The sequence below is a fragment of the Strongylocentrotus purpuratus genome, unplaced genomic scaffold (assembly GCF_000002235.5).
Source record: "Strongylocentrotus purpuratus isolate Spur 01 unplaced genomic scaffold, Spur_5.0 spur5_scaffold_21, whole genome shotgun sequence".
Lineage (NCBI taxonomy): Eukaryota > Metazoa > Echinodermata > Echinoidea > Camarodonta > Strongylocentrotidae > Strongylocentrotus > Strongylocentrotus purpuratus.
Window position 1 is genome coordinate 31,704,091 of NW_022145607.1, and position 105,745 is coordinate 31,809,835.

At 37.8% G+C, this 105,745-nt stretch overlaps 2 protein-coding genes and 1 long non-coding RNA gene across 4 annotated transcripts; 1 reads left to right on the top strand and 2 right to left on the bottom strand.

The window, feature by feature from the left end:
- Positions 1 to 4,518: 4,518 nt before the first annotated feature.
- Positions 4,519 to 5,098, bottom strand: LOC115927948 (the record flags this gene model as incomplete). The annotated part of the gene is made up of 1 exon (XM_030994325.1): positions 4,519 to 5,098. A coding segment is annotated over one exon (360 nt), but the record flags the coding sequence as incomplete, so codon positions are not given.
- A 39,868-nt stretch (positions 5,099 to 44,966) lies between these two features.
- On the bottom strand, positions 44,967 to 84,692 carry LOC115928015. Of its 2 annotated transcripts, XR_004065820.1 has the most exons (4): positions 84,555 to 84,692; positions 72,343 to 73,345; positions 53,147 to 53,276; positions 44,967 to 45,663 (listed from the first exon to the last, which is right to left on the bottom strand). It is a non-coding gene; the product is annotated as an uncharacterized LOC115928015 (long non-coding RNA). The 2 variants fall into 2 exon arrangements; XR_004065819.1 differs by lacking the exon at positions 53,147 to 53,276 and having other exon boundaries at positions 44,971 to 45,663.
- Positions 84,693 to 88,363: 3,671 nt separating this feature from the next.
- Positions 88,364 to 104,101, top strand: LOC100890193 (sterile alpha motif domain-containing protein 9-like). The gene is made up of 8 exons (XM_011670306.2): positions 88,364 to 88,531; positions 91,830 to 92,157; positions 92,801 to 92,935; positions 93,439 to 93,699; positions 94,113 to 94,409; positions 94,727 to 94,804; positions 95,384 to 96,118; positions 97,288 to 104,101. The coding sequence occupies exons 2-8, from the start codon at positions 91,989 to 91,991 to the stop codon at positions 101,964 to 101,966; spliced, it is 6,354 nt and encodes a 2,117-aa protein (XP_011668608.2). The 5' UTR covers positions 88,364 to 88,531; positions 91,830 to 91,988; the 3' UTR covers positions 101,967 to 104,101.
- Positions 104,102 to 105,745: the final 1,644 nt, after the last annotated feature.

The following is a 105,745-nucleotide window of genomic DNA, read 5'->3' on the forward strand; positions in this document are numbered from 1 at the left end:
GCTGGTCAATTGTCATTTCTTTCATCAACCATCAAGTTCACTTTCGATCGCAACTCTTGATAAAACTTGGCAGTACTCTAGAGGATCTATTTAACTACACAGGTTTCCTCTTCAGTCTGCAATTCCCTCTCTCGTTCTGTTGGCCTTCTTCCAAATGTGTAACATGTCACCTTGTCCTAATTGTGGCACTTCATTCCTTTTCCTTTTTGAATTTTTTTTGACACCACTTTACTTTGAACATTTCCTTTTCCTTTAAAAAAAAAGAAGTTTTGACACCATTATACTTTGAACATTTCCTTAATCTTTTGTTTTTCAAAGTTTTGACACCACTCTACTTGGAAACTTCCCTTTCTTTTTGTTATAGTTTTGACACCACTATACTTTGAACACTCCCCTTTCTAGTGCTGTAAAAGCAGATACGTTTTTTGAATTTAGTGAGTGGTTTAGATTTGCCAGTTTTTGTGCTGCAAAATACTTCAATCAAACTGAAAGAACACTATTTTTTGTGTGCAATTCTCAGAAACTTCTTTCTGCAAAATTGCCATCATTTACCTTTCGAAAAAGTTTCATGTTGTGAGTTTGCTTTTGTTTTTATAATAAATGTACTGTGTGAAATGATCCTGCATGTCATGATGAAAACCATATCAAAAGCTAATTAAGCTTGGTAGCCATGGCCATCCACTCATACTGAAATATTTATTTTCTCATTTTCCCCCAGTGCTGTTCGGACTATGCACAAAAAAGCATTTTCACATAACAACACAAAACATTGTGGACCTGCTGAATACAATAGAGGTGGAGATAATTAATGAAATAGGTTTTATAGGTACTAACTTTGTCTCCAAAACTTGTATAAATATAAATAAACATAAATAAACATAAATAAACATAAATAAACATAAATGAATGAATAAGTGAATGGATGAATGAATGGGTGGATGAATGAATGATTTAATAATTGAATGAATGGAATAAATAAATGAATGGATGAATGAATGTATTTATATCAATTAATCAATCAATCAACTGAAAACAAGGGGGCAAGGTAAGGGTTCAGCTCTGAACATGTTCCATATCAAACACTGCTCATAAACTTGATCTGGTATTAATAACAAATTGTGGGCTGAATCAATCAACCAGTTTGTATAATTATCAAGATGTCTCCTTGACCAATTAGCAGCTAGCATTTAATAAGGATGAGGACCAGGCTACTCAGATATTAACAGGAAGCAAATGTTTCCAAGAAATGCAGTGGTTCAAACTTGGTGAGATTCCAGAGTATTCTACATGGACACTGTATTGGTAACATTTCCAAGAAATACAGTACTTTTATCTATTACATGAAAACAAATTCTCTAATATAATTGTAAACAAAAAATTATCAGAGTGGACACTTGAGTGAAGGTTTCTACACAATGTTCCTCTCAGAATAATAGTCAGGCTATAAAAAGGCCATCTGAGAGAAGAAAAATGTAAGTAGTCCTTATACAGGTTAGCCTTTCTAGACATGTCAGGTCCCAGTATCATTAGTGTAACATGCAAAGGGGACGCCATATACAGGTAACTTCAAGGTATGGTCATTACAACAGTTAATATTTCCAATTGCTCGCTTTACTGTTTTTCTTTACTGCTTTAATCTAAAACATTAATGGCCTGCACTGGACTTGATCCTATACTTCTGGCCAATCATCAAGATTTGAGGATAATTACATCCATTCAGATTTTGAGACTGATTCTGAAAGGGAAACTATCTAGTAGCAGATATGATATCTGATTTCAGCCCAATTAACTTTTAATTTCTGGCCGATGCTTCATGGTCATTACACTTCCTTAGGTCTTCAAATTTTCCCTCAAGAAATTGACTTTCCTTAATTAGACAAGGTAACTGACTTTCTTGACATGATTATTTTTGTCCAAGGATTAAAAATAGTAGTATTTACTGCAGGCAAGAACATTAAAAACTTGTCTTATCTGGGAGAGAATATGATTACTGATATTTTGAGTGAGGTCAAGTGTATGTGACGTCATAAATTCAGCACTGGGGACTTAATTTATATTTAAAAAAGTTTAAATTTGGAAATAAAAATAGTTATGATGCATATTATTCAGCATCAGAGGGTTAATGTCTGATTTGGGGAAACTTTTCATGATCTAAATAAAACAATCACTGGTTTTTAATACTAACAAATTTAACTTTGTGGATGTTTCTTTCCTGGGGACCTAGTGACAAATCATTCCATTAACCTATTATTGAGGAATGAACTACAATATACTTGGAATCCAGTCTGCATACATTACTTGTTGTTTTGTTGGGCAAGCTTTTGGTTTATCAAGAACAACCTATGTTTGAAAAGTATGCATCAATTTTAAATATGTAACATAGTAAAGCGGTCTATATTACACTATTTCTCACTTCAAATGAAATAGTTAAGCACAAATTTTGTTGCTATTTAAGCTAAACAGGTTTTCTTTAAACTCAAAAATATATTTCACTCTAGTTAGTTATGAAGGTTCACTACAAAGTATAGAAAAGTGATTGCAGGAACAGGTATTGTTTTGGCTGGGTTGAGAAAGGAAAACATTAAGATTGCGTGCAAGACAGGTTTCATATCAAATTTCAGCTAGTGGTTTCCTTTCCTGTTGTCTGAAGAAGTAATATTGATCTGATCATTCCAGGAAAATAAAGTTCATATTAGGACACAGATTTACGACTATAAGTAGATAAAAAAATAAAAAATCTGTAAATCTGTAACAACAGGAATAAAAGGAGAAATATGAAAATGGAAGAGAGACTAACAGGGAAACTGGCTAGTGAAATTAAGTACACTTTCAAAAGTGTACTCCATTTCAAAATATATATTAAAAGCATCTACAAAAATAATTTAGATATTAGATTCCACATAAAGTGTTGACAAACCACCAAACAAAAATCAATGTTTTTTTAAGTTCATAACAAGATATCAATAATTCTATCCTACACCAAAAAGTTGGATTTTTGTTTTGTTTTGTTTTTCTTAAGAGGTGGAGCATCGTTTTAACAAATCAGTGGTGAAAAGACCACTATCGAAATTCCCTAACATTTCCCTTTGTTTTTGTATTCCCTACATATACAGATACCAACTATATATGTGATTGATCAGTTCTTTTGGACACGATTCAGCCTCAATTTTTCTGCTGAGCCTGAGTCATCCATGATGGCAAGTTACAATGTACATGTAGTTAGTTCAGATTATAATTCTTATTCCCAACTTGCTTTTTGTCTACACATACAATGAGAATTATGCTGTTTGGAGCCAAGGGGCGTTATACAGTCAAACCTGTCTATAGTGACTGCCCAAGGGAAACACAAAAAGTGGTCTTTGTAGACAGGTTCCTTCAGCGCATGTTTCATTGAGAAACCATTTTCAAGGGAAACAAAAAATGTGGTCTTTGTAGACAGGTGGTCACTAAAGCAGGTTTGACTGAATGACTCTATATTAAAGTTTAAACTTATAATACCCTTCTGTCTCTAAATTTTACACACACTAGTTCTCCCCTTCTGTTGTCTTCTAAGCAGTTAACTGTGAGGCTCCCCACTGGCCACATAACTGTCCCCACATGGGATAGCTGCAATTGAGGCTAAAGTAAGATGTCTGAAGATCAAGTGTGTCCAATATGAATACCCAGAGGCTCATCCAATCCTACCACACAGGCAGGGTGTGATGTTGAGAGTTCACTTGATTGATATGAGTAACATTCTCAAGTCCATGTTCAATGAGTCACGATGTGGTGGGGATACGTGTTGGTTTATAGTGGGGTGATACAGAGAGATGTAAAGATACGCCTACAGGTGTCTAGGTGTGAACTGAGCTTGGCTACTACTGCTATGCCTGTCTGACACACCATTGACGCTCCGTTCACATGATGCACAGAAAAACAGCACATCCTAAGAGCTGGACCCAATGCATGCCCATTGATAAGGCACTGCATGTATCAAAGCATAGAATCCTTGCAAATGTTAGTTCCCTATAGTATTGAATGCAATATGTAGCTTTTAATCCGCTGGGAAGTCTAATCATTTTTGCCAACATCCCATTGCAACACGTGTTGATTTTATAACACACTTTTCAATGGGGCACCAGAGAATTTAGGCTTACCCTTACAAAGTTTTGTAATTATTTAAGCATATGAAAATTGATGTGTCCTAATTTTGTTTCTTGAGAATGTAACTTATTGAAGATTACACATAGAAGTTTTCAACAAATGCCCTTATCCGGTCCATCTTTCATTCTTGAGTTTAAATAAAGCAGAAAAAAAAAATGACAAGGGATATGACTAATTTAGTTGTTAACTATGGTTACATAGTATCTCATATGTGGTAGGGTGATATACGCTTCAGTTCGCTGCAGTGACCCAGAAAGGTGTTAATTGACAGCACCTTCAGGCCTAAGTAACACCCTTCTGGCTCTCAACAGATGATACCCTCTGCTGAAAGCCAGAAAGGCGATAACCCATTGTCTACTGCATTCTTTCATTCCTGTGTGCCCTTAATTAATACAGGTACGACCCGGTTACAGATCGTACACACCAAATTAACCAATATCACTCACAGCAGTGCCTTAACAGCTATTCTTCTTCTTTATGTGCCATGTCCTGAGACATTGGCGACCATGGAATGCCATAACCCTCTGTCCCATATTCTATGAAGTGATCTCCCTGAGATCAATTCCACTTTCAGAAATCCTACTCCTTAAGCTACTCATCCACAGAATCCTCCTGCTACCCCTACTCCTAGCTCCTCCCCTCGATTCTTCCAGTCAGCTAGTGCAAGATTTTCCAAACCATTCTTTCGATTAACGTGACCCAAGAAGCTCAGCTGTCGACCTCTTATATTAACAGCTACAGACACACCAAATACATATTTCCTACCTGGTACGGTAATATAAGCCTCGATGATGCCCTGTAGATCAGGATCACCCGCTGTCACCCGATAGATGCACTTTGGCGACTCCTGCTCGCAGATCACTGATATCCTCACCACCTCATCGACCAGCTTCTCCCAGTGCTGCTCGTCGCCCTCCACGCACAGGGTGTATACTTGCGCCAGTAATCTAAAGAAAAGGATGAGAAAAAATATATAAAGTTACAACTAAATTGTTCACACCCCTCGTAAATATGATGTTCTTTGTGTTGTTCGTAACTCAAGAATATTTATGAATTGTGAGGTAGAATCAAATTATCAAATAAGAACCAACTCAAACTTGCTGAAAAAAATTAATGCAGTTAAAGGTATATACTACACACAAATGTGGGTATTACATTCATATGCAGCATCAACATTTTGCCCAAAGTATACTCCACTTGATACAAAGTTTTTAATATCAAATGAATTGGGCAAAATCATAGTTTATAACCAAGTTATTTCAATGAAGAGCTTTTATTTAACCCATTTACCAACATAAAACAATTAATGCTACTGAACAACACTCACCAACACCATTCAGAGTATGTAATCCACTTGATACACAGTTTTTATATTAAACGAATTGGGTACAATCATAGTACATGTATATAAAAACTATAAATATACTACCGGTACTTCTACATGTTTTGTTTTAAAAAAGTATAACCAGATTATTTCAATGAGGAGCTTCTCTTCAACAAGTTTACCTACATAAAACAATGCTTTGGAACACTCACCAATACCAATCAAACAGAGTACTCCACTTGCTACAAAGTTTTTAATTTCAAATTAATTGGGTAAAAATCACATTATATACTACTTCTACAATAGTTTACTTTAAAAAGTATAACTAGGTTATTTTAATGAAAAGTTTCTCTTCATGAAGTTTACCCACATCAAACAATGCTTCTTAACAACACTCACCAATACCAATCAAACAGAGTACTCCACTCGATGCAAAGTTTTTATATCAAATGAAGTGGGTTAAATCACAGTATATAGTAATTCTACAATTATTCATTAAAAAGTATAACCAGGTTATTTCAATGAAGAACAGGAAATATTTGTCACTGACTGAGCCCCACGCAGCTTCCCTTAACTCTAGTTCCGCTCTTCCAAATAAACAACAAAGTCATTTTCTTATTTTGTCTAGTTTATAGAAAGAACTAGTGTTGACTACACTAAGGTCAATCAGTAAGAGCATTGAGAGCTGGATTAATATTAAGGGTCAATGCTGTTGGGTTAATTTGTCTTGAATTCCTACTTGAGGGAAATTAATTAATTAGTTCCATTATCGGAATGGCTGTCTTTAGATAGTATACATCATCGGCTTCCCTCAAGGAGGCAGTGTAAGAGCTTTGTATTGCCATTGGCAGTATGGCCTTCTTGCAGGGAGCCGACAGTATACTTTACAAACACTGAGAGCTTTATAAAGATATTAATTCTTTCACTATGTAGCCTTTCCAAATTGTAATGCTGTGAGGTCCTGATGACTTAGGAAATTGTGTTTTAAAAAAATTCAATGAATTGGTATTGGTCTTTTTTCTTTTTTAATGGAATGAGATATGTAGGGATTCTGTAATAAAAATAATTCTTTTTTGTTGGTATTATTATTATGATGATGATATCTAGCCAGATTACCACTCCTGTCCTTTCTTATGTTCACACATGTGGTTAGGCCTAAAGAGGGATGATACATGATGACTGGTCAGACATATCAACATTAAAAGGGAGGAAAAAAGGGCCTGTCTAGGAACTCCACTTGGCTCATAACGTGTGGTTTATATCTCACCTAGCAGGTGCAGAGACTCTTCCATGCAATCCTATATTTTTTCTGATTTTATAAACCAAGGCAGTTGGTTTTATACATGAAGCAGGTGCCTTCAAGCATATATTAACCCCTTAGTTCCTGGCCCACATTACAATGTGTCCTAGACTAAATACAGGATTTACAACAAGGAACTCCTTGCCATGAGCAAAGGGTTAATCTCTCTGGTTAAACTCATCCATACAATCCTCTAAATATATTTCACTGATTCTACAAGCCAGACAACTACCTAAAACAGGTGACTTTAAGCATGCATGTATTAAACCCCCCCCCCCCCCCCCCCCCCCCCCCCCGGATCCTTGCCAACATTCAGGAAAGTCCTAAACTGAATACAGGACTGAATAAAGGATGACAACAACAAGTTTGTTGCAATACCGTAAGTAAAGGGTTAAAGATCCAGGGATCTAACAAATTGTAATCTATGTGACTGAATCGTGTCTCTATTACATTCGGTGGTTTTAGCCCATAACAGGTGCAAAGGATTGCTGATTAATCCATAAGATACCAACCTTACCACACATATGTGGGACTGTGTGTACCACAGGGCAAGTTTGTGTGGATGTGGGAGTGTGTGGGTTAAGGTAGCACTTCAAAGCTATTCAGTGCAAATGTGCAGTGAGATAGTGATTCGTTGGGATTACACTCCAGACGGATTTAATTGATGACGGCTCATCCCTCTCTGTCATGGTAATAAACTCATAGAAAATGAATTATTCCATGTTTATAACCTAGCGTTACACTGTGACTTATGTTCACACACATTCTCAAGTTGTGTTCACACATCTTCAATTAATCCCTAAAATATTTTCAACCAAGAATAAGATTGCTTTCAATTTTACAATTCAATTTTATTTATGCTGACAAATCACAAAGAAGGTATCTGGAATTCCCTCAGGAAAACCATGGTTTAAAAAGGTATTCATTCAATGTTTCTCAATCATATATGCCTACATATAAGCCAAAACAGTGTTCAGATTTGGCATGGTACACCTCCTAAAAAGGGAAAGTACCCCAGGCAAACTATACTTGTGCCATAATTACAAAAGGCAATATTTTAGGGGGTAATCTGCACAGAACAATGCTCCTATGCATACTCACTTACCTGTATTATCTAATGAAGAAATGTAAAACACATCACATTTGTCTCATTCGATTTTGATGTTTTTTATGTTTTTTGTTGCTGTCTGAATGGTCCCTTGAGGATCATTAACCAATCTACCATAACCCTCAAATTCTCCTCTAAAAGTAAAGTCTTTATCAAATTCTTCATCTTTTTGTTTAAAATGATTGAAGTGCAATCATTTGCAAATAAGCAAACAAGCTCAAATACTCAAACCATGTTATTCTACTTCCACATCTACTATAGACAAACACATCTCAACCATTCATTTCATTTTGTATTTGATAAAAATGTAATCAGGCATGTAATATTCTAGGTTCTAAATCCAGGCCACGCACAGTATGGCAATATTCTGACACCATGTAGAAGTCCTGCACATCTTCTGGATAAAAACAGATTACATCAGGCTGCTTTCATACTTGAAATCCAACAGTTACAGTTCTTCAACACATCCATTTTGTTCTGTTTTTAAAGGGATAATGCTGAACTCTTAAACTCTCTAACACATCAATGATTAGGCACTTTAACTCAATTTTGGCACAAGTTAGTAGTTACTTCCTTTTGAATTGGCACAATTTGCTCCTAAATGTGTGCACCTCAACATTAGCTGCGTTTACACTGCAAGCGAAAATCATTGATTCTCTTCACATTCCAGAGTTTTGACAGATATTGGTTGGCAAATACTGATAAACAAGAAGAAAAACACAAATAAAACCCAGCCTCTGGATTTTGTTTCTTCTTTTTAACGCCGGCCAAAACTCCACCAGTATTTGCAGTGAAAATGCTCAGACTCAAAACACTGGTTAACTATTCTGGGGGGTGTTTCACAAAGATCCTAAGTTGAACTTATCTCTAAGTTGGACTCACAAATTATGGAAAGCTATTAGCACCTTTGAAAATATTTTGTAAAAGTTTTTTTAAGAGGCATACAATGTTGATTCAAATCATTCATAATTTTCTATTATCAAGGAGATTTCATGTTCTTGATGTAGAATTGATAAAAAGTCCAGAATACTTGAATTTTTGCTTTTGAATATATTTTTTTAAAGGCTACCAATGGCTCTCCATCATATTTAAGTCCCAACTTAGAGTTAAGTTCAACTAAAGATCGATGTGAAACACCCCCAGGTGTTTCGTCACGTGACTCTCCTCGCTTCCATGCTAAGGCATGCAGAGCGGCAACGTTTCAGAAACAATGGTTTTGCTAATCGTTTTTTTCTGCAGTGTAAATGAACCAATTTATCACATCAATTTAGATATTAAGTGAACTTGAGATTCTTGGCACAGCATACTTGTTCATGCTAACAGTTTTAAAACATTCATGTAGACACCTCCAGTCCCCAAATCTAATAACAACTCAGAAAATGGCACGCTCATGGCGCGAACAGTTTGGAAACAATGGTAGATTTGACTGGCTATGGGAGAAAAATACCATAATCATAGAAAATCCTATATACACAAACAAAGGATTATATGATATTGGCCATGGCACGCACTCAGGATCGGCATTGGCATTGGCAGACTGCCATTGCTAGAGTCTAAGGTTGAGCGAGCGGCCAGCCAGAAGCTAAAAATAGATGTTTGGCCAGATGTCCATTTTTCTCTTGGGATATAGGTAAGAAATGTCCTTTACGAATCTACCCCCTCTTCTTTTGCTCTTTTTATCAATCAAGAATCAAAATATGTTATTGAATAGAGTGTCATGGTCATCAAAATAAGAGTAGTTTATGAATCAGAAATTTTAAAGATATTTGTTAAACTATATTTTCATAAACAAGCAAGAACACAAACAAACTAATTCTAGTTAGTTTGTCTCGCAGTGTGGTCAATAAGGGATCTAAAAGAATATCACTAGCGATATTATTTTCGATACTACATCCGCAATGAGTAATATATTTAGCAAAACTAATTCTAATCTACTGTTTTAACAGATTTCTTTTTGTATCACCTTTGTATATTTTTTCTATAACTTCTATAATGATCTGCTCTCCAAATCAATAAAGCAAAATAGAAACCAGTATCTGGTAAATACTGACATTTTAAAAACATCATACTGGTGCCATAGCATTTCATCAATGAAAAAGTAATAAAACACCAACCCTTATTGACAAATATCCTTAACAAATTTTAGTAGACATACACTCTTTGTATATATCATTGGAAAATGAACAACAAAATGAAATGAAAGAACCCACATACAGATCCTGGATGAAGAAAAGAGTAAATGTGTAGGACATGTTTGATGCAAATTTCACCAAATCTACCCTCAAGCATGAATGAATAGGAAGAAGAAGCAAAATATAAGGCTCCACATGATAATCCCCCCCCCCCCAAAAAAAAAGTCAAACACATAGGACATTAACTCATCATCACTAACTCATGATGCAGACTGAAACTTTAGTAAATCCACCCTCTAGCATGAATTAATAAATGGGAAAAAGAAGCAACATGTAAGGCTTCACAAAATCCCCCCCCCCCCCTCCAATAAAAAGAGAAACGTGTAGGACATGTTTGATGAACTCATGATGGCGAATGTAAATATGGATGCATTCACCTTGCCTCAGGTAAATCTCTCTCCGCACAAATTAACAAATCCACTCCACATTTATCCTCTTTCTCTTTCGTGATGATGGACGAATGTCCTCCCCTCGATACGATGGAAGACAACCGATCAAGATTAAAGAGAAGATTGTATTTTTTATGGAGGTATGGGCTTTCTCATTTCTTTTAATAAAATGTATAAGAATATCACATGAGCAATGTTCCATGAGAATGATTGCTAATTGAAGTGGCCTCATATTTCAAATACGACTAAAAATGTTTCAAACCTTAATAAACAAATGGTCTTGTTATCACAGGGTAGACACATCAGTGTCAATACAGCTATTTATGTGGGCTCTGCACTTATAACCAATCATCTCTTTAAGTTGTTATCACTTTGTTCTATTTCTTATTTTGATGGATCCTAAAGTGCATAACACAATTGTTCCAAATTCATAGTCAACCATTCACCATAGCTCCAAGCCTGTTATATCAAAAAAGAAGTATTCAACCTTTTCTTTAAACAAATCTCTTACCTCCCTGGCCATTACTGACAAAAATCTCGGCCTGATGATCAGATCTGATCGACAACTATTTCATTCTTGGTGGAGCTTCCTGAGTGGACGATGCAGCTTAGCATCTGAGTCATGCCACTGCTTTCTTCTTGGTCTGTTCCAACTCGCAAATTGAAACGATTGATCTCACGAGACTACAGATAACTAAATGTCTAGCGCATGCCACGACAGGAGGCATATATACGACACGATATAAATAGGATTAGTCCAATAGAAACCAATTTACGTTTTAAATCGTCATATTGATACCTACTCGAAGGATACTCTGAAGAAAAAAAACTTTCTTATCATCATAATCAATTTTGAATGCCCTACTGTTTAGACTAACATTTATTTTGTTAACAATAGACCCACTTAATTACACAGCCATTTTGAAAAATCATTGGTGTTTGGACTGCCATTTACACTACTCCAAGGAACCCATAAGAAACCAATTTACGTTTTAAATCGTCACATTAATACCTGTCTGAAGGATACTCTGAAGAAAATGTAACACTTTCTTATCATAATTAATTTTGAATGCCCTTGAGTACTGCTTGAGATCAACATTAATTCTGATGACAATGCACTCTGCAGTCTAATTAGGGCCAGGTTTGCACTGTCACATACATTACTGGCTCCTAATGATTTGTTATTCAATGTATGAGGAAAATTGCCTAGCTGCATAATATGTGCAACATTCATAAGCAAATTTATTGATATAAGAGACTCACGAAAATAAGCAAAGATTTCAAAAGGTAAGAGTACACGCTCTCATCAAAGTCCTGTATATTATCAACCATCACTATCTACCCACTATAAGAGTCTTCAACTAGGTATGTCCGTCTACAACAGGAAAACTTAAAATTAGAACCTAGGACAAGCCCTCTATTGAGCAGATTGAGCTAGTGTACTGCAAATCAGAGATAAATGTATTAACCTATATACTATCTTCTTTGCATTTCAAATGAGTTGTGACTTTTAACTTTCTCTGGTTCAGCAATCAGTGGGTTTACCTATTTTTGATCCGCTATTAACAAGGTTTCAAAACAGACTAAAAGTCTAATGGAGCTTTAATCAGGCCAACAATACTTTACTTCCTGTTTTTCTCTTGGAGTATTTCCTGAGGGGAAAGACTGCCATGACACTATTTGAAAAAATCATTGGTTTTTAGATTCAAGAGCTAAACTTTAAGTATCTGCTCAATTTTCTATAATTCCAGTGCTTAAAGCTAAGAGGCAGGAAGTTTTTTTGTCAAGAGTTTACAAAATAACTATGGCTCTGAAGTACTGTCTAATTTTGTTTAAATAACTAACATCCAGCAATCAGAGGGTTTACATATTTATGGCCTGCTAGTGAAGAGGTAGAAGAGACTAAAAGTCTAATAGAGCTTTGTTCAGATTAACATTGCTTTACTTTTTTTCTCTCTCTAGGAGTATTTCTTGATGTGAACGACTGACATGACATACTTTACAGATTCAAGAGCTAAACTCTAAGAAACAGCTCAATTTTCTCTAATTCAAAGTGCTTAAAGCTAATTAGAGGCAGGAAGGTTTTTGTCAAGAGTTTAAAGAGGAACTTTAATTGGCTCTGAAGTACTGTCTTATTTTTAAACATAACTATAACCATGCAACTTCTCATAATACATGGAATATGACATATCCAGATCATATTTGACCCAAAAGGTTTGGTAAACAATATCCAAGTACTTTAAGGCAAACCTTTTTAGTATCACAAGTTTTTAAAGGTTAAATCATGGTCTTCATTAATAAATCTTTTCTTGTTTTAGATAAACGCAATGCCATGTTAGGGAAGAGTATGTAAACAATATTCATATTGTGATTTCCTGAGCCTCTTCCCAAAAATGCATGTAATAAAAATTTAAATAAAAACATGTCAGATCCTAATATCTAATCCTGACTGGTTGAAAAACAAGTTGCAGATTTCATTTTGATTTTTGTCTTTTATCCACTGTTTGAGTCACATGAAAACACAAATCTCTATACAAGTGGCCTTTATAGGGTTCTTTCATTTGACAAAGCCATGTGATCACTGTTTTGACTAACAGTCCGCAAATGTACGACTTCCAAGATTCCCAGGGATGTCTCAATAGTCCCCCCTCCCTTCCGAGATCGGGGCACGCTCTCAGCACGCGGGTAATGTGTCCCCAAACCGACACAGCTTCATTAATTCCAGCGTGAAGTGACACGATTATTCAGGTGACGGCGAAAGAGACGATAAAAAGAGAGAGCGTTTCGGAGACGGGAACTGCATGCTGAGTCATGAGTCAGCTAGGAGCCGCTTGGTTAGGGTTTCTAGCAGGGTGTGACCCTCCCCCCTTCCCCCCCCCCCCCCCAACGGTGTCACAGGGAGGGGGGGGGAGGACAAATCAAAACTGTGATAGAAGCTCTTGGTTGAGAGCCAGAAGGCCCTAGCTTCTTGCTCTGAGCAGCCAGGATGCAGAGATGATTCTATTTTTTTTTAATCTTAAACTATCGTCTTCTTGTAAGCAAAGTTATTATCAAACTTAACCTCTTCTGCAGAATAAAGTATTCTGGACACTAGCTCTTTTGGTGGGAAGCGCTTTATAAGCACCGTTTTTATGATCATTATTAATGATCTTTGGAGCTGAATTTGATCCCAAAAGGAAATAATGACACCATCTTTTCAGAACCAGAAGAGCACTTTAATAGTTGTATCAGATACCATTAATTTAATGCCCCCTCTTGCTCTGAGACATGATGGTCACAAAATAGTTTAGACTATAACACTTATCATTTCTTGAAAACCACAAGGGTCTTACATGGAGCTCTAGGGTGTAAAAATTTGTGAACGCCCTTCTTGCGCTCGGCAAATGACATGCCCTCATGTATCCATGGCTCAATTAAATGCCAGCAAGTCTGCACGTTTATTGCTCAACGCGCAGTTTTGCCAAATTTTCGATCTATATACACATCATTTTTGTTTATATGAAAACCTTAAAGCTTGAAAGGTAGCCTAAATGATAGTGATTCCTTGACAAATTGCTGTTTTTTGTTTAGTTTCCTCAATGCGTATAATGTCAATTTACAATTCCATGAATACAATTCAAGGCAGTTTTCCATCGCCGTCACATTTTCTCCCAAACCTTGGGGAATGTATCATCTTACAGGAATTCCTCACTTGACGCTGATGCTGTGCCAAGTTTCGCTCACTAAAAATGCCACAGCCTTTACCTCACTCGGGGGAATTCCCCAACAGCCCCCTCAACAGTGAAAGGCAAGGGTTGCTCAAATTCAAGTATTATTCACTGTTCTCTCATCAAGACCAGTTTACTTCTTTTATTTTTAAACAGAAAAAATAGAAGAGTAATTCCTTTTTAAATTGCGCATAACACTGAACATGTCTCTTTTGAAAGAGTTCCATCATCATCCTTGTGCAGTTTTGAGTTGAGCTCATATCAGCATTATCTTGTTTTCCTTCTATATTTGCAAAATGGGCAAAAGTTTGTTCCCCCGCCCCTCGACTGGTGCCAAGTGTGTAAACACTGTACACTGTGTGTGAATTGTGCACCATATTCACTTCCTACAAAGCACGCATTCATCATTTACATTCATGCATACATTCAAGGCAATGGGAGATGTGATCTCAATGCTGCATCCCAGGTTCTCATACTTCTCCTTGGTATAAAGTGGCAAATGTTGATAAATGACTTGCAAGGGAGTGCTACAGTGTACATTCAATTACAAAAGACAAGACAATGTACTGTAATAGGGGATCTAGAGACACATGAACTAGAGCAATCCACCAGTCAATTCATTCATGCCATAAAGTTTGCAAGATTCTGATTAAAAACTACAATGCCATATCTGCCATATAACACAACTAGGAAATCATATGCAACTACAGTGTAACTGTGTAATTCATAATGGTGCATGAAATATAGAGGAAATATTGTGTGAAATATCCTGGAAACTACATATTACCAGTCAGTCTTATATACATCTATCCTTCTTTTGAAAAATTAAAAGGGGCTCTCCAAAAACTGGCATTGTAGCCAAGAAAGAATTAATTGAAATGTTTTCTTTTAAGCTCACACAGCACTACATGGGTTTAAACGTAATATTCTCAAGATACATATCACCTATCCAGAGGCGGCCATATTTGTATTCAGGATATTAGTGATTAATTTGTTATGCCTGGAAATTTCCCTTCTGGCAAGGAGTCAAGACGAGATCGAGAGAGAGGAAAAGATGGGTATCGGCCAAACGTCCTCCTTCTCCTCCTCACTCGTGTATGCGGTCATGTAGCTGAAAGCCGATGCCAGAAGCACAAACTGCCTGTTTTCATCAGACCAAATTGCAAAATAACCCGCTACTTTAACTAGCACAATCTCAAATTAGCCAGCTTAATATGCGCCTTAATTCATCAGCCCGCAGTTCATGAGTTGCAATTAGCGTGCTATTTGGTCAAGAAATTATCCCCAGAAATCTTGGTCTTGTTTACAAAATAGCCCGCTATATGGGAAAGCGGGCTAGTTTGTTCCCGTCCGAGCTAGTTTGTGATAAGTGTATTGGTCTGGTGAAGACGCGATTTCGGGCTTCATGAAAATATAATGAGTCTGAAAATAGCGAGTTATTTTGCAACTTCGGTCTGATGAAAACAGGCCTAAACTGGCATATTGTTCCATGGCTTCCACCTATATGATGTGGAGCTGGAAGTTTGAGTTGGAGGTCGGTATGGCTTTTATTGCGGGTTCAGGTTTGTTTTGGGGTCACTGGTGTATGTAGACACATCTAGACCTACTGCAGTGCCTTTAGGGCCTGCTCAAACAGGATGAAATAAATTGCCTTAAAACCCACAGGGGCAAAATAAAATGATATAATAATAATAACGATAGTAATAGGTCCATTTATTTAGCACAGCTACTATATGACTATATCTACTGCGCTAAATACAAACTATCATATTGTTTCCCAGGCTGCATGTAGCTGAGCCGTCAATATAAGGCGCTATATTCATTCAAGGAATTTCTTCGTACCGGGAAACCATTTACTTCACCTGGGTGGAGGGTGGCAAATGTAGATTAATGTCTTGCCGAAGGACATTAGAGCCATGATGGAACTCGAACCGCAAACCATGTGATCCACAGTCCGGTGTCGTATCAACGAGCTAGACATCTCTACTTTAAGTAGATATAAAGCATAGGGCATTTCACTCTGTATAAAATGAGAGGGGTCAATGCCCTTCTGGCTCCAAGTAGAGGATGTACATGTAGCAATATGTTTCCTTAAACATACATTAAAATCCATCTAAATCATACTGCACCTAGGTTCAAGGACATTTCAGCACTTAAAAGCATGCAGCACACACAATATTTACACAATCAATATTGCCTTATGGAATGGCATAAGGAATACAGCATTGACATTCAAATATAATCAAAATGCATTAGAATATAGCTACAGGGTACTTTTGAACACATACAAGTACAGTACATTGCAGGAGGGGTAAACACCTAAATATCACCTGCTGAGAGCAAAAAGGGCATTATACATATCTTTTAAGACACAAGTACACCTTCTGGCTCTCAGCAGACAATATCTTCAATTAACAACAACTTTTTGTTTTGAGAGCCAGAAAGTAGCTTGTACAGGTACAATATATGGGTAGACATTCGAATATAATCAAAATGCATTAGAACAGCTACAGGGTACTTGTGGACAAGTAACAGCATAGTACAGGAGGGAAAAACACAAAATACATATTGTCTGCTGACAGCCCAAAAGGGCGTTATACATATCTTTTAAGACACACATACACCTTTCTGGCTCTCAGTAGACAATATATCTTCAATTAACAACAACTATTTGTTTTTTAGAGCCAGAAAGGAGCTTGTACAGGTACAGGTATATGAGTTAACGTCTCTGTGACTCAAAACACAGGTACTGGAAAATGCATGCATTCTGACCAGGGTACAAGATGCTTTCGAACGTGCTTGGCAAGCAAAAAACTCACTTCAATGGAATCACATATGGATCATCAAAACTCCAAATGCTGCGTTACAGCAACAACAAAATGTAAAAAGGAGAAGAAGAAGAAATTTGGTTAATTCACAAAAGTCTGATGGAAACATATTGTTAGCATAATGATCATCTAGAGGTGCATGTAGATAATATTTAGAGACATATTCTCTTTGTTTTGCCACATCTGCTTGACAAGATCACAAAGACTGTCCAGAAAATCAACTTGAGAGCAACTGAAATACCTTTATTGTATTGCCTATAGAAATATTTTTTTAAATATGAAATGATCTAACATTTCAAAAGATGATGCACAAGGCTATTGAAATTGCTATAATTGATTCCTTGACAGTCTTCACCATATTATTAATGTGAATATATTGATAACATAATCATTCAGGATAACAAATATGCAAATGATTACTCAGATTATTACTCATTTAATACTCAGATGGATGTTATTTTAATCAGGGAAATCAGGAAGACACTGAGGAAACAAATCAAGGAGAGTGATCTATTCATTACACAGGGTCTTCAACTATTTTCCTCAAGAGAATGTACTGCAGGGGACACAAGAGGGCAGCATTGCTCATTGGGTGTGATCGATTGCAACTCCGGCATGACCACATCTAACTTAGATAATAAAGGGCGACAGATATATATTGTATCTCTCTCTCTCTCTCTCTCTTTCTGTCTCTCTCTCCCTTTCTTTCCTCCCTCTCATCACTGTATTCATACAGTCAATTAAAGCTGCTTTGCCGGCCAACTGCATAGAAACACAACCTGCCTCTAAAAGATCAGAGACTGAGTTTCCCTTAAGCCGAGTTTCTCATTGAAACCTGTACATGAAGACAACCTGCTCAGAAAGACTGCCTTTCTTAATTGTTTCCCATATAACCTGTCTTAACCCCTTGCTTGTGGGAACCTGGTGGTCCCTTGTGTTAAGACTATGGGAATAAGATAATTCAGTAGTCAAGGGGTTCATACTGGTATGTTTTTTTTGTTTTTTTCTTACCTTCTTTGCTAAAGGTTTGACCCTCAAGGAAGGACGTAAGCTTGCTTATATTGTAAAACCCCAATCATTAATGTGTGTTTTTTTTGTTGCTAACCTCCAAAATTAATTTGCAGTAACAGTAATAGCTGCATGACACTTTTGCAACTGTAGACCAGCTATTAAATTCGCGACAGTTTCAAGCACACGTATACATTTGTTTTTACCGACTACGTCGGCCCTACAGGCAGGAAGTCCGCTTGCCTACAGAGTCACATTCAAGCCTGTGTTTTTAATGAAAATGTAATAGAGCCCACATGTACTTCCTATATGACTTCCACATCCTACACTCACCTTTGATTAACAAAACAGGATGAACGGAAAGAATAATAATAAGGTAACAAAATTCTCAAGGCATACCTCATCGGCTATTAAAGAAACTGTTTTAGTTTGGTTTAGCACAATAAACACTTAAATAGCAAGTATATCGCTTGCTTATTACAAAATACATGTATGATTCATTTTCTGTTTACAAAAAAAAAAATCAATGTCAAATGCATTGGCATAGGAACTGCTTCATGGTTATGAACAAAACAAAAATGACAAGTGATCCAAGATCTGGTCCGAGCAAGAAGAGCATTAAGTCTACATAATGACATGTATGTATGTAGAGCTACAGATGTGAGTTATTGCCTTCTCGCTCTCAGCAGACAAAAATGTTCAAACATCTTCAATACCTCAGTCACACCTACAGGACCGACACCAGAACGACATCAGAACAAACAAAAATAATGATATTAAACATCTACGGCTTAAAGTCAATCTGTTTGGAGTCGGTCTGGATTCGGTTTGGCAGTATGATGGCAGAGGTAAAATGACCACATTTTCTTTGAAAATCCCTACAACATACAAACTCAGTTTTGCTGTGTGATCTCATAGGCATGATAACTATGTCGTTGTGTGGCTGGCAAAAGGGTGTTAGCACGTGCTCATGCCATATATCATATTTCTGACAACTCGCTCAGGACTGGTTCTGATTGCTCCGTACATGCTACGTATTTACCATTTTAATTTTTTTTAAACATAACCAGGATTCCTCTCTTAACCAACTACGCAAAGATATTTTGCCTGATTCGAGCAGCTTCTTAACAAATAAGAACATATTTTTCTAATTAACCTTCTGCTTCACTGAATATTACCCTTCGGCGTTCAGCAGAAAGGTGCGATGTGCTTAATTACGTCCTTCTGCTAGCCACACGACTTATTCCGTCTTGCGTGTACAAGACATAATTATGTCTTGGAAACAATGAAACATGCCCATCATAAACAAGTAGCCTTGTAATAAGATGGTTTTCGTTTCGAAACACTTTTGACGTATTGTGGAGGGAAAATTATATAGCCTTGCAATAAAGAAAAATATCAGTTTCAAAACCCACTGAAGTACATGTACCTTGTAAATAGAAGTCTCACGTATTATCTAGTGTACTCTATATTATTGTCATAACAATGTCTGAATAGTTTTGTAATTCGTTTCGTCTTCCTATCATTTTCTAAGTTTGCTTTATATTTTATGTCTCCCATTCTATGTCATGTGGTGTCTCCCTGATATCAAGGTGGTCTTAATAGAAGTGGAAAACGAGAGAAACTGATCAGTGAAAGTGTGAGCAAAATCCACTGAAAAATAAGAAAGTTCTGATTTTTTGAAGGTGGGATAAATCAAACACAAATTGGCAACTCTGTGACGTATCTTATTGCCAGCTCTTCTCTAATTTGGCAAGAAATCAAAGCTTTCTCATATTTAATTGGCTTAATTTCGTCGCTGTTTTCACGAAGTGACGGTAGTGAAAAAAAATTGCATTCACTTTGCGTTACGATTTTCCTCACTACCGTCACTTCGTGAAAACAAGGACGATTTGCTCAAACTTTAACTGATATGTTTCTCTATTTTTTCTGCTTCTATCAAAATTGATATCAGGGTGGGCACCCCCTTTAATACTACATATACATTAAAAAAAAAAAACTGGTTAAGAAAAAAAAGTACTTCCATAAACTACAAGCAAGGCAGAGGGCATTGTTCTGATTTTTTAAGTTTCAATTCCTTCTTTGTAATAAGTGAAAATTCCCTGATTTATCATCTGTCTTCCTGTAATGCAGACCTTCAAATTTTTCCTTGGCAGTTCCTTTTACTACATTTCTCTCTTTGATATTTGTCATCATGGCATGCCGGTGCATAAATGTAAATGAGTACCTGAACTTGGAAAGTTGCTCTTTTGGGTAAGATCCAATAGGAAATCTTTACAAAAATCTCTGACCACATTCATTGTACATCCTTGACCAACGTGTATTGTTCTTTTGTCTGGTGTTTATATAGAGCAGTTTCAGTTCCTGCAAACTTGAATAGATCTACAGCAGCTATACAAACTGTGTATGCTGTGGTTAATGCATGTTTTCTTACAAATACCTATGAAGCCCTGCTTGCATGAATGTACTGTATTTCATTTAATATCAAGTCCTACGATCATGTTACTTTTCATTGTGAGCTGGAGCAAATTTTTGCCGGGTCTAAATTTAGTCTACACACCTCTTAATTACAAATTGAAACTGTTCACAGGGACTTGCCATTGGCAAACTGTAATATAATTAAAATCTATTTTCACTAATACATCGATTCACGAAAGAGAGAAGAGAAAGGGATAGAGAGAGAAAGAGAAAGGGATAGAGGGAGAAAAGAGATAGATGGAAAGAGAGAGAGAGAGAGAGAGATGGAAAGAGAGAGAGAGATGGAAAGAGAGAGAGAGAGAGATAGAAAGAGAGAGAGAGAGAGAGATAGAAAGAGAGAAAGAGAAAGAAAGAAAAGGGGAGATATATAGAAAGAGACAAAGACAGAGACAGAGACAGAGAGATAACAAAATCCAATCCCATTTTCAAGCCAAACTCACAAACTTTTGTTTAAATATGAATAAATTACTTTCTTGGAATTCCCAACATTCGGTTTTCCTGTACAAAGAACATGTACACCTTACACAAAATGCTAGGATTAAGGATGTGAAAAAACCACCTTACATCCCATATGTAATATCCTTCTCTGTAATTTGGATGCTTTCGTAGAAATAGGACTTGTTCCAGGCTATATAACCAATATCCTACTTAACGTGTCTCGCAATCAAATAAAGACATTTTATTGTATTCATTTGTCTACAGCTGTAACTCGACCCATTGTGTTTATATATGACTCACAGTAAGATTTCAGAGAGTTTGGTTAGCTCGTAACTGGTACGAAGTGTTCGTGTTTGAGAAAATTTATAAGGAAAGAGGAAGACAGTAAACGAGAGACAGAAACTAGGAAAAGATATATAGAAAATAACTATTAAAAAAACAAGGGATGGGACAGGGGAGAGAGGGAAGGGAGTGTGAGTTTTCACTACTTTTTAAACTAATAAAATACACACATTTTAGAATTCTGATCACAGAATCACTCTATTTAAAATCAATGTATCCAACTTACAAAGATGATAACTATTCTCATTAAGAAAAATACAACATGGTTAACCTTGCAATTTACAATTTGTTTGAAATTTCTTTAAAAATATGTTTAAATAGGTTGAAAACAACAACAGAATTGGGAGCTTTCACATCTACACTTTGTTGGAAATTAAAAAGTACCAAGTATTGCATTTTTTCTTATCCTGCTTGCGAAATAGTATTTCCACAGTGCTGGAACAAACTGATTTTACTTACAAACAAACTCATTCTTAACTTTAAGTATGAAATTTAATATGGATACATGTTAACCTCACACTTTAAAGCCTTGTTTTTTTAATGACTTGACCTTGACTTTCAAGCATTTAATCCACCCTCTAAAACACACCCACTCCCTGTCTCTCCCCCTCTCTTCCCCATCACAATATTTACTTCCTACACTCTCAGATACAAGAATATCAGTAACAAAATATATGTCAGTAAATCCCCCCCCCCCCCTTCCCCCCAACATGATAACAAAAATTGCACCTTATAATTTCCTTTTGGTTTGACCTTCTGATACCTAGATGCAAGAGATCAAGCTATATCTTTAATACTTTTTATCTTTTCATCCAACCTGAGAAAAACAGAAAACATGAAGACCATATCCATACAGGGATTAGAGGCAACCCCCTCTTAATCCTATGACCCAATCAACAAGTTAATCCACACCCTGCTACCGGAGCATCTTCATACCTCTTCTCTAAGCTCCACACTTCCGCAAACGTTTTTTGAGAGTCTCTGTATCTTTCTCCTCTCAGATGAAGACGATATTGCCCCCAACTTGCTCAATGATACCTTGATAATGCAGCTTGCGTGTGGGGATGTGATAGTGTGCCCCTAAATCCATAGAATAAACTATTAATGGGGGAATATTAACAACTGTCATCCGTCTCTTTCACTGGCTTTTCACCAGAACAACAGGTGTCGCGGGGATTCAACTCTCTCCTGTTTTAACCCCTTCCCTTCTCCACTAACCTGCTCTCATTCTCTCTTCCCCCTTCCACATATCTCTCTTTCTCTTTCTCTCTCTCTCTCTCTCTCTCTCCCTCCCTCTCTCTCTCTTCCTCTCCCACTACTTTACCCATCCTCCCATCCTCCCTCTTTGTTAGCCTTGTCTTCCTCTCTCATGTGAAATGAATGAAACTATCTTATCTCCTCTCCTTATCTCGTCCCCAAAACCCAATTTCCCCCTCATCCTCTCATTTGACCTTCTCCCCCTTTACCCATCCCCCTCTCCCATCACCCCACCCCCTGTCTTTATCCTGTCTCTCTCTGTTTTGTAAAATGTACATAACTACCTTATATCCTCTCCTCCTCCCTTTCTACCTCTTCCTTAACCCTTTTCTCTTAAATCCACTCCCCTCCCTAGCTAGCACCCCCCCCCCCTCTTTCTCTTTCTTTCTCAATCTCTCTCCCTTTCTTACCCCTCCTCTCGTTCTCCCTTTCCCTATTCCTTACCCTGTCCTCTGTCTCTATCATTCTTTAAAAAGAAATGCAGGTACATGTATCTGTCCAGTACCCCCCCCTCTTTCTCTCTCTCTCTCTCTCTCTCTCTCTCTCTCTCTGTCCCTCCCTCAATCTTTCTTACCCATCCCCCTCTCTCTCTCCCTCTCCTATCGCCTCACCCCCTGTCTCTATTTTGTCTCCCTCTGTTCTTGAGATATGCCAACTTCACATATGTTTGGAGACACATCTTTCATTGAGGATTACCAAGTCATGAGGGGGATCTGTTTCTACTTGAAGCCCTGCCCACATTACATCTCAATAACAACTGTCTCTATCGACAGAAGGTTTTACAAAATGCAGTTTTTCTATCATAACAAACTCTTCATTGCACCTTTAAACATGATAGAAACTACTTTGGAAATTTCAACCCAAGACAATTTCAATAGCCTTGTGCGTCACCTATTAAAATGTATGAATGTGACAATGATGTGTTGCCTAATCCAAACACGATTTCAACGGGATACATGACAGATTATTTAAAAAAAATTAAAAATATAATAATAGTTGCAATGGTGTTCTTTATACCCTTCCACCCTTTTAATATTTTTTTATTCTTGATGTCAAACATTTTCCTCTTCTTTACCGGTAGTTCCTTTGATCTTCCTTATTCGTTTACATTTCTACTTTTTCTTCTGTTTTCTCTTTCTTCTTTTCCTTTTCCTTCTTTTCTTCTCACTCCTTTCATTTTTGTTCAACCTATATTCATAAACATATACCTGCCATTTACAATTGGAGAAAGTTAGTCAAACAATCTTCAGTCCTTGCTCTTTTTCTTTTGTTTCCACATTCTATAACTTTCCATTTAACTTTCCTTCAACAGGAGCTGGCATGCAGTAAAACACACACACACCCAATCTGAGCCCCCTCTCAATTGATATAAGCCTCTCCATAAAAATTCATCTCACTCAATGCTTTCAAATAACCATAACCAACACTGTTAGTTCATAAAAATGCATGGGATTAGGAATTGAAAATTCACCCATAAAAAGAACATGAAAACAGCAGTATAAGCCAAGAGTATTTGTTGATCACACACGAAGGTAATGTCCTAATGAAAATGCTGGCAGCTTTCCACGCAACAGGGAATTTATGAATTTAGTGCTCGTTAAGAGCAATTTGGAGCCAATTGCCGGATGATTCATAGTGCACAAAGAGGGTAATTTGTAAAGGTTTGTTCACACACACAAGGAGACAAACGATAAAAGGAACCCCAACAAAACGCAGATTATCAAGCCAAAATCATTTGATTGTGTAAAATAATCAGCAAGGATTTTTAAAAAAGTAGCTGAGCAGAAGGTCACCTGACATTTTCTTCTGTGGCAATTGTTGCGGGCTTTTATTTTGTTAGGTAAAGCGTTGGGTCCAGAGTAGCAGTTGAAGGTAGGAGCAACTGTAGCTGAAGCAATAGTTACTTACAACCGCAAATGAATGGCAAAGCCAGGTGGTAAAGAAAATTAAGAAATAGCTGGGCACATGCAACAAGGACATCTGCATAAACACATGTACAGTACTCATTTACTTGAATGTCTATAAGATACAGAAGCATATAGTAACACGTTCGCAATTGTAATTTCTATAACCTATAGTACATCTGATTGAAATCTATGTAAGTCATGTTGTTTTGCTGCAGAATTTTCTTCTTAGGGGTTTGCCATATCTTGTGTGAAAAGGGGGCTGCAGATTGTCTTAAATGTATCTGACAAGATTGGCAATAGGGCATGAAATTCAAATGAGTTTGCAAAATGGGCCAATTGGGAGATAAACTGAGTTGACGAATAGATTGCAGATATATTGAGGGTGAAGAAGGAAGAGAAAGAGATAGAGAAAGAGATAGACAGGGCTAATAATGGTGATTTGCCCTCTTAAAACTCTTAAAGTGCCCCCTTACATGAAATAAATGAGGGATTTTAAAATGCATACCAAGGATTTATATTTGTAATGTATTTTTCTGATAGTTTGGATTTAAAATGGCCCTCAGGAATAGATATATGTTTTACTCTGTCTTTCACTCTGTATTGGTCATTTTGTTTGAAGCCCTCTCCTTACATATCCACTTTTTTTTTTAATATCTCAAATTTCTTGATCTCTAAAACGGTGTGAGTTGGATAAAAAACAGTACAGGATCCTGTTTCATAAAAACTTGTTATCAACAAACAGTTACAATAACTTTTATAAGCTACTGCAACGATTTCATTTGATTGGCCAAGAGCAAATTTGTCATAAAATGTTAGCATTTATTATTGATAACAGGTTTTATGAAACAGGGGCCAGGAAAATAAAATAGTGAATCTATTCTCTGAAAGTAACAAAATATTTTTTTGTTTCTCTTTAGTTATCAAATTGACATGTCACTAATAAGGTGCCCCCACATAAAATTATTTAAACTTTAAAGCTGTATACAAATATATCACAATTTCAACTGGGAAAGTCAAAACCTGCACATGCATATTTAATAATTAAATCACTAATTTATCGAGACAATAATAATGATTATCAACAGAACAGTGGCATAATGATTGCCAGTCATTTATCATAAGTCTGGACAAATTACCACTGGGGAAAATTACAGTGGCTAAAAACAGGATGAGCAATTACAACACCAGCCTCTGGTTGAATCTGGATGGATTTGTGATACCTTAGAGGCAATAGGGTTTTAAAAAGACACATCTGTTTGCTGGAACATAAAGCATGTGCTAAAGATGTGGAACTCTGCTAAGTACAGAGAACAAATATAAATGGTTATACGTCTACATTGTAGATAGTGGGGACATCTTTGTACCTGGAAGTCACTGGAAAACTATCAATGTTTACACTTTGTTGTGAACATTTTTACAACCATGTAGTGTACATGTACCCTCCCCCCTTCCCTGAAAAATGAATTAAATGAAAAAAAATGAATAAATAAAAAAATGAAAAAAATTAAAATGAAACAGCATTAAGAAAGAAAAAAAAGAAAAAAAAAGAAAGACTACTTGCTTTGTATAATGAATATGCTGTCTGTAAATAGATTAGTTCGAGATGAAAACTAAGGCACCGACTTGGTTTTGAACCTGTGACCTCCTGGCTTTAAGACCACAAATCTAATCACAGGGCCAGTATAAAGACCACTTACTGTGTTTAAAAGATTTTAACACCAATACTCTGGCAAAACATGTTCTGTCATATTTTTAGCATCAACTTTGTACACAATTAACACCCTAATTTCCTCTAGGCTTGTTGTTGTTGAAATAAATGGCGTTTCCATCGTCATTGGATGATTTTTGACAAATTAGGCACAGCCTTAAGATTTTTCAAAGATCTTTTTGCCAATGTGACCTCCAGGTAATATGGCTAAACATCTTATCCAAGGGACTGGATAGTTGATGATTATTTATAAATCACTGAAACAAACAAACCCACTTGATACAGAACCTGTGCTACCCTACTTCCGAACCAATCACTTTCCACTACACCATACCACTTTCGCTCACGAGTGATCTCAAATCATTGCATCAAAATCCAAAGGGAAAATATGTGGGGCAAACATAAAATGCTTCAGGCAAATTGAAGCTTGGTCTCTTGCCCCCTTTAGAGATTAGAAATGTTGATAAGCGGCTTGTTGAGATAGGAGGAAGATTAAGGATGACAAGTTAATTTCCATGAGGAGGAGGATGTCTGCAGTATCCCACATGGACATGGATATATTTAGGGGAGGTTCAGATCTCTTTAGATGATGATGACCAGCTGAACTAGATTCAGGAATGTCAATATGCTGCTTGCAATATTCTGCGACTTTAGCACTTTCTGTATCGAACAATTTTCTGCTCTATTCAGGACTTCAGAACAAGTTGCCAATGACATTTGCTATCGCTTGATATACACACAAATGACACAACAAAAGCTGTATGCATATTATGCATACATATTTATTTTGTTACCCTTCCTTGAAGAGTATGAAATATCTATTATGATCTAATAAAAAGTTCTAGACTAGCAAGAAGAGAGCTGGGAGTCGCTTCTTTATGTCTACTGACATCTTGGGTAGATCTGAACATCTACTCACTACATGTACAAACCTATACTGTCCTTTACTTGTCTATCTTCCTCTCTCTCTCTCTCTCTCTCCCTATCTGTCTGACTCTTTGTCTTGCTCCCCATCCCTTTCCATCTGTATCTCTCTGTCCCCCTTCCACCCTACATCTCTCATTCTGTTTGTATGTTTCTATATCTTTCTTGCTTTCTTCCCCCATCCCTCACCCTTTTCCCTCCCCCTTCTCTCTCCCTCCTCCCTCTCTCTCTCTCTCTCTATTGCTTTCTTCCTTTATCTCTATTTCTCCTTCTTCTCTCTCTCTTTCTCTTGCTTTCTTCCTTCGTCTCTATTTCTTTATCTATAGCTTTTTCTTTTTTTTTTCCCCATCCTTTCTCTCTTTCCCCCCCCCCCCCCCCCCCCTCTCTCCCCTTCTTCTCTCTCTCTCTCTCTCTTGCTTTCTTCCTTTATCTCTATTTCTCTATCTATATTTCTCTATCTATAGCTTTCGTCCCCCCCCCCCTCTCTCTCTCTCTCTCCTCCTTCCTTCTCTCTCTTACATCTCTCTTCTCATTGATCGGTCAAGTGTGTGCATCTATCACCTCATAAGGCTCGAGACACATGAGGCTGGATCGTGCTTGCATAGATCAAAGGTTCCGTAGTCATCGAAAGTGGACCGTTGCTTTTGAATATCAATCATGGCTCATTTATTTCCTTTGCTTCCTCCTTGTGCAGGCCAATAAAAGCTTCCACATAATGCATTACAGGATTACACCATCAATACACATGCAACACTAGAGTATCACCTTTCTTCACAACACAGGATAGAAAACTATAGGAGTGGTGAATGTTTTTCCAATGAATTGTGTCCAATTTAATAAATGCTTATTGTCTTTTTTAGATTAGCTTGGTTTTTCTTTAGGTTTCCTAAGGTTCTTTATACACGGAATTTCACGAATTGTTAATAACAGCTGTTTTTGTGGCATAAACTCTCACAATTCTGGACCTCTCGTGAAATTCATAAAGCAGTAAAACTATGCATGAATGGTACCCTTTTTATTATCATACCTGTGCATTGTACAGAAAAATTAAAGCTGACATCTTGATTCTTCACTAGTAAGTTGCTAATGAATACGATAGGTGAGCTTTAAAACTTTTAAATGTTAAGTGCTTACCAAGAACCACTAAATTGTACTGTGTCAGATGGATGATTCGTAGATCATCAGGCCTCCTACACTCTCAAAGAAACAGATCCTTCAAACGTTTGAACCCCTGACCTTTCAATATCAAATCCTCTTCCGAAAGCCACTGGACCATGACGCCTCGAACAGATGCCAATTTGATTAACCATGGACCACCAAAGATCTTGTACTGATTTGGACGTAAGGCATATGCATCCTCCGTCATGCAGAAAATGACATACTTGGCGTTTCTCGCGTTGCCAATTGCATCTCACGGCTGGTCAGAGGGCAATACATCAGTGACTGAATCCAGCCAATTGAATTTCTTGCAACAGTGGATTCACGGACGGACAACAACCCTAGCTCGGCGGTAGACTTTTCTGAACAATTTTCTCCGAGCAGCAAAAACATGTGCTCTGTTCGTGAAAATAGTGGCTGAAAAAATCAATACACTACCGTGGCCCTTGCTATTACAACAGTTAAGGAAAGATCGAGGGGTGGGGGAGGAGAGGAGATGGATAGTGGAGAGGAGAGAGAGAGATATAATGAGGAGAAAGAGATAGAAAGTTGGGAAGAGAGGGAGAGAGAAATATAAAAAGCCCACAGAGGGGAAGATACAATAAAGAAAGACATGTTGAGATAGAGAGATAGATAGACAGCGAGAGAGAGAGAGAGAGGTGGAGAGGGGACAGCGAGGGGGGACAGTGAGAGAGGGGGAGGGGAGAGGGAAGAGAGAAAGAAAGAGGTAGGAAAGGCATGAGAGCAAGGAAGGGGTCAGAGCAAGGGAGAGAGGGGAGGGGGAGAGAGAGAAAGGGTCAAGAAGTTGAGTTACAGGAGTGAATGGGACATGTTCACATGGAGAGAAGATACTCTAAAACAAAGACGGATAGAGAAAACAAGATACAGCATGATACATATATAGTCAAGACGATAGAGAGAAACATGATGAGATGGGGCAAGCTTGAAGAGGATGATACAAGAGTGAAAGGGAGGGGGCTTAAAGTGGAGAAACATGTGAGCACTAAAACAGATAGAGTGAGAGAGAGATATATATATAGAGAGAGAGATAGAAAGGCAGACATATCGGACATGATAAGGAAGGTACATGTGGCAGCAGAGGGATAACAGAGGCAGACAAAATGAGAGAGAAAGGGAAAGAGAAATGAGGAGAGACCAAGAAAGAGGGGTAGAGGGAGAGATAGGATAGGAGAGAGAGAGAGAGAGAGGATAGAGAGAGAGGAGGAGAGGGTAAAGGTGAGATAATGACATGAAAAGAGAGAGAGAAACAGAGAGAGGCCAACGGATAGACAGAAACAAACAAACATATCCATCTGAAGATCGTAGAATATACACAAACATTTATGGGAATGCAATAATTTGTTTGAACTCTGCCTTGAACTTTCTCAAACACTTTTGAAGGACGCCATTAACCCTCATCGTATACAACCAACCAGATTTAATATTGATCTCACATCCACATCGGGTCAAATGGGATTCCAAATAGTGTAGTATTGATCGAGTTGTGGCCAGAAAAGGTTTTATATAACTACGTGTGGTAATGGTGTTTTAGCAATAAAACAGAGGCCTCAGATTTGGTATAGTACTGTGAACGGCAAATCAAACCACCCCCCCCCCCCCCAAAAAAAAAGAGAATTTACTCTTGGCTTTGGTAACGTTGCAGGAGAGTGTTTTTTATTTATTTTCTATTTGTTGTTTGTTCATGTTTGCTTTTATCTGGCAGCAAAGGGTCCATAGAATTTTAAATCTGAATTATTCTCTGCCCATAATATTTCATGAAAGAGAAAAGAGGATAAAGGATACAATATTTAAAGTTTATACATTGATGCCCCTTAATCCCTAAGAGAGGTGAAGTTTTCTGTAGCCAAATTAGTTTCAGGTAGTCATTTGGCATTTAAATCTGTAATTTTGTAATCAAAGATTTTTAGGTGATTGCCATTCTGTTTCTCTTAACCTGCTTTCATACAAAAAATGTAGGTTTTAAATCTCTCTCTCTCTCTCTCTTTCTCTCTCTCCCTCTCTCTGTCTCTGTCTCTGTCTCTCTCTGTCTCTGTCTCTGTCTCTAGCTCTCTCTCTCTGCACTGTCTGGATTCACTCATTGGGACTTGGAAAATAAACAGGAAACTCAGGTTCCTTCCTCAATACGTACCCTGAACGTTATACCTCCTGACTTTTTTCATCTTCTACTATGATGAGAGGATGTATGTGTTTCCATGTGTACGTGTAGGTTAATGCTCTCCAGAGGAGTGTTAACTCTGTGTCAAACTACAGTCAAACCTGTCTATAGCAACCGACCAAGGGAGACAAGAAAATTGGTCTTTATTTACAGGTGGTCTTTGTATACAGATTCCTTGAGTATGTGTTTCAATGAGAAACCATTTTTTATTATAATGTATACTTTTCACACAGAAAATTTTCAGAAAAAGAGAAGAATCTAGGGTTCAAAACAGTAGCTTGAAGATCAACAGAAAATTGGGAATTATTCCTCCAAAATAGAAGTGTTTGGCAGCTATGATGATATAGTGAAATATAGTAGACATCATTCATAAATAATTAAGCTCAGATCAATATACTGTTTCTTGAGCGCCAGATGGGCATATAACCATTGTTCAATCATAGAAATGTATCCCTTCTTGCTCTCGCTAGATTGTACTGTACATTATAACTATAGTGCAATATGGCAGGTATCATTCACAAATATATTATATATATATATATATATATATATATATATATCCCCCAATGGCCCTTTCCTAATTCAATTTCAACTGCCCCTGGCCCATTAGTTCACAGACAAAAGTGCAGAAAGGGTGGCCGGGGGACCTGGTCTCCCAGCTGCTAAGTAGTCTGGTGGATAATCTACCTGGGCTAAATTGGGGTAATTTTCTCATGACTGACTTAATTACTAAGGATGGGGGCCGACCCGGTCTCCGAGATGCTAGTTAGTCTGGTGGGTAATTTGGTCAGGATAGCAAGTTACCTGGGCTAAATTGAGGTAATTTCTCACGACTGACTGACTTACTGGCCCATCAAGCACAGGGGCATCGATTTAACTCTTACTTTACAGTGATAATGACAATGACATTGGTCTTATCCTTGTGTATATCACCAGCAGGTATAGTTCAGAGATATAGTAATTATTGTTCTCTCAGGTCCTGAAGGGAGGGGGAAGTTGATGATCTTTAATAGGGCTATGAAAAACTGAATTGCTTAAATGAAATTGAACCCTGCCCTATCCCTCCACCCCTCCCTTTCAAAAAGAATGCCTTAACTGTTCCAAAGTGCATTCAGCCATTCTTGGGATAGGAGGATGAGGGGGTATCAGAGTCCTATGCCCTCGAAATTAAAATTAAAAGAAATATTCACTAATAAACCACAAAAAGATAAAAATTTATTGTGAGAATTTTCACATACAATATACACAGCTCAAAAAATCTCCTTTTCACCCACCTTTTTTATCTATTTATTTTTAACTTAAAAGCATGCCCTCGATTCAGATAAGATCATACAGGAAAGGGGTATAATAACTGAAATCGTCCTTGTTTTCACGAAGTGACGGTAGTGAGGAAAATCGTAACGCAAAGTGAATGCAATTTTTTTTCACTACCGTCACTTCGTGAAAACAGCGACGAAATACATTGTAACACCCCTCCCCCCTCAAAACTTAAGTCCAATACAAAAAATCACTAACACACCTCACATGGATTTAAAAAAAATAGACTAGAGAACTTATATCAAACACAACACACAAACTTATAGCATTCCTCTGAATATACTCCCCGTCTCTCACTAGATATCCCCTTTTTATTGAAAAACATCACCTAAGCCAGGTTCCACATAGGTGAACTTGAAGGGTAGAGTTCTACGCCCCCGAAATTCAAGCAACTCCAATAATTGCCAATCAGACTAGTGGGCTAGTGAGGGGAAATGATTCACTGACGAACGGGGCAAAAGCCGGCTAAAAATGTTCCCTCAATGTCATGGTTGATGGGGTGAGCTCGGAGGAAGAGGGAGGGGGTGCAAGGAAGCGGGAGAGGGGTAACGGGTGAGTGCAGACCGGTATGCGCAGGGCTTTTAATGATGAGAGGTTTTCATCATCTCACACTTAATATCCTCCCTCCACTTCTGTATTTCGGTTGTCCTGTCCCCATGCAAGGAGTCTTGTGACTTGTCAGGATGAATTAAAGAGAAACATTCATACAGTGCAATATATAACTATCTCTCTCTCTCTCTCTCTCTCTCTCTCTCTTTCTCTCTCACACACTTTCTCTCTAAGTATTATCTATCTCTCTTTTTACTCTATCACTCTCTGTAACACCCTCCCTTTCTTTCTTTCTCTCTCTGTCTTTTCCTCTCCTCCTCTCTAACCCCTCCCCTACCTGTCATGGTCGATCACACATACTCTGTCTCTCCTCTTACATCCTTTTTCTCTTTCTCTGTCAATTTCTCTTCCCCTTTCTCCCTGCTGCCATGCCATCCATACCCTTGTGTAACAATTGATAATGGCAACATCCCCTCCCCCCCAAAAAAAAAAAAAAAATTATACATATATATATATATATATATATATATATAGGCCTACTGTATATATTCAACTTTTCTACTGGCTGAAAACCTGGGAAACTGAAATATTAAAATAAAATTACATACAAACATAATAACTATTTTGAATAAATCATCTTCTACTTTTAGAATAAAATCTGTAATCCTAGGCAGCTCATTTTCACATTTTGTAAAGCCCATCAGGGTACACCTCCATACATTTTTGTATTACACCCTACACAGCAAAATCTATCTGCTATATTCTCCTGCCTTAAACAGCTCCGGGCCTGCTCCAAACATCCCGTAATCACAGACATACACACTTGTAAAGTTCACTCGTGCATTTAATCAACAGATGTATTATGAATCCGTTGGGAGTCTTTAAACCCCTAGAAGTATGACTAGCAATTTTCATTTCATCAAGATATGACTTTATCCCATATATATGTTCGTTGAGAATTCCATTTGGATAGTTGCTAGGTATGCCTGAAGTCTGTACTGCTAATAATAGTCCTAATACAACTTCACTGAGAAATGTGTGGGAAATTAGGACACAAATATCAATCAAATTGTTCACTGCATGCATGGCGCCAAATAATATAAAAATATGAGTTAACTAATGGAAAAGAAGTATAAACCTTCTTTCCACCCCCCCCCCCCCCCCCCCGTCCCTTCTCTGTCCCTCTCTCCCTCTTTTACACACAAACACACACACATTCACTCCCTTTGCAAATTCTTTCTGGTCCATTTCCCGTATTTTACATAGAATAACATGAATTAAGTATATCAATTTCATTGTTACATAAATAGAAGGTAATATATTCCTTCATGTTTCCTTTTATACAAAGAACATGTTAGTTACAATGCAAAAACACCTCAAAATCCTAAATTATCAGACCGTATTATAAAACTTGCAAATGAAAAAGTACCTTGGTTCCATCACAAGAGGTATGATGACTCAGTGGTAGAGCAGTAGTCTCGTAATTGTAATCGGGTGGTCCCGTGTTTGAAACCAAGTCAATGTGCCATCGCCCTTTGGTAGGGCATAAATCCTCATGACCAAGTCCCTTGGAGAGGACGTAGAGCCATCAGTCCCCTGGTCGCTCACTTACAAGCAAACAGACGCTTTCTCAGCAGTCAGGAAAAACAAACCAAACCAACAACCGATTCACATTTTCATCATTTCTGAACAGCGACTGCCGAAAAATATCACATCTCAACTGCAACGATATCCTACTCAACGATAACGACAAGGCAGCATCTCAGAGTTGCTCAAAGTACACGGTCAAGAAGACAAGAAGCCGAAGACCCGATGACAAATGTGACGTTTGAACTTTGAGCGATGCTGTCCTTTCAAACGATACTGTGACACGTTGGTATATTTGTTGTTACCGACACAGGCCTGGCCACCAGAGAAGCTGCATTTGTATGCAAAAGAAATAAATACCTCTCCACGGCTGGCGGTGTTGATATTATGCTAACCTTGATTTGTGTACACAATTAGTGCCAACCACCCCATCGTAGGAGTGATCGATGATCGCTTTCCCAGTGATACCAGCCACAAATGGCGTGAATAGCTAGCTAGGCATCTTGCTAGTTCTCGAAATACCGTTTGATTGGTGGCTAAGACTAGCAGTATGTTGATACTTCTTACTAGTTTAAACATTAAATTGTCTTTTAAACCTTGTACACAATCATCCTATCAACTATATCCCAAAGGGGAATTGATCGATGATTACTTTTCCAGAGATGCCAGCCGCAAATGGTGAAGGCATCTTGGAAGTTCTGAATATATCATTTGAGTGGTAAGTATATACTACCAGAAATTGGAACCAATTAAGTCTGAAACTTTCCATGGTGTGTTAATGATATTTGTAATAGTTTTATCATGATATACCTTTTCATTCGTTGTACATGCACATCCAATACCAACCAAGAAAGTATTGATTGATGATTATTTTTCCAGCTATGCCAGCTGCGAATGGTGTATCTGGGAAATTCTGTTTACCCCCTGATTGGTAGCTACATGTATTTGTGTAACTACACTACCGAAGAGGATACATTTAGCCTGAAACTTTTCCCGAGTATGGTAAAACCGGTCACTCAAAGATTTTTACTTTTTTGAGGCACTTCATGATCATTTTTGAAGCCCCATTTTGTTAAGGGCTTCAATATTACACAATATGACAGACACTGATAACACATAGGGCCGTGCATCTCAGATTAGCATTGTTAAAACGATGCCTTTAACACTCATCGTTCAAAATTTCAACATGGTATTGTCTTTAAAGAAAACCCTCATAAAACAATCAAGTACAACCAACCCATGCCTACGTACTGCATTGATCTAAGATCGCTTTTCCAGCAATGCCAGCCGCAAATACCAGAGGTGTTCTAGCTATCCTGAAAGATTGGTTAATATCATTTACTAATTGGCCAGGACACCATGCATCCATGAAGTTGGGATTCAACTTCAAAAACAAAAAATAATGAGATGAGACAACAGAAAGGTCTATTCTCCAATGACTTATATAATTATATACAACCAATAATTTAATCAATATGGAGTAGGATAAACTTATTCATATTTTGCATTTGGAAACTTAGGTATTTTAAATTTCTGTCATTTCATTTATCCATGATTTCCCCTTCTCTGTATCATTTATTTCTTGAGGGAGTTGCTATCAAACCAAAACAATGTTTTGTCTTCCAAGTCACCCAAAATCTTAACAGTACTTTTACAATAAATGATTTTTTTTCATTACACTGTATATTATATCTTGAGAGGCTTCACATTTCTGATAATATCTCTTTAAATGATGTTTGCTTCAGAACCCCACAAAGTAGAAGTCCCTTTGAATTAAAACATATCTTGCATTCTATTGTATCTGGAGAGGCTTCCCATGTTTAATAGACATTAGGCCATTCTCACATTACAATTAGTGCGATTTGGATTGTGATACAAAGATTGATTTTTTTTTTTTTTTTTTTTTTTGGGGGGGGGGGGCGACCATTCACACACAGGGAGAATTCTCGATCAACGACATGAACGTCTGAACTGAGCATGCGTAAATCTTGAGTATGTATGAGCTCGGAATCCTGGGATCGAATAAATTGATTTTTGATTCTCAATACCATTCACAAATACAGTGCCTGGCAAACTATCGCGATTATTCTGAAAAATCGCCAGACTTTGTGCGAATTGATCGCGATGCGAATCACGACTTGAAATTATTCTGTCTATACACACGCAAAGAAAATGATTTTTGGATCCCCATGAAAAAATAAATAAATAAATAAATAAAAAAAAATAATAAAAAAATTGATTTTTAAATCTCACTTTTTTCTGTAGGTGTGAATGCTCCTAATAATAGTAACGTGGGAAAGACATTCAACAATGATACCGAAAGCAGACACACAGAAAGTGTTGGAACAGAGAGATAAGTAATTAAGTGCTCTGTTGACTATTATTATTGCCCATATATCTCATTACTGTCTTCGTCATTAAACCAAACCATGTTTGTTTCACATGTGTGGGCAACAGTGATCAACTTGACAGATAATGTCTTGAAGAGAAAAGCATTATTTAAAGGAAAACTATCCTCAAAATGATTTACAGATTTCAGGAGATGATTTTGTTCAGAAGAGAAATGAAATAGTAAATATATGCACTTCCAAATACAAAATAAGTGTCAAATGCCTCAAGAATGTGGCATCGAAATGCATTACATGTACCTGAGCATACATGTATAATATTAATAATGATAATAATGACAATGATAATAATAGTATTAACTGAGAACGAGGTGGTCAAAATATAGATTACCGTTAATAAATCTTCTTTCATATTGCTTTGGTAACTTGATTAATGTAGAGTTTATTCAATATTATGCATAGATGTATGATATTCTTTTGGAACATGTCATCATATAAATCCATAAATATGAAATGCCATTTCACAGCTCGATCATTAATGATACTCTGTTGATGTTTTTTCACAATTCACCTAATTTTCTTCAAATAAAATCATGAATTTTAGATAGCTTTGTCAAGTTGTCTCTGTAGTATTTCTAAACATTGATGATTGAAAGGAAATTAGTCAAAACATCCAACCTTGCACTTGAGCAATTAGGATTTTTTTTGATTTTTTTACTTTGAACCTTTTCGAAATGAAATTTACTGTGGATTTTTATATGAAATCATTTGTCTTTAAAAGGCCATCATTAGCACATTTATATGTATATTCAGGTATATATTTTTTTATATATATATATATATATATTAAAACTTTGAAATAACGCTCCCTACATGTACATAAATATTGTGACAGCTGTCTCAAGTTATGAAATTATCTCTGGCATTTGCATAATTTTGTTTTTGTTTGTGTCTCCTATTTGTCGAGTCATGTCTCCACCAAACTGCTCATGGCATTATAATTTCATAAACGTTATTTCAATATTTTCCCCAGCAGATATCCTGTTGAGCATTACCGATGAATCAGGCAGACATGGAAGTACGGACATAAACAGTTTGGCAGATTTCCTAAATGGGTTTTAGTCATGCATTAATGTGACTGTTATGGTGTTAAATCAATCTCCGTTCAACATTATAAGCTGCTAGATGATTTGGGAGCTTTTATAAAGTTAAACATTAACCGGAGTGGAAAAATCCAGAATAGATTAATGACCCAGAAAATGGAAGTGTCATTACAAAAGCCTGTTTTTGTTTCATTCAGGGCTGGCTCAGACACTTATTTAAAGAAAATGTGTTTAATACATTTACATTTAATACATCAATGTCATTTATAAGTTTAATTTGTCTTCAAGTGTATATATTATTAGAAAACAGTTATGTCTTTTGAATACAAAAACAAGACCTGGGAAGAAATGATAAAGAATCTAAATAAATTTGTCAGACCCTTAGATCAGTGCAGTAAATATTGTAATAACCCAATATCATGTGAATCAAACTTTGGAGGAAGCTGGCTTCATTAAACATGCTTTTCATTGGCTTTCAAATTCGAGTTATCCCTGGCTGTAGTCACACATGTTCCAAATTAAATGATTTTAAAAAGAATGCTGTAAATGGGAATTAGAACGACAGAAGTTAAATTGATTTCATATCTCTCTTAAAAAACATGGCTATTTATACTGTAGTACTTTTAAACCAGTGCAGTTTAAAATTACCACACAACAATTTCAAGTTTTCAACCATATTCATGTTTGTGCTATAACACAATAGGCCATCAAGTAACGACCAAAAAGAATCTCCCTGTAGTACCCTTTTCACATCTATTTTTGTTAACCCCGGACTATCCTTAACCCCATACTATCCTTAACCCCATACTATTTTTTTTGCTGTTCACATCTATTTTCTTAACCCCGGACTATGTGCTTAGCCGGGGTTAAGAAATTTCACGCGATTCACACTACGTTCGCCTTAGCCCCGGACTATTCGATAGCTCATGAATATTAATGCTTTTGCTACCGCGCATGCGCCTTTCGACTAAATGAAGGGGAAAAACCCGCGCGCTAAATTCAACGTGAACTGCATGCATGCGTAACGTGAACTGCATGCATAGCGCGCGATAAATGCAAATTCACGACCACACGACCACGCTGTCTGTGATTGGCTGTTGCTTAGCCCCGCTTCTCCTTAGCCCGGTTCGGATTCACACTACGCAGCTTAGCACCACAATTGCCCGTCTAACCCCGCAATTGCCCGGCTAACCCTGCTATTTTGCAGGGCCAGATAGTCCCGTACTATTTGTGGGGTTAGCCCACTTTGGCAAAACGTAATGTGAACAGAAAGCCGGCTAAAATTACCCCGGGTAATTGGTGGGGCTAAGGAAGGAATTGGTGGGGCTAAGAGCCCCCTTAGCCCCACCTATTTCCCGGGGTTAAGCAATATTTGGTAGATGTGAAAAGGGTATAAGTATGTTTTAAAACACCCACACACCAAACTGAAACACACACAAAATAAACACACACACAACAACAAAAACAACAACAAAGCATAACCATTGGCTACAGGAACTGGATGGCTTCTGTAAAGAGGCCTATGGGAATAGGAGAGTTCAGTAGTCAACGGGTTAAATCTCTCACATAAAGACACTAATACTCTTTTCACACTGGTTTTGCTTAACCCCATACTTTGCTTAGCCCCGTACTATCCTTAACCCCGGACTATTTTCTTTGGCTTTTCTCACTGCAATTCCTTAGCCCCGTACTAGCCATGGCCATGAAATTCATTAATTCGCTTCACTGCGTAGTCCCGAACTATTTTTTCGTTTCTGTTCTCATTCATTTGCTTGGCACCGCAATTGCGGAGTTAGGAGGAGTTAGCACCACAATTGCGAGGTTAGTCCTGCTATTTTGCAGGGTTAGTTAACCCCGTACTATAGGTGGGGTTAGCCCACTTTGGTAAAAACGAGTCTGAACAGAAAGTGGAATAGGCTTAACCCCGGACTATAGGTAGGGCTAAGACCCCCCTTTAACCCCACCTATAGTACGGGGTTAAGCAAATTTTTGCCAGTGTAAAAAGAAAGTGGAATAAGCTTAACCCCGTACTATAGGTGGGGCTAAAACCCCCCCCCCCCTTTAACCCCACCTATAGTACGGGGTTAAGCAACATTTTGCCAGTGTGAAAAGAAAGTGGAATAAGCTTAACCCCGGACTATAGGTGGGGTTAAGATACCCTTTAACCCCACCTATAGTACGGGGTTAAGCAAAATATTGCCAGTGTGAAAACAGTATTACAGCCATGAACGATTTGGGATGAGTCAACTTTCAAAAAGAAAAAAATAGAACATAACAAGATGTGTCATCTTCCATGGGGGAAGAACCTTTTAGTATACAGCCATGGCATTTAGTTGATACTCAGGCAGCCTGTTCACACTACAGGAAAATTGATATGAAACTCGTATAAAGAAATGTCATAAAGAAATGTATAAATAAATGTATAAAGAAATGTATAAAGAAACGTATAAAGAAACATATAAAGAATCATCATATAGGAAAAGGAGCGTACATACTAAAAAACAAAATCGTACGAAGGAACGTCAGTATATGAAACTAGTATTGAGGTGGTCAGTTGACGACACAGCTTGCCAATCATCAGTGCGTGCTCAGTTTAAGTAAGCCCTGCCTAGTTATACGATTTTTGTACGGTATACAACGACCAGACGAGAGTGGGACCCTAAATTTATATTGAACTTCATTCGAAACGGTGCAAAATCAGGCGTTTCGCTATAGAACATTACCTTATAAGACGTTTCTTTACATGGCATTCCGACTAAGAATCGTATAGCTTAACGATGAATTCTGGTTGTCTGAACATGGGGTTACACATCCCTATTTGTCAGCGTGTGTCTTTGGCTTGGTGATCACCCAAGTAATGTACTGAAAAGTCAAATTTCCTGTTTTCCAAAGGCGTTCTCAACATACCGTACACTGATGGCTGCGAGCTAGGTACATGTAGGTTAGGCCATATGTATCCATGTGCCCTTTGTGTCATTGAGTAGTTTGGAGCAAATTTTGTACCAATAGCCTCTGAAAAATTAGTCACAAAATGAATTTTATGATGCACATTTACTCTGATTTTTTACCCTTTTATCTTGTTATAATATGTCACATGATTATCTATAACAATATATAGGTTGTACAAATATTGTTGTTTTTCTGAGGAAACAAAGCACTGAACTGAATCATACCTGGAACATAAACAATGCTCAAATCACCCTCCATCATAATTAAACAAAAGCCAAGTACACGCAGTTAATGACTGAATTATTCATAGCCTTACCCATTTTTGTATTGCTTAAGTATGTGGAAAATTGATTTGTTCAAACTTATGTTTCTTGAGAATGTGACATATTAAAGCTTTCATCTGAAAATATTCAGCAAATTAAAGGCCCTAATTCAACCGGCCAACCTTTCATTTGTGAGTTACGAAAAACACAAAAGGCATCAAAATATACAAGAGGTATGAATAATTTAGTTATTAACTGTATTGAGGAAACAGTGTACATGCTTTAACTGCATCAAGGTACAATGTAGAAGAAAGCCATGCAAAAATGTAAAATTAATCGCAATTCAACGATATATTAAGTGAGCTTGATATTTGTGTTGGGGAAAATGATGACCCATATCTGTTTCCCTGTAGGCTGTAATGCTGTGAGAACCGGCTTCCAAGAGATTTGGGAGAGGGTATGTGATTCATTGATAAGGGGAGTACTAAAACCAGCCAAGATCTGGGAACATTTTAGGAACTATCTGACATTTCTTCTTATAATTGTATGATACTGGTAAATGTTTAACAATGTTTCGGGGTGACTTTGCCAGGACTCTTTGAGGTCATCAGATAAAACACAGAGAGAATTAAATTCATTAATACTTCAATCTCCCAGACTCTACCCAGATACATAGATAGGGAGTCAGCTATATAGACTGTACAACTAGTTCCTCCAGAAGAACATCAAATGTGTACTCTCTTCACTATCAGAGTAAAAAGTGAACACAATTGGCTCCAAATTAGTAACGCGATAAATACAGTAAGGTACAGTACTGGAAGCGCTGAATAGCATGTTTGTGGGTTTTTAAATTCTAATTTTCCTGTTTCTTGTTTGTTTGTGTGTGTGTGTGTTTGTTTCCATGTTTGTTTGTTTATGTCTTGGGACAGTGATCCTGAACATATTGATATCTCCCTTCTTGGTATTCTTAGTCCTCTCTCTTGAAAGTCCTGAATTCCTTGTTTCATAATGTCCAACCAATGAATTACGAACACAACTTCCTGTAACGCACATGTACAGCCCTTACTTCCTCAACAAAAGATTGTGACACTTTTTGATATTGTTTCATTTAAATGGGTTATTAACACCCCCCCCCCCCCCCATCAATGCACACATCAACTCAACTTACGGTAACATTATGTTATTTCTACATATTTTTCCTTCTTTTCCAAGAACTTATCCTTCTTGTTTGAATAAATAATTTTAAAATTCCAAGTTTCTGTTAAAGTTCAGAATGACCTTGTTCTACTTATGATCATAAAAAAACATACATTTGAGTTGTTTTACACAATATATATTTCCTTGTTTCTGTTACACTTCATATTACCTCTCTCTCTCTCTCTCTCGCTTGTTTTTAGCCAATATTTTTATCTCTTTTAATCATCTCACAGAATTCAATCTCTCAATGGTTTCTATGCCAATATCTAGAGGGGAAGTACGGGAAATACAGAACAGGAACAGAGCAATAACTTGTGAAAACAAAACATATATTCCCTGATTAATTGATTCTATTTCAGGCTAAAGATATCCTTGGAGAAGAATGCATCATACTCGAGGTTAAATACGGCCTTTTGACATTTTAAAGTAATCTGTTGTTATTTGTATTCTGTGTTCAAATGCACTCTCTCTATCACTTCTCCCTCTATGCCCCCCCCCCCCCCCACTCTCTCTCTCTCTCTCTCTCTCTCTCTCTTCTGTGCATAATGCTTCTCTATTAATGATGCAAGGTTTATTATTTCTGTAATGCCCTCATCATCATATCTCTCTCCCTCTCCCCCCCCCCCCTCCCCCTCTTGTTCTCCCTCCCTGCTTCTCTCTTTTATACGCATAATACTTTATTATGATACTACAAGGCTATTCTTTTTTATCTCCCCAAATTCACTCTTCACTCTCTCGATCATCCCCTTCCCTCTCTCTCTCTCTCTCTCTCTCTCGATCTCTCTCTCATTCTCTCTTTCTCTATCTCTCTCTCTCACTCACCCTCTCTGATCTAAACTCTCCAAACCCATGCTTAGTAACTCTTTCTTTTCCCTCTTCTCCCTCCCCTGTGAATGAACTACATCTCTCTCTCTCTCTCTCTCATACTGTTATAATGAATTTGGAACAACACAGATCTTTTGATAAGACGCCGGGCTGACATAGCAACTTTCCTTTCCTTTCTTCCCAACTGTTCAAATTAATCCGAAAAATTGTTGAGTAATGCCCTAGCTGTATACTAATGCTAAGGGTTTTAAACACCGACATAATCACACTTAAAGGGTAGGAACAGTATATACAATGTACAACTTAATTATTCATACCCCTTGTGAATTTGATGTTTGTTTGTGTTTTTCATAACTCAGAAAAGTGGATTGATTGAATTAGGATATTAGTTGTATACTTTTAGATGTAAGCTTTAATATGTCACATTCTCAAGAAAAATGAACCGGGACAAATCAAATTGTCACATAATCAAAAATCTTAAAAACATAATTACCATATAGGTTATGAATAATTTAGTTGGTACCCTATATACAATGTGTACGTGTACACTGTCATGGCGAAGAGGAAATTGAAAGAACAGGCTAACAAGAAAAGAAAAACAAAGCTTGTTGATTTTCTGGGGTCAGTCTCATGGCTAACTAAAATCAACCTCTAGGGATTAAATCAATTAATAACTCAGCATTTATAAATAGCAGCCCTTTTTATACCCCGCTGTTTACAAGCTGATTTATGCTCATATAGATGTGAACAATGCATCATAGTATATCAATAAACTACCGTGCTATCTATCTCAACAAGCCGTTTTAATCGCTAGGGTGTAAATTAATAAGTTCCTCCTTGCATGGGTTAACCTTGCAAGACAATGCCGCAAACACAGTAGGCCTGTCCTCATCAGACCGAAGTTGCAAAATAACCCGCTATTTTAGCTAGCCCGATCTCAAATTAGCCAGCTATTAGTGGCATCTTTGTTTGCCAGCAGTTGCAAATAGCGGGCAATTTGGTCAAGAAAATATCCCAAGAAATATTGGTCTTAATTTTTTCCAAAATAAAGGAAGTTGCAAAAGTTGTGCCCGTTTGTGATCAGCGTATCAGTCTGGTGAAGATGCAATTTCGAACTTTGGGGAAATTTTCCACGCTCTGAAAATAGCGGGTTATTTTGCAACTTCGGTCTGATGAGGACAGGCCGATATGATGAGGTCAATTGTAAATGTTTGTAAAACTTAAAAGTATAGCCCCAGTGTACAGTCTTTTAATGCAGAGGAGTGGAAATCCACTCCTTTAGGAGTTGTATTTATTAGGGATAGTTTTATTTCAGAGTTGAAGTCACTCTAATATCATTGGAATCCACTCCAAGTTAGGAGTGGTTTGAGTGAGTTATTTAAGAGGTGATTCTACTACATGTATTTCATCTTTGAGAAAGAGTTGCTCAACTCCAAAAACAAAATGATCCTATAAATAAGAATGCTTAAATAGTGGATTTGATTCCACTCCCATTCATGTACATGTAGAGAGTATTGTGATGCAAGCAGGGCATGTGAGTTAAACTCTCACCTCCCTGATGCAAGTATTGGACAAATAACAATACAGAAGACTGTTTTCCCGAGATTCTTTGAAAATGATATCAGGAAGTTTGACATCAAGGATGGTTTACACTTTGGCTAGCCATTCCAGGAAATCATTTTTTTTTCTTCTAAGTTTCAGTTTCTGTATGGAGCCAGAGGGGCGTTATCTCTGTGTTTAAGGATATAAGATAACTTCCTTTTGGCACTGAACATACAAAAAGATGATTCCCAGCATTTAATTTACATTGTGCCATATTTCTGTTTAAAATACATGCCTGCATACTCAAACAAAACATTACAAACTTAATATTTATATCTGCAAAAGGAATTTTAAACAAAGAGTGATGTTAGTACATTTCAAATAAAAGACATGTAAAATTGTAAAATACAAATCAGCTCACTAGTATAAAATACAGTCATGTAATTATTTGTTTTAAATATAATAATAATAATAATAAAATTCACTAAAAATACAAATTATTAGTATCAAATACAGTCATGCAATTATTTGTTTTAAATAATAATAATGATATTCATGGAATGTAAATAAAATATTGAGACAATACGAGGTTGGAGAGGTGCCACACATTGTGGGCGGAACCATGGATGGTGATCGTCATGGCGATGAAACTATAAATTACGTTGATGAGAATGGGAAGATCGAGTCTCTGATAACAGGAGATAACATACTGATGGAAAATGGTATTGTTGTGGTAATACATCACTAAGAAATTAATGATGCTGTCGATGGCTAATTTGTGGATGAAAATGGCAGCTGTTGTCGTGGTAATGATTACAAATGGTAATGATTACAAATAGCAATGATATAATGATGATGTGCCTGTAAACAACGGCTCTAAAATGCAGCCTCCTAAACACGTGAAAACAAAATATAATGGCTAAAACAGAGGTGAAAAAGATGCAATTAGTTTGATGTGAAATCAGATAAATAATAATAAATTACTTTGTTAATGATCGATACTTATGGTAGTGATATCGATTATGGTGGTGGTGGTGGTGGTGGTGGTGGTGGTGGTACATCGGTTATGGTGGTTGGGCTCCGACTCATAGATAGACTTATAGTCAAAGCATGTTGATGTGGTTCAAAACAAAGTAAAATGAATAGATAAGTATGTTAGTTAGTAATTTACAAGGCAGGCAGAAATAATATAAATGAACTTGTTAATAAAATACTGAGGTAAGAATGAAATAATCTAATTAGTGTGATGAAAAAATAAATTGGTTAGTTGATGGGATAAAAACTGTGATCAGTTAAATGAGGAGATTAAAGTGCAGTTGGATGCAGCATTCTGGTGAAAAATGTATCAAAACTCACTCGCTAATCGGTCCATCTTCCGGACCTCGCTCCTCGTAATCCAGGGAATATTTTTTCACGCGACTACTCCGTCTGATGCTTATGCGGCGTACAATTCCATTGCGGTTAACGCGATCTTTGAGGCGATTCCATATTTTTCCTGAAGCTGCAGCCGACATATTGGCTTCCTTTTACCTCATATCACGAGAAAGAAAGATCGGGTGGGTGCGTGATCCACGATTGGAGCTTTGTGCGCCTCGCCTGTGTCGGATAAGAAAATGCAATAGATTCTCAAGAAATATATGCCTTAAATTCCACTTTAAGATTGATAAAAAAAGATTCAGCTATTCACGGAATGTGTTGCAGGTCTGTAAAGGACTGCAATGCGTGTTCAAGTGAATAAATGGAAGCTTCACACATATGTTTGCAGAGGCACTTTCATGTTTCCCATGTGTTTCAAGCTCTATACTCCAAGCGAATGTGGATGGTCTAAATTGAAAGCATCTGCAATGAACACAAGTCGTTTTAGATCCCTTGGATGGTCCTGAAAGTGATTCACAAGTGAAGAGAAATCAATCCCACTCGCGGTTGAAAATGTAATTTTGACCACTGACAAGTTCATAATGGATGTATCGAATCAGAAACAAGACGGGAAGGTTCGAGAGGGACGGAAAGCGAAAGTGAGAAGAAGACAAAGGTGCAAAATACAGGAGAGACAATAATAAAGAGAGATGGAAAAGAGAAGGTGCAAGAGGTAGAGACAGGGGGAACAGGAAATAGATAAATGACAGAGAGAAGGAGAGAATGAAAAATAGAGAAATAAAGAGAGATACAAGAGGAAGAGAAAATGTATACCGGTTATGGAAAAAATAAAAGCAGAGAAAGAAAGAGAAAGATCCACAACAAGAAAAAGAGAGAGGAGAGAGAGACAGAGAGAGAGAGATAGAGAGACGTGAGAGAAGTGAGAGAGACATGGGAGAGAGAGAGAGAGAGGGAGAGAGAAAGACAGACAAAGACAGAGGGAGAGATAATGAGAAAAAAGAGAGACAGAGTGGCAGAAAAGCCTCAGAAAGATTCACAAAGATATCCCTTCCAACCAGAAAATTGCAATATATCCTGACAAAGGCTGCATCACTGATACTATTATTGCCTTCACTAGCTGATCAAGGCTCCATATGTCCCAGATACCTTATTAAACATAAGTGCTACATAACCCCCAAACAGCACCGTGGCAAGGGGATATGAAATAAACTCAATTTTGACAAGCACCGGGGCTTTGAGTCGCGATAAATCACAAGTCCATCGGTGGAGCCGAGTAAGTGAGCCCACGTGTGGATGATTAGTCGCAGCCTCGCCTGACAACGACCTGCCCTGTCTAGATGGTTCAAAATCCACGATCAGCGCAATACATCGCCCTCATCAGTGGCAATTAAGCCCTGTATGGGACAGTCATTGGTTGGCTTAACGTCGTTTAATCAAATTGGGAATATGACGATGATGCTTCGTCAATTACCTTCATGTATTTATGTCACAGGTTATGTGTTTTTTTCCTTCAATAACAAGTGGGATACATTTCATTAATTTAAGCAAATTAGGTGGTTTAATACAATCAAAGCATAACCATCTGTGATTACTAAATATACATGGACAGAAATAAAACATCCACATGTTTTGGTACTGCATGCAGAGAATTGGATATAATTTATAGGTCAAAGTCATAATGGGAAATTGACAGCGTGTATCAATTGCTTGGATCTAATGTGAGTCACAATAGCATGAATGAATGAAATAAAGAGTAAATTGTTAACATCCTAGCTCCACGCGCAAACAGGGGCCATACAAGGAATGCAAAATATGTCTAATAACAAACAGATTTAGTCATAATCCATGCTAAACATAATATGTTTGCCCCATCTTTTCTGTTCGAGTTGACTATGCGGACGCCGTAGAAAAATCTGTACAGTGTATGTTATGGAAAGTATAGTCCTGAGCAAGAAACCAAAAACATTTGGAGAAAGAAGGAGATAAAACTTGAAATGCAGAATACCAACATGGCCTTTTAAAAGTTCTATAACATTTAACACATAGAATTACAGAAATGGATGTACCAAACCATATATTTTGGATTTCAAAATATTTGAGAGCCTGCATGTATTACAATTATTGGTTAGTCTTGACTATCAAAATTAAAAGTTTGTACTACGTTACTCATACACACATAACATTCAACAATGTTGGATGAACTAAGGCTATCATGGAAAGTAATTTGAATAAAATACAATAGACTCATATTAAACATTCATTTTTGCAAACAAATACTCACTGTACGTAAAAATCCAAAATACGAATCAATCACAAACAACTAGGTATCCAACGGTCCAACGGTCACGAATGCCAGACAGTTTTAAAGTTCCCAGGTACTGGCCAACTGTTTTCAAAATTCCTCCAAAAAAGTTCACTTTGCGAGACCAGTTTCACTGAGAGTACTGATTGGTGTGTGGACTCCCGACGAACCAAGCGAGTGCGCTATCACTAAACCAGGATGTGAATTTTTTCTCAACAGCGAGCGCACAGCGATCCGCGCACACACACACACACACTCAAACACGGTCGTCGAGACTTCCTGTCTGTTTCAGGAGTTTCAGGAGGAAATCAGCTGTTACTGAGCTTTAAAAATGTGAAGTACCGGTATGACTACTAATGGGTTATTTTTTTTCACCTTCAAAGTTTGAAGAACTTGTTTGATTGGAAAGACGGAAGAGGATATGCCCGCAGTGAAGAAATTAAAGCATACCTGCCAACCTTTCACAGCAAAAGTTAGGAATCTCTCAAGGCAGATTAGGAATACGGTTTATTTTGTATATCTACATGTACTTATCACACATAAAATTTCAGAAAAAGAGAGGCATCGAGGGTACAAAACAATAGCTTGAAGGCTAACAGATAGGAATCATTCCTCCAAAATAGGAATGGTTGGAAGCTACGGAAGATGATTAAAAAAAGAAATATTCGAGTTTGTGAATCATGGATATTGATTGATTAATTGGGCCTAGTTCTAAATATAGGCGTATAGATACAGTGTATGTACAATATTTGAAGACTAATGGAAAGGATTACATACCGAGTTGAATAGAATGTGTCACCAACGTGTGTGTCTGGAATCAAAGACTAACACATGGCACATGATACTGTGATGTATTGTGAATAGAGCTCCCAATAACCTATCAATAGTCTGCATATAGCACAGATGAACTTTTTATTTTTTTCATTAAACTTATTTTCTTCAAAATTTACGATAAACTAAAAAAAATAGCAGCTCAATCACGGGAACAGTAACAACACAGTCCAAGCAATATGACCCCCCCCCCCCCCCCACACACAACAAGAAAATGATGGATTACTCCTGTTAATGTCCAATTAAGTGGCCTATCAAGATAATGTAAACAAAATGGATTCTGGTATCGTATAAGTACTTCATTCATTGTTTCCAAAACTCAACACTTTCCCTTTCACCGTACAGTTATTACTTGATGAAAAAAGACTTCCTCGGACTGCTACTTCTGTTCATGTTCAGATCTTTTCAAATTACCTGAATTAAATGAAATTGGATCTGGTACCATGCAATAGAGAATTTAATACTTTTCCTTTCATAGAATAATAGAGAAAGGATCGATTCCCACAATGCCTTTGTGTACAAAATATGGAGTCAAGACTTCATAAGTAGTTCTGTTCACTTTCCAACAGATGTTGCAGTATCTTCATTGACTGAAATGGGATCTGGTATGATACCAACAGTTCACTGTACTTTAAAGTTCCTCTTTCTCTTTCATAATAACTACATACAAGTTTATTAGTAGCCAGGAGCCGGGCAAATATGTTAATCAAAATACATTGTAGATAAGACAGTACAAAGTAGAGTGATAAATTTCTTTAGAACTCTCAGTCTCATATTGGGAGATATGAAATTAATTTCTAGATTTGACAGATACCAGGAAATAACAGTATGTTTCATTTGTTTAAGACATGCACGACTTGTATAGAGAACATACATGCCATCAAGCAGATTTTAAGTGCATACATATTCACGAGTGAAAGTATGCAGTATGATATGACAATATGACAAGACTGGGCCCTGTCTTATAGTTGCAATGGATCAAAATCACTTGCAAGTCCTCTAATCAATCGAAAGTTTGCAGTCGTTGCGATTTATATCAACTTTTAATAAGATTGGCCCAAGGTCTAGAGTTTCCAGTTAAGGATGACAATTAATACTACATGTTCATGTACATGTCATTTATATACAATCAAGGTTATTGGTAGCATCACAAAGTATTATCAAGGAACTGCATCAAAATTTTGAGACCGAAATGTATATACCGGTAGTAATTTTTGCATCAAATTAGAGTAGCAAATTAAGATAAAACATCACTTCATCTGTTTGATTCTGGCAATATTTGTGATTTTGTCAGTCAGGTTGTGACATTCAAAACATTATTTACAAACACAGATTTACCTAAAGTGCATACAAATTAATTGACCTACATAATACACTTATAATTTTGCACTTAAAATAATCCTACAAGGAAATAACTTGTAATACTTGAAAATGTGTCAGATTGTTGAATCAACTAGTATCCTACCAACCTTATTATCAGATAATACAGGAAATACGGGTTTATCTTGGCATCTACAATATCCTACATGTGGATACATGTATGATCTTTTTGGGTCAGAAAAGAGGAAACGAGGTAATATACCCTTTAAAATGGTTACTAATAGATTAATTAAAGAGCTAATTCTGTAGTTACCACTAAATTTGAGGTAACTTATTAGAAATCATTAATTGATGGTATACCCTAAACATGATCTCTACTTTAGAACAGAAGACATTGAAATTGAACTTACTCTCAGCTTGATTAAGAGCTCAATCTGAAATTGCCACTAGATTTTTGGTTATCATTTGAAGCCAGATTTGATGGTATCCTAGAAATAACCTTTTGGTCGAAATAGGGGTAATGAAAGAATATTCCTTTTGACTTTTAATAAGTTACTAATGGATTAATTTAAGAGCTCATTCTGTATATAACATAAGATGTCACCACATCTGTCACTTTAATTCATAAACTGTAGTACATGTATGCGAGAAATTGTCTGCTCATACATGAAGCTGGAAGGCTGTATAAATTCATATTATCTAGATATATGATATAAAGTATGGCTCTCAGCAAAAGAAACGTTTTCTTGTCAGGACAGAAGGAATGAGAAAATTACCTGCTGTCCAATTAATCTAAGAGTTCCTTTTGAAGGTGCCACCGTATTTGTAGTTATATTTCTTCAAGTCAAAGTCGATGGTATCTTAGAAATGATCTCTGAAGTGAAGTACAGGAAATGATAGAATACTCTTCTGAACTTGGTTCTTTAAAAGATTATTGAAGATTTCATTTTGAAGTTGCCCCCAGTTTTTGGTCACAGTTGATGGTATCCTAGAAGAGATCATTGGTATCATAAGAGGAAATGAGGGAAATATTCTTTAACTCTTAAGCTGCCCCTATGCAATTCACCCAGTGCCACAATGCTAATCCCTATTGTGCCCGCTACTAATCTCCTGTGTGCTAAGTTAATTTAGGGTTGGTTCAAGTGCGTGTAGTTTAAATTGTTACTATGTTTGATCCACTATAACATCTCATCTGTATATTTTATAAAAAAGAATTGTACGTTAAAGTTGTAGGAAATTTAACCCTCTTTCTGTTGATACCAATATCATTTCATGAATCTGTAATTTTGGTAAAGTAAATAAGCACTATCAGTGAGTTGTCAAACCAATCCGTTGTCTCATTTCCCGCACACAATCTGAGGGGCAATGATCAAAACTGACAAATTTGATGATAAAATATCGCAATTTTCTCAGGAAAATCCAATGTAACGGTATACGTGAAGCACGCAAAATCAAAACAACAATAAACCCCCTCCACAAATACAGTAAGCATTCATGCGTGCACGCAATGCGCATCGCACAATAGGCATAAACAATTAGCTTGTGTACTTATGCACGAAAATGTGTCCGTGGCACGCGAGCGGATGAGAGTTTATGTGTCCATGGCAAGTCAACAGAAACCCGATTATGTGTGCGTGGCACGCCAGCGCATGCACAGAACAGTGTTCTTGGCACGATAAGAGTTAATGAAGTAGCTGTTGGATTGATGAAGAGTTCAATTTGAAGTTGCTACTTGTATGATAGATACAAGAAGGTATAGAATAGTATCATCAAAATTATAAAGTGACAACCATTGATGCCGCGATGGCTCAGTAGTATAGCAGTAGTCGATACGCTATAGTGCCCTTTTGCAAGGCATTACCAAGTCCCTCGAAGAGGACTTTTCTTGTCTCACTTCTGGCATGATTGTGTACACAGAACACTTTCAGACTATCTTTATATGTAGAGTGATGTACAAGTTTAAGTTCTTGAAGTTTCTATTAGTGTGAATGAAGCATCGACCCTATACTGTCCTGGGTATAAAGTGAAGCTGCAGGTTTTTATCCTCAACCTCTCTATTCATCCATTCCATCATAAGCTGAGAGCAAGAGGGGCATTGACATTGTGTTAGTTATAAATATAAAGAGATAATGCCTTTATTGCGTTAACAATGAGACAATGTCTCCAGAGAGGGCCAACAAATGTATTGATGGATCTAAGTGCTTGGGAGGAGAGCTGTTTTGTTAAGTGGATTAAGATAAGTGCATTGAGCTGGGACTTTAAGTACACATAACTGGGAACAGTTATCTGTCTTCTTTAGAGGCAGCATGGTAGTGGGATGTATACCTGAAGTTTGGATAGGTGAAAAACATTTAACTGGGTTGATGTTTCTCTTGGCACTCTTTATGGATACCATGTGGCTAGGCAAGGAATAAAGTTTCTACTGTCAGCCAGTAGAAGAGATTAAAGGGTAATTCAACCCTTGCCATTTGTATGAAAGCAGATAACTCAGTGGTAGGGCAGTGGACTTGGATTAACAGGGAGGTCCCAGGTTCAAAACCAAGTCAATTAATGCACTCATTAATTCATGCCATTTGGTAAGGCATTAATCCTCATTACCAAGTCCCTCGGAGAGGACCTTAAGCCGTTGGTCCCCTGGTTGTTTACTTACAAGTTCATACATGCTTTCTAATAGCAGTTAGGTAAAATAATCATCAGCAAAAAAAAAATTGAAAGAAACTTTGAAAAATCAGACTAGTAATAAGAAAGTTATGAACAAGATCACTAACTCTACAGTGTATTTGAATCTCAAATTGGCAATTCGGTCGTGGAATTGTGACGTAGTTGCGGATACCTCTCCCGTTTGTCGCGTATAGAAATATAAAAAGTTTAATTTTTGTTAACTTGAATATCTTGAAACTAATACATTCAGATCTTCATCTGATTTTTTTTTTAATCATAAATTCACATTAAAACCAAAGAATGTAAATGTACAGTGCAGTCATACATGTACTTAAGTCTTGAAAGCCCTAAGAGAGCTTAAATTTTCATACATTTTGATTATCTCAATCTGTGTTTTTTAAGTGTTCTTAGAATTAAAGTGGTCCTACTACGGTGTCAAGCAACTTCTGAAGCACTTTGTAACTGAAAGTAAAAGGCACTCTGCATGTACCAGATAATTTATGGATTGGAGTACATGTATGTAATGCAGATGCACATGTTGACTGTTGTATACACTAGGCCTAGAATACTCTAAGAAAATAAGCTTACCTCCATTTATGTGGAATGAAATACTTGGAAATACTCGGACAAGAAAGAAGGGTGACTCATACCGTGAGCGAAAGCCCCTGATTCTTGGAACAGTTTGTAAATTGTACAGGAAAGTAAATCATGAAATTACCTGCAATGAAATGAAAAGAGAAACAGAATTTGATTAATAATACAGTTTTTATGAACCATGAATACATACCGGTACCTATATTTACTTCAGTATAGGTTTTGTTTTAACATCATAACTTTGTGTCTTCGATAACAGAGTGAGAGAAAGTTCATAGGAACTTCTTCTTCTTTTCTCTCTCGCGTCTCTTTCTCTCCATTGCTCTGTCTCTTTGTCTGTATGTCTGTCTGTCTCCCTTCCTCCCCCCCCCCCCCCCCTCTTCTCCCTCCTAACTCCCTCCCCCTCTCTTTCCATCTCACTTTCTCTCTCTCTCTCTATCCCTCTCTCTCCCTTGCCCTTCTTTCTTTCTTTCTTTCTCCCTCTCTCTCTCCTTCCCTCCCTCCTCCTCCTCCCTCCCTCCCCCTCCCTCTCCCCCTCTCTTACCCCCTCGTCTCACCCTCATAACTTTCTTATGATTGATCCTAAATATTTCAAACTTTTGCCACTGTTTCTCTAGTCTTTATTAAATAAGTGAGACTTTTACAATGTATCTATAGATCATTTGTGAGAGCATAACAATACACAAACCCCAACCCTTTCCATAAAAACCAATGAAAAATTGCAATGTCAAGTATTTTCTCACTACACAGTGAAGTTCATTGGCTGGCCACCACAAGGGCATACAGACTGGATCCATTATAATCCACAAAGACCCTATTTATACATCTACTCCAGGCCTACAAGGAAACGCTTTCATCGAAACATGCCAACGAGAGTCTATGAAAATAATTCATGGCATCGATGGACTTGAGCTCAACACGAGAGCTACATTGGAGGATGAACAGAGAGGCGTGTATAATGAGGTTCTCTGACAAACCATGCACTGGGGATATTGTTGCTCTGTAATAAACCAAACAAGTATTATACAGCATTCCCATTTTAATCTTCTGTTAATCGATTTGATAGGATTGTATTGAAGATGGTCAAATATCAAAATTGTCTGTGTTTATATCATGGTGTATGAAAACAAAAATAAATAATCAATGATATTATATGTCTGTTTTTAAACTTAAGAAATGTCAACCTTGGAAGAAAAAGTAAAAGTACGCTTATATGCAACCTACACTGTACATCAGCTAATCCCATAACTTTGACAAAAACAAAGCAATCATTTTATTTGACATTTAAACTTTGGACAAAACGAGTTACAGTACATACATGTACGTACCTAACCCTAAAACCCCAACCTAAAAGTACACTATTGCAACCTACAGTACATGTAGCTCTGTTAACCTAGATAATCCCAAAACTTTGAAAAAACAAAGCAATCATTTCAAACATTTACATGTAATATAACCTAATTCAATGTAAAATCATCGGTTGAAGGGCTACGAGCTAGAAGGGCTTATTATAACCAATATCCTTTCTTGCCTTTGGCATAGAGTTAAAGCTAAACTTGAGTTCTGGTAATGCGATTGCATTGTGAAACAAAAGGTGTGGAATGGATCAGAAAAGTTGATCATATACATGTAGTATGTAAGTAATGGTGTGTATAATGCAAGGTTCTGGAGTCATCAAAATCATCATAAATTTGGCATAGTCTTGGTAAAGTAACAATCACTTACACAGAAAGATGTATATGCGACAACACACATGGTGTCCGGGCTAGTACTACCCTGATTTCCTTATCTTTCTATGCTCATTACTCAGCCAGTAAACATTTTCTTCGAAAATTGTTTGGCACATGACATTTATTTGTAATCTTGAACATTCAGTGTAAGTTTCGTTAGATTCTGTGAGAATTCATTTTCTTTTTTTTACCAGAACTCAAGTTTATCTTTAATGCTTTCTGGCTCTAAACAGAACATACTTTTTAAAGTTAATTGAAGTTAAGTAATATTCATGCACATGTACATGTAGGTTCAGTAATTTGTTACCAACAGCAATTTGCAAGGCAAAATAAAACCATGCTCTATCAGTAAATGAAAGAGAGAATAAAAGTAATCCTTTCATGACGTCATTGCATTTTAATTACACAATTAGCCCAGCATGTAATCCATGCCGTACATCACAAGTCATACAACAAGCAATATATCATGAATAATTGCCTTGAGGCTGTGTCATTAATTTGTAATGTCCATCTAGGCTGTCGATAACAAGATCTATGGACAGTAACGAGAGGGTCATCTAAATATTATCTGTCCGTGGTAGAAGTCAACGGATGATCTTGAAATATGGCCGATGTCAGTCGGTCTTCGGTTGGGTCATTAATCAAACTAGAAAATCTTCTACAGGCATTTTTATTACATGTACATGTAATGTACGCTGGCTGTCTTCGGATGTTAACACTGTATGGTCAAGTTCAAATGAGCAATACAGGGAATCAAGGCACTGCAGGGGGGTGTTTCACAAAAATCCTAAGTTTAACTTATCTCTAAGTTGGACTTAATAATTATGGAAAGCTATCTATGAAAATATTTTGTAAAAGTTATTTTAAAAGGCATAAAATGTTGATTCAAATCATTCATACTTTCTATTATCAAGGAGATTTTACGTTCTTGATGTGGAATTTATAAAAAGTAGAACATACTTAAATTTTCACTTTTGAATATTTCATTTTAAGGCTACAAAAGGCTCTCCATAATGTTTAAGTCTAACTTAGAGTTAAGTTCATCTTATGATATTTGTGAAACACCCCCAGAAGTGCCAAGATATAGTGGTTCCAAAGGTAACAGAAATTTGGAAATCTATTTTTTGTATGTACACCTGTAGAGTTGCCTAACAGTATGTTATAACGGCTGCAACTGTTTATATTTTTATTTGAGTATATAATATTAGAGGCAGCTTAGGCCCTCTCTTTGAAATTTTGTTGAAATAAAAGACAAACAAACAAATGAATGAATAAATAAATGAAATAAATAATTAAAGTCAATGAACTAATAAGCAAACAAATAAAAAATAAAGAAACAAACATAAAAATAACTGAATGAACATACATGTACAATGTACATGACTTGTACAGGTACATAGGAAAAGTTATTCTTAGATTTCGCATCAAGCTTTCCTGTGATATACATTTACATGTATGTTGTAAAGTGTGGAAATGTAATATTTGTTTGCTAGTTTACCCGACTGCTAAGAAAGTATGTGTATGCTTGTAAGTAAGCAACCGGGGGACTGACGGCTGTAATTCTTATCCAAGAGACTTGGTAATGAGGATTAATGCCTTACATGTACTAAAGAGCACTGGTGCATCAAATTGGCTTCGAACCCGGGACCTTCCGGTTACGAGACCACTGCCTCTACCACTGAGCCATCATGTCATGTACACTTTTTTGTTTTAAATTTAATAACGGAACACCTTTATGTCCGTATAACAGTGTGTATTCAAAGCTGACTCATTTTCAAATCATCTTGAACCCTGCTCTTATAATCAGATGATATAAGACAACAGATGATTTATATCACTACGAAAGTGAAACAAAATACATTAAAGGCTATTGTGTGAAACTAAAGCACCCTGCACAATACATCATACACATTGAAAGCTGTCACAGAAGGGCATTTAATGTAGAGTAAAAATAAGCCTAAAGATATGTGTACATGCACATACACCATTCACGGTGAGGAAAGACTGAGATTATATGATTCATGTACTTATTCATTAGTCAAATTATATCAATTGGGAAAAAAGAGCTAGAGAAAAAGAGAGAGAGAGAGAGAGAGTAACAGAGAGAGAGAGAAAGAGAGAGAGAAAGAGAAAGAGAGAGAGAAAGAGAGAGAGAGTTAGAGAGAGAGAGAGAAAGAGAGAGAGAGTTAGAGAGAGAGTTGCCAATTTGATCTCCTTGCATCCCAAAGCTCGACACCGAAAGCCTCTAATAAAGTCCTGAGAGTCTTGTTAAGAAGGTGCCAAGCTCTTAAAATGCACAACGCCCGTAACAACTCATCATCCTGGCTCAACGAGGCAATTAATTGACATAATTAGGGAACTTTCTCATCCACCTTCTGAGAATCTAGAAATTTAGCTTTCTGTGAGTCATTTAAAATCTACTTTTATACAGTTGTATAAATAGATGTACAAACCTGTACACTGTACATGTAAGTATCATTCTTAAAGGTATAGACCAGTTTTTGGAAACTCCCCTCTCTCAAAAAATGAAATGGTACTGTAGCTCTTATTACCAATCATGTGAAAGAATATGTTTAGACTAATAAATGATATTTTGCTGGGAAATCGCCTACTAATTGATATATTTGGTAAATTATTATATCTATCAGGAAAGGATCGCGTAGTCCCATAAGGACCCATATACATCTTTTTTATGTACAGTGCTTGTAACTTTACCAAGACTGGGCCAAGTTTCTAATCATTTTTGATGATTCCAGAACCTTGCAGTACACGCCAATACTTAGATCATCAACCTTTTCTGATCGATTCCACAGCGTTTCTTTCACGATGCAATCGCTTGACCAGAACTGGTCTATACCTTCAATGGAAAGAAACTGTTGTTTCTCTATCTCCATACATAAGTGCATTCTAAGCCCAAATGATAAACAATAAGACTACCCCCCTGTCCACACACAACATTTTCCGTGATTAGGCGTGATTAGCTATACTGTTTCGCGAAAATTGTGTGTGTGGACGCTCACTAACGATACGTCGTATAACGAAACTAGTCTAACGAAACGCAGGTTTGGGCATCGTTTCGAACTGAAACTCAATAAAGAATCACGCCTAATCACGGAAAATGTTGTGTGTGGACAGAGGGAGTGTAACTAGTGTAACTAACTGGGGCGGGGCTTAACGTGACCTCGAGCGAAAGGAGACCAGACCTCTCATTTTCGCTTCCATTTCATGACCGCAGTAGCAAACTGCGCACCTATAGGACATTTCGATGTAGAGTTTCAGGATTACTTTCTTCTGTGTGTGGACATCCTGGAATTTATACGATGATTCTTTATACGACGTTTCGTTATAGAGTTTCGGGATAAATTGTTTTGTGTGTGAACACGCTGTACGTGTACAGTGTAGTATTGATAATGCCCTTGAGTTGATTTATTGAAAGTAGTTGTGATCATGTTCTACCTTCCTGATGCAAGGAGATATATGTAAAGTGTGAACACGCCTTTTTATTGGAGTTCAGGACCGGGCCATCAGCTAGCTTTCAGTTTTTATGACATGACAGCATTACAAAAGACATCAGTATTGAAGGGGAAGTCCACCCTGAAACTAAGCTGGTTTTCATAGAAGCAGAAAAATGAGAGAAGTTACGGGTCATTGAAAGTTTAAGCAAAATCTGATGAAAAATAACAATGTTATGAATTTGTATAAAGTTGCAATCGATCAAACACAAATTGGCAAATATGTGACGTTTCCTGGTCCCCTCTCATTCGTTAAACATTTACTGAAAATTTGTAAATGTTGACTGTCTCTTACAGTGTATCACAAGAAAATTGTCAAATTTTGAAGAAAAAAAAAAACTTCTTCAAACATTAGTACTTCCTTTGTGGTGCATGAAAATGAGAGAAAGCGCTGAAGTCTTTAAGGTCTTAGGAATGGTTTCAACCAGAGTGTCATAAAATATACCATGTGATTGAAGGGGACCATTGATGGACACCAATGTACAGGTGTACATAGTCATGGGTTCAAGGGAAGTTGAATCACTGATACTGTCCTATAGTGATGTATTCAGGAACATAACATTTGATGTAATCACTAAATATAACTGTTCTAAATCATCATTCAAAAGCAAATGGTGAGGGGGGGACAGTACTTTAAGCAGCCTTTTAAAGTTGTATGCTTTCTTCCTTAGATGTAAATGTACTGCCTTGCTTTCAGATTATCTTCTCTTAATATTCATACATTTATTACAATAATATTTTCTCCAAGTGATAATGAAAATATATTCACTTATCCAATTCTTTTAGTCAAATTTCAAGCCTATAAAAGGATACTGTACCTGTAATGGTTTCATGCCATCTTCTTTAGACATAAAACCCCTTTGTAAGTACTTTCTACTCATGTTATTATGTTTTCCTCTTTTGATAATGATGATATATTTGATAATTTCATATTTGATTTATTTCAGTGGGGTTGTATTTTCTTTTTTCTTTTGCTTGCTCGATATTGTCTTCTTTAGATATGAAAATATTCTGTGGCTTAATTTCTTTTTCATTGGATTCTTTTGAAACATTCCAAGAGTCAATTGACATACTCCTGAGATTTACATTTCTATCATCAGATATCAAAGCACTCCCCCGAGAGTTTCCCCATCATCATCAAAATGACAGAATTAATTTGCAACAATTAGTGCACTCATAGCTTGCCAGGCAATATGAGGATCATGGACCGGTGCAATTAAAGTCGCAGTAATTTATGTGCATACCATGTGATATTTTCATATTTGATCTGAAAATTATCAACGATGTCAAACAAAAACCTTCAATTTTGCTTGTTCAATATTGTCTTCTTTAGATATGAAAATATTCTGTCAATTAATTTCTTTTTCATGACATAGTTTTGAAACATTGCAAGAGTCAATTTTGTGACATTGACATGCTCCTGATTGAAATTAGCATTTCTATCATCAAATATCAAAGCACTCCCCAAGAGTTTTCCCATTAATTATCATTAAAATGACAGAATTCATTCTCCACAATGCACTGATAGGTTGCCAGACGATACGACCTGGGGAGTGTTTCACAAAGATTAACATCGACTCGAACTTGAACTTGACTGTGGCAGGCCTTTCATGCCACTAAATCCTCTAACCATTCCTGGCATTGGTTTCACAAGGAACGTGCAAATCACGGTCACAAATATACAGAACTTACCTTTTTTATAGATCATTATTGAAGGGGAAAATATCATCTAAAGATCATAATTGAGAGACCAATGGTGAGAACAACCAGTGGCATGAACAGCCTGCCGTAGTTAAATCCAAATTAAAGTCGATCTTAGTCTTTGTGAAACACCCCCCAGCATGCACAGACCGGTGCAAATAAAATCTCAGCAATTTATGTGCATACCAGTGTGGGTAGAATTCCTATTTCCAACGTGATAAATAACCTGCAGCTGCCGAGCTGATCGAGAGTGGAAGGTTTTGTATTAGAAAGAGCTTTGATGAATGAACAGAAGAGGGGATATATTGTGAAAAAATGCTTTATCAACTGTCTAGAAATTCATTAGGAATTCTTTATACATGATCTACATGTATTATACCCTTTCCCTTCAGTTTATCAATTTAAAATAATCAACAAATTTATACAGATTCTAAATATTTCAGACAATTGTGTTAAGTTCACTAATTGTGTAATAATTGAGAATTAATTAATTTCAGGAATAAATATTTCATGTTACATGTAGGACATCTTATACCCATTAATTCAGAATTCTGCACTACACGTTTAGTCTAAAAGTTAAAGTGTACCAATATTGGTACACTTTAACTTTTAGACTATTATGTATAAAGAATTCCTAATGAATTTCTAGACAGTTGATCACCAGAAAATATTTTGAATCTATATGTTAGGGTAGATTGTCTTTGAAAATTGCAATAATCGATCTTTAAAAATAAAATTATAACGTATACACCCTTTTTTATATATCTAAAAATAGTATGGGGGATTCTAGCAAGGGAACTACTGGCACAGCACGATTCAAATTCATATAAATTCACAAAAGCGAATGAAAGAAAAGAATTTGTGTACTGTACATGTAGACTATGTGTTTATTTATAATAAGGACCTATGACTTCATCATGTTTCTCAAGACTGCAAATGTTACTAAAGATACCAGCCCTTCCTTTCAAAATGAGCTAATTCGAAGGAAATTCCCTAAGACAACTCAGGCTATTTTGAATCCTTGGATAAGTTGGATTACCGCATGGTCGTGCAGCAGGTTATCAATCAAGGTTTGGATGAATGATATCACTATTAATAACATCAAATGCCATTGAACTGCAGTTAGACTTCATTAGAATCACAAGACATTTTGCCTGCCCCGTTGCCTAGCAACACATAAAACAACCACATTTTCTGACTGCCGCCTGCATGTCAGCTGTCTGCTGAGGAGGCATTGCTGATGATGATGACGAAAGTCTCTCGTTTCCAGTAAGGAATTTGAGGAATAAATATAGAATTTGACTAATCAAAAGTTGATTTAACTAAATATATTTCTGGGTCATGTTGCAACAAGGGCCTCTATATCCCCCACCTCTTTCACACCCCCCCCCCCTTCCTCCTTATGAACCTTGATAATATTTCTTCTTTTTTTATGCATGGAGGAAGAAATCAAAGCAACTATAATAATTTAATTTGTTCATACAGCGCATGTACAGTACATGATTGTATACTGTATTCAATACATGTAACGTACATGTACATGTATATCTTAGACACACATTTTCACATGTGTTCATGTAATACCCACAATTGTAGATCAACATGTTTAATGTACATGTACATGTACATGTACATGTAGTACTGTACATCAAGAAAGTTGTGCAGAAGAGAGTTAATGTAAGTTATTCAATTCAATACTTACATGTTTGTCAGATATGAGTAATTTATTAAGTTTTTGGCTAAATAAAAATACTTTGGTTTCAGTTGAAGCTTTTGGCCATTTTACCCTGAGTTTAAAACAGCTCCGAGCAGACTTACAGATACATTGTAAGCCAACTTATTGGAGGCCACGATTATCAGGCACATTGTTATAATACCCAGACAAGCAGCAGTTATCTTAAGATGTAAAATATTGTAAGAGCGGGCATTTATAAGTAAAATACTAACATAATCTGGGGACTAAATTGAACACGGCCCCTGGTTACCATCAACAAACCCTCGCACAGTGGAAGTGTCTCATTTACTGGGGAGCCAGCGGTTGTTTTACACCAGGAATAGGGTCACATTATTATCCCCTGTGGGGATATTAGGATAAAGATCAAATTTAATCGTTCTGCCTGGAGTGAGCTGTCTCATATGACCAATCATCAGCAAGGTACATGGGTTAAAGTGTTAGTAGGCCTGTTTTCATCAGCTCGAGATTGCCAAATATCCTGATATTTTAACTATCCCGATCACAAATTATCTAGTTAATTTGCGTCTTCATCAGCCCAAAGTTGCAATTAGCTGGATATTTGGTCGAGATAATCATCCTAAGATATCTTGTTTGCAAAATATCCCACTATTTGGCAAAATATCCCGCTATTCGTCCGGTAGGTCCTCACCAGCCAAAGACTCGCACTATGCACGAATGCTGAGCAAAATATCTTGAGCTAATTTCTCAAGCTCGAGTTTCAAGTTTCAAGGTCGTGTCTCAAGCTGATGAAGACCCAATTTGTAATTTCAAGCTTATTTCCCAAGTCAGAAATAGGGGGCTATGTATTAGGCAATCTCGAGCTGATGAAAACATGCCTAGTCTGTGATTAAAAAAAAAAAATGAGCTCAGTACCTCAGGTCCACTATTAAACACTAGGGGTAACAGATTTAAATAAACTTAGCGCAGAGCAGACAAAGTGTTCATAGTAATTGCTTCTCTGTGAGAATACATGTAGTTGATATTTGGAACAGCCTCCCAAACCAGATTGTGGAAGTGGATACTGTTTTTCAGTTTGTAAATAGGCTGGATAGGCTTTGGCAAAATGCTGAACTTAAAGGTAATACAAAGTTTTGGGACATTTTGAAAATTGGGTGGATAGTGATTCTTTTCAATTTTGATATATTTGGATGCTCCTGTGGATGAATTATAAGCACTAGAAAATTTAGTCCCTAAAACGCTTCTGCTTTCGAGAAAACTTGAATATAAAAATTTACCGGTGCTCCCGGTAAATTTTGATAAATTTCAAATAGCGCCTACGGCCGTACAATAGTTGCTGCTACCATGAAAATCTCAGAAAATGTAATTGTGATATAAAATTTCCAGACGGGAATAGCTAATCAGTCGATTTTAGTCAAGAAGCATTGTTTTATAGCTTTATTAATATCTTGGCCTTGAGAGGGAGCTATACAACACAAATAGTTAATTATTTCCAATCTCCTAACTTAAGACTTGATTTCAACCGCGATAACGATCACTGAATATTGTAGGATCGCATATGCTTCCATTATGTTCATTTGAACCAAATTCATGACCCCATACCAAAACTTTGTATTACCTTTAAGGTACGATTATTAAAATCACTTTCCACTCTTAAGTATCTTGAACACTGTGCAAAGAATATGTACATGTATGTAGATAATTAAATATAGAATGCCAAACTCAGTTTTACTCACTTCATTTGGAGAGAGTGAGATTGTTTCCACTCTGATGCTAGTATCTTGCTAGTCTGCAAGTACAGACTCTATTATGACAGTTTACCAAAATTCCTAAAGCCTTGAGTAGAGGCTACAGTAGCTCCATCAGTCTCTGAGTGTGTTAAATAAGGAGTAGCTTGGTGGAGAGCCTATACATGTATATGAGCAGTTAGCATACATGTATATGTAGTCTCACCTTGCAGACACTGTTATGCACGACTGACGAGGGTTTTACCTGCAAATTACTGTTAACTACATTGTAGGTACGCTACATTCAAACACATCACACCTTTATTACCAAGGTTTGTACCAAGGCTAGCCAAGTCCGATGCTCATTATCCGCCATCTGCCAGACATCTTAAATCAATCTGTCCTATTTAAATAGCTGCAGCCAGAGAAAGAACCATCAAAACATCATGACTGTACCATGAGCAAGGATTTCTCCTGCGTATTCACATCCAAAGGCCGGTTTTCTACTCTTGTAATTTACTGTATCAACTTCCCATACCGGTATATGTACAGATGGATGTTATTTGGATATTCTAATGAAAAATGCAGGATTTGTAAATTGCAATATAATGCCATAAAAGGAAATAATAAACAAACCACATTCTCATCTTAAATCAATCTGTCTTTATATTTAGCAGCATCCAAAGAAAAAAAAATTACCCTCAAAACCTCTCCACCCATACCACCATGAGGAAGGGTTTCTTCTGCGAATGTTTAAGTTGGCATTAAAAAAATGTGAGAGAAAAAAAACCCTGCATGTTTCAGAGAGCTCTACTTTAAAAATTGTTAGATATTAAAAGTAGTCTACAAATACTGTACAGTACATGTACTACAATGTTTCTACCCATTAATCAAAAATTATAGAGCTTTCCCTGCAACTCTATATCTTAATTTTACACATTTACATTCATGCCCTTGGGCTCGATCAGCTGGTGACACTTTTTCTGCAAAAACATTGCACTATTAATATCAGTTTGAGTGCATCGTTTCATTGGTGTTGTTTCGACCTCTGTATGAAATGATTTCGAGTGACAAACCCCCAGAGCTCTGAACAGTTCTATTAATGACATTGTACAAATTACTTTCAAATACGTATCTTTGTGTCACTTGTACATGTATAAGAATTCATTGTCAAGTCATGCTTTGCTATTTATACTTTTATGTTTGTTTGTACTCTCATACCCCGAGAGGGGGTCAAAGAGTCAATAAAATACTTCTTTTTCTACAAATGTATGATCCATGCACACGAACATGTACAGTACACTGGACAATGAGCATTTTTGTTTTTGTATCCCCCCCCCCCTAGCTGGGCCACCCTCCCACCCATTCACAAGTACAAGTACATGTATAACAAGCGTTGAGAAGATGAAATTCCAGTGTTGAACAAGGAGCCACTGTACAAGCAACAAGCCATAACCCCTGATGAAGGAAAACTTAAAGGAACAAAGCATGCATATACAAGTCTGGTATTATTAGGTCTATACAAAAACAATTATGGGGCTAAATGGTACCACTTCAATATATATTCACTTATTTTTATTTGCTTGAATAGACCTTCCAGCTGGTACAAGTTCAATTTGTTGAAGTACATGTACATGTATGTTATACTTTTGTCTATACTTTTTCTTTTTCTAATGAAAAAAAATCTCAAACTGGCTACAATTAAGAGATTTCAGAAATCAAATATTGACATTTTTAATATTTGTGTATCAACCAAAAAATTACTTTTTTTTTTACGAGGGCCCTTTTCAGATTTCCCCTTAAAAAAATAGCCCCCCTTAATTATTTTGCGGTGGCTATTTTGGAGCTCAGGGGGGCTTTTTTTTTTTTAAAGGTTGTATTTTTTTAAAACGCGGTTTTACCTAATTAAATTCCAAGCAAAGGCACATATAGATACAATTGTAGCGTACATAATGTTATGTAGAGTATTGCAGACATTCAGATACCCATGATTTATTCACGTTGTGTTAAACGTGTGGCTTTATGATTTACATATACATGTAACTAAAACTTGTCAAAAGGAGTGTTTTGTTTAACTGTTCGTTTTTCATATCCTAAGAAAATATTATCACTGACACGCGGGCTAGGAATTAATTTTTTTTATGGGGGCTACTTTTCCCCATTGCCTAAAAAAAACCAAGGGGCTACTTCCTTAAAGCCATATTGTAAGCTGTAACAATAAGTTGTGTTTTTCCTTAGCCATCATACTACTAGCAACCAAATTGGTAGGTAATATGTTATTTAGTCTTTTTTTCTGTCCCAAATTTAATTGTTATCATGGACAATGCAATCCCATTAAAAAAAAAATCTAGACCATTTATAACCATTAAATGTGAGTAAATATTTTGACTGTTGTCCCACATACCGATGTAGGGTCTATTTGTTATGCCGAAACATGCAAAATCATGGCCTTATTTTTTTTTTATAGACTCTAATTCTAAAGGCCAAGCCAAAGCTAGTTTCATTTCGTAGACAGAAATTGATGTCATCATTCATCACTCATGACAATTGGCCTGGCATCGATCGTATATAAATAATTTAATTTAATTAAACAGTAGTAAGAAAGCTTCTGAGGAGTAGGAACATCCTTAATATATTTATTTACGGTTTTTTTATAACAAAATTCAATTTCTGTGTACGAAACTTGCTTTATACCGATTTTACAGGAAAAAATCCGGCATTGATTTTGCACGTTACGTTATTACAAATATATCAGTATGTGGGACAACAGTAAAAATATACTCGCATTTAATGGTTTTAACTTATAAATAACACAATTTTAGACGGAATAACATTTTTTTTAATGGGATTGCATTGTCCATGATAAAAATTAGGGCCAGAAAAAAGACTAAATAAACATATTACGTACCAATTTGGTCGCTAGCAGTTGAGCTCTCGTCACTCGCAAATACTTATTTGCTTCATACAAGGAGCGTGCGGGCGCGCGCTGGAGCTGAGCTCAAGGCTGAGCTAGTACGTTTCTGTGTATTGTGAATGTGTGCGAACTCCGTATGCATTCATGCTGTGCACGAAACGGCCGGTGGCCTGTCCGGCCGCCGGGAGCTTAGGCGCAGGCAGGCGGATACCGCTGTAGATCTACCTACAGTAGGTGCGACCGCCGATCCGCTGCAACTCACAAAACTTTTAAAATGTTGATGGAAGTTTCTAGTTTTGGAGTTGGTAGTTGGAACGGAGATTTCACTCAGACACATCAATAAATTGGTTTATTAATTCATAGGGAATATCAATTTATGGCGGGGGCGATTTTTCAAGATATATTGATTTTTTTTCGCCCTCGTCTTGATTTTTACCGTGGCGATTTCAGAGGTTTAGGGGGCGAATCGCCCGTCGCCACCGTGTATTTTTTTCGTTGTTGTGTATACATTAATTGTTGTAAGAAGAAATGTAATGACTCAATTGTCAACATCCATAGATTACAGTATGTACATCGTATCTCCCTCCTTCATTTACACCCGCACCAATTATGCGGGTGTTGAGATTCCAGGGCTGGCCGATGGCCGCGCTACTGAGCGGTCCATTTCAAGAATCAAGTGACTTGTGCGATACGATCTCTGCTCAACAGTTGATGGAGGGCTTGTTATCACAGCATCTTCTGTGCCGGTGTATTAAACTGTTAATGTGTCAATATGCACACCATCTCAATGCACCAATTACGCACCGGCATCTAATGTGTTTATTAAAGGTGTAAGTTAGGTGTAACACCATTTGGTGAGCTACAGTGTAGAAGCATACAGTACAGTACAAAGATATCAACTTTTGGGATGTATACATGTAGATCATGCATCCCTTTCTAAATTCCATTCCCGTTTTCCACTCTCTCTGAGTTTCTCTCTCTCTCTCTCTCTCTCTCTCTCTCTCCCTCTTACTTTTTATCTTTCTGTATGTCAGTCTGTTTGCCTGTCAGTCTCTCTGTCTGCATGCAGATGCATGATCTCTCTCTAGATCTCTTTATCACTCCACCCATTCTCTCCCCTCTTGCTTTTCTGTACCCCCCCCCCCTTCTCCTCTCTCCCTCTCTCTCTCTCTTCCTCAATCAATCTCTCTCTTCTCTCTCTCTTCTCTCTCCCTCTGTCTCTCTCTCTCTCTCTCTTCTCTCTCCCTCTCTCTCTCTATCCCCCTCCCTCCCTCCTTCCTCTCTCTCTCTCTCTCTCTCCCCCCTTCCCTCCTACATGTACTCCTATCTCTTTCTCTATCCCATTCCCTCCCCTCTCTCTATCTCTCTTTCTCTCTCTCTCTCTCTCTCTCTCTCTCTCTCTCTCTCCCTCTCTCTACCCCTCCTCCTCCACCCCCCCCCCCAAATCCCTCACTCTCATTCTCTCACAACTCTTTCCTTTCTCTAGATCTACAGTATACAGACCCTCTTCTCCAACACTTTACCGATCACCTTTTTACAACACATGGGCAATTCCACGGTAACGGAAGGACAATCAGACAAGATTTTTGAACTTCAGGTTCATACTAAAAGAACTGTTTTATTAGTATAAGATGTGAAACAGTACAGATATAATACCTATATAAGTGCCTTTAATTCTCCCCAAAAAATTGTCATTATAGTTAAGTAGTTTAAGAATGTGCATATTAATTATCTCGGTAACGGAAGGACATAAAAATGGACATGGTTTTTCCAGTTAATTAGTGTTTATCCAAACTTTGTGAAGTTGATGAAGCTTTCCACTTGACTGAAACACATTTTGTTCCCCATAGTTTAATACATACTAATAAAACATTTCTTTTAGTATGAACCTGAAGTTCAAAAATCTTGTCTGAGTGTCCTTCCGTTACCGTGGAATTGCCCACATGTAAATCTGTTTTTCTCCTCTCCCTCTATCAGTCATCAATATAGAACTGCTCATTTCTGCCACTGTCTCTCACCATTCTCCCATATGACGGATGGACGGGTATGGTGGTGGTGATGATAGCAATGATAAAGAAAAATCACTCATCACTTCCAATGGTACCCGCATCAAAAGATAGTCAACGATTGCTACATCTATTAGCTAAATTGGAGAAGGGAAGGGCTGACCAATTGCGTGGCAAAGATGAAATGAAGATCACACTCACAGGCCTAAAATAATTTCTAAGGGAGAGTGCATCACCCCCGACTCCTGACAAAATGTGTGCTGAATGCCAGAAGGGCCTTAACGCGTACTTTAATAAAGGTGCAACGGCCTTCTTGCTATTAATGGACAATGATTGTCTAGATACATGTACATGTATGTCAGTAGATTATATACAACATGTACTGTAGTCCAGGGCCCCATCTTATAAAGAGTTTTGATTAATTGCAACTTATTATATAATAGTTAGGCAACTTGCAATTGATCAGAGGATGAGGAGGGGAGATGAGAAATAAAGAGAGATGAGGGAGAGAAAGAGCTGAAAACAGAAAAAGAGGGATGAGGGAGAGAAAGAGATGTAGAGAGATGAGGAAGAGAAGGAGATGGAAAGAGATAAGAAATGGAGAGAGATGAGGGATATAAAGAGCTGGAGAGAGAGAAAGATGAGAAATAAAGAGAGATGAGTAGAGAAAGAGATGCAGTACACCTGTACATGTAGAGAGAGATGAGGAAGAGAAGGAGATGGAGAGAGATGAGAAATGGAGAGAGATGAGGGAGAGAAAGAGCTGGAGAGAGAGAGAGAGAAAGAGAGATGAGGGAGAGAAAGAGAGATGAGGGAGAGAAAGAGAGATGAGGGAGAGAAAGAGAGATGAGGGAGAGAAAGAGAGATGAGGGAGAGAAAGAGAGATGAGGGGGAGAAAGAGAGATGAGGGAGAGAAAGAGAGATGAGGGAGAGAAAGAGAGATGAGGGAGAGAAAGAGCTGGAAAGAGAGAAAGATGAGAAATAAAGAGAGATGAGTAGAGAAAGAGATGCAGTACACCTGTACATGTAGAGAGAGATGAGGAAGAGAAGGAGATGGAGAGAGATGAGAAATGGAGAGAGATGAGGGAGAGAAAGAGCTGGAGAGAGAGAGAGAGAAAGAGAGATGAGGGAGAGAAAGAGAGATGAGGGAGAGAAAGAGAGATGAGGGAGAGAAAGAGAGATGAGGGAGAGAAAGAGAGATGAGGGGGAGAAAGAGAGATGAGGGAGAGAAAGAGAGATGAGGGGGAGAAAGAGAGATGAGGGAGAGAAAGAGAGATGAGGGAGAGAAAGAGAGATGAGGGGGAGAAAGAGAGATGAGGGGGAGAAAGAGAGATGAGGGAGAGAAAGAGAGATGAGGGGGAGAAAGAGAGATGAGGGGGAGAAAGAGAGATTAGGGAGAGAAAGAGAGATGAGGGGGAGAAAGAGAGATGAGGGGGAGAAAGAGAGATGAGGGAGAGAAAGAGAGATGAGGGGGAAAAGAGAGATGAGGGAGAGAAAGAGAGATGAGGGAGAGAAAGAGAGATGAGGGAGAGAAAGAGAGATGAGGAGGAGAAAGAGAGATGAGGGAGAGAAAGAGAGATGAGGGAGAGAAAGAGAGATGAGGGGGAGAAAGAGAGATGAGGGAGAGAAAGAGAGATGAGGGAGAGAAAGAGAGATGAGGGGGAGAAAGAGAGATGAGGGAGAGAAAGAGAGATGAGGGAGAGAAGAGAGATGAGGGAGAGAAAGAGAGATGAGGGGGAGAAAGAGAGATGAGGGAGAGAAAGAGAGATGAGGGGGAGAAAGAGAGATGAGGGGGAGAAAGAGAGATGAGGGAGAGAAAGAGAGATGAGGGAGAGAAAGAGAGATGAGGGGGAGAAAGAGAGATGAGGGAGAGAAAGAGAGATGAGGGAGAGAGAGAGAGATGAGGGGGAGAAAGAGAGATGAGGGAGAGAAAGAGAGATGAGGGAGAGAAAGAGAGATGAGGGAGAGAAAGAGAGATGAGGGGGAGAAAGAGAGATGAGGGAGAGAAAGAGAGATGAGGGGGAGAAAGAGAGATGAGGGGGAGAAAGAGAGATGAGGGGGAGAAAGAGAGATGAGGGAGAGAAAGAGAGATGAGGGGAGAAAGAGAGATGAGGGGGAGAAGAGAGATGAGGAGAGAAAGAGAGATGAGGGGGAGAAAGAGAGATGAGGGGGAGAAAGAGAGATGAGGGGGAGAAAGAGAGATGAGGGAGAGAAAGAGAGATGAGGGGGAGAAAGAGAGATGAGGGAGAGAAAGAGAGATGAGGGGGAGAAAGAGAGATGAGGGGGAGAAAGAGAGATGAGGGAGAGAAAGAGAGATGAGGGGGAGAAAGAGAGATGAGGGAGAGAAAGAGAGATGAGGGGGAGAAAGAGAGATGAGGGGGAGAAAGAGAGATGAGGGAGAGAAAGAGAGATGAGGAGGAGAAAGAGAGATGAGGGGGAGAAAGAGAGATGAGGGAGAGAAAGAGAGATGAGGGGGAGAAAGAGAGATGAGGGGGAGAAAGAGAGATGAGGGAGAGAAAGAGAGATGAGGGGGAGAAAGAGAGATGAGGGGGAGAAAGAGAGATGAGGAGGAGAAAGAGAGATGAGGGGGAGAAAGAGAGATGAGGAGGAGAAAGAGATGTAAAGAGATGAGAAATGGAGAGAGATTTAAGGGAGAGAAAGAGAGATGAGAGAGGGAAACAGATGACAGTGTACAATGTACATGAGATCTACACGTAAATGTAAATGTAGATGACAAGTCCTTCAATATGATTTACTACCCAGACATCTAAGGTTTGTGTTTCAGGTCACAGGTTACTAGAAACATTTCAAGCTATTTATGCACAAATAAACTCTGTAAAGTTTTGAATACAAGACCTTGTATGATAAAGAGTTTCACTGTTCAATCGATTGTATCTCCCCCAAAAAAGGTCTGTATGTCATTCAATCAATATTACCTTTACAATCATCAGTAACCTCAAACAATCAGTGTCTTGATACGAGTAGATAATATTCACTGTGAGATACATGTTGTACATATAATGCACAATCAATATAATTTTAAGCTAGAATGAAGATGGATCTATACAATTGATTGTAAGCCAATTTTAAAACTACAGGGCCCAGAAATAGTATTTCTACTTTACATGTACATGTCCATTCAATGAGCAAATGTTACTTTAAATGTTTCAAACACCTCTGTTAGGGTAGCAAGAGTATACATTAATGACAAAAAGGAGTATTCTCTGCGCTTCAGGAAAATGTAAAGTGTGTCTCCATGTTCATCAGAAGTTTATGTGATGTCTGTGTATTTCATGTTCAAACAAATAACAAAGTTCTACAACTATAGAATGTATACAGTGCATGTACATGTGCACCAGTAGGCATCTTTTGGATGAGACTTTGATGCATTCATTGTGTGTACATGATATAGGAGTAAAAGGACATGTTCAAAATTATTAATGTTCTTTTGATGGATCAAACAAACTAAAGTATACAAACCTACATGTATCTGAGCAGGTTTGGCGATTTACATGTACATTGTATTTCACCAGTTTATCAAAATATTCTATAAAAACCTTTAGACTGCCTATATTTGTGAACATGCAAATACATGCAAATTGTCAATATCCTTTCAGGTTATCGATGTTCTAAATAAATTTGCATACAAAACTCTCTGAACAGAATTTGGTGCATTCATTCACCATTTTATCAAAATATTTTGAAAATGTAAAACTCTTTTACAACAATACAATAAAAAGTTTGTGTACATAGAGACAAGTCCAATTTCATGTCAGGTTTTATGTTCAACAACAAACAACTAAAATATTTTGTATACAGAACTTGCTGAGCAGGTTTTGATGCCATTCTTCGACAAGTTTGTTGAAGTTATCACAAATCCTTCAGGAAAAAAAATGGTTAAACTCACCTCATATCTCTGCATCTTCCATGCCGACGACTTCCAGCACGCAGAAAGACCGCAAAACTTCTCGGACGCTCCGAACACCGGTGGCGAGGTTCAGATCTGAAGGAGTCGTGGCTTGCGTCAACGACAAACCGAAGATTAATATCATTCCAGGGATGAATAAACCGCAGATTACTTCAACATCTGGTCGATGGATCTGACGATGGGGTGCTTACAATCGTGAGAGGAGCTGAGAGAAGATCGATTACTGTTTTTGAAAACTCTACATGTACCTGTTTGGTTGCACTGCTTCCCTACTGGCGTGGAAGAGGAACATTGAAGTAGAGTTTTGAGAGGAACATGAACACTGTACAAGTATGTCTTCTCAGATAACTTGTGGTTTTTACGCTGAAATCAAATGATCCTCATCTGATAAAATATTTGATTTCAGAATATTGATTGAATTCAACGTGCGACGGGCGGTCCTGTTTTTCTTTGCTTGTCAACATCTAGCATATTATCTATTCAAGAGAACTCTTTAAAACCATGGATTTTCTCACACCATGTTATTCCAGATGTCTCAGTTTGTCTTTGTGTTTCATTATTCAGTCTTTTTCAACATGATTCAGCAATATCCTTTAATGCTATCCAAGACCAAACTCAAGAGCAAGGACAAGACATTGCACCTCTTGGATGGTCAAGTTCGCGCCTCTCCTTTTGCATCTGCAGTTCTGCACCCCTCTTGCTGCCACTGTGCACACAGATCTTGCTGGGAAACTTAGAGCAAATGGACTTCAATCATTCCATACTGGATCACTCCCCTCCCAGCTACGACGACGACGACGCACTGAGCATCATCGGATGAAAGCGAGCTGTGATAATCTATGCTGGGGGTAGTGGTATTCCGTATATCCATTCACGCACACATCTTCCCTGTGACTGCGTTACAGACGGACTGTCATAGCGATTTTGCTATCCAAGGCTGACAGGATCGAGTTCAGTGTATGACAAACGACTTGTGATGGGCCTGTATGCATGTGAATGAAAAAGCATTATTCAATTAGGAGCAAATAAGATTGATCAATTTCAATTGAATTGAGGCACTGCCATTCAGTTTATTTCATTATGGAGGTCACTTCTTTGCAATCAAAGAAGACATCTGTGCCAAGTCTGTCTTTAAGATTAAAAGAAAAAGAAAGATGTACATGTATGTAACAGTTCATGATTAATTTCCTAACATTTGCAGTCACACACATACTTTTATTTAAACATCATACAGCACTTTTACTTCCTTCTGGATATATTTTTCTAGGTTCTTACTTTATTCTTCCCTTTTGTCTTTTCTCCATCCTTCTTTTAAACATGTATCTCCCCCCCCCCCCCCCCCCCCCCCCCCCCCAAAAAAAGCCTCTCTCTCTCTCTCTTCCCCCTTCTCTCTTTTTTTCCCTCTCTCCCTCTCTCTCTGTCTCTCCCTCCCTCCCCCTCTGTCTCTCCCTCCCCCCCCCTCTCTCTCTCTCTCTCTCTCTCTCTTCCCCATCTCCCCAGATGTCACTCTCGGAAACATCTCATTGTTTTACTACTTTCCTTAATAACTGTAATTACAGGTTTTGTAACTGGCTGCGGCCGGCATTTCTCTTTCTCTCCCTCCCTCCAAATATATCATGACCAGTGTTTGACAGGTTTCTTCAATTCTATTTCTCCCTTTGTACAGAAAGCTTACACAATCTCATCCATACAACATGAAATTGTGTAAGTTAATTATAAACACCTCCCTCAAGTCTTTACACTTGTTTTTACCCTCCTCCACATAATTAATGTGCCTCAGTTTGGACTAATGAGTTGCTGTGTACTCTAGACAATTGAAATTCAAAATTGCTCCTTGAGGGCTAATTTATTGCTCTGAACGAGTATGAAAAATAAATTTGGCAGGCGCCTGCCTCTTATAATTGGAAAACAGTTCAGAGATTTGTTCACTTACTCTCTCTCTCTCTCTCTCTCTCTCTATCCCATATCTCATTGCTCATACTCTTCTGCATCTCTCCCTTTCCTATCGCTATATCCATCCCTCTTTCCCTCTCCCATCTCTCTTCTTCCCCCATCTCTCTCCCACACACATCTCTTTTACTCCCTCATCCGTCTCCCTCCCCATCTCTCTCCCTCTCTCATCTCTCTACCTCTCTCCCTCTCTCATCTCTTTCACTCCCCCATATCTCTCCCCATCCCCTGTCTTACCTCCCCCCCCCCCCCCATCTGTCTTGTTCCCCATCTCTTTCCCTCCCCATCTCTCTCCCTCTCTCATCTCTCTACCTCTCTCATCTCTCTCCCTCTCCCATCTCTCTCCCTTCCCATCTCTTACCCCATCATCTCTCTCCCTTCCCCCATCTCTCTCCCTATCCCATCTCCCTCCTCCATCTCTCTTCTCCCCCATCTCTCTTCTTTCCCATCTCTCTCCCACACACATCTCTCTTACTCCCTCATCTTTCTCACTCCCTGTCTCTCTACCTCTCTCATGTCTCTCCCTCCCCATCTCTCTCCCTCCTACATCTCTCTCCCTCTCTCATCTCTCTCCCTCTCACATCTCTCTCCCTCTCTCATCTCTCTCCCTCTCTCATCTCTCTCCCTCTCTCATCTCTTTCACTCCCCCATATCTCTCCCCATCCCCTGTCTTACCCCCTCCCCCCATCTGTCTTATTCCCCATCTGTCTTATTCCCCATCTCTCTCCCTATCCCATCTCTCTCCCTCTCTCATCTCTTTCCCTCCGCCATCTCTCTCCCTCTCTCATTTCATTCCCTCCCCCATCTCTCTTCTTCCCCATCTCTCTCCCTCCCCCATTTCTTTCCCTCTCCCACCTCCCATCTCTCATATCTCTGTCTCTTCTCTCTCACTTTTTACAGTTACCCTTCTCTCTGTTCATCCTTTATTTCTCTCTTTCTGTTTTCCATATCTCCCATATCTACATTCATGAACACTCTCTGTCTATACATGTATTTCACAGTAATATACAGTAGGATTTTAACTCTGTGTTAATGTTTTAGTTTTATCATCCTTCTGGCTCTAGAAGCAGTCCTGTCTAATATCTAATATTGTCACTAAATCATACTCTACACTTTCCCATTTTTAAACATTCAGCCATCTTATAAAATAAAAAGAAAGCAATTACATGTACATGAAGGTACCACTGAATTGCTGTGATTTACAACCAATTAGCGACCAGACTAAACAAGTCCTACCACTCTTTGATTAAAGACTCTTACATGTAGAACTCATTTCTACACATTGTAGGAAAAGCAGATGGAAAAAGAATGCATAACAAATAACAAACTTTGATTTAATGTATAAATCTTGAAAAATGATAACAAATTATAAATGTTATTGTAGCATGTCACATACATGTACATGTACATGGATGTGTTTATTAAACTATATTCTTTAGTTTGCTATAGTTTTCTATCAAAATTTAGAGATTTATAAATCCTTAGTGGAATCTCTCTCTCTCTCTCAAACCAGGATGGATATAAGCAAAAATAACATTGTGGTATCTTTTAATACATGTGGCATACAGAGGTTACTCTAGAGCCTGTGTATAAGTCAAAATTAAATTATTAAAAAAAACAGTGACTAATGTTGCATGCACATGTAGTTCTACGCATAACAGTCACAGAGCAGACGGGCAGCTAAAAAAAAACACCTGTGCTCAAAAACAACTGAATAGATGCAGTTTGAAGAGATACACCTGTAAGACAAACAAAAAGGTTTATCCATACAGAGTGGACAGCCTGTTTCTCAAGTCAAAGACTTTGGCACAGACAATACTGTAGTTCATGTAGTGTATGTACTTTGATGACCCACTGACCTAAATACATATTTGTAAGCTCCTTTTAAATGGAAAGTCCACCCTGGTATTATAAGTTGCTTTTATATCTTAATCGTAGCAGGAAAATGAGATGAACAGGTCAGTTAAAGTTTGAACAAAATATGATTTTAAAAATAAGGCAATTATCAATTTTTGAAGTTTCCATCAATCAAACACAAATTGGCAACTCTGTGATGTTTCTTGCGAGTTTTCCATCCCATTTGCTCTGTCTTTCTCATAATCTTGACAAAAGGAAAATCAATTTCTGAAAATCCCTGTACAATCATTACTCAATGTATCTTGAAGCAGGGACTTGGGATACAACTAACAAGTCCCTGCTTGAAGTAAATATCTCCTACATCCTACATCAAGTAGATAATTAGATATATGTATACAATCTACATAATTGTATTTAATTAACCATCAATGTCAATGAACAATATACATGTACATGTAGTTGCTTTCATGTTTTCATGATGGACGTATTGTGTTGGTTCTAATTGGGTCATACATCATCTTTCAACTGACATACGCATCCTGTTCATCACATACCTGTAGAGGGCACTATTCTCCTAAGTATCACAAGTATTCTAGTGCATGTACATAATACATCACATGTTCCACAAGGTAACTTTATTTCATCATGTACATGTACATGTACCATAGCAAATGTTGATGAGATCATCTAAACATTCTGCATGAACTCAATTCTATGAACCCTTTTGAGATTGTCATATAATGACAGCGTCTAAAGTAGATTGTTTTTGTTTTTGTTTAATTTTTTCGATTCTTTTCTTGCCTTTTGACTTTTTGCTTTATTGCTTTTGTTTTTAATCATTTCTTTTTTTTTCTTTTATCGTGGAGCGATCATCGCAGAGAAAGTGTCACAGTCCACCTCTGAGTCTGCTATAAGACTAGACATGCCATGAACAAGTTTTCATTTGAATTTACTTTTTCGCTGACTGAAATTCACATCATCTGTTTACAAGAAAACAAAAGACCTGAAAGCTATGGGGCTGAGAGGAAAATGTTGCACAATACAAATGAACAATCAACAATTATTAAGCAAACGTTTGTATGCTGAATATTGTTGTAGTTCTCAAGATTATAAACATCACTATACAACCTGAAACTTTCATATTTTGGGGGGAGGCTGGGATTCACAAAAGTTTCATACCACAATACAACTGATCCACAACACTAAATTATTGCAACCTGTGACAACATTTCTTGCTGTGAGAACCGTTGTCCTAATATTTATCAATTTACACAAGTTTCAAGTTATAAACATTTCTCATTTTTACTTGCAGACCTCGAACAGGACAATCAAAATGACATACTTGAATGATGGAAATATAAGCATTAGAGACTGATTGATGTTCATGTAATAAACCTTTGCCCCAATAATAGATGCATACACATGTATGTTTCATTGGAAAATAGGATCCATTGCCATAGTAACTATAAATATAAACAATGTCTTGACCCTTGGACCCTTTTGGGGGATGGATCTGTGAAGAGATTTGAAATGTGAAAAATGAATCTGCATTTAATATCAAATCGTGGCTACCGGTACTTTTCGGCTAAAAATCCATATAGCAAAATGTAGGCCTAGAATTTTTTTCTTTCGCTAAAAAAAGAAGAAGAATTGAATTGCATTACACATTAATATTAATGAAATGCAACATTAAGTAAAAATGAATAAATTCTTGGAAAGGGTTAAAAAAAAAAAAATTGCCATTTGAAAGATCCAAAAGTGCTTTGGAAAGCTGATGTCAAGTTGATAAATATTTCTTGTATTTCAGGAAATAAACAACGAGGTATCGTACATAAATGTACATGTATAAACAAACACAAAACAAAAAGAAGTACACTGATTGTTATTCAAAGCCATTTAATCCTAACGAGCGAAAACCCTAAATAATTGTATGTAAGATCCATGTATGGTATTATGAATACGTTGTACAATATCGTAGGTTTAGTAAGAAAAAGCTTTTAAAATCTACAGTATATAATTCTAATTGGCACGATGACAATCTTTTTCTTCAATGATTTGTAGCATTTTGTGCTCATGTGATAACATCCCTTAATATTGAGGTTCAGGCCATGTTAGATTTCTCAAGAATTCAAGCAATTACTAGTAATGACAACAAATGGAAAGAGGACAAAATGAAAATTTACCTTATTTGGATGCAAGGTATCAGAATTCACTATACAAATCAAGTATTTCCAAGACAGGGAGTCTTTAATAAACCATCAAATTGTCTTTCTTTAGCAATGTTTTTCAAACAAATCACAATCACTTCTTCCGATTCTGCATACTTGTACATTGTACTTCACAATCCCCTATTATAACAATAATCGTTGCAATTATGGGCTCTACATGTGTTTCAATCTCTACAGAAGGATCTGTAATAATTTGCCATATTTCAAGGACTGTTTTCTGGCTGAAGGTGATCTTGTTTGTATAATGGTTCTAGAGTATTTGCTCGATGGACATCTGTTGCTGCTGTATAGACAGAAAGATCAATAGAAGAATCTACATGCAATCAGGGAGCCATTAACCCAGCTCAAGCAGGGTGTTTAATGGCCCATTCAGACCGGAGAAAAATTTAACCAAAAACTTGTATCTCATTAAATGCGCTTAAATATAATTGTATGCAAGACAAATTCATACTGATTGTAAACTTTTTCAATACTCCAATTTGGGTGACATGAGGATAAATTGTCATTGTCATTGATTTTTCAACATTGGTGTCGAATCGGGCTGGATCGTAAAGAAGGGATATACAACACATACCAAGCATTTAGTTCGTAATAGTGGAATTATATATCTGAGGAGGGACTGCAATAGTACTATGCCGTCCCTCCTCAGATAAATAATTTCTGTATATCGTTAAGATATGATGCGGTGAAACAAAGGCGGTTAGGTAAAACTTATAAATAGGCTTCATATATTTTATGTATCTTGTAATTAACACAGAGCCTGGTCAATTCGCGCAAGTCCTTTGTTGCACGCATTTGCCATTCATTTACACATTTAAAAAGGTGGCGGTTTATTGCGCCTCATCTGAAAAAAGCCGTAAAGCATCGTTGTACAGAAGGAGCATTTTATATTACAGGAGAATATATTGTATTTGTAGGAGGGTATATTCTATGAAGAAACACCACAAACAGACTTTTAATATGCCAGTTGACAAGACAGCAGGCCAATCACTAGTGCATGCATACTCACAATACGGTGTAAGCCCTGCCGGGTTCTACAGTTTTCATACAAAATATGAAAATGAGAATCAAAACAATGCTAGAATATTTGTTTTCTCTTTTACGGTGTTTCGATACAACGTATGCATGCATACCTTCCAACATTTCAAAATGAGAATTAAGAATTTTTAGCACGGTATGTCTTCGAAAATAAGAAATCTGTACACTAATAACAGGCGTTCGCACATGCAGCGGCAGTGTAACTGGCAATACGTGGTAAATCTGTGCAAAAAAGCGAATACAAATTCGCTGCTCAACAATCATGCAGCCCTTCAATGCACGCAATACGTGAACTCTCACGTCGCGGCATATGATAAAACAAGCTTAATTTGGCTTAAGCAACACAAAAAAACAAAAAACAAAACAAAACAAACAAACAAACAAAATTGAAATTTTGAAAATCCGGGATCTCTCGCATTTTGGGGTCCTAAAAATCCAGAAAAACAGGATATTCCGGATTATTCGGGAGGGTTGGCAGGTATGTGCATGTACTGTACAGTATGACATTCAGATCGTACAGTGTATACTATTTATTACAATTACTTACATTTTATTTTGGTAGTCTAAATGGGGAATATGGGGGAATTTACGCGGTGTTTGCGTAGGAGCCAGGTTTCCTAGATTATCATTAAATTAAAGTTTAATTACTGAATTCACACGTCAGAGTGAAGGGTTTAGGAGCAGTTCTAACAAACAGGCTGTTAATCTCTGTTTGTATGCACGAGCGCTGGGTTTCAATGATTAATTTCATCATTAATTTACAGTTTCATTATTCAATTCATATGTCAAACTGAATTAATTGAATATGATTTTAAGCAGTGCTTACCCTCAGTGTGGCACTGAAATATTTTTGTTTTCTCTCTCTCTCTCCCTCTGTCTCTCTCTCTCTCTCTCTCTCTTTCACTTTCTGTCTCTCTCCTAGCTCTCTCTCTCTCTCCCTCTCCCCTCTCTCTCTTTACATGTCCCTATATCTAATCTCTCCATTACCATCCTTCTACATTTCAATATGTAGCATACATGTATCTACCATAAACAGTATACATGTACATGAATGTAGTGCAAATATATGTCTACCCATTGCACAGGTGGTAGTACCATTTCAATTTCAATATTTCTTTTATCAAGGTTTTAGGCACCCAGGTATTCTCTTCTTTTTAGACATGAGTCATCTACTCAAAGATTTCACACTCCAAGTGACCACTGACCCAGTGGGATGCACTTTACATCTCCTTGATATCACAACCATTATCAAAGAATTGCTTTCAATAAAAAAAAAAAAAGGCTTTTGTTCTGATCCTATTTAAAAAGCAGTGCACAATTTGCTCTCCAAGGGTTCAATAACAATAGGGAGTGCTCACAATACAAGGTGATTCGTGAAATTCAGTCATGCATAGTCATACATGTAGGTAATGATGTCACAATGGAATGGTGTATCAAAACAATGGCATACTATCCTCTTCTCTACTGTTACAAGTATTTAACTGAGCCACAACTTGCACTTGGTCTCTGGTGTATATATTTGGGTTACGATATATTATAATACAAAAATGTTAGGACAATATTGTACAAATATACGATGGCCCTCGAGGATCTAGCTGAACTATTCGCATCAAAGGAACATCAACTAGTACTATTCTCATGAGGGCCATAGAACTAATGATGTTCCTGAGTGCGAATATTTCAGCTTGTTCCGTGAATGAGTCATTGTATATTTGTTTTATATCCCTTCCATCTGTACCATTCCTCGTACACATCTGTAATTGAACCGTACTCACATTCGCATTCATTGCGGAAGTTATGCGGTCAAAAACTTTGTATTACACCCCCATTTACATGTACCGTATTTGCCGGTGTAAAGGCCGCAGTATTTTTGGAAGAGAAAATATCAAAAAGACGGGGTGCAGCCTTTGCGACGAAAGAGTAACAACAAAAAAAAAGTAAGTCAAAACCAGCACGAATTTGCACATATGGGACTACGAACGGTACAATAACTATACCACTATGGTACAGGACATTTCCACACATCTTACCAACAATTTTATCTTGCATTGTTGACTTGAAGACGAAACTAAACTTCCAACAACAACATCTGCCGATATATATCTTGATCTAAGTTCATGCCAATGCATTGCAAAAGTAAAAGAAGGGCCCGTTTAACAGAGCTGCCGCGAAGCATCCAGCACGCGAAGTTGCCATTTTGAATCAATTTCAATACACAAGAGCTGTGGCGCAATACACAAGAGAGAGGCGCAATGTATACATCAGAGAAAACTGCAGAGAACAGCATTAGTGCGGGATGGCCGAGCAGTCTAAGGCCGTGATTTTAATCACATCAACATTTGTACACAAGAGATAAAATCTCGTCTTCGACAGAAGTTTTCGTTTTTTTTTAACGTCAAAATCGGGGGTGCGGCCTATGCGGCGATGCGGCCTTATCGCCGGCAAATATGGTAGTTAATATCTGTTATACATATTAGATAACCTTGTACTTTGGTATAACATAATTAGAGTAATTGCTGTCTCATCCCCTGGTTTTCGTCCAGCCATCCAGCCTCCCACATCAAAATGTGCACAGCTTATAGACAATTGCTAGCAAAGGGCAGGGTTGCGGGCATACAGTATGCTTAATACTGCGTAGGATACACAAATAAACTCATTTTAACATGTAGTAAATACATGGAAAGTATAATCATTAAATTAATCAATGGCATGTGACGAGCCATGCATGGACTAAATATAATAATATAAAAGCATGGAGAGCTACATTACATATGACATACTTGTACAACCCTAAAGAAATGTTTCCTTGCTATTGCATTGTCCGGATCTCCAACGTAGGCGCAATCCCCAGTACATACAGACATTAATCTTGCTGCAGAGGGGCATATAAGTAATTATACTTGAAGCCCAACATCAAGGTAAACCAGGGTAAATCAAGGTAAATATGAATTTGTATCTGCATGAGGTATAAACATGTACATGTAGACATCTACACCTGTAGACTTGACAGTTTGATTTAGTAAAAATGATGATTGGATTTGGAAGAAAATATCTATTAATGTACAAATAATACACAGGTGTGGTCGCATTATAAATGGCTGATGCATTCATGAGGTGTAGCCGAGTGTATTTTGTGCCATTGTGAATACGGGAATAGCGCTGCATCGCCATAACGTCACAAACAAAAACCCGTGTGTTATTTGTTTTATAAAATGGGTCGACACTCTTACACAAGGCAATAACACTGTAAACCTGAAATCTTCATGAGAAATTACGTGCGTACACAGCCGAACGCGGCAGCAGTGGCCTCGTAAACAGACTGTGCAGTGCATGGTGCGACTTCTCGTAAACATGCATTGAATTACACGCAGCGTGCATTATGACTTTTTGTTGCACCTTTTTTGCACGCCTGTTGCACCAAAATACACTCCCGTGCATATGGTAAAAAACAATGCACGGTCACGTGATCCATTTTGACGCTTTCATTGGCTACATTCTCGAACCCATTTTATAACATAAAGTAACAAATCATTGGACATCAAAATGTATTAGGACTCAGGTCTGGTATCAGCTGATCTTGAAGCTACTGCCCACAGTGAGACCGGCAATCACACTCTAACTGCATTGAGAAACCTCTCCTCATGCACTAACCTGTATGACGCACTCAGTCTCTGTTCTGTATACAGGTGATATCAGAGACTGTAGCTTTCGACTTATGTAGGTTAAGGCTGCGACGAGTACTCGAATACTCGCATTGTTGACAGCTATTTTGTTGTACTCGAATACATGGCCGCCATTTTTTTTTTTTTTTTTTGCCAATTTTTTTTTCTTCTCCACATGGCACTGTGCCGGCCGGCCGAAACTCACCTGGGCCCAGAAAAGCACCGGCAGGCTACCGTGAGTAAAAATATTTCCCAGCTCAATCATACACGGGGTGTCACTGTCAACTCACCACTCAGAAACCAGTCAATTAATGTCCAAATTTCTGTTTGAACTTCAAGGATAATTTGTCTGTCATCTTTAGTTTTAAAAACAACATTGTTACTTTAAGTTGTGAGAATTAAGCTCATAATCACAAATCGGCGCCTTCAATTGGAACTCGCAGTAAAATACATGTAGGAGATGGGGCGCTTCCTACAACGTCGGCAAAAAAAAAATATATATATGTATATATATGGCCGCTGAGGATTTGAGTATTAGCCTGTAAGCCTGGAAGTGTACTTGAGTACCTCATCACACGGTTATGCACAACCTTAATAATAAGCCTGCAAGCATGCTGAAGTTGTAGAACTTTGGCCACAAATGTCATTAGAAATAGAAAGAGAGAGAAGAGAGAAAAGAAGAAAAGAAAGAGAAAAGACGTAGGCAGAAAAGTAGCAAACATAGAAACATTTTTTTAAATGCAGACAGGGATTAAGAGTTGGAAACAATACAGTGAATTGCTTCTTTCTCTAATTTATATTTAATGAAACTTCAAACCTTTCGCGCTTTGCGCAGGACGGGGGAAATAGAATTCAGATTCAAGAACGGTACAATGAATCGTCTCCTTTCTCTAATAATTTAATGAAATGTCACAGCTTCTGCGCGGGAGAAATGCCCCCCCCCCCCCCTGGAGAGCGCGATTTGGTCGGTCTGTATGCTTTGCATACTAATTACGGCCCCCCCCCCCCCTAAAAAGTAAAATAAACATCTAGCTACACGCTTGCTCATTTTGACCTCATGCATTCATGGCCTTGTCCATAGCCTGGGATTTGCCCACTCACTTTCCCATAACGATCATGCGTAATTACATCTTTGAAAATGAATTCAGAATGGACACCATCTGGTGATGAAAACAACATATGATTGGTACCGAGCTCTACACGGGGCTCTGCACTGCTCGTGCTAAACCATAGCATGATGCACCGAGAGCGATCGCCCTGGACCAGGCGTGTGGAACAATGCTCTTGCCGAAACCCCGAAGGACACCTGCGCCGCGCCCGCGCCCGTGAGAGCAGACTTCGTAATCAATTTTCAATTACCGACACTTTGCAGGCATTACAAACAACCATAAAATACTTAACTTTACGAGCAACAAACTATGTATTTATGGTTTTATTACCCTTCTTTTAAGCTCACCTTTCGACGGCGCAAAGATGAAGATTTCGACTTGTGTTGAGGTTATCCCCACTCAAATCTTGTCGAAAGCGTCCCGTTACTCGGAGGCCATTTTGGTTGATAACGTGCATAGTCAATATACCGTGTTCTCTGATTGGCTGCGACGTTATCAACGTTGTACGTGATTGGGCAGTTGTTTTACACCTGTTAATTGTTTTGGAAAAGGACTTTTGTTATCGTCGTGGATCATTGAAGCGTACAAGCGCGTTGACTCACAAAAGGGGAAGGGCATAATATATAGTGCGCTTATTAACCAAATCTGAATCTCAGTCTGAAAAAGAATAGTACTTAGTATGCAGTATCACTGTTCCTGATTTGAATTCAAATATAATTCCAACACCAGTCACCATGATTTTGCTCGTTGTCAAAACTCTTACTAATAATATTTTCGAATGCTTTACATAATTACTATGATCTACCAACCACGGAGGAAAGCTGGCACATCGACTCGTCCAAATGTCTTTGCTAATTTACTATTTCCTAAATTTTAGGAAGCAAAAACATTGGAAAGGTTTTACTTTGAAAGCTGTAAAGTAAATGGTATGGTTTTCTGTAACACTTGGAATGCCTGCCTATACAATCATTCATTTAAGTTCGGCAGGAAACAGGTCAGGCTTAGTTCCCTAGCAGACTTCCTATTTGTGGTTTAAATAAATATTTAAACAAATATTCTTGAACTTCAGGCTAACTGCATTTTTCTGATATCAAATAGACCCTTTTTGTGGACACTTTTTTTTTTTTTTTTTGGTCTCGAAATTGGAAAATTTGACATTTTTTCGTTGGGGGGGGGGGGTAAGGTCACTTTACGTTAGCCGAGGGCATAATTTTTTTTTTTTTTTTTTAATTTTTATTTAAAAAAAAAAAATTAACAAAAATACAAAGGGGGGGGGTTAGTTTTTTTTTAGGGGGGTTTACACACATAAAATACCAAAGGGGGGGGGGGGTTTGAACCCCCCCCCCCCCTGCGTACGCCCCTGTTCTACATTGAATTTATAAAAACTGCGGTTTATATCCCAATGTCCATTCAAAAACACTTCGTCTTTTGTGACACTGGTTATGCGCGAAAACAAATTAAGGAGTACAGACTTGTTTAGTATGTCTCTAAAATAAAAATAAAAAATAAAAATGAGAGGGAATCAGCTAGAGCCACGCAGAGCCACCCCCCCCCCCCCCCCCCCCCCTCTCCCTGTGAAACTCAGAGAATGTTTTTTTATCCAACGTCGTGTTCTATTAAACACCTACTCCCAGAATCTTTTGCAGTCTCGATTCCCTATCAACTTTGCATCTTGACCAGAATTAAAGCACGAAGATACCAAAGAATCTGCTTTGAAGGCAGCATCGTCTGACTGTCCTGGACATCAGCAACAATAATAATAATAATAATAACAATATTTATAAAGCGCAACATATCCATCTCAATAAATTTGACTTGATACAAAATGTTTCCAATATTAAAAGAAAGACTATTTTTTCCAAGAAACAGTACTCTGATACTAGATGCATCCCAAAACCGTCCTTTCCTGTACCTGTTATCTTAGTTGGTTGTACAGATGATTAGTTCTAACCATGTTGACATCATCCATCCTGCAAGACGTACTTTCTTCACCCGAAGGAGAAGAACTCCACCCATTCTCTCATTCCATTCCGAACATTACTTGTTGCATCTAGGGAGCATTATGACTGTCATCATTATGTGTATCCCTCGCAATTTATTGTTCTGCTTGCAGTGAAATATTTGCTGGCTCACCGGGAGTATTGGTGGTTCAACTAAGTGAAAACTTGAGAAAATAAAGACCTTATTATGTCTATTTCTGGCTTTTATAAACGATGTTTGATGCCACCCCTAAAAAAGCTTCCAATTAAAGTGAAAGCATGCCCATCCAACGATAGAACATAATTATGCCCCGTTGGATCGAGCTGAACTTATCCTGGGCGGCATGTGAAGAGGGCGCAAAAAACAAAAAGGGCCTATTTAAAAGGGGGGCAAAAGAGAAAGTGAAAAATAGAGAAAATGAAGACATATTATTACTACTTCTGGCTTTCATAAACGATGTTTGATGCCACCCCTGAAATAAGCGTCCCATCAAAGTGAACGCATGCCCCTCCCACTATTATGCCCCCTCCCCCCCCCCCCCCCCCATGGAGCTAAACTTACCATGGGCGGCATGTAAAGAGGGCCCAATTAAAATGTAATAATGCGCAAAAGAGAGAGTGAAAAATTGAAAAAAATTAAGACATGTTATACTACTTCTGGCTTTTAAAAACGATGTTTGATGCCACCCCTAAAATTAGCGTCCCATCAAAGTGAACGCATGCCCCTACAAAGTTAAAACATGCCCCTCTGGAGCCAAACTTACCTTGGGCTGCATTTGAAGAGGGTGCAATATAAAATTATTTAAAAGAGGGAGGGGGGACAAAAAAAGATACGCCAAAGAGAAACAAATGAAAAAATGAGAAAATTATAACTATACTCTGCATTAAAATTCATAGGGTAAACAATATTATGACAATATGAAAATAATGTGAAAATTTTCTAAAACTTGCTCACTTTGCTCTCTCACATTAAAGTGCTTCAGGATCTCGTTATTTCGCGCCTCAGTATATGACGTAGATTATAAATAGCTTTTTAAGAGGTTCAACTTTAAACAAATAAAATGTAAATTTCATTGCTATATTCCCTAATTAGGCCTACAAGTTGCATCGGCTTAAATATATTTGGCCTACATATTATTTTATCAAAAGTATTCTATCAGTTGTTAAATATCATGCTCCGAATAAAGGATGATATAGGCTATAGCATGACAACAATACATCACTTAGGAACATTAGTATTCAGAGCTATATTATTATTATCACTATTATTATTGTAGTTATTATTATCGAAATAACAGTGGCTAATAATTGCCCCTTTTGTAGGTCCCTTTTGCAGCCAACATTAAGTTCTGTAGAACTTTGCAGGAATTATAAATATGTCATTTATGTCCTTTCTGTGAAATTTAAACGTTAGCAGTGTCTTAATATCCAAATTATGCAAAGAAACCCGTTTACTTGCTAGACTTCACTGTCAGACACTATTGAGTGACTGACTGGCTTTTTTCGTCGTTGGTACTAACATACATAAAATGAGCTGTAAAGGGTACATGAGCATTTGTCTTGAACATCAATAACCCACTTCTTGTAATGGCCAAAATTAAACTGATTGAATCCTTGCGCAGCATAAAACGTACGACCATTCGGTACAATGGTCTGAAAAATCAGACTATTACTTACTTGCTCTATAGCTCCTAAGTCGATGGTTACATAATTATACATTTAAAAAATACTGCTAGGTCACTTTGCTCCCTTGCTTGTTAAGTAACGTAGATATAAGTGGGGGGGGGGGGGGGGGGGTAATTTAGTTCTTTTCCTCGATCGGGTGCCTTTAATCCAGATAACTGTATGCACATATAAATATTGAGGCCCGGGAGGAAGGGGGCGCCGCTTTTTGTGGCGATCGACCTGTGTTTTGGGTTTTTTTTTTTTACCATCATCCGTCACAGTGCTTCCTTGATGACAACTTAACAAATTGATACATTTTCTATTTTTAATCGGATATTGCTCAAACTTTCCTCCTTTTATTATTGGTCAGGATCTCTGCTAACTCCAGTCCAGGAAGCTCCGACGAAGGCGTCAGCGTCGGAGCTTCCTGGAGTTAGATCTCTGCATGCACACTGCAAAGCGAGCCCTCTAGGTAGGAAAATGCGCGCACGCATGAACACGTAGCAAAGTGGGTTTTCCCCACTGCTGGTTTTCCCCATTGAATGAACAAACACAACAACTTCGAGCTGTAGTATTATGTGAATGTGATTGCTACGCTACGTACATAATATCAGCTGGACGAATGAAAGAGAGAGGGAAGCAAGAGACAAACGGAAACCATCCAGCCTAACAGGAGAACGGTAAATCAGACATATATGTCATATGAATTTAAATGTTCATTTTACTTTAGAAATTAGAATTAGATTGAGATCTACTGGCGCTGGCATGGCACAATTTAGGTTAGTGTAGTCGTAGATCTAGTGGGTAAAAAGCCCAGGCCCCAGATATGATGATCTTGCGGGGAGTCGATATAGACCCTATTTCTGGTCTGGTCAGCAAAATTTCCTCTTGCTGGAAAATTCTGGACAGTAAAGAGAGACTGTCAGAGTTGTGGAACTGAATGGTTATATATAGCACAGTCTGGAGAGAGAGAGCATGTAGCCAGGCCATGCCAGGTGGGGGTGGTCGTCCCAAAAAAAAACGCGCCACCCCCCCCCCCCCAAAAAAAAAGAAGAGATTTAAGAAAGGAAGAGGACGTAGGAAGAAAAAGGATTAAGAGTCGAGAACGGTACAACGAATCGTCTTCTTTCTCTAATAATTTAATGAAACGTCAGAGCTTCCGCGCTTTGCGTGGCCGTGGGAGGGCAGGGGAACTGATTTCAGATAAGGATTAAGAGTCGAGAACGATACAACAAATCGTTTTCTTTCTCTAATAATTTAATGAAATGTCAAAGCTCTCACGTGGGGGGGGGGGGGGACTGCAATATGAATTAAGACAAGTATTTAGAGTCGAGAACGGTACAACGAATCGTCTTCTTTCTTTAATAATTTAATGAAATGACAGAGCTTGGGCGTGGAGGAAGGGGAACTGAATTTAGACAAGGATTAAGAGTCGAGAACGGTACAACGAATCGTCTTCTTTAATAATTAATAAAACGTCAAAGCTTCCGCGCTTCGCAACCCCCTAGGGAGCGCGCTATGTAAGTGATTCACACGCCTCACATGCTCACTGCCGCCCCCCCCCCCCAAAAAAAAAAAAATCCTGGCTACGCGCTTGAGAGAGAGAGAGAGAGAGAGAGGGGATGGGAATATTCTGAATCTGTAGGTATTCTTTAAAAGTTAGGGCCATATATAAAATGGCATGCTCCTTGACTTTTTAAATTCCAATTTTTTATGATTCACTATTATTCGTTACCACCTACGGCCGTGTTTTGTGCACTGTAGCCTGTACTGTAGGCTGTTGCTATTTACATGTATATGTACCGTACTCGCTGAAGGAAACCGTCACTTATAGACCATTTTGCATTGATTTTAGATAAATCTTCTTCTGTAGTTTGCTTGACAATTAGTTTATTTCCAAGATTAGAACAATCTTGGGTATTTCAAAATCCATTTGGACTTCCTGTATATAGTGACCTTTGACTTTTAAAATTTGGTAAACAACATCCATACAAGTGGGATTGTTTCGGGCTCACCCCATTCCCGTGCATGCATCATACCTTAAATGTACAAGATTTTGAGCTGTTTAAAGGTAATGCAAAGTTTTGGGGATATTTTGAAAATTGGACTGATAGTGATTCTTTACAATTTTGATATATTTGGATGCCCCTGTGGATGTATTATAAGCTCTAGAAAATTTAACCCGTAAAACACTTCTGCTTTCGAGAAATTGAATAATCAAAGGTGCTCCTGGTAAATTTCAAATATTTCAAATAGCGCCTCAGGTCATTCCATGGTAGCTGCAACCATGAAAATGTCAGAATATGCAGTTCTGATATATAATTTCCAAATGGGAATACCAAATCGGTCAATTGAAGTCAGGAAACATTGTTTTAAGGCTCAAGTAATATCAGTCTTGAGAGGGCGCTATACAACATAACAAGTTTATTATATACAATCTCATCACTTTAGACTCAAATTCAACCGGGACAACGTTCATTGAATATTTCAAAAATTGCATATGCTTCCAACATGTTAATTTGAACCAAATTTATGACCCCATACCAAAACTTTGGATTACCTTTAAGTCTGAAATCTCAGGCCCATAACTATAGGGAGGGGAGGGGGTGGGGGGGGGGGGGGGGTAATGCAAACATTATATTAGGTGGACCCTAGACCCAACCTTAGTTAAGGGCCTGAATCTCTCAAGCAACTTGCAAATGTTTTTAATCAGATTCTACACGAGAATCATCAGACTCATTCTCATTGGCCCGAATTCACAAAGGAGGTTTGAGCTCAGACCAAGGTTTTCGTACGTCATATGACGCGTTTTACGCATTTTTTACAAACCTGGTTTGTAAAGAACAAAAGGAGGTTTGGCGAAACAAAAGGAGGTTTGAGCTCAAACCTTGGTCTGAGCTCAAACCTTACTTTGTGAATTCGGGCCAAGATCTTTGTTAAATATCAAGCCTTCATAATATAGCAATTCTCATGCATCGATGCTCAACAAGTGCAAAAGTGCCCCTTATTTTACTGCTCTCTCTACTTTAAAGTGACTCGGTAACATTGTTGAAGGTTGATGAAAAAAATTGCTTAATTTTTGTATAAAATGTTACTTACTATATTCCTTCTACTATACTAACCCTCTGACATGCAAAAAATCCTGAACAAATTCACAAACCACAAAGATATCTATGGTTTTCTTTGAAGGCATCGATGTGAGGCACCCTCTAACAGTGATTAACAGTAAATTCTCCCAACCATTTTTGAATTTTCCAAACCGTTTTTCCATGAGAAAAATACATAAAACAGGCTATAAAAATCTGTCAACACTTAACTGTCTGGAATGGAATGTAGAGCCATTTTAGTGCTTTGTGACGATTTACATTCACCTAAAATGTAATTAAATTGTCCTTGTCTTGATGCTGAACAGGCTTTGACAAGTAGCAGAATAGAAGTAGAATAATATAGTTGGGAGAATTAAAGAATCGATCAGATCATTTTTTCCCAATTTATACCATGAATAATGATACGTTTTCACTCAAATTTTCAGATTATCTTTAATTGTACATCTAGCATTGAAGTCACTACCTTAGCACCACTATCTCTCATCTGAACAATGTTACAAAGTCCCTTTAATAGTAAACCGTCTTATGGTATAAACTCTTTTTGTTTGTGTACGCACATTTTTTTCACAGGAACACCATGTTTTCAGTGTAAATGGGCTGTATTTATAGACACTACCTACCAATTTCATCTTTACGCTTTAGTGAATAATAGGAAAGGCAGTCATGGGCAGTTTAGTGTCTGTCATAAAGGATTTTTTTCCAGACTAGAAAAGCAGGAAATGTACTGCTCAAAGGTTATCTAGAGTTAGTGAAGCATATTATGTAGAAGTGCATATGAATTTGCATTTATGACACAGAGGGTTATTTCATGAATTCTCAATACCAATTGAAATTCCTGTGACTTTCTCTTTTTTTTAAAAAACCTTTGCAGAGCTCTATTAACTGCCAATTGAGCCATCAAGGCAGCCTTTAATTGTTTCAAGTGCTTCATCAATGGATGTCTCAATTACCAGAAGTCTAAGAATTCAGGAAGCAAAGGTTTAGCGTGTATTCCTGAAGATTCAAAGTGATCACATTCCATGTGGTCACTATGCCTAAGAAGAAGGGTTCACACAAGAACAAAAAATGGCAACAGTCATCAGCAAAGCACGTCAGCCAAAGAAGCACCAAAGATGAGAGTACGAAAGGACCCAGTTCCGATCCCCAAGGGACACCAGGCGACAGAGAGAAAGCATGGCGCACGAGTGATGGAGCCACAGGTTAGTTTTAATCAAGCAGACATTTCATTTTCAGGCAAACATACAGTCGAGTGACCCATATATGAGAATGTGGATCTACTCTTTCCTTTAAATAAATTTTGTTTACTCTTGTAGGGTAATTGTAATGTAAAAGTGAGATAAAAATCATCATAATATTCCCCGCTTCTGCTGAGCTACAACGATGAGGCAATAAGCAGTCTCAGAATTTCTTCTTATACTGGGTACCCATTTATCTCTCCTGGGTGAAGCATGGCATATAATGGTCAACGCCTTCTACAACTTCTTCTGGAAAACTGCATGTAAAACAAATTGACGTGATTAACGGTTAGCGCATGCTAGAGTTCGCGAAACAGACCAAAATTCTCCTCACGCTTTGGTTTTGCGTATGTTGCACGCTCGTGAATACTGCGGTCGCATCGTCCGTAGTGGTATTATACCCGATTGGCCTCAAGTCAGGCCAAGGGAAAGACATAGTCTCGTTATGCTACACCCCCTTTAACCCTGTCCTACTTGAATTACAAGATCATTACACATCTAATAGAGAGGTGATCTGCATCATATAGCTAGTGAAACTTTGGGTAGTTTTCCGTAATTGCCATGCAGAGTAGCTATTTTCATCTCTTTTTTTAATCTTCCATCAAAGCAATAGCTGCAATGCGACTTGAAGAGGAGGACGTTCAACGAGACAGGATGGCTCCACTCCAAAACCGCAGCCCACCGGTTGACCAACCTTCATACGATGTGGAAGTACAAGAGAACTTGCTTCAGAAACTGCCAGGTATATCCTTGATTAAGTTATCGTTTTTAATTATGCCACACAGATTATCTCCCTGTGCAACATTGTATTTATCATGGGATAGATATGGTATATTTGAAGGCTATAAGATTATCTAACTGTTTCCAGTGAAAGATTAATCTATACCTGTGTTTAAAAGGCAATCATGGATCTAACCAAGACTGGTATGTGTTTTTGGTGTATAAAGCCAATGTGTTGACATCTGTAATAACTTTTTTGTTTGTTTTTAACTTGGTGAATCCATAAGGGTTGAAACGACACCATGCAATTTTCAGGAGGCCCACTGTAAGTGAAGAAATTACTTCAAACCCAAAGAGAAGACTATCTTAAAACCTGTTTCAGCTTAATATGAATAAAAGACAAAAAATTGATTGGAATCCGAAAAGGTCAATTTTTTGCAGTCACAAAGATGATTACAAATATCAGTTCTGTATCTTATTTTCCTTTTGAGCTACACTTTCCTTTCATTTTTAAACATCCTTCAGAGCTCACCGAACTCACTCTGTGGAAGGTCAGTGAGGTCATTTCACCGCACAGATTCATGCCATTGGGACTGAAGCTTGGTCTACCTCAGATAAAGCTGAAGATCCTGCTTGATGAAAGAAGCGTCATCTGCCAACAGGAAGAGAAAACCTTCATGATGCTCTACCAGTGGTACAATGACCAAGGAGGTGACCTGTCCAAGTTCTTCTTCAAGGTTCTGACAACAGACGAGGGTCTAGACCAGGAACAAGTCTTCAAATTTTGTAAGTCCAAGCTTGGTAGTGCTACAATACTGTAAAAAATAGATGTAGGGCTAAACAGGAAATGGGGGTAACGAGTTTCTCTTCAGGGCATTGAATGGTGTTCCTAGACTGTAAAGAAGGTATGTAAAACCAACCTTGCTAAATATGAGAATGAGTGATGGTGATCCTGATGACCGATGAGGACCTAGACTGGAAACAAGTCCTCAAATTGTGTAAGTCAAAGGGTAACTAGATTATTTTAGGAAGCATTTCTGAAAGACTGTAACACTGTGATGATTGACCAAATATGGAACATGAGAATGAGGATGACATTTTGTTAAAAATGTCATGTTAAATATACACAAACAATGCTCCCTGCTTTGGTATTTAGATTGAAAGTGAAACATAACCCATTGTGTTTTGGTTTCTTTCAGTTTTTGAGCAGCAGCACACATGCACAAGCTTTTTTGGAAGATCTTTCCAGGATTTGCAGCTGTGGGATATAGCAGAGGAACTCCATGTGGCTAAGCTGATCCCGTTGAGTCTTCGATTAGGTCTGACCTATGCAAAGATCTGCAGTATTCGAGAGGACAGCAACAGTCATTCTGTAGATGTCCGCTACAACGTCATGGTAAAGTGGCAAAAGGAACAAACAGCTCAGATCGACCAGGTCGAAACTCTCGCCAGGATTCTGGAGGCATGCCGTGAGAGAAGAATAGCATACAAGATCCGTAAGTTTTCAGTACATTCATGTTCTTCAGATGTTTCCTTTCTTTCTTTTTTCAGAAGTGCAACGTCAAGAACACAGATGTAATTCATGTTTTCATTTGAGACTTGATCAAAATATCTCAGAGAATCTACATTTCACTCTAGGTAGCTGGACAAACGAAGACAGAAAAAGAACAAATATGTTCCTCTCATCATAGTGGACAGAGTAATTGTAGAATTAGATTGAGCAAAACAGGAAATAGATAATGCAGGAGATGGAAATTGTATTGGCATCTACTGTACCTGAAACTAATTCAAAGCTTTTTCTTGTAATCATCAGGCCAGAATCACTTGGGTGTCACCAATGAGGGGAAGACTTTGCTTATCAGTGAAGACCAGCCTATGGAGGGAGTGGCAGGTATGATATTTTACATTCACGCTTTCTTGGGAGTACGACATTTGCTCCTGGAACAATAATTACTCAGCATCACAGACCAAATTTTTACTTTTATCCCTGGACCCAACATGATATACCTGTCCCTAATCCTAGAACCCAAAACCTAACTTAAAAGTTAAAACCCGCTTAAAACCCTAATGCTGCAAATAGGATTAAGTAAAATCCAGTGCAATTTTAGCGGGTTACCATCACCAAAAATGGGAAGACATCGCCAATGTATGAACATCAGCCGATGAAACGTGATGCAGGTATGACATTCTATATTCACCAACACTTCAGAGACGATTCCAAGTCAGGATGTGATTCTTAGATGTTTAATTCACCTAGCAGGATTGTTGTTGCTTCTGTTGAATGTCCTCAAAGCTTTTTAATAACTCCCATCAATGTTCTAGTTTTTGTGTCGGTCTCTGTTTCGGGGCCATAGCTTTCTTCTTTTCTTTTTTGTGGAGAAGAACAAAGCAATGTCCTCTTACAACTAAGCTTATTTTTATACCTTTTTCTTGTTCATGAATGGTTCATGTTGTGTCTTTGTTTCCACAGAAGTTCAGCTCAATGTCACCCATTCCAACCAGTTGGTAAGGGAAGAAGCACAAGGTAAAATAAAAGCTCTCCTAGATGCCAGTTCCTCAGAGGTCAGTCTAGTCCCATCCACAGGAGTAGCAGCAGATTTTCTAGAGGGGCTGAAGACATTCAGCAACTTGTGTAAGCGTCACTCAGACTTCGTGAAGTGCTTGGAGAGGAGCATAGGGAGGGATGGATTCTACAAGCTCATTGGATTGACTCATGATTCTATTCATTTCCATGTGAAGGTGTACACCATTGAAGGGCTACGTTGGCTTCAAAGTGATGTCCAAAGCGGGCGCATCGGACATCAGCTTGGAAAGGTGCTCGTCTCCGAAAAAAACAAGCAGCTAGTTCTAGAAGATATCGTTCTAGACGTTGCGCCTGAAGGAAGTGGTGCTTGGGATCTACTTTCACATGCAGTCATTGACCCAATCCTTCCCAGCACTAGTCTGTCAACAGATTTTGAGAATAGGGAAGCATTGAAAGAAGACAGAACATCATCTCCAGATCTCATGGCCCACCAAGAATACCCAGTTGTCCCGGAAGCCACTGTCAGAAAGCAGGTAGTCACTCAGGAGGAAGAAAACTCTGGTCACCTAGCTGGTGGGTCTCCTCTGGCAACACCTGGAGAAGTTGCTTCAGTGGCATCTCATGTATCAATGAGACAAGAGAAATGTGGGCCTGTAACAAGCACAGAAAAAGCATATCCAGGTAAGAACAATTATATTTACATTTAACTACTCGTACTTCTACATCTCAAAGATTTGTCCTTATCCTTACATCTTGACTTGAAGGGAATTTGTGATTCGTCAAAAGGCAGAAAGTTCATTTCAAGACTTTATCTGATCCATGTGTGTTTAATTTGTATGAACGTGAAATTTGCCTGAAGTAAAAAGCAGTCCAACCCTTGTAAGAAGTTCATTTGTATGAAAGCAGCAAAATGAGATATAAGAATGACGAAAGTTGGAAATAAATTGGATCAATATTGAGAGTCAGAGCTATAAATGTTAGTGAATCTCGAATGGGTAATTTTGTCCGTGTGTTATGATGTAGACACGAACAACTCTCCTGTTTTTCATTTACATAAATATTACATTTGTTTTTCTCCAAAGTACCTTCTCCCTTCGGGTGCTACTCAAACCTCATAGATATTATGGATAACATGTAATTGTAGGTCCTCTAAATAAAAAAAAGATCCTCCTTTGTCATACATTAAATTGAACCAATACGTATAGTGATTACAACTTTTGACTTTCCCTTTTTTGGTCCCATTTCACTCGAAGTTTCACCAGGATGCTTCTCTTATTTTTCTGCTTTCTTCTTGGGTAGTTTTGCTATCAATGTTGGATTTATCTTTAAAGCAATTGTTACCAAATGCCCAAAGTTAATTTTGTGTGATGCTTGTACATGTAAATGTATTTTAGATTGTGGTAGAACGGGTATGGAGGTAAAATATTATTCAATCATATTGTACTGCAATGAATGCTGAAAGGATAGGGAGGTGTTGTGTTATAGTGGTTCATTCACTTGACCCTCCATCCTAGGGTGGAGGGTTCGAATCCCAGCTCGGCACCAACATTATTTGGTAAAACATTTTTCCACATTTGCCACCCTCAACCCTGGTGTAAATGGATACCTAGCAATTGTTTGGGTAAGAATAATTTGAGAGCCATCAAGGAGAACAACATTAATGCTGATAAGACTTTCCTGGGTAAAAATTAATTAGTATTATTACCAAGGGAACTTTGTAGTATATTTTTAAGACAGCATTACTGATTATATGAATGGATGTCTTGTAGAGGTTAATATTTATTTTATCTTTACATATATGATAATATTTGGGACTTTTAAATTTTAATACGTGTATTTATATATTTCAGGTGAAGCATCAAAAGAGATGAAGGACTGGACAGAAGAAGAGGTGGCCATCTGGCTGAAAAGTAACGTACGACTCTCCGATGAACTTGTCAGTAAGTTTGAAGGGGTGGATGGTTTCACGTTGGTGAGGTATACCAAACATGAACTGATAGAAGATTTCGAACTTTCTGCAGGATATTGCAGAAGATTGATGTTAAGGAGGGAGCATTACCTTGAAAACGAACGAATGGGCATCGTGACCACTCCGGAATCTGCATCATCTGATAGTAGAGATGGAAAAAACAAGGTAAATGCAATGGAGAGTGTGAATACACCCAGTCCAGAGCTTACCCCACCACCAGCAACATCAGCAGATTCAGATGAACCGGTACCACAGGGGGAAAGTATGCAAAATACCTCATCTTCTTCACCTATGGGTAACATCCAATTAGACTCCAGAGATGTGGAAGCTCCTGGAAAGAAACAAACTACAACAGCTCCTGCTCTAAGGGAAGTTCCTGTTGCATCTCTTAAGATGGAACAGGACACCCTGGAATCTGCATCATCTGACAGTAGGGATAGAAACTACATGGTAAGTGCAATAGAGAGTTTGAATGCACCCGGTCCAGACTTAGTAGAACCTACCCCACCACCAGCAACGTCAGTACCATCGGCAGATACAGATGTACCAGTACCACTAGGAGAAATTATGCAAAAAACCTCTTCTTCATCTATAGGTAACATCCATGTAGACTCCAGAGGTGTGGAAGCTCAGGGTAAGAAACAAACTACAACAGCTCCTTCTGTAAGGGAAGTTTTTGTTGCATCGCTTAAGATGGAACAGGACACCCTGGAATCTAATGTAGACATGGAGACAGGATACGGCTCATCCTATACTTCTGCCACACCAAATCCATCTGAAGTGGATTTACCATTGCCTCCATTTCGTCATCCAGAAAGGCAGGAATCACTGTATCAGGGGTCTGGGATTGAAGGTAAGGACGGTGACTCAAATGCAGAAAGAAAGCTTACTAATCTTCTTCTTGGGTCTGACAAAGGTGAGCTTGATTCATCCTACTACCCAGTTCTGGTTGTCAACACACCTGCTCAACAGTTGAGTTCTGCAGAGTTGGAGGAAAGGTTTGGTTTCATGTCTTCTGTCAATTGGAATGTTGTATTTGACTGCAATGAAGATTCCAACAAGATGGGGCTCTGTCATTATGTGAATCAGAAGAAATCAATTAAGATCTTGAGTGCAGATACATTCACAGAGACCAAGGATGTAGATGCCCTTAGAGAAGATATTGACTTCCCAGAGATCCCTGTTTGGGTGTTCCCTAATGGTCGGAATGATGTGAATGTGGCAGGAATGGACAAGATGTTAGATATGGACTGGATGAGAGAGCGCTCACATGCAGTCTTGAACACTGTCCGGTTCTTCTCTGACCCTGGTGTCATTCCGCCAGGCAGAGCAGTTGTTGTGTTCTTCCTGCTTTCATATTTAGATATCATGGTCATGACACAGTTGTTCAGGGAGTTCTACACTTCCAAATCGTTTCAGGACCTGAAACGTTTCACTGTCATCGCAGAGAATCAAGGTATACTGCACAAATGGATTCAGCATCTTGAAAGTCAAAGCATCGTTTCAAGCAAGGATATGAAAGATAGATGTCTTGGAGGAGTGCCATGGCAGGAGATCAACACATACATGTTGAGACTTCTAGGGTCCTGTGAGACACGTTTGCCAGAACTTCCCATGTTTCCTAGAGGACAGTGCGAACTAAGGAAGAAACACCAGAGTCAGTGGACAGACATATCAGTCCTAGCAAAGAATGAGTGTGAAAACACTTCTATGGATGAGAATAACCCCAAATTCTTAGACTTTGTTCAAGAGAAAGAGTCTCGATTCTATCAAGGTCATGGAGTTGACTGGTGGAATTTCTATCTGTCGGAAGAGAGGCTGAATGGAGGTAAAGACTACAATCATGTTCTGAAGCGTCAGATTTACAACAGGCTCCATTCTGATGTTCGTAAAGTACTCAATTCTCAAGGCAAGAAGGTCTCCCACATTTCAATGGCAACTGTCTTTCATGAAGCAGGCTCAGGAGGCACAACGGTAGCAAAGAACCTCTTGTGGGACTTGCACCGACAATACAGATGTGGAGTTGTCAATAGGGTCACTAACGACACAGTGAATCAGATTGTTGCCTTCCACAAGTATGGCTATGAGGAAGGACAAAATCCAGGGCCAGTTGTCCTCCTCTTGGAAAACCTGGATTCTGAGACCATTCGACCGTTTCTAATAAGCCTTGAAAGAGAAACCAGGTACTTAGAAAACAATGGATTGGCTTTTGTTCTCATCCATTGCAAAAGAACCTCAGAGCCGCAACGCCATCAGCAGAAGGAAGAATCAAAGACATGCGCTTGTGTTGAACATAAACTAACAGAAGAAGAGAATCAGTGGTTCACAAAGAAGACCAAAGATCTTGAGCAGAGGAGTGTGTTCAGTGAAGAGGAGTCTCCTGAGCTACTTCTTGCTTTCATGGTAATGAAAAAAGAATGTAATCCTGAATATCTGAAAAATGTTGTGAAGGGCATTCTTCCTCAAGTTGGCAAAGAGCCCAAGAAGTCACTCCAGAATGCTGTCAATCTATTGAAGTATATCGCTGTAGTGCGGAAGTACAATCCTGGTTTTGCAATGCCTGTTTCTGCCTGTGACGGTTTTATGCAAAGTCAATACAGAGTGATGTCCACTGGTCGGCGACAGACGCTTGGACCCTGGGAGAAACATAGGGAGCCATTTCTGAACCTGCTTCTCCTCGAAGTATTCATTCAAGATATTGATGGCTGTGTGAAAGGCCTTGCAATCGTCCATCCTGTTATTGCTACAGAGATTGTAAAGCAGCTTGGTGAACTCTTCCAACAAAAACCTGCTGACATGATCCTTGAACTTCTTGAAAAGTCAACAATCCTTGACACCTTGTCTTACAGCAAAGGCTACATTCAGAAGGTTTGCAGGGATTTGATGGTAAGGAGACTGAAGAAAGAGTACGGAGATGATAGAGAGACTGACTTTGCCCCTTTCATTGAAGATGTATATGCAGAAGATAGGGCAAAGGCATACAAGATCATGGAAGTTGGCATCAAGAAATTCCAAGACCCATTCATAGCACAACAGAAGGCTCGACTTCACAGCAAGCGAGAAGATGATTTTGATAATGCAGAGCAAGCCATCAATATAGCACTAAGCATTGTCTGCAAGAACTCATACTTGTGGGACACAAAGGGAATCATCCTTCGACAGAAGATGACACAGTATGAGCGCAGGGTGGACAAAGGAATTATCAGTGACAGTGAAATGAAGGAGTTGTTGGATACTTTCCGTGAATCTTGCACAGCATTTCAAAATGCTCAGAAGGCTATGGAAGAAGAAACAAGAAAAAGGAATTATGCTGGCTTTGTGGGTGAAATCACCACCATTGCTAAATTCCTGGAAATTGTACTGAAGAGGGTGAGACCTTTCTGTTCCCGGAATAATGGATTGGAGACGTTGAGGCGGTATCTAATGACAGAATATATTCCTCCTGATCTCACCCTACCTTCACTCTTTGAATTCAGTGATACCATGAAATCCTTGGCAGGGAGGGTCGACGAAGTGCTAGGACGTTTCACTGACTATCTTGCTCACTGTGCACAGCAACGATTTGATGGAGCCTCGTACAGAATCTATGATGACAAATTGGAGAAAATCTACACTGCCAGACAACGCTTCTTTGCTCTGTCGTCTCCAAAGTCTAAAGATGTACATGTGCATGCACAGTACCCAGTGGAAACTGCTTATGCGATGAGACGATCTGAAGTGAAAACGATGAATGCGGATGGATACCAACAGATCTTTGACATGGCTTCAAAGAAGAAAGTGGCTGATCTCAAACAGGTTCAATCTTTGCTCAGGCAAAACCTTAGTAGTCCAAGTCTTTTTGACATCAGGAACTTTGTGTTTACCCTCTTTGCCTTGTCTGTCTGTCCCAATGAAGGATTAGATGAGGCGGAGGCCAGAAAGTCAGTGAACATCCTGAAGATGATGGAGGAAAAAGACAATGGGTTCTTTGGCTTGTTCTTTGAGATGCTGTTAAATTGGCCCGATGGCACACCCAGAGAAGGAAGCACACCAATCGGAGAGACAATTAGGCAACTGAATGCTAGGTGGACTGGTAGATACCGCAATAAGGTGTATGCAGAGTCTCGACATGACCTGCCCAAACGATCCAGAATTCGTCAAAATTACAGCCCCCTGAAGCCTTCCACAGAGTTCTATCTTGGACTTCAGAATGAGAAATCCCAATTTGTCCATCGAAAGTCCATTGGACGAGTCACGTATGACATATGGAAAGAAGACTCCATCAAGAAGAGACTCAGGCGGTTGGATGGTGTCCTAGACAGCAAGCACTTTGTCTTGTACAACCCTGATGGAGAAGAACCAGTGAAGATCCTTCTGTCTCTTCCAATCAAGGGTCTACCTAGCCAGGAACCTGTTCAGTTCTACCTAGGGTTCTCATTTGCTGGCCCTCTTGCGTATGATGTAGTGTACAAGGACAACAGAGAGACCCCCTTCATTGCGAAAGAAAGTTCTTCAAACTACCCTTCATATGTCAATGAACTTGATGATATTGATGAGGTCCCTGTAAGCTATGACTTCTAAAGTTCTATGGGACATCAAGAAGCTTAGATTCTACAGATTATGTTGCTTAGAAAATACAGGAGTGCAATTGTCTTCAGTTAATGGATAACGTTTGTTCAGAGTGCTCCATTTCTTTCCCACCAATCATCAGACTAGCAAGTATGTGCATATGCTTGAATTCCAACAGGGGTAATCATATAGTTTGTGATGAATTCCTGAATGTTTTCAAAGTACAAATGAAGAAATCTGAACATGTACACTTGAAATTATTTTTCTTAAATATTTGTAGCTGTAAGTAAGACATAAATCCATGAGATCTTTCAAAGTCTGCTTGTCATCTTAAAGCGGGACTGCACTACTTGTAACTACTTTCGCCCTCTATATAGCATACAATGCCTTAGCGGTACCATTGGTTCCCCATGATCCCCTTTTTCTTATGTTAATTGAGAGCTGATTTGATGAGATAACCACGCAGGGAGGTCTAATCTCTCCTAGCCAAACTAGTGCAGATAGGCTCGAAGCAGGTGCATTTATTGATACATGTACTGTTGTTATGTAGTTGCTTTTCAAGGCCGGGTTGTCAAATTTTGTCTGTGCAAATTGATTATATGACGGGAAGTGCTTGTTACAGCTTTAAAAGGTTCTATGAAATAGTCACACATGTCTGTCGCAAATAATACTATTTTCCTGCATCCATTCATGTTAAAATAATGTATCAAACTTGTACATGAATCGTTTCTTTTTCTTTACAATGTGATGTGACCATGTTCATTTAGAAGTAGATGTATATATATATATACAGATATGACGTTCAAACATGATTTTCTTTTGAAATTGTGGCTGTAGATGTTCCATTTACCAACTTTAATTACATTTATTGGTCAGTGATATAGAAGAGGTTTTGTTTGTGCTGAGGTTGTGAGAGACTTTGAGGATCTGTGGGATGTTGATTATCACTTTTTTTCGATATGCTCCAGTTGTATGTATTTTGCTCAAAAAATTAGAATATATGAATCAATATTTTGAAGTATAATTTCTTTTAGAATGAAATCTAAAGAGAATATGATATTGTATTGTTTGCAAACTGTTTTCTGTCATCGATTTGTTTTTGATTTGTAACCCCAGCTGTTCAGGCTACCAAATGTGTGGGCATAATCTGTAATATTTGTGAAATGTTAGAAATATGTTTGAAATACAAGGGAGAAAAAAAGTGTTCGATGGAAAATGAAATGAATTCATTGTTTGTCAGTGATATTTGAAACCACATGAATTCAATAAGTTTGAGTTCTATGTATAAGAGAAATATGTCATGTAAAAGAAAAGGAGAAGAATTAATTGTTATTATGATGTCTCTGATCTTATGGATAGGCAGAATACCATTGCTGTTTATTTCCATTATGGTCTTGTACACACTTGCATATCAAATTGTATCTGCTTTTAACTATGTAGCTCGTGTGCTAATACACTGTACTGTATTATTTAGGTGAAAAGAACATGATGTGCTATTGCATGTCATATATATAACTTGACTGTGTTATGTTCAGAGAAACTGTAAATAAAAGCAATTGTAATGTATCATACATAAATGGGAGTCTTGTTGCTGTTGAAAGTATTTGCAAATGTGATGTTTAGTGTTGCCTAATTGACACGCTGAGTTGACCGGTCAAGTGGAACAAACTCCACGAGACTTATTACCATGTAATATAGTGTAACCTTGTAATATCAGGATTCAGAACTAAACTAAAATAGATTACAAGGAAGTGGGAATGGCCAAAATACCTCACTTTAACCCATAGCAGTTGAGATTTTTCTCATTTTCTAAATTTCTCCGCTTTTCCTCAGATTGGCAACAGTTAATCCAATTTTCCTCTCCTTCATATTTTGAAGGGAAAAAATGTTTGTTGAATGTGAAAGAAAATTGCAAAATGTAACTAGAAAATTGTAAATTTGTACATGGAAAATAGTAATTTGATGTTATATTGTGCTTGCCAATTAGAGACTGTAATGATTAGTTAAAATTAGATTGCTCTTTTTCCAGAATGGCACAGTTATGTACAGCATTTGAAAAAGACTAAAAATCTCATTGAGATGCCGTTTCTTGGTGTGCAGTAGGAAATTACTTTCCAATGCAATAGGTGGTGTAATGTTGAGACTTTTAAAAAAAAGCATTTCTCAAGAATTTAACCAATATTTTTAACTCTGTATTAGTGTAATTTGTTTTCATCGCATTTGCACTGATGTATATGATTCCAATACATGTACTTATCCTGTTCAAAATCTGTTTTTATTGTGAATGAAACGATACCGTGAAAAATATATTTCATTTATGCATAATTCATGATACTATACTAGCATCATCCATATGTATATAAGATTTTTTCCAAATGCACGTATATGTTCTAGATTTGCCATTATATGAAGCTTATCTTGTGTAATATAGGCAAGCACAGCCATCATTGCACAACACCCATGGCTTTAATGATTGAAAGCAGCTATTCCTTGCCTTTCACTTTTGCTCTCAACTAGTGTTATTATTATTTTTGATTATATTTCAAGATACATTTAAATGTACACTGTTCTAATATTGATGTCTGTCTGACAGCTATGCAACCATGCAAAGTTAGTCACCGCCATGTATATTGATCTAAATTTATGTATTTTAATGGTATAATGTTAAATTTGATTATTAAGATTATTTGAGCAGTTCAACTTTGTATATTAGAAAGTATATTAAATCACAGATTAAATAGTTTTGTCTATGAAAGGTGTGCTAATTTAGGTTGTTGTTTTTGTCGGTAGAAGTGGTCTACATGAAGACTTGTATACTTTCAGAAATATAGAATATCTTTGAATAAAAGATTTCATACAAGTTTTGCTTGTGACTTTGTCTTTTTATTACTTTAATTTCTTACTGCTTTGGATGTGTTGCATACAAGGGCATCAAGACGGTCCCAAACGTGGGGATGGGGGGGGGGGGGGTAATTGAGTGTTGGCGTAGGGGAAGACTTTTCAAATTGCAGGTGTTAAAAGACATTTTGATGTTTAGTTTAGTACTTAAACAAATAGGAAGAATGCCTTTAAATTGTGGAGAGCTGATGCTATCATGTCCCCCTAATTTTGTTTGGGGTAAGGGGGCATATTCCTTTTCCCCATTGCTTGTTGGTGCCCTTGGAGATCGTGCTTCGTCCTTGTAAAAATGTTGAGAGACCCCTTCCCCCACCACGCTCGACATATAGCAGCCCAATCGATTATTCTTCAGGAGCCTTCTTCAAGTGTTCCAAACTTTGGTAGCTCCTAATTAAAGAATTATAACCTATGTGACCTTCAATCATTTTTTTAATTTTAAAGAAGAACTAATACCCTGTCAAATGATACCATTTTTATTATTGTGCTGCCAAGGATGACTCAACAGCAGGCTTTTCAAAAAGTATCGTCAAAATCCTCTTGTACCAAGGTTTGGGGTGAAGCAATTGAATATAGGTCAATAGCCATTATGTGTGTGTACTTTCGAGAAACGGTACACTGACACTATAAATGCGTCCCTCATAGTCGGAGAGGACCTTAAGCCGTCGCGACGGCTTAAGGTCCTCTCCGACGCGTCGGCCGTCTAGCTGGTTGCTTACTAAACAAGCATGTATGCTTTCTTTGCAGTCAGGTAAAATAACCACCACCAACAATGTCAATGTCAATGCCACCAACAATGTCAATCATAAATGGAACATGGAAAATCTCAAATTATACATGATCGTACATTTTTTCCTCATATAACAGTTTATAATCAAAATAACAATAAGGAAGGT

Coding starts and splice junctions, on each gene's coding strand:
- LOC100890193 (XM_011670306.2), top strand. CDS start 91,989: ATGCCTAAGAAGAAGGGTTCACACAAGAACAAAAAATGGCAACAGTCA. Junction 92,936..93,438: donor CTTGCTTCAGAAACTGCCAG/GTATATCCTTGA, acceptor AACATCCTTCAG/AGCTCACCGAACTCACTCTG. Junction 94,410..94,726: donor AAGAATAGCATACAAGATCC/GTAAGTTTTCAG, acceptor TGTAATCATCAG/GCCAGAATCACTTGGGTGTC.